This window comes from Camellia sinensis, chromosome 6 (genome assembly GCF_055761805.1).
Source record: "Camellia sinensis isolate YWXY chromosome 6, ASM5576180v1, whole genome shotgun sequence".
Classification (NCBI taxonomy): Eukaryota; Viridiplantae; Streptophyta; class Magnoliopsida; order Ericales; family Theaceae; genus Camellia; species Camellia sinensis.
In genome coordinates this window covers 124,225,303-124,348,617 of record NC_138966.1, presented here as the reverse complement: position 1 = coordinate 124,348,617, position 123,315 = coordinate 124,225,303, and the positions used below count along the sequence as shown (strand labels likewise).

At 34.4% G+C, this 123,315-nt stretch overlaps 7 protein-coding genes, 1 non-coding gene and 1 pseudogene across 12 annotated transcripts; 5 read left to right on the top strand and 4 right to left on the bottom strand.

The window, feature by feature from the left end:
* Positions 1 to 14,001: 14,001 nt before the first annotated feature.
* Positions 14,002 to 17,820, top strand: LOC114289605 (G-type lectin S-receptor-like serine/threonine-protein kinase LECRK1; annotated as a pseudogene).
* LOC145793554 (uncharacterized) lies at positions 17,749 to 39,445 on the top strand. Its single transcript, XM_082876405.1, has 4 exons — positions 17,749 to 17,839; positions 38,046 to 38,219; positions 38,339 to 38,441; positions 38,803 to 39,445. The coding sequence occupies exons 1-4, from the start codon at positions 17,749 to 17,751 to the stop codon at positions 39,443 to 39,445; spliced, it is 1,011 nt and encodes a 336-aa protein (XP_082732531.1).
* A 1,266-nt stretch (positions 39,446 to 40,711) lies between these two features.
* LOC145793553 (uncharacterized) lies at positions 40,712 to 42,653 on the bottom strand. Its single transcript, XM_082876404.1, has 7 exons — positions 42,615 to 42,653; positions 42,291 to 42,527; positions 41,671 to 42,122; positions 41,444 to 41,534; positions 41,244 to 41,339; positions 40,947 to 41,165; positions 40,712 to 40,843 (listed from the first exon to the last, which is right to left on the bottom strand). Exons 1-7 carry the CDS (start codon positions 42,651 to 42,653, stop codon positions 40,712 to 40,714), a joined length of 1,266 nt encoding a protein of 421 aa, XP_082732530.1.
* A 17,131-nt stretch (positions 42,654 to 59,784) lies between these two features.
* On the top strand, positions 59,785 to 64,143 carry LOC114289607 (ribosomal protein S5 domain protein). 5 transcript variants are annotated; one of them, XR_014332993.1, is made up of 8 exons: positions 59,785 to 60,261; positions 60,478 to 60,519; positions 60,987 to 61,102; positions 61,351 to 61,456; positions 61,688 to 61,741; positions 62,551 to 62,816; positions 63,404 to 63,484; positions 63,946 to 64,143. XR_014332993.1 is itself a non-coding variant. In XM_028233361.2 (6 exons), exons 1-6 carry the CDS (start codon positions 59,959 to 59,961, stop codon positions 62,707 to 62,709), a joined length of 780 nt encoding a protein of 259 aa, XP_028089162.2. In that variant the 5' UTR covers positions 59,785 to 59,958; the 3' UTR covers positions 62,710 to 63,044. The 5 variants fall into 5 exon arrangements, 2 of the variants coding, with proteins under 2 accessions (XP_028089162.2, XP_082730785.1); XR_014332991.1 differs by lacking the exon at positions 63,404 to 63,484; XM_028233361.2 differs by lacking the exons at positions 63,404 to 63,484; positions 63,946 to 64,143 and having other exon boundaries at positions 62,551 to 63,044.
* A 6,300-nt stretch (positions 64,144 to 70,443) lies between these two features.
* LOC114289608 (uncharacterized) lies at positions 70,444 to 73,908 on the top strand. Its single transcript, XM_028233363.2, has 2 exons — positions 70,444 to 71,539; positions 73,375 to 73,908. The coding sequence occupies exons 1-2, from the start codon at positions 71,125 to 71,127 to the stop codon at positions 73,713 to 73,715; spliced, it is 756 nt and encodes a 251-aa protein (XP_028089164.2). The 5' UTR covers positions 70,444 to 71,124; the 3' UTR covers positions 73,716 to 73,908.
* A 13,405-nt stretch (positions 73,909 to 87,313) lies between these two features.
* LOC114300372 (photosystem II 22 kDa protein, chloroplastic) lies at positions 87,314 to 90,621 on the bottom strand. Its single transcript, XM_028245262.2, has 4 exons — positions 90,200 to 90,621; positions 89,991 to 90,104; positions 88,288 to 88,531; positions 87,314 to 87,663 (listed from the first exon to the last, which is right to left on the bottom strand). Exons 1-4 carry the CDS (start codon positions 90,410 to 90,412, stop codon positions 87,422 to 87,424), a joined length of 813 nt encoding a protein of 270 aa, XP_028101063.2. The 5' UTR covers positions 90,413 to 90,621; the 3' UTR covers positions 87,314 to 87,421.
* Positions 90,622 to 92,239: 1,618 nt separating this feature from the next.
* TRNAM-CAU (transfer RNA methionine (anticodon CAU)) lies at positions 92,240 to 92,325 on the bottom strand. Its single transcript is given in 2 exon segments — positions 92,240 to 92,275; positions 92,288 to 92,325. It is a non-coding gene; the product is annotated as a tRNA-Met (tRNA).
* Positions 92,326 to 95,939: 3,614 nt separating this feature from the next.
* LOC114300399 (BTB/POZ domain-containing protein At1g21780) lies at positions 95,940 to 99,346 on the bottom strand. Its single transcript, XM_028245279.2, has 4 exons — positions 99,085 to 99,346; positions 98,784 to 98,929; positions 97,116 to 97,231; positions 95,940 to 96,693 (listed from the first exon to the last, which is right to left on the bottom strand). The coding sequence occupies exons 1-4, from the start codon at positions 99,195 to 99,197 to the stop codon at positions 96,088 to 96,090; spliced, it is 981 nt and encodes a 326-aa protein (XP_028101080.1). The 5' UTR covers positions 99,198 to 99,346; the 3' UTR covers positions 95,940 to 96,087.
* A 4,607-nt stretch (positions 99,347 to 103,953) lies between these two features.
* Positions 103,954 to 111,142, top strand: LOC114300410 (V-type proton ATPase 16 kDa proteolipid subunit). The gene is made up of 3 exons (XM_028245289.2): positions 103,954 to 104,140; positions 104,823 to 105,108; positions 110,817 to 111,142. The coding sequence occupies exons 1-3, from the start codon at positions 104,059 to 104,061 to the stop codon at positions 110,950 to 110,952; spliced, it is 504 nt and encodes a 167-aa protein (XP_028101090.1). The 5' UTR covers positions 103,954 to 104,058; the 3' UTR covers positions 110,953 to 111,142.
* The last annotated feature ends 12,173 nt before the right edge of the window (positions 111,143 to 123,315 follow it).

The window sequence follows — 123,315 nt, the reverse complement described above, 5'->3', positions numbered from 1 at the left end:
AGAGAAGAGCACAATGAGCAAATCTCAGATCTCAGAAGATAAAAAGGAAACACACAAGATCAGACTAAAGTTGGCCAGAATTGAGAAGTATACTAAGGCCGAGGAGGACATGCCGGGAACAAAGGCGTCGGAACAAGAAAAAAGAAACGGCTTGCCGATACGAGGCCGAAAATCAAACTCAGGTTAGAGCCAAGTAAGATCAATAGAGAAACCAAGGCCGACAACCTCGGCTTGAATTAGACCTCGGCGACAAGGTCGAAGCTACATATATGATGAGAACCCAAGTGGATTTTAAGTTCACACTTGGGGGGGCAGAGAGAAGAAGAATGCGTTTACCACTTGTTGAAATTTGTAGCAATTTACAAGTTGGTTAAACCAATACGATGCTTAACCGAAGTTAAGCCGAGATGATGCTTAACCGAAGTTAAGCCCAGATGATGTTTAACCAAAGTTAAACCGAAACGATGCTTAACCGAAGTTAAGTCTAGATGATACTTACCCGAAGTTAAGTCGAGATGATGCTTAACAAAAGTTAAGCCAAGATGATACTTAACTGAAGTTAAGCGGAGATGATGCTTAACCGAAGTGAAACCGAGACGATGCTTAACCGAAGTTAAGCCGAGATGATGCTTACCCGAAGTTAAGCCGAGATGATGCTTAACCGAAGTTAAGCCCAGATGATGTTTAACCGAAGTTAAACCAAGACGATGTTTAACTGAAGTTAAACCGAGACGATGCTTAACCGAAGTTAAGCCGAGATGATGCTTAACCAAAGTGAAACCGAGACGATGCTTAACCGAAGTTAAGCCGAGATGATGCTTACCCGAAGTTAAGCCGAGATGATGCTTAACCGAAGTTAAGCCCAGATGATGTTTAACCGAAGTTAAACCGAGACGATGCTTAACCGAAGTTAAGCCGAGATGATGCTTCACCAAAGTGAAACCGAGACGATGCTTAGTTGAAGTTAAGCCGAGATTATTCCTTATCTTCACTTGTTGAAATTTGTAGCAATTTACAAGTTGGAGTTAAGCTGATTCCTTATCTTCACTTGTTGAAATTTGTAGCAATTTACAAGTCGAAGTTAAGCCGAGATTATTCCTTAATTCACTTGTTGAAATTTCTAGCAATTTACAAGTTGGAGTTAAGCTGATTCCTTAATTCACTTGTTGAAATTTGTAGCAATTTACAAGTTGGAGTTAAGCTAATTCTTTAATTCACTTGTTGAAATTTGTAGCAATTTACAAGTCGAAGTTAAGCCGAGATTATTCCTTAATTCACTTGTTGAAATTTGTAGCAATTTACAAGTTGGAGTTAAGCTGATTCCTTAATTCACTTGTTGAAATTTGTAGCAATTTACAAGTTGGAGTTAAGCTGATTCCTTAATTCACTTGTTGAAATTTGTAGCAATTTACAAGTTGGAGTTAAGCTGATTCCTTATCTTCACTTGTTGAAATTTGTAGCAATTTACAAGTCGAAGTTAAGCCGAGATTATTCCTTAATTCACTTGTTGAAATTTGTAGCAATTTACAAGTTGGAGTTAAGCTGATTCCTTAATTCACTTGTTGAAATTTGTAGCAATTTACAAGTTGGAGTTAAGCTAATTCCTTAATTCACTTGTTGAAATTTGTAGCAATTTACAAGTCGAAGTTAAGCCGAGATTATTCCTTAATTCACTTGTTGAAATTTGTAGCAATTTACAAGTTGGAGTTAAGCTGATTCCTTAATTCACTTGTTGAAATTTGTAGCAATTTACAAGTTGGAGTTAAGCTGATTCCTTATCTTCACTTGTTGAAATTTGTAGCAATTTACAAGTCGAAGTTAAGCCGAGATTATTCCTTAATTCACTTGTTGAAATTTGTAGCAATTTACAAGTTGGAGTTAAGCTGATTCCTTATCTTCACTTGTTGAAATTTGTAGCAATTTACAAGCTGAAGTTAAGCCGAGATTACTATTTCTCTTCACTTGTTGAAATTTGTAGCAATTTACAAGTCGAGGTGAAGCCGAGGTTATAGTTTGCACACTTATAGCAATCTACAGGTTGGTCCAACCAAAGAAGATGCCTAACACTTGTTGAAATTTGTAGCAATTTACAAGATAATGTTAAGCCGACATATAATCATCTGTTGAAATTTGCAGCAATTTACAGGTTGAAGTAAAAGCTAAGTATATTGTTTAAACACTTGTTGAAATTTGTAGCAATTTACAAGTAGATCATTATTATAACTTGAGAAAAATTTACAGTATATGTTAACACTTGTTGAAATTTGCAGCAATTTACAAGTAGGATAGACCGAGATCATCGTTTAAACACTTGTTGAAACTTGAGAAAAAGTTTGCAAAAGTTAACATTGAGTAGTATATGTTCCACACTTGTTAGAATTTATGAAAAGTTTGCAGGTCAGTATCTTGCCGAAGTAAAAGTTTTTATACCCGAGGTATGTAACCCCGAGAAGATTGCACAAAGATGGAATCATGCAAGAGCAGTTAGAAGAAGATCAAAACAGAATTCATCGTGATTGACACGCCTTCACCTTACAACATCATCTTGGGAAGGCCATGGTTGCATGCAATGGGGGCAGTTCCCTCAACGTTGCATCAACTATTGTGGTTCCCCACAGAATATGGGATTGAAGAAGTCAGAGGAGACCAACTGCAGGTAAAGAATTGCTCCATGGCAGCAATGAAAACTACCTGCAACATTTGGGAACCAGGGAAGGCAGAGATTGAAGACGAGGACATGGAGGTCCTAGATGATGTCGACAAGGAGCCAGCCAAAAAGAGTGAAGAGACACTGAAGAAAATCCTCATCTAGGAAGGCGACGAAGAGCGCTTCATTCAGAGAAGGAAAGTTGAATTAGACATTCAAGAACAAAGAGGCACATTGGCCATATGCAGAGCTTACATTATCTAAAGAACAAAAAGGTACAAGAGTACAAGCGACAAAAAAAGGAAAAACTTCAAAAACTGAGATGATACTTAACCGAAGTTAAACCGAAATGATGTTTAACACTTGTTGAAATTCTGAGCGAATTTACAAGTTAAAGAGTGCACAAAGTTAAATGTCGGCAAAAGATTCGCCGGAGGTCTGTGACTACAGCACGAAGCCCACTTCCCTAATGTGATCCTAACATTCACATTAGGGGGCAGGGAGAAGGTGTAGGGGGAAGGAATGATAATTAAGGAGTAAGGAATGTTAACACTTGTTGAAATTTTTGAGCAAAATTACAAAATGAGTTAACCAAAGATTATGAAGTCTACCACTTGTTGAAATTTGTAGCAATTTACAAGTTTGGTATAGCCGAGATAAACACTGAAAGACGTTTCCGAGATATGATCAACCGGGATGACCAACTAGCTTGTTAAGAGCTGAGAAGGTTGGCAAGTACAAAAATGAAGACCTTAAAGAACTAGGGACTGAAAGCAAGAACGTCGGACTAATCTACTTCGACGGATGACAATGGTTCGGCCTCGGCAGTCAGTTGGAGGAGCTTCTCTACCGCTACCTCAGCATCAATTTCAAGAAGGAAGCAAACTACTCGGCATCAGCGGTAAGTTGTGTCTCACCCCCAGAAGACAGTTGGAAAGAACTTCTCAGCAGCCTTCTCAGCCACGAGCTCAGCATCGACCTCCTGAAGAGTTTGATCAAAGCTCTTCTTGGTGATTGGCACCTCGGAGTTTGAAGGCAAAGATTGAAAGCAAGAAACTGGAAAAAGACACAGAAAACAGAAACATGAATGTAATTCGTAATCAAGAATGATGATGAAGCTATCAAGAAATCAAGGCAAAAAGATTACACAAGTGTGTCAAGCCAAGAACAGTGGTAGAAATCAACAGATGTGTGAACAGTGTGTATTTAAAAAGATGATTTGGAAATAACGGGTAAAACAAGCAATGGTGATTAACAATGAAGTAGAGCTTCTTGGAAAGCAACAAGAAATAAAACCAGGAGGAACAGTGGCTTACCAGAAAGAGGGAAGCCGGAATGAGAATCGCCGAAGTCTGACGACAATGACAGAATGACGTAAAGCTTCACCGGAGGAGAGAAACGAAGACAGTTGCAGAAGCTTGAAAGCTTGGAACAATGACGGATTTAAGCAAAAGAGTTAGAAAGAGAAAAAGCCAGAGGATTTAATGAAAAAAAAGAAAAATAGTCAAGAAGATGACAGAGTTCAAAGAATAAAGCCAAGTACACAAGCACTAAGTAAGTATATGAAGAGCAAGAAAGTAATGACCCAGACACGATGCTAGCACAAGAAAGCGGATATGACAAGAACAGTGCCAAGTATTCAAACAATTCAAAACTTGAAAACAGACGAAAATAGAAGGCAACAGATGGCAAATAAACAGATTTAAAGTAAATCAAAAGAGTTATGAAAGATTGAGCTTAAAGTAAGAGTTTATGAACCTACAAAGTGAAATGAACGCCGATATGAAAATCGCCGGAGTCAAATAGGTGACTGGAAATCGGGAACTCACCTGAGAGTGTGAGTGAAGCAGTTGCAAAGCTCTTGGAGTTTACGAATTAATGGAACCAGAACCTCGGCTAGGAGGTGCGATTTCAAGCAGCTTGGAAAGCATGGGACTTGATTCTTGACACCAGTGGACAGTAAAGTTCAGAGAACTTTGAGTTCGGCAAGTTTGATCTCGGACAAAGGGGCACAGATGAACGAACAATGTAGGTTCCATCACCTCAGAATGCCGAGGTAATAGAACCTAGGGGGCAGTTGTGGAGAAATATTTTCTGAGTACCAACACGTGGCAAGGTGACGCCGAGGTGCCAGCCGAGGTGCCACGTGTCTTGGTTGTTGTGCCGAGGTCATCTCGGCTAGGTCGAGGTTGCCTCCAAAGATATCGGAATCCGAGATAAGCGGATAAGGGACAAGAGTCCTAGAATGAAGAGGGAACTCAACTTGGATATGGACAAGAGTCCTAGATTGGGAGAAGACTTCAGTTTAGATAAAGATAAGACTCTTAGAGAGTTTATCCTAATCCCACTAGGAGTCCTAGATTAGCAGCAATCCTAAGTCCGTTAGGGCCAGGCTCCTTTTGGGACTAGGATTGTGTTGGCTATAAAAGAGAGGTACCCCCATGGGTCTAAGGTATGCTTTTGATACTCAAGCTTGTGAGTTTAGTACTTGATTTATCTTTAAGAGATATACTGACTTGATCGTCAGAGTGCCCCCGGGTGGTCGAAACCACCGCGGGATTCTTATATTTCTGTTGCAGGTCCGTCAGGTGCCATCTATTCTGCCAGTGCTCTCCAGCTGGTTACTAAGCGGGCAGTGTGGTCGCAAAATCACCCACACACAAGGTACAAACAACTGTTGTTCAAAATTGTGAAATTAAATAAATAGATTTATGAAGAAATCAAATTATATACCAAGAACATATGCTGATAATTACAATTAAATTTCAACAGAAATACACAAAATAATAAAAGGGTAAAGAGACGAAACCGAAGCCTGCACGGAAGCAGTTTCCTTAAAACAGATTTCGCCGCCTCACGGGTCGAGTGCTTGAGGAAACCCGGCGTCTGTCTCCCAAGATACATTGGTCAAAACCAGCTACGGCAGAAGCACTTTCTGTCTAGCTTAGCGAACAAGAACAGTGGCAGCACTCTCTCAATGTAAGAACTTTCTGGCAAACTGACTTGTAAAATGGAAGCATAAAATTTCTATATTGAAACTTGATAGGAGGGTCTCAATTTATACATGTAAAAGGGAGAGAAGAAGAGCCTCCAGCCTTTAAGGCTGGTCATTAAAACACCAAGCATCCATAGCCCCTTTTAAAAAATATGAAAGTTTGGATGCCCAAAGGATTCACACCCTTTAGCCAAGAAAAAGGATTTAAATACTCTTTAAAATCCTATTCATGAATCTAACATCATGAGGCAATTTCTTGGCAATTTCTTATTCAAAACCCAATGGTTTTTGGCTCACTTGGACCTAACACAATAAAAGGTTGAAACCCACTTTAATATTTAATTAAAGTCACCACACTTTAATATTAAATTAAAGTCACCAAAAATTATTTTTTCCAACAATCCCCCACATGAATAAAAATTGACCGAAAGACTCAACAAACGGATATCGTTCAACAATAATGACTCGAAGAGAGAGTACAACAAACTAACCCTGACATCAGAGAAGGTAGCTTTTGGCTTTGAACCTCTCCCAGTGAAAACCTATCGAGTTTACTGGCTGATCAGTGAATAAGACATCTTGAACTGCTCTGCCGTTTATGTAAACTGAGACAATAGATCTCACACGGGAATTACTCCTACCATCATTTTGTTCTCACTGGTGTGCCCTGTGTGGCCCTGGACACTAGCCTGGTTTAGCGAGTAGTTTCAAAGAATCTTGGCTTGCCCAATTCTTCTAGAAGCGACCCCACTTCACATTCACATAGGTGACTCTACTTGAGTATCCTACGATACTCAGCTCAACAGCTTAACACACTAGAGTCATTAAAAGCTCAGCTTAACCTCTACACTTGCAGGTATCACTGATAGAAGGAATGGCTGGAGGTTTAACCTCCTCAGTGACATACCACCGTTACACGCAACTAGGTTGTCCCATTGAACCTAGATCTTGGGATCTCCGGTCAACTAGGTTGGGTTTTCATTCCGGTAACTTCCAAAGGCCTCAACTCCATTCCTTTTGACGACGTTTCGACTAACACTCGACTTAACCCTTTGGTTAGCGGATCTGCAAAGTTGTCCTTAGACCTTACATAGTCTAAAGAGACAACTCCATTCGAGAGTAGTTGTCGTATGGAATTATGTCTACGACGGGTATGTCTAGACTTTCCATTATACATATTACCCTGTACCCTACCAATTGCAGATTGACAATCACAATGAATACAAATAGCTGGCACAGGTTTAGACTAACATGGAATATCTTCAATGAAATGGCGAAGCCATTCTGCTTCTTCCGTTGCTTTATCCAAAGTAATAAACTCTTATTCCATCGTTGATCTAGATAAACACGTTTGCTTGGAAGATTTCTAAGACACGGCTGCCCACCAAGAGTGAACACATATCCACTACTGGACTTTGAGTCCTTAATAACTGATATCCAATTCGTGTCACTATATCCTTCAAGCACCGCTGGATATCGAGTATAATGCAGCCCATAATCCCGAGTGTAGCGTAAATACCTTAACACTCGCACAATGCCCTTCCAATGAGAAACATCGGGATTACTTGTGTATCTACTAAGCCTGCTAACCGAGTAAGCTATATCCGGCCTAGTACAACTCATCAGATACATTAAACTTCCAATTGCCCGAGAATATTCTAACTGTGAGACACTTTCATTATTATTCTAGGTAAAATGTAGACATAAGTCTACAGGTGTCGATGACACACTCGTATCTGATCCACTAAACTTCTCAAGTATCTTATCAACATAATGAGACTGAGAAAGTACAATTTCGCTAGAGATTCTGGTAATCTTAATTCCCAAAATAACATCTGCAATGCCCATATCCTTCATGTCAAACTTAGAGTTTAACAACTTCTTGGTAGTTTTGATCAGTTCATCGTTACTACCTATAATGAGCATATCATCAACGTATAGACACAAAATGACATAACCTCTGTCAATGTCTTTGACATAAATACACTTGTCACATTCGTTGATTCTAAACCCATTTGACAACATTACATTGTCAAACTTCTCATGCCATTGTTTAGGCGCTTGGTTTCAAACCATACAAAGATTTGACAAGTTTACAGACTTTCTTGCTTTGTCCTGGAGCTGAAAACCCTTCAGGTTACTCCATATAGATTTCTTCATTCAAATCCCCATTTAAGAAAGCTGTCTTTATATCCATCTGGTGTATTTCTAGATTGTGCAAAGCTGCTAACGCAATCACCATGCGAATGGATGTTATCCTAGTTACAGGTGAGTACGTATCAAAGTAATCCAAGCCTTTTCGTTGCTTGTACCCTTTGATAACGAGCCTTGCCTTATACTTGTCAAAAGACCCATCGGCCTTCATCTTTCTTTTAAAAATCCATTTGCAGCCTAAAGGCTTACAACCTGGAGGTAAATCTACCAACTCCCAGGCTTGGTTCTGTAAGATGGAGTCAATCTCACTTTTGTTCACTTCTTTCCATCAAGGACTCTCAGGAGAAGTCATAACTTCGTGGAAAGTTTGAGGTTCGTTCTCAACCATATAAGTCAAGAAGTCTGGATCAAAAGACTTGGATATCCTAGCTCTTTTACTCCTTCTAGGCTCATCTAAAACCTCAATTTGATCATCACCTGAATCATCAACATGATCATCCTCACTAGTAAGCTCATCAAATTGTTCCAAAGACCTTGGAACCCCTTCATGGGTTCGGCAACGAAAAATGTCTTCAAAGAAACATGCATTCCTTGACTCCATGATGGTATTCCTGTGAATGTCTGGAATTTCAGACTTATGTACAAGAAGCCGATATGCACTACTATTATGTGCATAACCAATGAATATACAATCCACGGATTTCGGGCCTATCCTAACCCGTTTGGGTGTAGGAATCGCCACTATTGCAAGATACCCCCACATTCGTATGAATTTATAAGAAGGCTTAACGTCTTTCCATAACTCATACAGGATCTTGTCCACTTCACTTCAACACAAGTTTCACACTTGTGTTTCGTCAGAACAACCTTGTCGGACTCAAAAACCATGTGAAAACATGTTTATTGAGAAGAGACCTTGAGACAAGATTCTTACGAATGTCCGGAACATACAGGACTTTGTTCAAGGTTAGCTCGTTTCCTGAGGTTAACTTCAGGACCACCTTTCCCTCAACAAATGAGGTAGTAGAGTTTCCCATAAACAACTTCTCACCGTTTGTAACTGGTTCGAAAGTTGTAAACAGCTTCTTCTCGGAGCAGATGTGGCGTGTAGCCCTAGTAAAACTAAAACCCCTCGCTACCACAATTGTAGCACTTCCCAAAGAACCGATAACCAGGTTCCCGTGGCTTGTGTGCCAGCTTCTTTTGCAACACCACCCCTTGGTCCCAGCTTAGAGCCCTTGTTCACGGGGGGGCTTCTTCCTTACCCCAAAAGATTTGCCATGCTCAATGACATTGGCCTTCACTGAGGAGGTACTCCATCATTTCTTTCTATTATCCTCCTCAATTCGGAGTCGGATAATTAAGTATTCTTTGTAGAATTTATACAAAGTCTTAAACAAATCCTTGTGTCACAATGATTATGAAACTCTCAAAATCATATCACAGTTAAAACATTCCCAGAATGTCATTAACCGAATTAGGCACCCAAATATAATTGGTCCAACCTATCACTCTGAAGCTAATAGTCTTACTATTAGGAAACACAAATCCAGTGTTCAATAGTCTACTATTTGGAACTTCATAACATGACCAGTAGTCTTATCACTAGGAATCATTAATTTCTCAACATGTGGTCAGTAGACTTTTTACTACTAGGAATCACAATGTCTTAGCCTGTGATCAGTAGTCACTTTACTACTAGGAATCACAACGTCCTGATATAGGATCAATAGACTCTTTCATTACTAGGAATTATCATGTCTTGACATATGACCAGTAGCCTCTCCACTACTAGGAACCATGATGTTTTGACATGTGATCAGTAATCTGTTCACTACTAGGAACCACAATCTCATAACTGTGTAGCTAGTGGTCTAACACCTCCTAGGAACCACTAGTTTTCTATCTCGGTGATCAGTGATCTTGTACTCACTAAGAGCCACCAATTTAAGAATATATTTGGAATTTAAAAATCCAAAAAATATTCACCCACTATAACAGGTTGTCTCATCTTTGCTTTCAAGCAAAGTCACATAGCAATCACAAGGATACCAAACTAATTGCCTCTGATCAAATCAGAGAAATTTTAATGCAATCTTATGATTTCCTTTAATCATACTTGATCTCTCAAGATCTTCCTTTAAGAATCTCGTGAGGCTAAGGTTGTTAGGTGGAACAACATTTCATTTTGTCACCTTTTGAAGCCATTTCTGAAACATCACAACAGAATTTCACTTCTGTGATTTCAGAAATTAAACTTAACCCTTAGAAAATCCCTTAGATGAAAATTTAATTCAAAACTAGTCTCACCATTTAACCTACAATCGAACATGGTCAGGAATGTTCCCAAGAAGACTGGAGGGGTCACATCGGTCCCACTTAAAACACAGTTAACCTTTTGACAAAACATTAAAGAGCATGTTGACTCCTAATCCATAGGAAACAATTTTAAAATTAAGATTTCCAGGGGATAAACCAGGTTATAACAAACCGATTTCCAAGCAAATAAAATTTACTACCAGAATTACACCATTCATTAAAGTTAACCGGTACTCCTGCAACTGAGCCCATTATTTCTGAATAAAATCATAAATATTTTAGCTAAAACTAAAATTTGGTTTCCTTTCTCAAAACCAAAACACTTGGGACATAATCAGATTATAACCAAAGACTTTCTCCAAACTTGGTTTTCTAATACTTTGGGAATAAAATGATTAAACCCAAAGACTTCCTCAAATTCCAAAGGTTTGAAACTAAATCCGTCTTAGTTGTCATTTCTGAACAAATAAGAACTACTCTTTAGCTAAGGCTAAACACTTTGGTTTCTATTACAGAAAACCAAACCAAATTTCAATTTTACAAGCAATTTAAAAATTGCTACAACCAAATACATGCATATAAAATGCTACTAATAAAACAAGCAAATAAAACTTGCTACCACAAATTGATAAACAAGCCAACTAAATCTCAAGCAAAACATGCTTCAAACATTTAAATAAAATAGCCAATCCATAAGGATTCTATTTAGTCCAAAAGCCTTTCCATGCTTAGGTATTCCTATTCAACACAAAAGTTAGTAGTCCAAACATTTTTTATTTTTTACATCCCAAATACTATTCATTTGGTTTTGTATTTGTTTTTCCATTCCCTTTCGCATTGGTATGCCTACAAAGAAAGTTAGTAGCAAACTACAACAAAATACAAATAAATAATCTAAGCAAAAATAAATATAATAAATAATAGAAACCATCTAGCCAACTATTTATAAAATTAACCAATGAATTAAAATGCCAATTTAATTAAAACTTAAAAAAAAAAAGTTCAATACTCATGAGTTATGAATAAAATTAATTCATAATAAACATTTAAACTAATAACTCTAAATAAATAAGTTAAATTCAAAGTTAATGCACCTAATTAAATAATTCAGATTAATGCACCAAATTAGATAATTTAGATTAATGCACCCAAATAAATTCAAATTAATGCACCCAATTAGATAATTTAGATTAATGCACCCAAATAAATTCAAATTAATGCACCCAATTAAATAATTTAGATTAATGCACCCAATTAAATAATTCACATTAATGCACCCAATTAGATAATTTAGATTAATGCACCCAATTAATTCAAATTAATCATGTACACAATTCATAAAAATTCAATAACTCTAAATACATTAAATTAAAATTAATGGGTAAGAGTTACAAACCAATAACCATTTAGCAATTAACATATGCAAATAATTCTAAAAATATTAAATTATGTAATCTAGTTTAGAAAATAATAAGCATGTAACAAATTAAAATTAGAATAGAATTAGCATGTCAAAATTGCAACATCCATAAATTATATTTTATAATCTTAAAATTCATGCAAATTATGATAGAGAATTCTAACTAAACTAAGCAATTAGAGAGTGCCATTGCATAATTTACAATCATTGAAATAGTGAGCAATTCCGCAACAATTCCTAGTAACATTATACAAAGCTAACCTAATAGTCTATATAAATCTATTCGATCAATTTCATAGAAAATATATATAAAATCTGTTTTAAGCTTGTTGTTCAAAATTGGAAAATTAAATAAATAGATTTATGAAGAAATCAAATTATATACCAAGAACATATGCTGATAATTACAATTAAATTTCAACAGAAATACACAAAACAATAAAAGGGTAAAGAGACGAAACCGAAGCCTGCACGGAAGCAGTTTTTTTAAAACAGATTTCGCCGCCTCATGGGTCGAGTGCTTGAGGAAACTCGGCGTCTGTCTCCCAGGATACGACAGTCAAAACCAGCTACGGCAGAAACATTTTTTGTCTAACTTAGCGAACAAGAACAGTGGCAGCACTCTCTCAATGTAAGAATTTTCTGGCAAACTGACTTGTAAAATGGAAGCAAAAAATTCCTATATTGAAACTTGATAGGAGGGTCTCAATTTATACATGTAAAGGGGAGAGAAGAAGAGCCTCCAGCCTTTAAGGTTGGTCATTAAAACACCAAGCGTCCATAACCCTTTCCAAAAATATGAAAGTTTGGATGCCAACGGATTCACACCCTTTAGCCAAGAAAAATGATTTAAATACTCTTTAAAATCCTATTCATTAATCTAGCATCATGAGACAATTTCTTGGCAATTTCTTATTCAAAACCCAAAGATTTTTGGCTCACTTGGACCTAACACAATAAAAGGTTGGAACCCACTTTAATATTTAATTAAAGTCACCACACTTTAATATTAAATTAAAGTTACAAAAAATCATTTTTTCTAACAACAACATCATATGAGGGTTTACAAATTGATGAAATTAGAAGGGAAGAAGCACAAGAATTTTGAGACCATGACTAAATAACACGAGATTTATTCTGCCTTTGAAAAGACAAATTGAATTATCATGTATTAATACGCGTCTGGATCTTCTAGATGAGTTATTGTAACCCCATAGGCTTCTCAACATATGAGACTCACTTGTAAACTTGGTTAAGTGAAACATGATTTTTCAGTGCGTGTGCGGGGAACAGTTGAAAGTTTAATGGCGTGTCCGTTTTATAATGAAGTCCGTAAAGCTTATCCCTTGTTGGGGGTTACAAATTTGTAGCCACAAGACTTTTCGTTGGTCATCATTCATTTGGTCCAAGTCTTGGTAGTAGAATTATTGCATCAGTAATGATAAGTATCATGAAAATTTTTTCATGAAAATAATCATAGAGGTTCGTGATCTTTGGATTACACTTAGAATAAAACACCACACACTAATCAAGATAATCCAAGGATCATAAATTTTTCATGACCATTTTCATTCATGATCCCTAACTTTTCCCTTATTGCATAGAAGACTGGTCCAATACAACCATGATTGATACCACTAAAAAAAAGACCACTAATAGCACTAATGTATTGAGAATGTCAAAAAAAATAAAAAATAAACAAACAAACAAATAAAACAACCCACTATCACATCATTAATGATGCTATTAAAGCATCACTTTTAGTGCTCTCAACCATTTTGTGACCCCCTAAACTGGGGATTTTAAATACAAAGAATCAGAAGAACTTCAAATCAGAAAGTGGTTCAGCCACAATACTAATTATAATAATTAAGTAGTACATTTTGTTCACTTCCATGGCTAATGCTACTACCTTAATCTTCCTCATAGTTCTATCTGCACCATCGTTTCAAACAGTTAAAGTACAAGCTCAACAACAAACACAAAACACTCAAATATAAGCCTGGGTTCCTATCTAACCCCCACCACCAACTCCTCATGGCTCTCACCCTCTGATCTCTATGCCTTCGGATTCTACCCCGAACGCACCGGCTATGCTGTGGGAGTCTTCATGGCCGGAATTCCAGAACAGATCGTATTTTGGACAGCCAATCGTGACAGCGCCTTGGTCCGAAGGGGCTTCGTAGTCCGAAGGGGATTACAAATCCCCTCTCTATCTCTCAAAATAAACATGATATTAGTGAATCCCATATCACTATGAATCCTAATCCCCTCCCAATAACCCAAAACAAACAGGTCCTAAGGCTTAACCCTTATTGGGGGTTAGAAATTTGTAGCCACAAGACTTTTCGCTGGACATGGACATCATTCATTTGGTCCAAGTCTTGTTGGTAAATTTATTGCATAGAAGAGTGGTCCAACAAACTTGGGATTTTAAATACAAAGAAACCTTCAATCCAGCCCAAGGATCCCCTATCCCTAAATATTTCTATCCCTATATCCCAAATCACTCACAATTATTGGCTATGTTTTGAGATTCTCAAATCTTGAGATTCTCACATGATCCAATGATTGTGAGTGATTTGGGACAGGAGGACATGAATATTTTGAGACATGGATCCTCGCTATTCAATCCAATCCAATCCAACAAGAACTTCAAATCAAAAAGTGGTTGAGCCACAATACTAATTATAATAATCAAGTAGTAGCAGAGAGCTTTTGTTCACTTACATGGCTAATGCTACTACCTTAATCTTCCTCATAATTCTATCTGCACCATTGTTTCAAACAGTTAAAGTACAAGCTCAACAACAAACACAAAAACACTCAAATATAAGCCTGGGTTCCTATCTAACCCCCACTACCAACTCCTCATGGCTCTCACCCTCCGGCCTCTATGCCTTCGGATTCTACCCCGAACGCAACAGCTATGCTGTGGGAATCTTTATGGCCGGAATTCCAGAACAGACCATAGTTTGGACAGCCAATCGTGACAGTGCCCCGGTACCAAGCAATGCAACCTTGGCCTTAACTAGTGAAGGAAGCCTCATCATATAGCAACCGCAAACCCAGGACATTTCCATCACCAGTCTTTCCCAACCTGCATCTTCAGCTTCCATGTTCAACTCGGGCAACTTCGTACTCTACGATTCTAACAACATAATCTAGCAGAGCTTTGATCACGCAACTGACACCATTTTACCTGGTCAACTTCTCATAGGAGATCAAGTGTTGTCTTCTAGTGCTTCAGACACAGACCACTCAACCGGGCTATTTAGTCTTATCATGCTAAGTAGTGGGAACCTCGCCCAATTTTCGACAACTGCAGCACTTTCCTCGTCCGACTATGTTTATTGGCAAACAAGCACACAAGGAAATGGAGTTACGTTGAATCTCGGTGGTGATGGTAGTCTCTACCTGCGCAACGCAACAAACGACAATATATGCAATGTAACCGTTGCAGAGCCACCCACGAATGAGGTAAAGATTTACATGATGAAAATTGATGTGGATGGAATTTTCAGTGTGTTCACGTCCGTATCCGAAAGGCAAGTGGTCGATTTTCTGGAATTCTACAATGGATAAGTGTCTTCCTCAAGGTCTATGTGGGCTTAATGGGTACTGTGTTTTGAATAACACGGAGGCTAATTGTAAATGTCTTTTTCAATTTGTGTTGGACAATTTTCACTGTATTTAAATAAATAAATTCTGTTTGTGTATTGATTAAATTCTTGAACAATATTTTGATCAAGTCCAGTGTTTGACACTGTGTCCTTAAGACAGATTGTCCTCTTCATGGTACCTTCAGAATATGAACGACTATCTCGCAAGATAAAATGATCAATCAATGAATAAATGCAGCATTACAATTTATTCGCACAACGAACACACTAAGTGTTTGTACTCTTTCTCAGAGAAATTTAGATGCAGCAAAATGCAGAGAGTAGTAGCAGATTTAAGGACGAAAATTTGAGTGAAAATCAAATGAGGGATTTCTCTTATTTATAGATGTAGTGGCACCCTTTTATTTTAAATTGAACAGGTAGCATACCTGTTTGAACAGGTATTGAACCTGTTGGGTTTGAATTTGGACTGTTTGAGTTCAAATTTAAATTCGGACAGATAAAAACTATATTTGAACAGTTTCAAATCTGTACAGAATTTCAGATTTGTTTGTACAGAAAATTCTAAAGAGGTGCAACAATTTTGAATTCAAAAAATTGAAATTGAAATTAGACAGATTTTATTTTACCAAAAAATAAAATTGAATTCAAATGTTTTTGGTCAAAAATTAAATTTTTGGACAAGCCCAACCCGGATGACAGCGCGTCTAGCCCAATTTGCCCATAACCTCTCTATTCTACAAACTTGGAGCCTACCTCAAGTTCCAACTCCAAGTCTTATAAATCCATTCAAAGTTCCCACCAAATCAATGTGGGACAAACCATTATTCAAACTTTTAAGGATTTTCCACCAAAACTCCATTTTCATGTAGCATACTTTGGCTTCAATTTTCTATTCACCCGATAATGGTTTTGAGCAACCAAATATACCACATGAATCACAATGCGGCATAGAACGCGTTACTACTTTGACCTGCGAAATTCGGCGCATGGGTCCCACCTAAAAATTATATCAAATTTGATGAAAAATTCTGTTATCCAGATTTTTCAAAAACCATTTCTAACAATTTGTTCGTTTAGTTCCGGGCAAATGGTCTGCAGGGTGCGTGAGCAATTTTATTGCACAAAATTGCAAGGACACGAATAATACCGGATACAAGATGAGCCAATTGGGCGATATTGTACTGGAAGAACTATCATATTGGTTGCGATACGTGAGTTACAAAGAATGTGAAGATGCCTGGCTGCAGGACTGTAATTGTGAAGTCGCACAATACAAAGATGGGTTGTGCAAAAAGCAAAGGCTTCCTTTGAGATTTGGAAGAAGATCGCCAGATGATACACGCATTACCTTTATCAAGGTGGGTACATCTGAAGAACACAACACACAAGCTATTCCAGGAGCTCAAGATAATCCGCCCACGAAAGCAAAGAACAAGCTGCATGTGGACATCCTAATCACTGGTATTTCACATAGTGCTTTGGGCTTTATGGTGTTGGCAATTTTAGGAGTCCTTGTGTACAAAAATCATGTCTTCTTGGCATATAAAAAGATCCCTAATGAAAGAGGAAATCTTGAATTGGGTGAGGATGTTCCTCTCCGAACTTTTACTTTGGCCGAGTTAGAGCAAGTGACGAATGGATTCAAGGAGGAATTGGGTAGAGGAGCATTTGGGACTATTTTTAAAGGGATCATACCATACAATTCTAAAGATGTAGCTGTGAAGAGACTAGATAAAGTGTTAACAGAGGGCGAAAGAAAATTTCAGACAGAAATCAAAGTGATTGGGAGAACCCATCATCCAAACTTAGTCCACTTGATTGGTTATTGCCTTGATGGACCTCATAGGCTTTTGGTATATGAGTACATGAGCAATGGATCGCTTGCAGATTTCATCGTCACATCCGAAAATTGACCAAGTTGGGATAAAAGGATTGGAATTACTCTCGATGTTGCCAGAGGTATACCCTACTTGCATGAAGAGTGCGAGACACAAATAATTCATTGTGATATAAAACCCCAAAATATACTTATGGATGAGCAAGGGCGTGCCAAAATCTCTGACTTTGGCTTGGCAAAGCTTTTGAAGCCGGGCCAGACAAAAACTTTCACGGGGATCAGAGGAACAAGAGGTTATGTCGCTCCTGAGTGGCATAAAAAATTGCCAATAACAGTCAAAGCAGATATTTACAGTTTTGGAGTTATGCTTTTAGAGATCATATGCTGCCGCAAATGTTTGGAGTTGAGCCTTTTCGAGGAACAAATTATCCTTGAAGAATGGGTTTATGATTGTTTTGTGGCCAAGGAGCTTGGTAAACTAGTGGGTGATGAAAATGTGGACATGAGATAATTAGAGAGAAGGATTAAAGTAGGGCTTTGGTGTATTCAAGATAAGCCATCGCTTCGTCCTTCAATGAAGAAAGTTATGATGATGCTGGAAGGGATTGTAAACATCCCAATGCGTCCTAATCCTACTTCCTTCTCAGTGCCATATAAACCTTTTTATTGAGAGACAAATGGTCTAGGATATACATTTGTGGATTGGACAATCTAGTTAGATTCGTGGGATGCACTACCACTCTCACTACGATGATTCATTTTGTTGTTATTGATATTTCTGTTGCATTGAGAATGTATCAATCACCTAGAGCTGTAAATATTGCCAATAAGGATTTCACATGTTTGTGGTAGGGATAAAATCATATATATATATATATATATATTTGTTTCTTGCCTTCTATGGTAGTGTGATATTTAGATTTCTTAGATTGAGTTTTAGAATTGTAGTTTCAATGAGATTTGTTGTGTATTTTGTTTCACTTGCCTATGTTCTTTTGTTTGTGTTACTTTTTCTCGGAACAAAAAATTTATTATTTGACAATACCATTAAGGGATTTTTACCAATAAATTTCATCTCACAAATAAATACTCCATTTAGTCCCAAGTTTTTTTATTCATCTATTAAGTCCAATTAGTGTAGAGTTTCTTTCTATGTGGTTCTATTTTTTATTTTTGTAGTGTTTTGGTGGATGGCTATACCATTTTATTAATGTGATAGATATGATGTGGCATTTCAAAGAAATTAAAAATTTCTTAGTGTATTTTTTTCTAAATATAACATGCGACACTGCAACGTGGCGGGTATGATATGATTCTCCAGAAAAATTTAAAATATCTTAGTGTACTTTTTCTAAATGTGACGACATGGAGGGTAAGATGTGACAACTAAAATTCCTTAATATACTTTTTTCTAATGTGACAACGTAGCGGATATAGTGTGATTCCATAAAAACTAGGCTATGTTTGGTAGAGCTTTGGAAATTTAGTTCCATCCTTTGGTTTGCACGTGGCATTTGTTTACGGTTTTCAAAAATTAATTCCACACTCACTTTTGAAAACTCTATCCAGTTCGGGAAAATTTGGACTAACCTGTCGGTTGATCAACTGGTTGATCGGAACAGTGCATTTTTTTTGCAATTGCCACCTGTTATTTTTTATATTTTAAATAAAAAAATTTAGAATTTTTTAAATTTTTTTGAGTTTTAAATAGAATTTTGAGTTGTGTGTTTGGTTATGAGTTATAAGTTTTTGTATCAAATATCATATGTCATATAAAAAATTTCCCACTCAATTCCAAACTCATTCACCAAACAAAGGTTGCGTTTGGTAGAACTTTCTCAATATGATTTGAGAGTAGGAGTTGTATTTTGAGTTTGTAAGTTTTGAAATTATGATTTGAGTGTGGAAAATTTTTTTGGTAAAAGATTTTGAAAAGAGTTTTGAATTAAGTGGGGAATTTTTGATGTAGCATATGATATTTGATATAAAAACTTACAACTCATAACCAAACATACAACTCAAAATTCTATTAAAGTACATAATTTTTTTAAAAAAAATTCGGAAAATATATTTTTCGAATATATAAAAATTAACATATGTCAACTGCAAAAAAAAATAAAAATAAAATAAAATTTGCACTGTTCCGGTCAACCGGCCGGACGACCGGTTAGGCCAAATTTGAAAAAAAAAAAAAATTGAAAATCGCGCCTTACACAGAGAGTTTTCTAAATGTTGTGAAAATGTAATTTGAATATCCTATCCAAACATCATATTGGAATGTGGGGGTAGAATCATAGTTTGGAAATCGTTCCAAACACAGCCAAATTTTTTACACTCAAATCATAATTCTAAAATTCACAAATTTAAAATACAACTCTATTCTCAAATCATATTTAGAAAACTCTACCAAACGCAAACTCTTATGGATTGAAGACTGTATTGAACTCTTTTTTTTTTTTTCCCCCTTCATGCAAGCTTGTTTGGATTGAATGATTTGGAGAAAAAATAAAATGAAAATCAATTTTTATTTTTATTTTTATCTTAATTATTTGTTTAGATTATTAAAGAGAAGAGAAAATTAGGGTTGTGTTTGGAGAAACTCTCCAAACACATTTTCATCCCTTATTTTGAGTGTGTTGTTTGTTTAGAGTTTTCCAAAATTAATTCCACACTCATTTTTGAAAACTCTTTCCGAGGCAGGAAAAATTGGGCTAACCGGTCGTCCTCCTGAACGTCCGACCGATTGACGGGAACAGTTTTTTTTTTTTTTTTTACAATTGGCACATGTTATTTTTTAGATTTTAAATAAAAAAAAATTGGAATTTTTTTTAAAAAAATTATGAGTTTTGAATAAAATTTTGAGTTGTGTGCTTGGTTATGAGTTGTAAGTTTTTGTATTAAATATTATATGTCAGTTCAAAAATTTCACATTCAATTTAAAACTCATTTACCAAACAAATTTTTCACACTTAAATTATAATTCTAAAACTCACAAACTCAAAATACAACTCTATTATCAAATCATATTTAAAAAATTCTATCAATACTACCTAAAATTTTTCTTGTAAAACAGCCCCATCGTGCACTTGAACCGAGCATCACGTTTGGAAAGGAAGTGACTCATTTAGCAGACTAGTTCCATTTCTTTATTAGCTAAAAAAAATATTATTTGTAATAGTATATGTTTTGGATAACATTTGCTAATTTTGTTAAAAAAAAAAAGGAAAATGTTTGAGGGCCACAATTTTTGTGGCCACACAAAAATTGTGGCCCTCTAGCATTGTTGAAAAAAAAAAGAGGTTTGACTTTTTTTCAAATTGGTCAATTTAATTTGAGAGAATGGGTTATTTTGAGAAATAAATTAAAAGCTGATTTTTATAATTTTTTTTGAAAAAATATGTGAAAATATAGAGATGATATAACCCGAAAGAAGTTAAAAACTAAAAAATAACTTTTTACCCACTTGTCAAAACAAGCTAATGTTTGGGGTTGGTAGGCTAAGGCTTATTTGTAGACTTGAAACTTCCTAGTGTATTTTTTCCAAATACAACATGTGACACTCTAACATGACGGGTAGGGGTGAGCATGGTCCGGATTGGATCGGATTGGGATAAAACCAGGACCAATCCGTTATTTACGGTTCCTGAAAAATTGGAACCAATCCAATCCGTTTAAATCATGGAACCAATCCGAACCAATCCATTTAAATACGGATTGGATCGGTTTAGGACCACAGATTCACATAATTAAATAACAAAAATATATATATATATAACACTTGAATTTCATAAAAATATAAACATAACGCTATATTAGTTCCATAATAGCAATATGTTTTTCTATAATAACGACATACTGTTCTATAATTTACACAACCATAAGAAAACTGGTTTCACCATAAGTATTTAGACCATTGCAAATTAAAACTTAAAACTAACAAACAAAAGTAATAAAAGAAGATATTATACGGTTTTAGGTTTGAGTTTAGATTTTATATAGAATAAGAGAAGATACTATGGGGGAGGTTGTATAATAAAAATATAGACTATTTGTATACGGTCCGGATCGGTTCCAATCCGAAACCGTGAGATTCAATCCGGAACCAATCCGTGAACTACGGATTTTTAATTCTTCAATCCGGAACCGAACCGCGGATTCAAAAAACCAATCCAAACCTATCGGATTGGACTGGACTGGATTGGATTACGGATTTCACGGATTCCTTGCTCAGCCCTAATGACGGGTATGATATAATTCTCTAAAAAAATTAAAAATTTCTTAATGTACTTTTGTAACAACCCCGACCCATGATTAACGTTAATTCATGTTTAAGTATGCCTGACAAGTAATTAAGAAGAAATCCTGAGTTAATTATATGTGTGCTTCATTATTTGTGATTATATCTGTTTAACGTAGAAAGATCTATTCACGTTTTCTTTTCAGTTTGTGAATTGAAGGTCTTATCGACATCCGATTCAGAAATTGATTTGATTTATGTGTTAATTAAAATTTTTAGAATTTTATGGTAGGTCCAATTGAAATTCGATTCGGAACGAATAAATTAGATTAATTTAATGCCACTTATTTAGTCTAATTAAATTATCTTTAAGTGAAGCCTATATAAGGCTCCATATAAGCCTTCACTGAACTCTTTTCTTCAATTTCAAACATACTTGAGCTACTACACACACAAACGTGTGAGAGAGAAAGGGAGGCCAAGAGAGAGAGAGTTGAGATCAACAAGAATTATTGGAATTGGGAAGAATTAGCTTGGAATCTTAGTGTGCTCATCATCTAGATCTTTCTTGGGAGGTTGAGGTATGAATTCAACACCTAGATTATATAATTATGATGTTTAGAACATGAATTCATGAGGATTATGTTGAGTTAGGCAAAACTTGTGTTAAATAAGTTAGTAAAAGTACCATATCATGCATGCATGCTCATTTCTCCACATTGTGAGTTGATTTCAAAGAATTCTTCCATGCATGTTATCATTCTACCTTAGCTTTGAGAATTCATCTTGTTTTTCATCCATTTGTCTCATTTAATCATGTATTAGAAGCTAAGAACTCAAGTGATTACATGCATGTCATATTTAGAGCATGTTCTTACATTTTAAGTTGAAGTTTTACACAATTAGCAAGCTATTGGGCTATGATTTCTTGAAATGATCCTTAATTCATGTTGTTTTAAGAGTTTTCATATATTTCCTCAAGTTTTTGGCCCAAAAGAACATGAATTCCAGCATTGAAATTGAATTTTGAGCTTGGAGATCAAATTTTGAAATTCCAGAATTTGTATCTACGCTCGAGCGTAGGAGTTCACGCTTGAGCAACCACTCTGAGTGCGTGCACTTCCGCTCGAGCGACCTGAAGCCCGCTCGAGCGTGAAATGCATATACCCAGAAGTTCATATGTTTTGCAGCACGCTCGAGCGAGGGTTTGAGTCTCACGCTCAAGCGGAGATCGAGCGTCCGTCGAGCGTGAAAAACAAGCAACCAGTACTTTTTCAAAGTTTACAGACCGCTCGAGCGAAGAAAGTTACGCTTGAACGGACCCTCACATTTTGCATGTCCGCTCGAGCGAGGGAAGCCACGCTTGATCGTGGACCCTGTTTTTAGCAAGTTTTGAAAAATATTTTTAAGTGCATTTCTGTATCTTCATTCCATCCTAAGCATTCCTATGCCATGATTAAGCCACCATAATGAGGTTAATGAAGTAGAAACACACCAAAACAAGAAAGAGCTAAGTTATCATTTCCGAGTGTGTAATTCAATATACGTTCGTTCTATAACTGTGTAGGTCACGCGCCACAAGGAAATTGAATTGTCTACTTGCAGCATCTGTTAACTGTGAGTAATAACTCTGTAAAGTTATGTTAAATTACAAGTATTTTCTGACTGATATGATGCGATTTGTTTTCTAAAATGCTATTTTATGAATTATGAATGTATGTCCATTTTTCTTATATGTATTTGTGGTATCCTTAGTTCACGTGGCCCTCGCCCAGGGGTAACAATACCGTGGCCAATATGCACGTGGCCCTCGCCCAGAGGTAACAATACTGTGACTTATATTCACATGGCCTTTGCTCGGGGGTAACAATACCGAGGCCTATATTCATGTGGCCTCTGCCTGAGGGTAACAATACCATGGCTACTTGCGTGCAAGATATGGACCTTTATGGTCATCGATACCGACTATATATGTGGGTCTTAGGACCAAGTTGATATGATAGCTAATGGGTGTACCACGTATGACCTTATGCAAAATCTAAATATGAATATGAACATGTATTTGAATCTATTTCTAATTTGAAATCTGAATATGCATAAGACTCTGTTTCTGATAAGAATATGTTTCTGATATAGACTCTGATTTCTAACTCTGTCATGGACATCATTCATTAAAACCCTTTACCTTGTTATTATTCACTAGGCTTCCACTCACTATTTATTTGTATGTATGTAGGTGAGCGGGCGGGTGACTAGGCCTAAGCTGCTGCCCAGAGTTTTGGTGTCAGCCAGCCATCATGCCTCTCGTGGAGGTTCCCTTTGAAATCTGCCTAAGTTTTTGTGTCCTCGGGACTTTTGTACCTTCTAAATGCTTTTGTCTGGTCTGAACATGTTTAGAAATTTTGTATAGGTGGCTTGGGTAACGTAAGACTAATGTATTTACGACGTCACATCTGAATATATATATATATATAAGTTTGTTTTGAAAATTTTCTGTTCTATGTATGTTTGCACAGCTCTATGGACTATGTATGTTTAGTATATTTGCTTCCGCAGCCCCTGTTTATATATTATTCTGTTCAGAGGCCTTCGGTAATCCAAGGATTACTGGCCGGTTACGATGCTAAACCTATAGGGGCGGGTTTGGGTCGTGACAACTTTGTCCAAATGCGACAACGCGACATGTATGATGTGACACTCTAAAAAAACTAAAAAATATTTAGTGTACTTTTCCTAAATATAACATGTGATACTTCAACATAAAGGGTATGATGTGACACTAAAAAAAAATTAAAAATTCCTTGGTGTATTTTTTTCAAATGTGATGCTCCAATGTGACGGATATGATGTAACACTAAAAAAACTCTTTAGTGTACTTGTTTCAAAGAGTGATATTATTAGCATCCTATCAATTGTTTTGGACCTCCTATTTTTTAGTTTTTTTTTTAATTACAATAATAACCTCAAATGAAATTACTAAAAATGACATTATTAATTTTGAGACACTCTATCTCACAATTAAGCTCACACACCCACTACATCATAAGTTAGGGTTTATGAGAGCACCATCTTTATCACCATCCATCCGTCTTCCCCAAATCCCACTTTCAAAACCTACCCACCCTCAAAACCTTGAAAACCTTTTGGTGGCAATGAAGACGACCATTTGATTACATACATTTCTTCGGCAATGACGATGAGTGAAAATTTTTCCGGAAACCACAACTCCATGAAATGAGAGGAGTAGAACAATAAAAACTCAGAAGAGATTCATAACTTTGATGGTGTTCTTAGTTCAGAGGAGATAGGCCTTGTATATGTGAGTTTCTTGAAAAAAATAAAAATAGTAATAACTGTTCATCATTTTTTCGGAACTGAACTCCTGAACATATGACCGAAATTCGGGAACACAGATTCGAACATTGTTTATTTGTTCGAGAACAGGTAATCGAACATTTCTTATTTGTTCGGAAACTAATAACCGAAGTAGTAGCAGAAGGAGACAAACAAATGAGGTTGGACCACCCTTGGGGTCGACCCCGATCGAGGGGTCAATCGATAAGTGAAATACTGCCCAATTTTGCTTACATAGAGAGCATACAAGTACAGTGAGACCATGGATGAATGACAGAAAACCAATCAGAGAAGTATGAAAGTAGATTATGTTATGTGTGTGAAAAGAGGTAATAGAAAAAAAAAATCCTACAGATTGACAAATCTTGTAATGAATGAGAGAAAAAAAAACTTCTTAATCACCAAAAAAATTTTTCATTGGCTTTAGGAGGTTTCACCGTCATGGGTTTTGTTAAGGTTTTGAGAGAAAGGCTTTTTGGGATGTAGGGGGTGTGTATTTGAATGGGTGAAATATTTTTACAATGATAATTTTGGTATTACTTGGGGGAGAAAAGAAATTTTAAGAGTTTTATAATTTATAAGTGGGGGTCTAAAGTAATAAGGGGGCCAAAATAATTGATCGAATGCTAGTAGTATCACTCTTTTCCAAATGTGACACTCTAATATGATGGGCAAATGAGTCATTACACATCTAAAATGATTGAATGAATCACAAAAAAAAAAAGAAGAGAAAGAAAAAAAAAAGGATTATATAAATCACAAGTTTAAAATATGATATTTATTAGTCAATCTCCCTATTGAAGTACAACATGAACATGGTCTTATATATGATATTCCAAATTAATAGTTCTCAACTAAACAATTAGAAAGTCTTATGTTTCTTTGCTTACTTATAGTCTCCCCCAAAATAACAAAGAAATGCTATAGGGTGCTCACCACATGCAATAAATAAATAAAATAAAATAAATAAAAAATAAAAAATAAATGAAAAGAAGAAAGAAAAGAAAAGAAAAAAAAATAAAAAAGGAAATAGAAGAAAAAATAAAGAAAAACAAAAAACAAAAAACAAAAAAGAAAAAAAAAAAAGAAAGAAAAAAAAAGAAAGAAAAAAGAAAAAAGAAAAAAGAAAAAGAATGAATAAAACAAATAGTCCTTTGTGCTATCACCAAATGTGTAAGTGTAATTTCATCACAAATTGGTGTAATAAAAAAATATTCTAACCATGCCATAAGTTTTTTGCAATATCAGCTATAAAAATTTTTGTTATGCCAATTTATAACGAGATTACGTATTTTGTAGTTAATATTACGAAATTTTATAATAAAAAGTTACACATTTTTGTGATAGGATGCATATGATATGCCCCTACAGAGGTGTACCCTATATGATTTTCTATGTATAATTCAATAAATAATCAATGAAACAATCCTCATAAAATGTTGACAATATTAAAACATCACACAAACACATACCTATAACTTATAGGTTAGTTACACTTTACCCCATCATTGTTCGGTTCAAAAACACATAACCCCCTTTTGATTGAGAAATGTACACATAACGTCCACATCATTTAAACTGAAATGTAATTTCACACTCCGTTAACTTTTTCTATTGAAAGTCCATATTACCCTTGCTTTTGGGCTATTTTGGGAAGTGGGTTAAAAGCCACTTCCCAGCTTTTAACCCACTTTCATCTCTCACAAAAAAACAATTTTTAACCAGCTTTTAACCAAAAAGCAGCTTTTAACCATCTTCCCAATATAGCCCTTTGTATCTAATTTTCTTTCCTAGACCATTGTGTTTCTCTCTCTAGAAAGAATGACCCACCCTCTTATTTCTTTCTCTACTCTACCACAAATACTCCACATTCTAAAAACCCCTCTCTTATTATAACTTCTCTTATATATTTATATGTATATATAAGCTCATAAAATGCCCTATGTTAAAGGCATATAGATTGCACAATGTAAGGTGCTTACGAGTCTTTGATGATGCCTTCAAAACTAGTGTTTGTTCTCTTTTGAGCTAGCCATGTTAGTTTGATTTAGCATGGGCTACGTACTTTGGGTGTATTATACGTGGATCTCCATATAATAATGGTTGGTTCAAATGATTTGCAAAGCTGGATGTAAAGTTGGTGAACACTGGTTGCGAGTGGTGATTCGCCATGTCCTTGGAAAACTGATTCTTGGTGATTGTAGGTGGCCTGTTATTAGAGTATGAAACGAAGAGAGAAAAAGAGAACAGAAATGGAAGAGAGAAATAAGAAAAATGAGAAAATACGGAAATAAAAAGAAAAATAAAAATAAATAAATGAATGTGAAGAAGAGAAAATTATGAAATCTGATTTTTGAGAGAACCACATTTGTAGAGAAAGGAAAAATGAATTTTGTTTTGAAGAAAATAAAGCAGATGGTGGCCTGTCTAATATATGTATATATATGAAGTACAAATTTACATGTTTATATATATATATATATATATATGCGTGTGTGATAGAGTTGAAATGGATTTTGAAAGTATCATGGTTGCTACCAGCCACAATTGGTAGACCAGTTACTGTGACAGGAAAAGAGTAATAGAGGGAGATAATGAAGTCAATGAGAAATATGAGACCACGTTTGTTTGGCGGATTAGGTTGGATGAGATTGTTAGTGAGAAGATTGTTAGTGAAGAGATTGTTAATGTAAGGGTTGTTAATAAGGGAATTAAGTAAAAGTATATTTGTTTTGATGATAGTGTGGGAGATGGTTAGTGATGAGATTGTTAAATTATTTTTATATAAAATAAATAAATAAATTATTTCTATATTAAAAAAAAGTAAAACAAATATTAAAACAAACAGGTGCACTTGGTCAAAATAAATAATTTTTTTTATATAAAATAGACTCAATCCTCTTACTATTTTCCTAATCCCACCCAAAATTCATCCCATCTAATTCTCCTACTAAGGGGGATTAGCAAGCCGCTTGGAGTAGCAATCCCCCTCCACAAGAAAACCACCAAATAGGGGTTAGTGGGACCCATCTCTTTACTACTGCAATCACACCCTCTAATCTCTGAAAGAAAAAGTAAAAATTTAAATAAGAGCACTATGGTAATTTTGTTATCAGAATTCATTAAAACAAAATTATCATACGCCTCAATAACAATAGACCCACACACATTGTTATCTTTAACGGATTCTGTCAATTTTGCAATTCAGTCCAAATGATAAGGTATTTACGTGTACATTTCTAAATCATGAGGGACTTATGTATTTTCGAGTTAAACTATAAAGGACTAAAGTGTAATTAACCCTAACTTATATCACCCACAAAATCCTATAACTACAATCCATAATTATGTCATTTAAAATTGATCAAAAGTCAATACGAAGATCTGCAACGTTGATAACTAGTATAATTGGTGCATAAAATTAAAAAAAATAAATAAAAAAAAAGAAAGGAAAAGAAAAAAGAAAACTCAAGTAGATTGCATTCGAAAACATCACTTCCAAATTCGAAGTCGATCATCTAGTTTGGAAAAAGATTGTTCAAAATGCATAAGTAGAACAACTTCACAAAAATATAGCAAAAAATGACAATGTCTAAAACTAAAAAATCAAATTGGCTCAAAACAAAATCAAATCATTCTCTGTATTTCCTGCTGAGCTTGCAACGTCTTTGCAACTTGTCGTAATATATTTGAAACTGATTACATTACATTGCGTCAAAAAAGATAAAACTGTTAAGCAGAAACAGAGAAAGATTTTTTATTTTTATTTTTTGATTTGACAAACAAAACATGGCACGACCTGCTCACCGTACCCAAGGGTTATGTATCATGATGGCCAGTAACTGACATTACCTCCTGCCAATTCTTAAACAAATTAATAAATGTGAGCGGAAATAATATTTAAGTGAGGGTACCAAAATAATCATCAGAGTTTCTATTTTTATAACAAAATTTATTGATAAAAAAGGCCGATATTTACATATAAGAATACTATAAAAATGTTATGTTTGTCTATTCTGCCGTCCCGCGTCTAAGACTCTTCTGAATTGTATTGTTTCTTGAAAATTGATAAATAGCTATATGCACATGACAGAATGAGAAATATTATACTAAGAACATAAGGGCATAAAATTCACCATGGATAATTATTGACTAAATAGAATTTGATATTAAAATACATAATATATAATACGGAAATCATTTGACATATAATACAGAAATCAACAAAATAATCATAATCACGGTACAGAACGGAACAGAACAGATGTATGGACTCAAGAGGTGGCTCGTACGAACTCTAGAGGTGGCTCCCACCATAGTATAGCACTTAGCTCCATACAACACTTTGCTCCACACTAGAAATCTGTCACACCCCACATTTTATTACTCAGAATCCATTACCAAATTCATTAAGTTTATTCAATTTCAGAGATAACATGTGGAAACTCTTTACATCATTTGTAAGAATAAATAAAGATTCTCTCATCCGAAAATGCAACATGTACATAACTAAATAAATCGCCCCAAGCTTACATCTTTAACAGTAAAAGAAAGGGTTTAACCCTTTTACATCAATGGCATTTTGCCTACAAATAAAAGGCCCCGTAGCCAACAGGTAAAGAAGATCCTCGATCTTGAAACACTTCTCGATGTTCACCTGAAAAAGGATTAGCAACGTGGGATGAACATAAAGTCCAGTAGGGATCTCAACATGATCCTAAACAATAGCAACTTACAGATAGCTATGATCATGAATGCTTAGTCTCATACTGTATAAATAATGTGACGGTTTATACAGAAATATACGTATAAAAGAACTTTTTCTCAAAATCGTTCATTTCATTCAATGACATACACAATTCACTTTTCTCTCTTCTTGTTACCTTTTTTCCAAAAATTCATATGATTATAACAAATTTCATAAGAAAACAATTTCACCAAGCCCATTACGTTTTCTCTCACTTTCCAGACTTATACCTGATTTGCCTTTTCAAAACATGTTCACAAGTATTCAAAGTCTTTCATATTTTTCACAATCTCAACACAATACTTAGGTCTGTTTCCCACACATTCATAACTATACAAGTATGCCTTTAATACAAAAGGAAAACAACAAGCCATCAATAACTATCTGCTTCAACAATTGAGGCAACACGGCCTTCTAGAACAATACCATCATAACTCATAATATACCCAGATACACTGGGACAATAATGATAAATAAATTCTGCTCTACCTACCTTAAGCACGGTAAGCCAATGATAAACCTTTAGTCAATTTAGTCTTCATTTCATGACAATTCATTTCAAGTTAATTTATTTCCTTTCAATTTATGAGCCAATTTCATTAACTTGCAACAACCGAACTGAGGCTACAACTCAGTGATTTTCCAATCATACAAAACACACATAAACACTTTAAACTGCCATTTTACGGATATTTCGTTCGCGGGATCGGCACCCATGTATAAATTTTGGGACTTTCACCCAGGACACTCCGACCAACTTAGTTATAATGGAGTCCATCCCCTTTCTCTTCCCAAACAGTGGAGTCCATCCCCTTTCTCCCCCCAAACAACCATACATATATAATGTATTTAAAGGCATGCCATATACAATGACTACCAAAATTCACACATTCAATAATTTAATCAAACCGTCATATTCAATGACAACCAATGAAGGATTTATTTCAATTCTCCTAGTCCACATGCAATTTCTACAACAGTCATAGTCATCCTCCACCGATAGCTCAAAACATATATTTCTAAACATGTATACAATCTCCAAATAGATAAACTATCCATATTTTCATAGGTGAGAGATTTCAAATATCCAATCCCACCATTTACATTCATATCTATCCATTTCTGCATCTAATACGAAAGGAAAACAAAAATTTATATTCACGCATGACTTTCAGTCTAATAAAAATGATAATATGTGAAGGTTCCAAGATCCAACCTCAAGTTCATTATCAATTTACAAAGAGTGATGATTTCATTTTCTTTCAAAAGAACACCTTTCTTTGTTTTCCAATCCACACAACTCCAACCATTTTTCTAAGAATTCATTCTCGTCATTTTACAAAATCGAAGCCAAATCCATCCTCTTTATTTTACAAAACCAATTCCATTGGTATCAAAACTATAACTCAACTCAACTTTACGTGATTAGTCTAAAACAAAACCAACACCGTGGTTACTTCTCTTTTTATTTTCTTTTGATATAAATACAATTATCCAACCCATATAAGCAAAATATAAAGATTATTCAACTCTCTCCCTTTTAAACCCATTATATTAATAATATCAAATTAGGGCCTTCCTCATTTTCTTCAAATACATAGTAAATCATTTCCCAAATTACTCAACAACAAACAATTTAACAACACCATTCACAAATATCAAACCCTAGATCCCATTTTCATGGCTTTCAAGAAAAATCCATAACGAATATGGTTTTTATGCAATAAAAACTACCACATGTCTATACATAGATGAAGTATTGAAAAGGAGCAAAGAAATCCCTACCTTTTGAAGCAAAGAGCTGACGACCCAAAAATCATTGGAGACGAAACCACAAACCATTTGGACCAAAAGGGAGCCCTTGATGAGATCTACAATTTTTCTCAAAGGGCCATGGTGGAAAGATCACTCTAGGTGAGTAGATCTAGAGATCTTAGAGCAAAAAGTGATTTTGGAGAAGAAGAGAGCGTCTCATAGTTTGGAGAGGGGAGAAGAAAAGAAAAAGTAAAGAAAAGGTTAAGTGAGGGACCTATTTATAGTGCTAGGTCAAAGTAAAATGAAGTCCCAAAGTCAACCCAAAAGATCAAGTCAAAATCCCCAAAAGTAGGGCCCAAATCGGATTGAAAAATCTGAAAAAAAAACATGCAGGTGTCGACCCCTGCAACATAGAGGTCGACCCTCAAGAAGAAAACTGGAACACTTTGTTTGACAGCAACACAGGTGTCGACCCCCCCAAATCTGGTGTTGACACCAAAAAGCAGCAAGTAAATTTTGGACAAGGGTCGACTCTTACAGCAGAGGTGTCGACCCTTCAGGTAGAAAAGCAAAGAGTGAAACAGGCAAGGTGTCGACCCTTCCTAGACTGGTGTCGACACCAAAATGCAGTGAGCAATTTCAGAACAAGGGTCGACCCTTCCCAGATTGGTGTCGACCCTTGTGGCCAACAAAAAGAGAAAGTGTCGACACCACCAAGACCGGTGTCGACTCCAGAACAAGATTTTTAAGCTTCCAAACAAATTTTCAACGTAAACAAGCGTGAACTAGCAATCCTAACAAGTTTAAATCAATTTTCACTCATCCCAAAACCAAGATACAACAACACCAAAGATTCCCAAAACATAATAAATGATTCAAATACACTTCCCAAAAGTTTTAAAAGGGTATAAGTGCTACAAATCATAACCACAGTACAGAACAGAACAGATGTATAGACTCAAGAAATGGCTCGTACGAACTCTAGAGGTAGCTCCCACAATAGTGTAGCACTTAACTTCGTACAACACTTTCCTCCACACCAGAAATCAGAGTGTCAGTGGATCCATGACAGTTAGAGGGTCACAAAGTGACTAATTAGAAGGCCAATGGTTATTTAAGTCTCCCAAGGCATGGGACCTCGGTGGTGGTACTTACAAAATAATTGCTCAAAACATATTTTAATAAATAGTTATATCCATGGATTTTCCTTAGTATACCAAATAACGTTCATAAATAAATAACATAATTAAAAATGCTAACATAATTTATAAAACACAATTTATGTGTAAAATAAGCTATGATAACTCAAAATATACGTAAAATATATTATGGTAACTCAAGATATAATATAACTCACCTTAAGATTAATTTTAATATTTACCTTTCGTTCACTGTGACTTACTAAATACTCCAAACTAAATTTAAATTTTATACATAAAGATAACACTAAAGAGGAAAGAGAGAGAGAGAGAGAGAGAGAGAGAGAGAGAAGATAAGAGAGCTTGGAAGAGGTGAAATGAATTAATTGATGATCATATGTATCTATAGGTGAACAAGTGTGCGGGGCAAGACACCTGCAAGGCACACATCCTTTTTTTAACAGAAAATGGTGTATTTCAGTGTATTTGGATTCATGAAAAATATAATAAAAATACCATAATACTCAGAAAGTAATATCGAATAATAATATAAAGTTGAAATTATTTTTTTGAAATTATTTATAATTAAATAATACTAATATAAAATTTAAAGGACTATTTAAAATTTCGAATTATTACAAAACAAGAGTTAAAGTTGTCACTTAGCCTAACAACACCTCCGCAAACAAGATCTATAGGTAATTAATCCTTAACATTAACTTTTTTGTTTACATAAGTCAATAAAAGTTTATCCTTTTACTATGTTAAAATTTAATATTATATAAAAAAATTATCATATGAATTTATTTAAGAGATTTTTATTGATAAATCCATTCTAGAGTTGTTATAACCCATTAGGTCCACAAAAGAATATTATAACTTGATTAGTTCCATAAATTTTTCTTTTCTTTTTATTCCATAAGGTCCATTTTTCTAATTTAATATATTTACCTGGACTATTTTGCCCCCATATATATATATATATATATATGTACAGTGTTAATACGTATTTACATATTACGTGCCTGTTTCCTCGCTGATTCAGTTTGGTAGTTTCTATTTTACGTTTTTCTTCATCAATCTAATTCCAAGAGATACGTTTATGTTTTGCATACTCGTTCCAAGGATTGGTTCTGCTAGGGTTTCATTCTTGGTGTTGTAGTCTGGTTCTGTGGTTTGCGAGTGAAGACGACAAAGAGGTAGGTGTTCGGCTGTCACATTTTCCGGACTATAAGTAGTTCGAATCAGTTGTTTTCGACTTTCTGGAGGATTATAGGATTGCATGATTAAGGTTAGTATCAATTTGATTATGAATACATGTTCAGTTTATGGTTTCATTCGTATGATGGATCAGATGCTCTGGTTTTTCAATTATATGCTTGTTACGTGGTCCTGTGGAGGGGAGTTCATTCATATTATGTGAAGAACAGTGTTAGTTCTCATTTTACTTAGATGTATGCGTAATGAGGATCTCTGTAGATGATTTGATTATCAGTATATATGTCAATGTGAATGTTCACATTTTGTTAATGTGGATTATGTGAAGAATGTGGATGTTCTCATTTTAAATTGATGTTTGCTTAATGAGGCTCTGTGTGTGTGATATAATTCAGAGTGTATGTGTCAATGTAAATGTTCACATTTTGTTAATATTATGTGAAGATTGTTGATGTTCTCATTTTTACTTTGATGTTTGCAATTTTGGCATCTTGTTAATATCAATGTGAATGTTCACATCTTCGTATTGTGAATTATGGATTTAGCACTTGAACTGTACATGTAGTCATTTTTTTTTTTTTTGCACAATGTGAATTTTCATGTCGATTTTGATTGAATGTGTAGTTCTCATTTTACTTTGATGTATGCATAATGAGGCTCTCTGTGGATGATTTGATTATCAGTATATATATCAATGTGAATGTTCACATTTTGTTAATATGGAATATGTGAAGAACGTGGATGTTCTCATTTAAAATTGATGTTTGCTGAATGAGGCTCTGTGTGTGTCATATAATTCAGAGTGTCTGTGTCAATGTAAATGTTCACATCTTGTTAATATTATGTGAAGATTGTTGATTTTCTCATTTTACTTTGATGTTTGCTTAATGTTGACATGTTGTTAATATCAATGTGAATGTTCACATTTTCGTATTGTGAATTATGGATTTAGTACTTGAACTGTACGCGTAGTCATCTATTTTTTGCACAATGTGAATTTTCATATTGATTTTTATTACTGTTCATTGTTGTGTTTTTGTGTTTTTACAGGAGATGGATACCTTTATGCTGTTGGTGTGTACATATGGTTGCAGTACAACTGTAATAAATGTTGCCCGCGCAATGTGTTATTCTCGTTTGGTGGAGTGTTTGTGTGAGAAATGGGATGAGTTGTCTGCTGGTTCTATTTCATTGTTCTGTAAACTACCTGGGATTAGTAAGTGTGATTTGGACAATTAGGAAGAATTTCAGAACATGTTACTACTTGCTAAATCAATAGGGGTACAACATGTAGAAGTTGTGGTTGAGTTGAAAAGTGATATTGGTCAGTCAACTAGTTTGGGATTGGTGTGTGTGGGGGTTGAGGAAGAAATTGATGCACTACGGAGATTTTGCCACCATAAGGAGAAGGTGTTGTTGTTAGCCCCTTGGGCAAATGGTATTACGCATGTGGGACAACGGTTTGTTGGAGGTGCATAAGAATTTCGTGACGTTTTATGTAAGTATGACATCCAATGTGGGTTTTAGTTTACATACGTGAAGAACGAGATAACAAGAGTTACTGCTGTGTGTGCGATGCGAGAGGAGAGGGGCTGCTTGTGGGCTATACATTGTAGAGCACAATTGTAACGACCCAGAACCGTATACCATGATTACCAGTAATTAATTATGTATTAGTATGATTTAATTGAAGATTATCTGTTGAACTTAGAAAATACCTGTTGAGATTACGACTTCGGGACTGAAATTGATGACCGTAATGGGTTCGGAAAATGAAATTGAACACGCCTATGTGATACCGGGAATTTTTAGAGCCATTTTGGGAAAATAAATTGAGGACTGAATTTCGTCTGAATCGCTAAGCCTTGTTTGGCTCATGTTTATGGCACAATTCTATATTTATGATATATAGATAAGGATAAGGACTATGTTGACCATGTATTGACTCAACAAAAGAGGAAAGAAAATATCTAAGAGAGAGAGAGAGAGAGGGAGTTCGTGAGAAAGGGAAGAAAATGGGAAATCAAGCTTAAATCTTCCTCAATTAAAGAATCAAGGTAAGGATCTTCTCTAAATTCTTGAAGTAAGGTTGATGCATCAATGATCTCATGTTAAATAAGAGGATTGAAAGGGGAAATATGTTTAATTTGAGCATGCATGGCATGAATAGATGATTTATGGTTATATTTGTCATATTTTGAGGAAGAACCTCCATGGATTTAAGAATGAAGCTTTTATGCTCAAGTTTATGATTTTCTATTTTACTCCAAGATTTGAACTTCTATTGTTCCATATGGGTTTTGATTTGAAGTTTTGATGTTGATTTAAGATGGGTTTTAAGTGTTTTGGGTCTTGGATTTCATAAATGTGGAAAGTGATTTTGTAAAGAGGAGAATGAAGCTTGGAAGAAGAACCAGAAATTCAGATTTTTGCTCTATACGCTCGAGCGGAGGGAAGCCCGCTCGAGCGGTGAAAACAGCTTCCCAGCAGTTTTGGGACTTTTTACAGTACGCTCGAGCGGCCAAAGTGGCGCTCGAGCGGGAAGGCCTTTTTTAAGAAAATTTTGGGGAAGTTGCAGACTTGATTTTAACATGTTAATTGCATCATTTATCATCTTATAAACATGAAATGAGTATGAATCAAAGTAAAGAAAGATTAGAATGAGCATGAAATGAAGTAAAGGAAAGAATGAAGTGCATGAATTACAGGATTTAATGATAATGTGTATTAAGAAATGTGTGACATGTTGATATTTGCAGGTCAAGATTTGAAGACCGTGCATTCGGTTTCGGAAACCCTCTGTGAGTAACATTTCTGTAAAGATATGTTATTATGAACTATGTTTTAAATGTATTACGTTATGCTATGCTTTGAAATGAGAATGTTTTCTGTGAATGAATGTCCTGATTTGCGAATCTAGTATGGCATCCATAGATAGTTGGGTCATGGGGGCGGGAACATGCAGGCCCATGCGTCACGAGTCATGGGGAACGACATGGAAGGACAAGCCCATGACTAGTTACGAGATCTCGTAGACTGTTGACTGATAGACTGTTATGAAGGTTCTGTGGAGTATGCCATTACGTATGTTCTTATGATGACTGATGACTGATATATGTTTATGATTGATTTATTATGAATTTATGAAAATGTCGGACTTCGTTCACTAACCTCTTTACTGTTATGTTACTTGCTGAGCTCTAGCTCATTGTTTGTAATTATGTATTATAGGTGAGCATTCTGGAAGTCAAGCCTAGGCGGGTCCTCGAGCCGAGCCGCTGTTTTGAAGCCTAACAAGTGTTTTGTGTGCTCCGAGCCGGGGCTAGGCCTGGAAGGCCGTTTTGTGAGCTTTGTCTTGTTGTATATGATCTTTTATTGCATGTGATGTACAGTAAGTGGGTAAATTAACACCTTTTTGGCATGTAATGTATGTTCACATAAATGCACAGCTCTTTGGACTATTAGTGGTTATTGTTTTCGCTTCCGCGAGCCGCTTTTATTTATGTTTTGTATAGCAAGGCCTGTGGTAATCTAGGATTACTGGCCGGTCTCGTTGCCAAACTTCTAGGGGCGAGTTTGGGGCGTGACAACAATGAGCAAATGATTTTTTCTACATCAAGAGTTTTAGTGATGTGCATACTTGTGGTACGGATGTCCGAACATCGAATAATCCGCGAGTTAGTTCGGATTTGGTGTCGAGTACCATATCTGAAATTGTGAGGGACAAGCCGTTGACACGGCCATGTGATGTTGTGACTATTTTGAAGAGGGATTATGGGCTAGATGTGAGTTACCATGTCGTATGGTTGGCTGTGGAGAAAGCAAAGGCTGGTATTCATGGAGATCACTCATTATCGTTTGACCAGCTGCGGTGGTATTCGGATGTTGTGATGCGGTACAATCCGGGGAGTTATGTCAATATTGACTATGATGCGAGTAGTCAACAGTTTTGTCATTTCTTTGTGTCATTCACTGCGTGTATTTCTGGGTTCAATTCTTGTCGGCTTTTATTATTCTTGGATGGAACATTCCTCAAAGGAAAGTACAAAGGTCAGCTACTTGCGGCAACGGCGAAAGACAGAAACAATGGTTAGTATTTTTTTTACCTGTATATTCTTGTCAATATTCACATTGACATGCATAGTATGGACAAATGAGTGATTGAGAAATTATAAGTAATATGAACATTGACATTAATATGCACTGATGTGAATGTTCACATCTGTGTCTGCTAATGACAGTAATGTGAACATCACATTATTATACACTGATCCATTCACATTATTATACATCTGTGCCTGCTAATGACAGTAATGTGAACATTCACATTCACATCAGTGTATACTACTGTCAGTTGATCCATTAATGAACAGTACTGTGAATGTTCACATTATCAATTGCTGAACAATAAAAAATGAATTATTAATGGTCGTTAATGTGAATGTTCACATCATTGTTGTTTATGAACTTGAATCCAGAAATAACAATAGTAATAGGGCAATGCAGATATAAACATTCACATGACCTGTTTCGTTTATATTGTTTTCTATTCATTTTGGAATATTGTGAACAGTTGCGTATTGGTGTTGTGTTGTAGGTCTGTTTCCTGTTGCATTTGCGATTATTGATTCGGAGACCACGGCGAATTGGTCGTGGTTCTTGCATGAACTTGGGAAGGTTGTTGATGGTTCGCGCCAGATTACTTTTATTTCGGATCGTAATCTTGGCCTGTTAGAAGCTATGCCGAAGGTGTTCCCATCGGCTCATCACGGTTATTGCTTACAACACTTGAAGAGCAATTTAAGAGACCGGATGAAGGAATTGATAATGGCTTCAGGGATCACCTAGTAAGTAGTTTGGGTGATTGTGCTTATGAACCAACTGTGGTAGGGTTCCATGAAAAGCTTGCAAAATTAAAAGATGAGGGTAAACAACGAGCACATGATTTTTTCAAGGACTTGGCACCTGAGCACTGGGCAAATTCATACTTCAGGTAATAATAGTTTCATAAAGTGTTCCATTTGTCAAGTCAGAATGGTAGCAATGTGAATTTTCAGTTACGAATTGTAAAAATCTTCCAATTGTGTTTCATGTTCAATGTCAATGATGTGAATGTTCACATCTGATAATGATGACTGATTTGAATGATGTGAATGTTCACATCTGTTGTCATATTTTGCTGTTGTTAACATTCACATCATTCTGTCATTTAAGTTGATGTTAGTGTTCACATCTGTGTATTGTGTAAGTTGATGTTAATGTTCATTGCGAATGATGTTAATGTTCACATCAGTCAACATGAATGTTCAGACTTGTTAACTTTCGTATTGTAAAATGTTTGTGATATTGTACAGGGGCATGCGTTATGGGGAGATGACTTCCAATGCGGCAGAGTCATTTTATAACTGGATTAAAGAAGCGTGTAATCTTCCTATCACTCAAATGGTGGACACAATTCGTGCTCAGTTGATGTGGCAAATGTCTGCACGGTGTGACCAAGCAAACAAATGGAATGAGCTTATTTGTCCTACATTCGAAACAAGGCTTATGGATTCGTTCAATGACAGTAGGTCTTGGCAAGTTAGTAAAGCCAATAAAAATGTGTTTGAAGTTCATTCGATACCATCTGTTACTGTTGATGTTGCGAGGCGTACATGTTCGTGCTTCAAATGGCAAATTAATGGATTCCCATGTGATCATGCTGTTGTTGCCATTCAGAAGAGCCGCTACAATCTCAATGATTGTGTGGAACATTACTTTCATATACAGACATATCGTGCAGCGTATTCGGGTGCCATATTCCCTATACCATCGGTGGAGAAGCCGCCTTTTGATCCCATGGACTTCACTATATACCCGCTAACTGTGAAAAGACCACCCGGAAGGCCGAAAAAGAATAAGATCCCATCAAGGGGTGAGAAACTGAAGCAAATAAGGTGCGGGAGATGTGATAAGCTGGGGAGCCATAATCGGAAGTCATGCAAGGAGCCGATATAGGATGTACATTTTTCATTTCAACGTTGTATTTTACATTGGATTCTTATATTCATTTCTGAAATAAGATTGTGTTGTGTTGGCAAGCAAAATAATGGTTTGGCAAACTTAGTATTTCATTTGTGCTTTTTCATTTTCTTTTTGTGTATGAAACTCATATTTTGTTAAAGTTGTAATGATAAATACATGATGTGGACATTCACACTTACGTAAACGAATCATATTATGTGAAAACTTGCACATGGGTTGAACTTTTTTACCTTATTGTTGTCAATGTTGACATGAATATAAGCTGTGATGTGAACTTTCACATGCATGAAGATTGACATGGTGTGAACATGCACAACTGTTATGAATGGAAAGAAATGTGAATATTCACACCTGTTGATGTTACCCGTAATGATGTCATGTAAATAATGTGTACATTCCTGCACAAGGTATGTGTATTACATAAAAATCTGGTTCCAAAAATCGCATCAATTATGCTCATCACAACACGACATTATGAATATCATAAGTGAGTATGAACATTCACATCAGTGTTGCAACTGTGAACATTCACATCTGTAAACATTAGTGCATATGAATATCATAAGTGAATGTTCACATTTGGCAGAGAAGAATGACATTTACAACTGTTATGAGCAAGAACAAATGTGAATATTCACACATGTGTATGTGATCCGTAATTATGTCATGTAGACCAAGTGTACACTCCTGCACAAAGTATGTGTATTATAGAACAGTCAGGTTCAAACATTCACAGAAATTACACTCATAACAACACAGCAGTATGGATATCGTAAGTGAATGTGAACATTCACATTAGTGGTACAACTGTGAACATTCACATCTGTAAAACATAACAACACCAAAAGTAGTTCAAAATTCGCAGCTGGCTTTTTCCTATTAACAGATGTTGTATCACTGTTTTACAATCAGTTGTTGTGTCAAAATATCAACGCATTCCATATTAACATTCAAATCGACTGTTGGTTAGTGTGTAGGTGGACACCCCCCCACCTATAGGTTTTAATGAAGCTCTGATTTCTTATGATTCAAAAAACTATGCATTAACAAATCTCGTAGTCCACACCATTCTGAACTACTGAGGCTGTCCACAATTTCTTCACGATATATGTGCGCTCGCATGATGTAACATATTGCAGGTCCGCTGTCCACTCTGTAAATGCGAAATGGTTTTGATTAGCAGTTGACATGAATATTTGCATAATGGTTATGGAGGATTTGAAAAAAATGTAGTGAGGCTTACGAGTCGTCGCCTTGCTGAGGACAGACATCAACACTTTTGGTTGGTTGTGCTGGATTTTGGCCTGCTAACTTAGTGTATAGCGGTGATGACTCGCCAATAACGCTCACAACATGCTCAATGTACTTCCTCTATGTATGGAATTTCAAATTAGGCACCAACAAACATATGTGTGTGTACAGTCATTTAATACATGAGAACAAGTCATGTTTGTGTTCAAAATTAGCCACTTACAACTTTCTGTGCTTGGTCGATATGCGGGTCATGTATGCTTGTTCTTGGGCGCAATGAGTTGTAATGCCTCCACAAATTGTCTTTAGCTTCATACACAACTATCGTCCAGTGGTACTCATGATGCAATGGGAATAGTAGGTATCTCTCTCCTTGGTAGTTTTTGACATGTGCATCAATGTGTTTACTCCTTTTGCGAGGATGGTACTCTCGTATCACTTTCTATATACATTTGACAAATAATTAATGGACTGTGAAGTTTCACATTCACATTACAAATAATGGAATGATAGATTTTACCAAACACATGCTCGTGAAGATCAATGAGGCTTCATTCGAAGTTGGGTTGACCACCTCTTGTTGTTCATGCAACAGTTCAGCATATGCATCTATGAGCTGCACAAACATGGGGTCATATTATATAGATTTTGTGGCTGTGAGTGTGTGTGTGTCTGTGTGTGCATATGCATGAAGAGTGAATTATGATTGTAATGGCATACATTGCTGTGTATTGATTCCTCCTTGATAAGGTTGACAATGTCATCAAAATACACATGTGTAGCCTTTGAATCTCCTTTCCACACCAGCAGCCTGTGCATTATGAACAAACCAATGTAAATATTTACATTGCATAGATCTGAACAAACCAAAAAAATTGAACACAGTGATGAATATAGACTATTACGGAATGTGAATGTTAACATTGGATGTTTGTACAGTCACTTACTCATCGCCTCCATTTTTTTGTAAAGCTTGGACCTTTTGTTTGTCTTGTTTGGACATCTTGGTCCAGACTTTGAACTTGTTGGTCAAGGATAATTTTTTTGGCTGCTTCGCTGGTGGATGTTTCTCCACATCTTCAACCATTTCGACTGGATGGGGCTGTTTTTGGCCAGGTAAGTCTGGGTACTGGAAGTCAGGCAAGCGATGTTCTTTGCGATCTTTTTCCTTTATACGCTTGACCCTAGAAGGTAGGCTGATATTGTGTTGCATTGGGCTAGGGGGATGCTTTTCTGCCACAGCCTGTGTGACAATGTGGACTAACTGGTCATCGTAAAGATCCTGAAGAATTGTTTTATCGCATTCTAAGTCGATGACCAGCTGCGTTAAGCGTTTGATTTCTTTATCCTTCTGCTCCATGCACTTCTTTATTTCGATATTCACGTTGGGTGGGCAGGACTGGTTAAACAATTTATGTTCAAGATCAGCTATGACTCTTGCCCTTAACTCCCATGAAAATTGAAGGTGTTTGTACCTTGCTTCCCATTGCCTTATGATGCCCCAAGCCTTTCGATTTTCTTGGATAAGCACATCAATGATATCAGGCTAGTTTGTGTTTGGTATTACAATAGCTCTGTCATAATGTTGGCTACTAAATGGAATGTGAATGTCCTCATTACTGTCCTTCAGCTCCATCCCATCCCCAGAAAAGTGGGAGTTGCTGCCATTGTGTTGTTCTCCCTTGATGTCAGAAAGGTTGGGAGATGTTCTAGCTGGTTCATAAATTTCAGGCTCCACCTTCAATGTTTTACGCTTGAACTTTTGTAATTCTGTTGGTATTGCAAAGAGTTCACCAGCATTAACCTGAAAATGAAAAAAATATGTTACTTAACGTATATATTTGGGTGGTGTTATAATGTGAATGTTTTGATCAGTAGTTAAAGGCCCTACCTCATTAAAACCCAAATCAGCTAAAGAGGTGGTTTTCATCTTCTTCTGTAAAGCAGTCAGATCCCACTTCACACAACGAAGAAAAGCATTGGGTCTGTGAGGTTGTAGGATGGTTGTGTGCTCACACAACCAGTACTTCAATAAAACAAGAAACACATATTGTTATTTAGCATTTGCATAGTAATGGCAACCTATGTGAATATTAATCACAGTGGCATTGTTGTGAACATCCCAGTAGTATATTATCATTGAATGTGAACATTCACATCAGTGGTTCAGATGTGAACATTCACATCATTGAAACGTAAGTGATGTGGCACTGTTGTGAACATTCACAGTATGTTATGAGTGAATGTGATCATTCACATCAGTGCTTCAGATGTGAACATTCACATCTGTGAAACATAATTGCCTATGGAGCAGTGTTGTAAACATTCACAGTAGTATATAATAAGTGAATGTGGACATTCGCATCAGTGATTCAGATGTGAACATTCATATCTGTGAAATATAATTGCCTATGGACATTCACATCAGTGGTGCAGATGTCAATGTTCATAGTTGGCTTAGATGAACAACACTGGAGGACATGTGAATGTTATTATTTGACAACATGGGTACTTACCATCAATAACATGACACAGCCGGTGACTTTTGCTGGATTTTTGTCATTTTGGGAAATAGACGATGTCAACATTGTCCTAATTTGCTTGGCCCAATCATATTCTTGCATGCTTTCCAATGGGACCATATGTGCGTAGTAGCCCCATCCTATTGTCTCTCCGCTTGTTGAGAAAAAAAGCTTTTGGCAAGCATACATGCACACTAGTCGGGCAACTTCTTCGTTGTCATCTTTCTTTTTGCCTTTCAATGCCTCGGTCAAAAGGGTGCGTATCCATTTTGAAGTCAACCGGCTGACGTTTTTGCATCTTTTGTTTACAATGCCAGTCTTTGGTTTCGCACCATATGATATGTCCATCGGCTTGCTGCCACAGTCCACACCAAAAATCAGCTTGATGTCGCTGTTGTGTATGTTCATCTTCTTCTCCCCAATGTAGAAGGCATCTTTTAAAGCTTAGTACATTTGTAGTACATGCACAACAACATCATCATACTTCATGCATTTGTCAAGGTCGATCTGATTGTTTCTCAATGCATCAAACAAATTCCAAAAAGGTGTTTGTTGAAGGCACCGAAGCTGTGCTTGTGTGAACTTGGTGGTTTTCATTAATTTGACCAGTCCGGTCATATTAGATCTGTAGTTCACATGGCGCATGTCGACATTGGTGCAAGTATTTGTTTGTGGGGTTTCTTCCTTCACATGGTACTCATCTCTTTTTCTATTTGCGGTTTTCTTTTGTGCGATATCTGCAAAATGGAGCATTTAAAAAAAATTAAGTGAAGGCTCATGTGATTAACATAGTGGAACAGATGTGAACATTCACAGCATTTCCACTGATGTGCATGTTCACAGTTGTGTGCGTGGGTGTGAATCACCAGAGTTTGTGTGTAGTTGTAAACATTCACATATGTACATGAATGTGTATTTTGATTGTGTCAGCACAAACACAATGTACATATTGTGTCAGTGTGTGGAAAACAATGCATTTTTATACAACCATGAACACCATTGAAGAACATGTGGATATTAACACAAACATATAAAATCATGGATCAACTTATTGGATCACCATTAACAATCAACAATACCAACAAGGCAAACATTCACAATAGGGGGAAAAGAATCTAAATATCCCTATTCATTGGCCCAATATTTTTCAATCCATGTGAATGTTCACAGCATAGAACAACAGCACCAATAATATCTGATTGTCCTAAAATTTTCAGGCAGTGTGAATGTTTACAGCATATAAGAACAGCACCAATAATATCTGATTGTCTTCAGGCAATGTGAATGTTCACAGCATAGAACAACAGCACCAATAATTTCTGACTCTCCTAAAATTTTCAGGCAATGTGAATGTTCATAGCCTAGAACTACAGCACCAACAATATCTGACTATCCCAAAATTTCCAGGCAATATGAATATTGACAGCATAGAACAACAGCACCAATAATATCTGACTCACCTAAAATTTTCAGGCAATGTGAATGTTCACAGCCTAGAGCAAAAGCACCAATAATATCTGATTGAACTAAAACTTTCAGGCAATGTGAATGTTCACAACCTAGAACAACAACACCAATAATATCTGACTCTCCTAAAATTTCCAGGCAATGTGAATGTTGACAGCATAGAACAACAGCATCAATAATATCTGAATCTCCTAAAATTTTCAGGCAATGCGAATGTTCACATCCTAGAACAAAATAAACCAATAATATCTAATTGTCCTACAATTTTCAGGCAATGTGAATGTTTACATCTTTCAACAACAAGAACAACAACAGAATTGGCCAAAGAGTGTCAATGCATGTGAATTTTCACAACATACAACAACAACACCATTAATACCTGATTACTCAAACATTTTAACTCAATGTGAATGTTCACATCTGTTATCAACAGCAACAAAACAGAATTGGCCAAAACATTTTTGAAACCATGTGAATGTTCACAGCATTGAACAACAACCGAATAACATCTGGAATAATTTGATTATCAAACCATTTTCAATCAATGTGAATGTTCACAGCTTTTAATAACAACAACTACAACCAAAACATTTTCGAATGTTGACAGTTGTGAACACAATGTAATGGCAACTGTAATGTTTTTGACTGCAAAAATCAATAAAATTAGGGATTACGATTGAGGGTTTCAGAATAAATGTTAGGGTATGAACAATATGGACTCCTATATATTGTATGCATAGGAAAATGGGATATTTGTAAAAGTTCACAATGTTGGTTGTTGATAAAGTGGTTTACGGTTTAAATACACGAATGAGTAGAATGCTTACGTTTTTTGCCCATTTCGACGACAAAGATGTTGAGACGAAGGGACGATGCAACGAAGGAACGTATATAGTTTTCTGGGCGTACGAACGACGAAGAAGATGATGAGACGATGTGACGATGGAACGAAGACAGTCTTCTCGGCGTAGGGACGACGGAGAAAATGATGCGACGATGCAATGATGGAAGGAATACAGTCTTCTGGGCGTTGAGGCGATGTGGAATATGGTCTTGGATTTCTGGACTATAGAGGTACTGTGCGTGATTTCCTACGCAAGAATAGAGAGAGGAAGAGAGACGGTTATTAGATTCAAAGACAGAGAGAGAGGGGCGTGTGTTTTTTTGAGGGCTTTTTTGGTCTTTTTGTATGAAATGGACCTAATGGAGTATTATAAAACACTATGGGTTTTATGGAACAACACTCTTAGATAATGGATTTACTCAAAAACTCCCTTTATTTAATTATATATTTTTTTATAGAACAATAAGACTAAAAGCATCTTCAATGACAAATATTATAATAGCATTGCCATCGCTATAATTTGGCAATATGGCATTTCTGATGATGTTGTTCACTAGCTGCATATGGTTAAATGGTGGGATAATTACAAAGTTTCCCGCATTGTTGAAATTGTTCAAACTGAGTTCCCGATTAACATTCATGCTCCTACACTTGCCATGGTTAAAGCTCAGCAGAACCCAATTGCTTCAATCACCCAAGGAAGCCAACTTCCTACAGTTAACCTTGGAAACCCATCTTCAAGTTCTTCCAAGCCCAAGTCAAAGATTAAATCAAAGGATAAAGCAATATTATGAACTTTATCTTTCATATTTGTAAATGAACCATCTAATTGAATATTCAAAGTTAATGCATCTAAAATATGGGGATCACAAAGACTTAATGTAAAATTAGTAAAACAATTAAAATGGACAGGTCTTTTATGGAGACCAGTTTCCATCATACCCATAAGACTATCATTATAATCAATAAAACGAGCATCTCATAAACATAATAGTACAGAAATATTTTTACCTTGTAGAGTTAATGGTTTTATTCCAACTTGAATTAATCCTAAATGAATAAAATTATGACCAGTTTTCAAATGACGTTTAATAGTGTTAACATCAAATAATTGGCAAGTTTCTCTTGTTTTTGATAAAGCATAAACTTGTTCTAATGTTTTGACATGTAGGTTAACATTAAAAGTAGATTGTAAGAAAGTTGTTTTATAAATTTCTTTAACTGATAATTTTGGTATGTTTCAACTTAAATCAATTTTATTATTCTGTATTTCTACATCTTCTTCATTAATTACTAATCCTTGATTTAGTATTGAGGGCAAAGTTGTCGACCTAGAACTGACTGAAGAGTTACTTCTAAATAATCGACTCATTATTCTGACCGGGTAAATGACTTACAGGAATCTTAATACATTGTCTAAATTTATTACGTTTTCACATACTACGTTTTCACACATACTCATTTCGGAAGACCCCTAAAATCCACATTGCCTAACCAAAGGACTTACCAAGGACTGTGACGAAGGTTAGGTGGCTAGTTACACAGTGGAACAACACATATAATATTTTGACAGATTAAGATGACTGAAGGCAGATACATAGTAGAATAGAGACAGATTAAGCAGAATTAACAGGACAGTAAGCAACAGATAGCAACATAACTTGGCTTTGATACCAAATAAGGGGAGGAAGCGGAGGTCAGTTAATTACAGCAGAAGAAGAAGATTGAATATGCACAAATAAATTTTAATCAAAATTCTTACAATTGTTTAATGGAAGTAATTGCAACGAGTTGCTTCAGAATACATAATTTGAAAAATAGGGTTTGACTAGCAGAGCTAAAATAGGTTCTCACTCTAAGTTTTGAACTTCTTTTTTCTCTTTTTTAACCTCTGAATACAAATGACTAAAACATTATAATTTATAGAAAACTTAATCTAACTATGCATCATGTGACTTGGAGTTGATCATGAGAGCAACTAGCAGCACATGGGCAAAAGCATGCCGTCTGGAGCTTTCGGTTGATTGGCTGAAAGTTGAAGTAGCTTTTAGCAGATTGATTGAGTGATGAACAGTAACAGTAACTTTTTACTATTCATTACTTTCGATGGAGACATGTGAATAAAGGAATCAATATAAATACAAATTGGCAGCTTTTCTCAAAAGAGTATTGATTGAAGCTAATTTTGTTTTTATATGGAATCCAATGCAGAGCTGACTAGGCATATGGGTCCTGAGCATTTTGAAACTCGGGTCCATATGGATTTTGAGCAGTTGATCCGTCAGAAGAATGTGAACTGTCTGAACTTTTTTCTAAACTGCTGTTATCCGAATCTGACTGGGCTTGGGCTTGATTAACAAGTAGACGAGCCATTTTGAGCAGCTCATCTTTGGATGACTTAGACTTGGATTTATCCTTGGACTTGACTTTGGGTTGAGCCTGAGATGCAGAAGCTGTAGACTTAGCCTTGGACTTTGCTTTAGCAGTTTTGGGCTTTGCTTTATCCTTTGATTTAATCTTTGACTTGGGCTTGGAAGAACTTGAATATGGGCTTCCAAGGTTGATTATAGGAAGTTGGTTTCCTTGGGTGATTGAAGCAATTGGGTTCTGCTAAGCTTTAACCATGGCAGATGTAGGAGCATGGATGTTAATCGGGAACTCAGTTTGAACAATTTCAACAATGTGGGAAACTTTGTAATTGTCCCACCATTTAACCATATGTAACCGGTGAACAACATCATCAGAAATGCCATATTGCCATTTAAATATCCAAGGGATTTTGTATTTGGATATAAAAATAAGAAATTGAGGGAATTTCTTCTGTTGTGGAGTGAATGAGAAAACAGTTGAAAAATAGTTAACCTGTTCAATCAAAATAGCAGGGAAGATATCTGAAATGGCGCCATAATGAGTCCACCATTGCAGAAACCAAGTAGGTAATTCTGATTTGAACTTTTGATCAAACTAGATGAACCAGGAGTGACTAAAAGATTCATTTTGATACAAAAATACTTTGAACTAAGCATCAATATAGTCATAATAACTATACTGAAGAGAGTGATTAGGTAAATCGCAAAGTTGATAAGGAGAACTCCATTCAACTAAGGAAACAATATTGTGAATATAGAGGGAATGGTAAACAACGTCACTAGTGTAAATCCGATCATAAATGGGTTTAATCACAATGGGTTGATGGTTGAACAAAATATCTTTATAGAAGGTGATTGTTTTCTCTGGATGCATGGGAACAAAATGCCATCCAGGAGGAAAATAAGATTTAACCAGGTCATGAACAGACTGACTTTTAAGGTGACTAGCTTCTTTGAAAAACAGATTAGTAATGGTGGATTTAACATAATCAAATCGGGATGAATTTCAAAAAGACTAGGTAAACCATTAATGAATTTTTCTTTCCAAAAAGATTTAGTACAGCCTTCTCGTAACATAACTCGGGATGTAAAGACATCTTTATACCATCTAAAGTCACTTAAGGTTGGACAAGTAAGATTACTAAGTTGATCATGTATGCGAGAATATATATTAGTAGGAGTACCTATGAAATGTCTGACTATGGTGTAGATTAAAGTATTAATTCCATCAGGGTGGTTATAGCCAATAGTTTCATCAAAGATAGGTAGATCATTAGCATCTTTTTGATTAGCATGTATAATGGATTCTCTTTGATCTTCAGTAAGGTATTTTTCCCACCAAGATTTGAGCATAACAGTAAAACCAGAGGTGATTAAGAAAACAATTTCAGGTTGAGAATAATCAGAGTAATTACTAAGGTAACTATTAGAAACCATAGATAAATGATTTAATTCTTATCAATAAAATTCATATTCAAAAATGGTATTCAAAAGTTAAACTTATTATTGATGATTTTGAATTACATCTTATTGCCTTAATTGATACTAGTGCTGAAAGATTTACAAAACTATTAAACAAACTTTAGAAAGATTTAAAAATAAACAAAAAGAAGTTACCCTACAAGATTTACAACATGAAATCAATCAGATTAAACAAACTATTAAAGATTTACAAAATAAAGACACATCTTTAGAAGATGAAATTATTACATTAAAACTCAATAAAAGCTTAGATACTTTTCAAGAAAATAATGTTGAATCTCCTAATGAATCTGAACATGATTCTGAACATACTAATCCTAAGAATCTCTTATTTGATAATCGATCTCACCATTCCAATCTTGAAGATAAAAGATTAAATCTTATCAATAAAATTCATATTCAAAAATGGTATTCAAAAGTTAAACTTGTTATTGATGATTTTGAATTACATCTTATTGCCTTGATTGATACTGGTGCTGATCTTAATTGTATTCCAGAAGGATTACTCCCTACTAAATATTATGAGAAATGTCATAAAAAATTAACTTCTGCTAATGGTAGTAAAATGCATATTAAATATAAATTACCCAAAGCTCATATCTGTCAAAATAATGTTTGTTTTAAAACCTCATTTGTTTTAGTCAAAAACATGACTGATAAAATTATTTTAGGCACACCAGTTATATTTTTACTCTATCCATTTACTACTTCCAGTGAAAGAATAACAACTCAAGCTTTTGGTCAAACAGTTACTTTTAAATTTTTATCACCTTCTGAAGTTTTGGAACTAAATCAATTAAAAGATTGTTCTATTTCTCAAACTATTAATCGAATAACTAGACAATTACGATATCTCAAAGAAGAAGTCAATTATAAAAGAATTGATCAATAGTTAACTAATCCTATTATTATATCTAAAATCGAAGAATTTAAACTAAAATTAGAAACAACTGTTTGTTCTACTTTACCCACTGCCTTTTGGCATAGGAAAAAACATGTAGTCACCTTACTTTATATTAAAAATTTTAATGAAAGACAAATTCCTCCTAAATCTCGCCCTATTCAAATGAATCATGAATTACTTGAAATGTGTAAAAAAGAAATCAATGAGTTATTAAACAACCGAATAATTAGTCCAAGTAAATCACCATGGTCTTGTCCTGCTTTTTATGTTAATAAAAATGTTGAATTAAAACGAAGTGTCCCTCGCTTAGTTATCAATTATAAACCATTAAATAAAGTTCTCGAGTGGATTCAATACCCAATCCCTAATAAAAAAGATTTGATTAAAAGACTTAGTAAAGATGTTATTTTTAGTAAATTTGATTTAAAAAGTGATTTTTAACAAATACAAATTCATCTTAAAGATAGATATAAAACTGCTTTCACTACACCTTTTCGTCATTATGAATGAAATGTCATGCCATTTGAATTAAAAAATGCTTCTAGTGAATTTCAAAATATAATGAATGATATATTTAACCCATTTAGTCATTTTTCTATTGTTTACATCGATGATATTCTTATTTTTTCTAAATCTATTAATGAACACTGGAAACATTTAACTGCTTTCTTTTATACTATTAAAAGTCATGGTCTAGCCATTTCTGCTCCTAAGATTAAATTATTTCAAACTAAAGTCTGATTTTTAGGATATGATATTCACCAAAATAATATATTTATTAGTCATTCCATTGAGTTTGCGTCTAAGTTTCCTGATCAAATTCTGGATAAAAACCAATTACAACAGTTCTTAGGTTCCCTCAATTACATTGCTGAATTTTACAAAGACCTTAGGAAAACTTGTCAACCTTTGTTTGCTCGGTTACAGGAAAATCCTCCTCCATGATCTTCTACTCATACTGTTATTGTTAAACAAGTCAAACAATATGTCAAGTCTCTTCCTTGTCTTGGTATTCCTACTGAAAATTCATTCAAAATTATTCAAACTGATGCTTCTGATATTGGTTATGGTGGCATTCTTCTTCAAAAAGTCACTCTTCAGTCATCTGAACAAATTGTACGTTATTTTGATAAAACCACTAAAATCTAGCCAATATATTTTGATAAAACTACTAAAATCGCAGTTAAACCAATGAATTAGTCAAACCAAAAATGATTCAACCTAATCAGCTAGGTCAAAAGACCAACCAACTTACATAAAAATTAATTAATTAAAACTATTAAATTTTATTTTAAAATTTAAACTATATTGAATTGAAACATGCACAACACTATAATATTAAATGAAAGTATAATATTCACTTTATATAAGTGAAATAACTCAATTTTTCTTTCTTTTCTCGATATGAGATTATCAAATAAATCATAGACTAATTACAGTTTTATTTTTATATAGTTTGTTGGCTTGGGTTTAGACCAGCATCCTGTCGTGGCGGAGGCCCAGGGTAAGGCTGAGTCACAGTCGATTTATGATGCTTGGCGATGTACCTTTTAAGGAAATAAAGTTGCTCTTTCACTACTACGTATGAGTTTTGGTGAGATAGTAAGTGCTAAGGTCTTACAATTGATATCAGAGTAAGGTTTCAAGTTGGATTTTTCTGGAAGGCATGTTGTATCCTTTAAGAGAATAAAGTTTGATTCCTCCAAGCATGGCATGCTACTTGACGTGTTGTACCCTTTAAGGGAATAAAGTTCAAACCTTTTACCTAGAGAACATGCCCTAGAGAGCATGCTGTTTGTCGTGGCCAAGCGCTATACCCTTAAACTATACCCTTTAAGGGAATAAAGTTCGATTCTCCTAGAGGGCATGCTACTTGTCGTGGCCAAGCGTTATACCCTTTTAGGGAAAAAAGTTGTGCCTTCACCAATGAAGATTTTTGTTGGAACAATTCATCTTGAATTCTTTAGTTGGTGGTCTTTGGGTCTTCAAAACTTGGCGATGATTGTGTCTGTGTAGAACAGAAATTTGGTGCTTCAAGTCGCGTTACTTTGTCGCTTTCCTAAAGACAATATTTGCATCCACCAAAAGTTGTGCAGGGGGTTACAGCAAATTCGCCTCCAGGATACAGTGAAGCCTGATCTAAAGATCAAGTCTATCTGCATTTTCACTGATGACAGTAGATCAGAATACTCTTGATATAATCAAAGAAAACCAAGACACTGATAATCAAATCTGCAGAACTTGATTACCAGTAAGAAAAGCAAAAATTTGTTTAAGAAATCTTGATTGAAAACTCTAAATCAAGAGAAAGAGAGAGAGAGAGAGTTGCAGGAATGCTTTCTGAATTTTTAGATGATTGAAATGGCTGAATTCGCAGCCTATTTATAGGCCTTGATGCACCTAATCGAATGGTTATGTCCCTTAATCGCATCTGAGTAGATCTGATCGTTGGAACGACGATCTATGGTGTAGGTCAGCCTCACACCGAATAGCTGCCTTAACTGATCACACCTGATCGCGATCCAGTGACATCTCATCCGTACGATCGCGCATATCTCCAATCAACGGCTATGATTGAACCACTCCAGATCGAACACACAATCATTCGATCGGTTGGTTAGCTCATCGCCAACGGACGCCAGATGGAGCTAACTGGATTTCACATCATCCACGCCACGTTGGATCCGCGTTATCGCTCCAACCTGTCCGGTGCAAATAGGAATGCACCCTCATAGCGCCTTGCGTCCATGCTAAGTGCAAAGTGCACCATCAAACGCCACACAGCCCACTGCCCACGCCACGCGCGCGCACACACGCATGTGCTTATATGTGTGTGGATGTTGCACCACCCTTGCGGTTTAGGTGCATCCATACTAGCTTTCACCTCACAATTCCATATTCAAAGGAATATTCCATGTAGCACTTTATTAAGTGCTCATTGTTTTCCTCTCTTTCCAATGTAGGACAAAGTCCCCAAGCTTATTTCAAACTTTCCAAAGAAAAACAATGAAGGTTTTGAAAACACCCAAAAATTAAACTATAAATTTTGAAAACCCATTTTGAAAATTTCCCAATATTTCCCAACATTCCCCCACCATTTTCAAAATATCAGATGATGATTCTTGGTTTACTTGAAAGCCTTATGCATAGGTGAAAATATCTTACGATTTGAATCATTCACTTAGTGAAGACACCTCAAAGTTAGTCAAGATGGCATAGTAGACTTGTCTTTGAACTAGTGATCTTTTACGACTAACCGAACATGTCTCACGCACAATAGAGGTTACCTAAAGTATTCAAACAAACCGACACGTGGATTGGTCTTGTGTCTATATCCTGTTTCATGAGCGCTCTAAAATCAAGCCCTTGTACTCATAGGAAGCGGTACCACCTCCTACACTCACATAAGTAAGCTTACTGAGAATACCCCTGTAATTTACAGTACCCTAACAACCCAGTTGTAAGCTTATTAAGAGTTTGCTAACTCATCATCTTCTTTTCACATTACAGGTACCAAGCACTTCAATCTTGGGATGAAAATGAAATAAAACTAAGTGCTTACAATCACAACATATGGTGTACTTGGGCTCAATGAACTCAAGACTTGATGTTTCTTCAAGCATTGAGTCGAGTTTCCATCAGGAGTGCTTATGTTAAGTGGGCTTAAGACCCATCCCCTTTGATGTTTTCCACACTAAATCCCTTGCAAGTCCATTTGTTAAGGGGTCAGCCAAGTTTCCACTTGACTTTACATAATTAATGGTAATTACACCTTCTATGATTAACTGTCTAACACAGCTATGTCTTAGTTCTATATGCCTGGACTTTTCATTATAGACATGGCTATAGGCCCGTGATAGAGTTGCTTTACTATCACAATGCAAAGATATTGATGGCATAGGTTTTGGCTATATCTTAATCTCTAACAAGAGATTCTTTAGCCACTATGCCTCTTTGTTACAAGAAGCCAATGCTACAAACTCAGATGCCATGGTTGAGTCTGTTATGCATGTTTACTTCTTAGAACCCCAGGAGATAGCTCTTCCTCCAAGAGTAAAAATCCAACCACTCGTGGACGAGTGATCTTCACGGTCAGTTATCCAACTGGCATCCGTGAATCCTTTCAGCATTGCTGGATAGCCATTATAAACTATTCCATAGTCTATTGTTTTCTTCAAGTACCTAAGTAATCGGTTAACAGCTTGCCAATGTACACTACTATCGGAATTACTAGTGTATCTACTAAGTTTTCCCATTGCAAATGCAACATCAAGTCTAGTACAAGTCATGGCATACATCAGGCTACCTATCACTCTTGAATATTCTAGTTGATCAATAGTTTTTCTAGTATTAGGATACAATTTCAAATTTGAATCAAAAGGTGTAGACATGTGTGTACAATTATATTGATTAAATTTCTTAAGAATTTTCGCAATATAGTGTTGCTGTGTAAGAATCAAATTATTACCCTCTCGTTTGATCTTAATGCCCAAAATTATATCAGCCAAGCCCATGTCTTTCATACTAAAGCTAGACGACAAGAAACTTTTAGTACTTTCAATGACATCATTGTCAGTACCAAAAATAAGCATGTCATCTACATATAGACATATGATTATACCTCTATTGTCAGTAAACTTATTGTACGCACACTTATCAAATTCATGTATCCTAAAACCATTTGACACTATTACTTTGTCAAATTTCTCATGCCACTATTTTGGAGCTTGTTTCAGTCCCTATAGTGACTTCACGAGTTTACACACTCTGTGTTCTTGACCCTGTATAACAAATCCTTCCGGTTATTGCATGTAGATTTCCTCATCTAACTCTCCATTTAGGAAAGCGGTTTTAACATCCATTTGATGGATTTCAAGCTTATAGATTGAGGCTAAGGCAATCAACACTCGAATGGTGGCGATTCTAGCCACCAGAGCATATGTATCAAAATAATCGATACTCTCATTTTGAGTAAAATCCTTAGCAACTAATCTTGCTTTGAACTTGTCAATTGTGCCATCAACTTTTATTTTCTTTTTGAAAATTCATTTACAACCAATTGGTTTGGATCGAGGTGGCAAATTAGCAAGTATCCAGATATTGTTACCCATGATAGAATTCACCTCATCGTTTTATTACTTCTTTCCAGAAAACAACATCTTGAGTCTTCATAACCTCCTCAAAGGTTAATGGATTTAAATTCATATTTAAAGAAATCATTGTTTGCTTACAAAAAGCTTTCCTAGTTCCTTCTACAAGGTAAACAATGAAATCAGGGCCAACTGATTTCTTGATCCTAGCCCTTTTACTTCTCATTAGCCCAATAGGCTTATTAGATTCATTAGGCTCAATGGGTTTATGTCGTTCAGTTTCCTCTGTAGACATCAAAGGAGTTGATTCATTTTCTTGACTAGAATCCAACATTGGAATATTTGTGAAATGATTCTCATAAAATACCACATCACATGATTCAATGATGGTATTTGTTTCCATTAAACCATTGGGCTCTACTACCAGAAACCTATATGCTTTGCTATGTATAGCATAGCCAAGGAATATGCATTCAATTCCTTTTTCACATAATTTCTTCTTTTTAGGTTCAGGCAATTTGACTATTGCTTTACAGGCCCATGTTTTCAAGTAACCTAGATTAGGTTTCTTATTTTGCCAAAGTTTGTAAGGAGTAACATTTCTTTCCTTAAGAAGAATTCTATTGAGTATGTGACAAGCAATGAGTAAGGCTTCACCCCAAAAACTAGAACTTAAACTGGAGTAAGAAAGCATAGCATTAATCATTTCTGTTAATGTCTTATTGTTTCTTTCAACTACTCTATTTTGTTGTGGTGTGTAAGGTGCAAACTTCTCAAGAATAATACCAACATTTTCACAATATTCTGGAAAATGGTATTCATCGCCTCCATCAAATCTAAGTCTTTTTATTTTGATATTACACTGATTTTCTACTTTTGTCTTAAAAATCTTGAATTTATCAAACACCTCATCTTTGGAATGCAAAAGATAGATATGATAGTACTTAGAAAAATCATCAATGAATGTTACAAAATATTTCTTACCACCTCTAGTAGGGGTACTATGCATGTCACGACATCACTCTGCACAAGTTTAAGCAAAGATGTGATTTTATCTATTTTAGGAAATGGAATGCGAGTAATTTTAGATTGCACACAAAAATTTACATTTTTCAAACATATCAATGTCATACTTAGGAATTAAATCTAAATTAACCATATCATGCATTTTCCTAGTATTAACATGACCTAAACGAGCATGCCATAAAGAAAGAGAATCAACAATATAAGTAGAAACAAATGTATTATTGATAATATTAAGTTTGAACATTCCCTGATACATATAGCCCTTCCCAACAAAAAATCCCACCTTTAGACAGGACAAATTTGTCCGACTCAAATACTAACTTGAAACCATGCTTATCAAGCAGGCTCCCAAATACAAGGTTTTTCCTGACATCAGGCACATGATAAACATTATTAAGACTTAAGACTTTTCTAGATGTAAACTCTAGATCCACCGTCACTTTGCATTTGATAGCAGTAGTTGAAGAGTTGTCCATGTAGAGAACTATTCCATCACTCACTTGTTCATAAGTAATAAAATGACTCTTGTCGTTGTAGACGTGCCTTGTTGCTCCTGAGTCAATCCACCAGTCACCAGCATCTTCGAGCATGTTCAGCTCAAATACAACGGCCACGAACTTGTTCTTGGCATTTGATGCTTCTGACTTCTTCTTGTATGATCGACATTCATTCCTGAAGTGCCTTGGCTTGCCACAGTGCCAGCAAGCGCCTTTCTGCTTCTTAGCATCTTTCTCGGGTTGGGGTTCACGCTTACGCTTCTTTTTGTTGAACCTCTAAAGTTAGATCTTCATTTTTGTGTTTTAGAATTTTCTTAAAATCCTTCCAAGAAGATGTCAGTTTCTCTATTATAGATAAAACTACAATAGATTCATCAATGTTCATATTCTTTTGTTGAAATTGACTTAGAATATGTTGGATCTCATGGAATTGCTCTATAATGGGCTTTGTATCAATTATAGTAAAACGCATAAAAGTATTAACAAGAAATTTCTTACTGGTGGCATCATCGGTGAGGTACTTTGACTGTAATATGTCCAAAGTTGCTTTTATGTTTCCAGATATTGATATACATCGAACAAAGAGTCTGACAGCGCATTCAGAATTTGTCCTCAGCAAATGTAGTCATCATTCTCCCATTTGGTTCTGGTATAGGTTTGCTCCATAGTCTCGTCTTCTTGCTCTGCTGGATGGGGGGTAGTCAACACATAGACCATTTTGAGAGTGGTAAGCAAAAAGTGCATCTTCTTTTGCCAACGTTGGAAATTTCCGCCATCAAAAAGGTCAAGCTTCATGAAATCTTAAGTCATTTTCTAAATAGACATCGCCATATCTATTTATCTTTAAATTGTTGAAACAATTCATCTTGAATTCTTCAGTTGGTAGTCTTTGGGTCTTCAAAACTTGGCGATGATTGTGTCTATGTAGAACAAAAATTTGGTGCTTCAAGTTGCGTTATTTTGTTGTTTTCCTAAAAACAATATTTGTATCCACCAAAAGGTGTGCATGTGGTTACAGCAAATTCGCCTCCAAGATACAGTGAAGCCTGATTTAAAGATCAAGTCTACCGGTATCTGCACAGACGACAGTAGATCAGAATACTCTTGATATAATCAAGACAACCAAGACATTGATAATCAAATCTGCAGAACTTGATTAGCAGTAAGAAAAACAGAAATTTTCTTAAGAAACTCTTGATTGAAAACTCTAAATCAAGAGGGAGAGAGAGAAAGAGAGAGAGAGAATTGTAGGAATGCTTTCTGAATTTTTAGATGATTGAAATGGCTGAATTCATAGCCTATTTATAGGCCTTGATGCACCTGATCGAATGGTCATGTCCCTTGATTGTATCCGATCAGATCTGACCGTTGGATCGACGATCTATGGTGCAGATCAGTCTCACACCGAATAGCTGCCTTGACTGATCACACCTGATGATCATGATTAGGTGCCATCTCATCTGAACGATCGTACGCATCTCCAATCAACAGCTATGATCGAACCGCTTCAGATCGGACACGTAACCATTCGATCGGTTGGTTGACTCATCGTCAACAGATGCCACGTAGAGCTGATTGTATTTCACATCACCCATTTCACGTTGGATCTACGTCATCATTTCAACCTGTCCGATGCAAATAGGAAAGCACCCTCATGGCGCCTTGCGTCTGTGCTAAGTGCAAAGTGCGCCGCCACACGACCCACAACCCATACCACATCACGTGCGCACACGTGTGCGTGTGCGGATTGTGCGAAGCACTATTCTTGAGGTGTGAGTGTACGCACACTAGCTTTCACCTCACAATTCCATATTCAAAAGAATATTCCATGTAGCCCTTTATTAAGTGTTCCATGTTTTCCTCTCTTTTCGATGTGGAACAATGTCCCCAAACTTATTTCAAGCTTTCCAAAGAAAAACAAAGAAGGTTTTGAAAACACCCAAAAATTAAACTATAAACTTTGAAAACCCATTTTGAAAATTCTCCAACAATTTTCTTAATTGTTAAAAATTATACATAGTTAAATGGAAAGTGTTGTACCCTTTAAGGGAATAAATTTATGCATTTATCAATGGAGATTTTCTTAATTATTTAAAATTATACATAGTTAAATGGAAGCTAATTAATAGAAATTTTCTTAATTGTTTAAAATTATATATAGTTAAATGGAAGCTAACCAATGCAGATTTTTTTTAATTGTTCCCTTTAAGTGAATAAAGTTGCGTCTTCATCAATGGATATTTTTTTAATTATTTAAAATTATACATAGTTAAATGAAAATTAACCAATGGAGATTTTTTTAATTACATAAAATTAAAAAAATTAGTGTGAGATATTGAAACTGTCACGAGACTCCTTGCTAAAACCCTTTTTGTTTATATAGTGGTGTTTTGGGAAGATGGTCAAAAAATTAATTTTTTGACTTTTTTTTTATAACTTTTTGACTTTTTTAGTATAAAAAAACAAAGAGGTAATATATGACCCAAAAAATTAAAAAGTCAAAAAACTAACTTTTTTTCTGCTTGCCAAAACGCCTCATAATAGAGAGATGAGTAATGATTCATAACTCTAAGGCCAAGTTTGGCATCCTCAAAAAAATTCAAAAAGTCAAAAAGTCACTATCCTATTTAAGTCACATCATCTTATTTAAGTCACATCATCTCTCTATCCCATCATGTCAAACCCAACCCATATCCAACTTATATTTCATAAAAAGTCAAAAAGTGTACTTATTTAGGACACCCCAAACAACCCCTAAATACGAAGTTCTAATAATGACACTAATGATGTGATATGAAAAAAAAAAAAACAAAAAACGTACATCAAATTATTTATAAGTGAAGCCTACTGCTACATAAGTAGTGTAAGAGCTCTTAAACTTTTTATGGAGAGATAGATATAGATATGAACCTCAACATATTTTCAATTTAATTTTTTAAATTAATATTTTATAACCTCAATTTTTTGATAAATTTTAATTGGAAAAGAAAAGCAATCAGGGTCTCGCTGTCAGCAGCACTATATCCGATTTCAAATGCAAGCGGCGATTTCGTTATTAAAACCCTACCACCGGCTGAGGCTGAACCACCACGACCACCACCTCCACCGCCGCCGCCACCACCACGACCACCGTCATATTCTTTACGGCCCACTGCTCCTACTCGCCAGGTCTAATAGACCGATGACCACCACCGGTGGCGGCGGAAGCAACAAACCAGGGGCGTTCACGACCATCAAGGAGAGGGTTACGTTCGAACGGGAGATCAAAAAGAGCAAATTCATCGCCATTTCAGGCCCCATCTCCGACGAGCGCTCTGCTCACTCCTTCCTCTCCGAGGTTAGTTACATACATACCTACATATATATACAAGCTCATTATTAATATATTCATCATTCATTATATTAATTCATACAATCTTATCCATTCCTAGTTTTTTTGTACTTGTTTGTTCTTTCATTTCATGCTTTGTTTGGCTGCTCATTTTTCTCTATAGCTCTTCAATTCAATAAATATTAAGCTAGTTTTCTAAATTGATTAATTCTTGATATATAGGTTCGGGATCCCCGTGCCACTCATAATTGTTGGGCTTATAAGGTATATATACAATCATCCCATATCATTGAGAATTATAAATTACAAGAGGAAAGTGTAAAGATATCATCTTAATAAGCTTACCATGATTTTTTTTCTTTCTTTTAGCTCGTACAAAATCACAACATATTCATATATTATATCAATTTTAAGAGAATCAAGTTGTAAGGTTCCATTTAACAAACTTTCGCAATGACCAAATAGCAATATATAGGCTCTTCAGAGTTGAAGAGCAGTGTGTAGTCACATCCAAGGGAATTTGGATGTCAAATTTGAAACTGAATTTTTTTGGTTGTGGGACTTGTATGTTTCCTCTTATCAAGTGCAGGAATTATGACTTGTGCTAGAGTTGTATGGGCTAAAGAAAGATTTCATGGTATGCATGTTTGGGTGGCGCCATTTTTGTGGTATTTTTTTCTTTAATTTACCACAATGTGATTTTTCTTTTTCTTTTTTTTTTTTCATCCTAGGTTGGTGATCAGTACCGAAGTAATGATGATGGTGAACCATCTGGTACGGCTGGAAAACCAATACATTCTGCAATTGTTTCTTCGGGAATAGATAGAGTGATGGTGGTTGTGATAAGGTATATATGTTTCTCAATATTACTTATGAACAATAGTTGTCTTTATCTACTTCAACATCTCTATTTAGCATTTAATAATGTATATCTTGCAACTGCAGTCGCATGTGGTGCTGCAAGATTACTCTTGCGTCATTGGTAGTCCATGATTGAAGTTCACGTGCATGCCATCTTCTAGCTATGTATGCATGCATTGAGGGTCTATTACTTATACGCATTTTGTTTATCTGCTTTGCTTTCCTTAATTTCAGGCACTTTGGCGGTATCAAACTAGGCACTGGAGGATTAGTTAGGGCTTATGGTGGAGTTGCTGCAGAATGCCTAAAAAATGCTCTGACAGTGCTTGTGAAATCTAAAGTAATAGATTTCTCGCTCACTTGTTCTGTCTCTCATTCGTTTCATTGTGTACTCCTTTTTTTTTTCTTTTTTTTTTTGTTTTTCTGCTGATGGTACCAACTTCATTTTGAAATTTCAATGGAGTTGTTTTGCATATCAGGAAGAATTCTCTCCCTTTTCTCACTTCATATCTTTTCATCATTGATGTTAATTTTATGGGACTTGCAATTGTTATGAGGATTTTCATTGTAGGTTCCGATGGGTCTGGAGGTTCCATTTGATCTTTTGGGAGTTGTATACCATCAGGTAAGTTGGTCAAACATGTGGCACTAACTTTTTCAAGGTTGGAAGAACTATTTTTGTTCGGCATGGAAAAATATTAAAATGTCTAGGTGCTCCTTCTCTTCCACCTCCAACCCCCCTCACTTGCATGTTGCGCAGTTTATATTTCTTGCGATTTTTGTTTAGTAATTTTTGCAATTGTTTATGAAATTATTATATTTATACATCTCCAATGGGTTTAATAAACCTAGTGCTAGTGCCAGTATGAACTGAAAAAGACAGTTAACAAACAAAATTTTGATTTTGTGTCCCCAGTGGTAACATTAATTTAGCTATTGACAGTTGCTTTAGTTATCTGAGATGTTAACTGTGGAGAGAGTCTTGTGTTTAGTAGAGAGAGAGAGAGAGAGGCTGACACATGCCCCAGTTCGATAAATTTTTTTGTTTTTGTTTTATATCCACTTAACACATCTTAACACTATTGGGTCACAACAAATACTTAACACACAATATTGGGTCCAACTACTATCACTTTTTGTCAGTTAACACACTTTGACACACAAATTTAGCTATCCCATTGGAGATGCTCATACTCATTTCTTGCAGGCTATGACACTGTGTCATCTTGTTGTCACGATTATATGTTACATAATGAATATTGTGTTAGAAATAGCTAATGTTTTTGTTATTATAATTGAGAAAGATGCTGAATATACTTAAGTACATCTAAAATTTTCCTTAGGAAGAGTTTTTCTTTTTTCCTCTCTCTCTCTCTCTCTCTCTCTCTCTCTCTCTCTCTCTCACAATTGACACTTGTACTTGGTGATTTGTAGCTACAATCTTTTCAAGTTGAGGACATCAAGCAAGATTATGAAACTGGAAAAGACAATATCACCATGGTCACTTTCAAAGTTGATTTTGACCGAGTTGAGAGTTTGGAGGATGCTGTTAAAGCCAATTGTAGCCGAGAAATTGTTTTCTACAAGTGCTGAAATAAATTTAAGCAACCATTCTCATGGTTCTCAGTTCCATTTTATGTAGAGTTGTTGAGATCATGAAAACCTTTTAGTTTATCATGAAGGCAACAGTTTCAGGACTGGTAACTACATCTTCTCTTTCCTGCTTCAAATCAAACTGTGCTCTTTATATTGCAATGAATTTCACAGATCAATGCAATATGGGGTTATGGCTTGTGTTTGGGGAATTGTGACTGATATAGCAGCGCATGTTGGTTTAGTTGAAATTATGAAATTGACAAATATGTTGGAAAGTCTTTCTTGTATATGCAATTTTTCAGTTTAATACAATTAATACTAAATTCCTTTTACATTGATTCTGTTGCAGTATTGTTTTATAAGTGCTAAGCTGTTTATAAAAACATACAGCTCCATTCAAAGGAAGAGAAAAAAATTTTATAGACCAAATTTTATTTCTAATGGAGCTTAATCTTAATTTTATAGACCCACTAGCTATCAAATTTTATTTCTTGATATGATGGAGCTGTGTGTTTTCCTATTGTTAAGATTGTTCTTCACATGTTTATGGGGCTATAGCCCTCTTTGCATTCTTGTAGAGCAATATATAGCAAGATGAACTGCAAATTTGCAAGAATTTCTGCTGACCTTACTTTTATTTTATGGCTCAAGCATTCATCATAATCGGTCTGCATAATTCATTGAAATGCAGAGAGATGCCATTTACGACTTGGTAGAACATAAGGGAGAAACTAATCCATGTTTGCATATGTGCTTGCCACTTGTTTTTGGGGTCAGTTTCTTTCTTATAAGAAATCTATCCTGGTGTTGCTGTATGTATATACGAAGTCAACTAGTTATTAATGTATTCAAGAACAGCAATCTTAAATGTAATAATATCAAATGGGATACAAATTTCCCTGTTTACTTCTGGAAAAGGCTTTTGAGATAAATCAATAATCCTTGTCAGTTATGATAGTTACATAGTCTGACTAACATTCTTAGTTGTGGTCCAGTAAGAAACATCTTATGCTTCCATCCAAAACAACATAAAATAAGATTAATAACATAAAATTAAGTGACATTCCTTGAATTCTATACAGCTGAGCTGACACATGAGAAAAATCCAAGTAACATATGTGAACTGCTTAAGTTGTGCAAAGAGTTTTATGAAAGGTTTATACATGAGCCATAGAAACTCACACATATGGCTTCAATTCTTATGAATGTTCACTAACAAAATGATTTTGTTAGGTGATCCGGATTGGAGGGTCCGCTATGAATAGTTGCTGGAAAAGGAAAGCAGAGTTGCAAGTAATAAAGGGACAAATGTTTATATGTATAAAAGAATTTTAATTGTGTATGTTCTAGTTAATGTAAAATTCCATTAGTGTATATTGACCAGTTAAATATATGTAAATAAGCGGTTTGTTTAATGGTGTTGAATCTAAATTTTTTTTTAACTATGAAAAAAAAAAAAAAAAAAAAAAAAAAAAAACGTTTATCAAATGTTATTGCACTCCATCCTCAGAAGGGGAGTGGGGTGTGACACTCCAATTCTTTAAAGTGTTGCATCCTGTATCCCTCTTCTTCCTTTGTTTGTCTTGATCACTCTCGTGTTATTTGTCATCTTTTGTAACTCTGTATCCCCTCCTTTTAGAGTGATTCCACTATTTTTGATTTCTAGAGATAGGAGGACAATGTCTGATATGTAGCAAGAGGACTTTGTTTTTGTGTTTCTTTCTTTGGAGGACTCCTTGTTCTTTTATTCTTTTGTAATTTTTTATTAATATTTCTTTTGTTACTGATAAAAAAAAAAAGGGAACAATTTTCGTTCACACCTCTTAAAGGAGTGTATACCATATGCACCCCTATTGATAGCCCTTGGATGTATAATATTTTATCTTGATTGTTGATTTATTTAATTGATGCAAAATGGTTACCAATCAATCGATTCAGCTCTTGATTTCATTCCTCGCACGACTCCTCTCGCCGTTTCATTTTCATGGTTATTCTCTTTTGTTCGCTCTTCTCCATACTCAACCATCGTTTCTACAAAAATGATGCCTAGCTGTGGGGGTGTTTCGGTGGTGAAAGGGTGGCAGGGCTGTGGTGGGGTGGGGAAGGGGTAGTGGAACTGTGGTGGGAGAGGACGACGGAGGGCTTTAGTGATAAAATGGTGATAGGGCTGTGGTGAGGTGGGGGAGGATGGGTGGTGGGGTGGGATTGAAGAGCTTCCATCAGCCACCACAAGGTGATCCTATGTTTATTTTCTTGGCTATCACTTGTTTGATAAAATGTGTATTTGAACAACCTTTGTTTCTTTACAATATATTGTTTTCTATTTGCCTTTACCACTTGTTGATGTGTTGAATTTGCAGTCACGTGTTTGTAAGAGGTTCAAGGTCCAATCCAAGATATGTTGCTTAAAGCTGAGTCGTGTGTGGTGTAGCTCAGCTTTTAGAAAACTGCAATCCTCCTTTTAACATTTAACTACTTTGCATTAAGATTTTCTTCTTCATTTATTAGTGAAATGCTATAGAACTGGTTTATTACATTTTGGAGGCCTGGTATGTTCATGGTTGATGAGCCGAGGGATTTTTTTTTTCTCTTGGTTTTAATTGCTTGTTTAGTACTCATAAATGTGTTTTTGCAATTATATCTTCATTTTACTGTGCTACGAGGCCTATATGTGCAACTGATACGAGCCCTCTAACTATTTTTGAAAAGGCCAAATCAGTGCTTTATTTGTTCAAGCAGATTCAGGTACAGTTTGTATCCAATTTTTTTTGAAGTTGCTCATTCCCCAACCTTTTACCTTACACCAAATTGCAAGTCCGGTATATATATGAAAATTGTCTATTATATGTTTTTTTTTTTTTTTTTTTTTTTGGGGGGGGGGGGGGGGGGGTTGGTGTTGGTGTTCTTAGTGCTTGAGTTAAGATCCCATTGATCTGCCGTCTGAGCCTTAGGTGATTAACATATCATGTTTGAATCAATCGATGACTCACAGGATAAAAAATGAATTGCACTCCTCTGCTGGTGGTGGAAAAGATTTGAGGATTTCTTTTACAGGTAATAAGCTAAAAAACAAGAGTAAGTTATGTTGTATTGATAAGAACAATTTAGACGGCCATGGATTGTGAGTGGAAAGGGTAATGTGTATACATATTCTTAATAGATTCACACTAATATGGTTATTTTTTTTGATACCTTACACTTGTTTTCTGGAGTGGAAAGAATCAAATGTCGAATTTGATATCCTTAGTTATCCATCAATGCTGGTTAGTTTACTGAAAGAACCGAACTGGTTAAATTTTGAGGTCTTTCAAGTAGAAAGTGTTTTATGTAAACACAACTCTGAATTTTAAATTCTTAGTTTGAATCTTTCTGTATATGATTCCTTCCTGCTACAAAACTTGAGACTAGTTTCATTCCACTCTACTTGGGACTTCCTAATTGTACATAGCAAACAAGTACCACTTTCGTTAGTGTTGTGGTTTGTATATAGTGATCCTGTGTTAAACTATGGATGTCCTAATTTATAAGAAAAAGGTCATTTGTAAACTGTGAGTTGCTTACTCAACTCATGTCTATTCCATGATTCTTTTTACCCATCTTTTCCACCATTAAGGGCTCTATCTTGATTTAATTATGGGCTGCAATTCTTCATTCCTTTTATTTTGTGTTACTCTATAACATTTGGATGAGGGGTTGGAACAATAGTTGATGGGGTGGCATGGTCTTCATATTGGGATTAAGATAAACAATGTTTTACAATGTTACACTATAAGTCTAGCTTCATTATCTATGTTTTTACAATGTTACACTACAAGTCTAGCGTCATTATCTATGCTTTTACAATGTTGGTGAAGACAGATTTCAACAAAAGATAAGATAATAAAACTTGTTCTTTTTCAATATGGATACAAGTTTTTAGTCTATTCTGACTATAATATTAGTACAATTTCATTTTTAATAACTTGCAATCTTTGATTGATTGACTTGAAGTTCAATTTCCTATGGTCTGTTGGATATACTCAATTTTGTGTGGTTGGACGTTTTATGAAACAATTTTCTTTAGATTACTTTATTCGGCCATATTTTATTGTCATTCTATTGCATTAACTAGAATGGACTGATGGGCTGTTTTTTGGTGTTCACTTGAAATGAATTAATTATGAGTATTGCTTTGCACATATATCCCTCCTCTTCATCCCAATTGCTTTTCATTATTGGTGTATAAGTTCTAACAGATAGGTTTCTTATAACATTGTAAACTTCATTTTTTTTTTTTTTTTTTTTTTGGTGTTATATATAACACTTTTGATGTAGTTTCTATGGTGTCTTTTTTTTTTTTTTTTTTCTTTTCTTTTTGTAATTTGTTTTTTCGGTTGCAGAACAAGTTCCTTGTGCATTTTGGTTATGATTACATTCAGACCTTAATGGAATTAGGATCACTTCTGTTCTTGAAGATATGCCCTCTATGCTGACCAATATAACACTTTTGATGTGGTTTCTATGGTCACTTTTTTTTTTTCTTTTTTTTCTTTTTTTTCTTTTTGTAATTTGTTTTTTCGGTTGCAGACCAAGTTCCTTGTGCATTTTGGTTATTATTACATTCGGACCTTAATGAAATTAGGATCACTTCTGTTCACATGCCCTCTATGTCTATGCTGACCAATATAAAACCAATGAACAACATATGGACACAGATTCAACTCAGAACTCTGTCTGCTTCAACAGAATTCTGAGGGAAGTTTCATATTCACTTGAAGCACAAAAATGGACGAGTTAGACTACTGGTGATCTCGCTTTCTGTCTCTCCCTACTGGTGATCTCTATTGCTCTCTCACATACTATGGATACTGTTTTTTTTTTCCTTTACGCTGTGTTTGGTTGGGGAATTTGATGAGGGATTTAGGAAGGGAAAGGGAAAAGGTGTGTGAAACTAAGTAAAATATAGGTGTATTTTATTTACATTTCATCTGTTTTTTTCATTTTTCTTTTCAAATTTTTTTTCAAATTCCCCAACCAAACACAACATTAGACAGTTTATTCTAGAAAGCATCTACTTGTAAGTAAAGTTTTGAGTGCAGTGATAAAAATGAATTCACCAATGGTATTACATTTATATCCTTAATGTTAACACTGCTAAAAGGAATAGAAGTGACAATTTATTGCTACATTCTACCTTTCTTTAGCTCATCATTGGTAACATCACCAATAATTTTATTTAAAATAAAAATAAGAGAAGAGTAGCATTTTTATACGTAATTCACATATAAAATTATGCGATGCTTTATGCTATTTTCATCTTAAACTAATTAATACATATTATTATGATTTATAATTTCAAGAGTGTCACTACATGATTTTAATTAAAAAATATTTATAAATTTTTTATTTATAAATCATTTTCATTTACCAATTTAAATGGCTAGAATTGTTAGGTGGGGAAAACAGGCCCCAAGTTTGGAGAGGACTACACAGTGAGGTGTGGTGTGGTATGAGGACACTCACCTCCAAGTTTTTTAAAATATTTTTGGCAAGTGACACATCCAATCCATCTGACTTAATTTGGTCCATGATTTAAACCTGACCACAAGCCAACCAAATTGGATACAGTCCTCCCTTTGTCCATGTGACCTGCACATCACTTTTTAAAGTCCTTTTCAGGACTGCAATGCAAATTTCCACTTTGTTTGGTTTGAGGCTCAAAACTCTTGTTTTTGAGTTTTTATTTTTCATATTTAATAATTTTTTTAATTTTAAATTTTTTTAAATTTTTTAGATCTACTTAATTTAGGTGCACTTAAAACGTAATATATTTATGAAAGAATTTTTAAAAAAATATTAAATACAAAAAGCACGAATGGAATGGATTAACGATCCAAGAATATTGAACAATTTATGTATGAATGTTAAAAAAAAAACCATATATATAATTTGTTATACGAACGCCCAAAAGTAGACCCAACTTATACGTATGACTTACAAGCTCAAGTTGGCTCAACTAACCTCACTGACTTGTAATTTGTTGGGATTGTACGATTCAATTATTTTAGTTAGATTAGGGTAAACTTAGTGTTCAAATAGAAATCTTGGCTCCCTTTACTCAACTAAAGTATCACTTGAGAATAGGGATTATTACGAATCATGGCCCAACGGCTTTGACTGCAAGGCCAGATAGACCAATGACCATGTCGACGTAAAGGTTGGTCATTTTAAGGGATTCAATGACCCTAAGGTTAGACAACTCAGTGATTGCGGCTGGACACAACCTCATCTGACCACTATTCTGCGTATTCTATCCAGCTATCCTTCAATTTGGCTAGAGTAGTCTTGGGCTTCACATGTGGCAAAGCCTACAATGGTCTTCCACCTGCAATCACTCACAGCATGTATCTCATAGCCATTATTTTTAGGGGTTGTGCACGAGACCAATGTCCTTCATCACGGAGTCCTAATGGGCAAAGCTTAACAACATATATTCTCCTCACATGGAAGAGGCCTTCGAGAATGTGATCGTTATGTATATGAAAGAGTCACCATATGCAACTTATCCAAATAAAAAAATAAAGTCACCATATGCTAAAGGCAAGTTTTTCATTCAATAAACTTCAATCTCCATTAAGAGATAAACTATAACTCAAATGGTTATGACGGTCACTTAGGTGTTAAAGAGATGAGATTCAAGTTTGAGTTAATAGAGTGACGTATGCTTACTGTAATAACTTAACTATATTAATTTACAGTGAAAAAATCCTGCAATCTCTATTGTATAAGACTTTTGGAAAATGTCACCCTGATGCATCCGTAATATAATGTAATGTAAAAATAAATTGAGTGAGAGTTAGTTAATTTGGCACAAATTAATTGAGACAAATTAATTCTAAATATAAAATTGGCATCTATGCACAAGTCTATTTATTTTACAACTTTAACTTAAATTAATAATTAAATCATCATTCAAAAATGGTGGTTGATAGGTAGATGATAAAAAAAATTTAAATAAAAAAAATGGCATAGAAAATACTATACTGTTCGAGTACCTGTGCTACTTCAGCATAGTAAATTTTACAAATTGTTCGAATAGCTTATCATAAATATACATATATTTATATGTATATATTATACTATAATGTTGGTAACACTTAAAAAGTTGGTTTGACGAATATTTTTTTTTAAGGTTAAAATTGTTTTTGAAAAAGTTGATGCATTTGAAAATTGATAAATAAATAAAAAAATTCATATATATATATATATATATATATTATAATGTTGGTAACACTCTTAAAAGGTTGGTTTGACGAATATTTTTTTTAGTATTCTTTATTTTATTTTAAGGTTAAAATTGTTCTTGAAAAAGTTGATGCATTTGAAAATTGATTGAAAAAAAAAAAAAAAAAACTTGCTTTTGTTATGGGAAAGTTTAGGTGAATTTTGGATTTTTGTTGTCTTTTACGCTGTGTTTGGTTGGGGGATTTGGGAAGGGAAATGGAAAGGGAAATGGAAATGAAAGGAAAAGGAGAAAGAATTAATAGAATTCCAAATCCCAACTATGTTTGGTTGTGTTGGTTATAAAATAGAATTGATGTCCTAAAAGGTATCCTATTTCTTTATTTATTTCTCACCTTCTTTCTTTTCCCATATATTTTTTATTATAACCAAACATAAATAGGATTACATTTCTCATTCCTTTTCTAAATCCCACCTCAAAAATTCCAACCAAACACAGCATTAGTGAATTCTTTTTTATTTTTTTTTAATAGATCATTCTAGAGAAGAAAAACTTAAAAGTAAAATTTTTTATAACTAAAGACAAAAAGTTTGAATTTTTTATTTTTATTTTTATTTTACTTGTAACACTTGTCAAATAGGGTGAATCCTGCTAAAAGTATTATTTTTTTAATTTTCAGCTAAATAAGTTGAAACCTGAACAGTAAAATGTTTTATAACTAAAGATAAAAATGTTTGGAAAAAAAAAAAAAACTTTTTAACACTTCTCAAATAAAGTTAATCCTATTAAAAAATATATATATATTTTGGCCAAGTTTGAGAAGTTATCAAAAAGTTAAAAAGTTACTCAAAAAGTTAAAAAGTTATTACTATTCACCAAAATTCAAAAATTATAACTACACAACTCCTAATCCTAATTTTTTTCTACACACTAATTTATATAATTTTTTAATACACATTTTTCTATAAAAAATTAAAAAATTAACCCAAACAATTATATTATTTTTCTTAACTTTTTAATTTAAAAAAATAAAAAATACATTTATTTATGACACTCCAAACAATCCGTTTGAATAACTATCAGCTAAATAAGTTAAAACCAAAATACTTTTGACTGGGGCAAAAAATGACTCTTTTTTGGTTGAAACCAAAGTGAGTCTAGTGGCACAAATTGATCAATTTTGGTGGGCCATGCTTGTATATAACATGTATGTATATATTCTCCCAACCCATGTTCCCATCCTCCTCCTCTTCCTCCTCTCCCAAGTCTGTAAAAAGTGTTATCAAACTACCATTGTCACTCACTCTCTTCTATTTGCCATGACTGAGTACAGGGAAGAAGACAAGCCATGTTGCTATTTCCATCCAAAAGAGGCCATTATAGGGGTGTGTCCCTTGTGCTTGAATGAGAGGCTTCTCATCTTGGCTGCAAAACAAGGGCACCGTCCCCAATCTGAATCCACCACCACCAACAGAAGAAGGAAGCCCTCCATCACCCTCCCTAAGATCTTCGCTTTCGGTTCTCTTCTCCATCGCTTTGATCAGTTTCAGAACAAGCAATTAGATGAGTCTGATTATGACACTCTTGCCTCTGCTAGTCCAGAAGGTAAAGCGTTGTTTCAACTTTTTAATTTCTTTTAATTGTGTGTATATGCATGAATTTGGGGTATCTCTCTTGCATTATGATGATTCATACTAGTAAATATATTTTTCTTTTTCCTTTTTCCTTTTTAAAGTTTAGTTTTGATACCGACACAAGGAATAGGAAAAATAATTAGGTAATCTCAATGTATAATATGTGATATTAATAAGGAAAATGGTTGGCAGCTCAAATTTTTGTGGCTCAAATGGCTTAAATCTATCAAAATGACGTCGTTTTAAGTGATTTGAGTCATTTGAGTCATAAAATTTTGAACTATCTGGTATTGTTGTATTAATAAATGAGAATTCGCAAAATATAATAATTGAGTCATTTTTTGTCACTTAAATTTAGTCAGTATTATCAAACCCGTAACACTGCTACATGGTATTCTAGGAGACTAATAAAGAGTTCTCCCCATTCACATTCTTTTATATGTATGTGTGTGTATATGTATATGTATACATGTATATACCATGATGATTCATACTAGTAAATACATACATTGTTTTTGGGGTTCTTTTTTCTTGTTTCTTCATACTATTTGGTAAAGCATTAGGCTTTGTTTGGAGAATATATTGGAAAGGGTAAAAAAAATGTGTGTGAAATGTAACTATCATTGACATTTTATTTACCTTTTCGTTTCTCTTTCTAAATTCTTACCTAAATCCATACTCCAAACACATTCTTTGTGACTAATATATAAATACTGACAAGGAGTACTTCTATAATTCAAGAATAAAATGGAAATAAAGACTTTGACAGGAAATCTATCGCGAAAATGAAGCAATTTGGATAGAAAAAATGCTAAGAATAATTCTTAGAAATGTGTATACAAATGTACATGATATATATACATATGATGTTTATGCGTGTATACATTGTGTTTATATGCATATGTATATACATATATTTATCAGATGTGTAATTTTATGAAAATGAGAAATCATTCTATCTCTCCGTGTTCATGGGACATCAGTCTGAACTACACATGAGAAAATCAGTAAGTACAGACTACAAAAAAAGTAGAGAAAAACCATAAAGAAAAAAAAAAGTAAAGAAAAAAAAAAGCATCAATGTTTCATTTTACTTTTCAATATTATGCATGTTATTTTGACAAATCTGAGAGGGATCCTTGGGGCCATTTTCAATATCCATACATTTGTTCCATCCTTTGTATTTTTGCAATGGAAAATGCTATAAACCACAAAACTTTGCCTCGAAATTTACCCTGAAATGAATGATATGTATGGTATAAATTTAAAATTGGTGAGATGTGGGTCATACATAAAATCATTGTAGTCCTAGATACATTTTTTTTGAATACCTTTTCTATGCATGTCGTATTGTTTTCCAAATCAATTTTCTTGTTAAAAAAGCTAGAAAGTTACAAAAATAAAAATGGTAGTCCAAGAGTGATCCAAAAATATAGTACTAAGGCCAAGTTTGGCATACACAAAATAATTAATCTTTTTATCTTTTTTTCATCACACCACCTCTCTATTTTTCTGCACATCTTTTTATAAAAAGACAAAAAATACGCTTATTTAAGTCATCTCAAATATTTAGTGCCATGTGTGTTACACCCAGAATGAATTTGGGCCACACTTTATTTTGGCCACATTTCAGATTATTTTTTTGGATACGTGACATTGTTGTTTTCCTACTGTTGCAATAAAAGTGATTGGATAGCTTTTATATCTTTGACCACAGTAAATTACCAAATATTTGTAACATTTAATCTACTCTACGAAGTTTTGGCATTTTGTAACCAAATTATTCGGGATTTTGGCTTTTTGCAGATTCTTTTATATCAATCAGGTTTGAAGACAATGGTGTTAGCTCATGGGAGAAGGGCACAGTCTCTACCAAGGCCTCTCTAGATCACTGCAAGAACATCTCTTGGAACCACCAGAGTTTGATGAGCAAGGACTCCACCAAGAGCATTGTGGTAGAGCACAATGCAAAGCCCCGTGGCTCACTTAGGTGGCGAAAGCGGATTGGGCACCTGTTCCAGCTCAGCAGGTGGAGGAGGTCCAACAGAGGAGGGAGTGTGTGCCACGTTGGCAGCAAGCCAGAAGGGGTGAAGGTGAGAAGTAGTGGATGGATAAGGACTCTGACAAGGAGGAGGACCAAGGAATAAAGGAGTGTTTGTACATGAAAAAGAGAGCTTTTTCCTCCCTCTCCATTTGAGTGTTGGGCATATGGGCTTCAATGTGAATGTATAGTGATACACTATTGATGATATGGCAGTCAAGTAACTTTTGCCATCACAAAAAATGTACTTTAATTTGAATTCCTTTTTTTTTTTTTTTTTAAAGGAAACTTTTATTTGAGTTCCTGTGTCCTTTGATTCTATGTGAAAGAGCTCCTCACCCCTAACTTCATCATTACGATTTTACCCTTTCTTTTTCACCCGTTACGTGCATTCATACAATGAACACTATGTGCAGATCTACCTAAGAAATGGAAATAAGTAAGTGATGTCTGAATTCGAATCTCATTTTTGCATTATGCAACTTCCCCTTCACCTTTCCTCCTGAATGTCATAAAAAAGAAGGGAGAATTAACTATTACTAGTGTGAAAGCCAAAAATTGTCAAAAATTGTAAAGAACTGTGTGAAAGCCAAAAATTGTTTGCCTCCTCTCTCTCTCTCTCTCTCTCTCTCTCTCTCTCTCTCATGCTCATTTAATAATAGCAAGGCCATGTTAGGTATTTCCTTCATTGAATAAGAAGATGATGACACAAGCTCAATTTAGGTTTTCACACTAGGGAACACATAGCATAAGCTAAGGGGCCCATAAGTATAGTGCTAGAACGAACTTGTCGTCTTCTTGTCTTGGTGGGAGAATATCATATCTTGCACTATCCTCACATACAATATCCTAAAATGAGGAGGTAAACAAGAATGTTTGTTCTTAATTGTGTTTTCTTATGTATGCAAAAATGATTTTTTTTTTAAAATTTCTTTTAACAAAATGGTCCATGCTCTCAAAACGCGAAGGGGACTCTTGCTTGTTTAGTATTGTGCCCTTCACATTGAAACAAAGAAACGTGTAGGGCATTTTGTCCCCTCTCTAGCCATATATGTATTGGACCATTCTAAGAGGACCACTATGCATGGCATGGATGTTGAGAAAAACTTCAAATGGGTTGGACGATAATGACAAGACATGAATCCCATCCAACTTCATCAATAAGAAAGTGTTTGATTCATGAACATTGAATTTGTAATGTGGTATGGGAGTTAGCTGTGTTTTCATTTATTTTTTATTTTTGTTTTCATTTTTTGTGTTTTTGTAAACAAAACATTAAAAAGTGTGAAAGACTCATCATTCACATATCACTTTCAATTTTGTAAGATTTTTTTATTTTTATTTTTATTTTTGTCAATAAGTAGATGATCATTAATAATGTGAAAATAATTACATTTAGACAATCATAATCTTACAATTATGGAAGTCCAACAACCAAACAACTTAAGAAAGAGCCTAATAATATGATAGAAATTAACAATACAACAAATAGAAAATAAATTATTAATATTTGCATTTAGTAAATAATTGACCTTTTGATGATCTCTTAGATAGAAATATACATAGGGAGCCAACTGAGTTAGTTCAGTAATTTTGAAGTTTTGAGAGCACAACTTCTTGGTATTTCCTAAAAAATTGTTTTTTCTAGAAATTCTTTTTGAAAACATGTTTTAGAAACAATCTATCCAACAAGGTTTTTTCGTTTTTTTTTAAAATAAAATAAAATAAAATAAAAAACATCGGGAGAATGTAAACAAAAACACAATCAAACAGGGTAAGTGACATGCTCTTTTACTTCATTTCTCTTTTCTTTTGTTTATTTTTTTCAAAAATTTTTAAGATCCAAACACAATGTTAAAACGATGATGCAAAGAAATAAGACCCCTAATTTATCTTGGTGTAATTTCCCATTCGTTTCATACCATAACATAACCAGAATTATTTTCTCTCCATGATTAGAGAGTTTGAAAGGGTAATGGGCAAGAGGTTGGGTAGAGAATAAATAATTGTTGGTAGTCAATTTGTATACTAACATTTGATTTTCTATTCTTTGAACCAAAAAAAAGTAGGAAACAAGTTACATCCATTGGTTGTGATAACACTTTCCACAAACTTAGTATAGTAGGTACCCAGCAGCACATAAAGCCTAGAAAGTTTCCCTACTAATTTGAAACAAATGGACAAGGAAATGAGCATTGAAATTGGCTAATATATGTACATCAATGATATGAAGCCTTTTATTTATTTATTTATTTATTTGAGAATTTAATTTAAATTTTCTTTTGACATTGAAAATTTCTACTATAATATAGCGTTAGCAGGGGGGAGAGAGGGTAGGGACGAAGCCATAAATTTGTTTTAAAGGAGACTAAAATAAGTGTAGCAAAAAAAAAAAAAAAATCTAATGGAATAATTTAAGTACTATATTAAATAATTTAGGATCATCTTATATGCGTTATAAGAATACTTAAGCAATATAAAAAATTAATAAATTTTTTCTTTTTTCAGACAAATGAGTGTGAATTATGTAGTTTATATTCTTCATTAAGGATAGTATAGTCCTTTAGGTTGTTACGGTTTGATTAGGGTTTAACTTTATTAGATTATATATTTGTACTTCTTTTGATTGATCATTCAATAATAATATAGACAAGTTTGTTATCATGGTATCAGAGCCACGACTCAGATGTTAGCATACCTTCGCAAGTCATCATCGACCATCACAGTCCCTTTCTTTTTCTTTGCAAGGCCTTCGCTGAAGTTCTCTGTGGTCTCTGTTCTCTTCGTTGCACTTGGCTCTTGCTGGTTGCTGGTTCTGAGCCCTAGGTTACGTGTTCATCCGATTGCGTCGGAGCCCTACGTCATCATCGACCATCGCAGCCCCTCATCTGGTTCGATCGAAGCCTCTCATCGCAGCCCCTCGTCGCAGCCCTCTGTAATTCCTCTGCGTGGCTCGGATTGGTGACCTCTCTCTCTCTTCCTCTAGTTCACACGATTAAAGTAAGGTCTGAAATTAGCCTATCTGTCTGTGGCTCTGAAATTGACTTCTGATTTTAGTATCAGTCTCTCTCGCTCTCTGCTTTGCCTTGGTTCTCTTGATTGATATTTGTGGTGATAAGGTTATTATAAGTTTGACGTAATTGGCTGGGTAATTATAGTAGTAGCAACTTTGATTAGTCACTGTGTTTTGGTTTTACTATGTTACTTAATTATAGTATTATGGTTGATGATAAATTACAAGCTATCACCACTAAGTTAGATGATACCAATTACTTTTATTGGTCTCATGTAATGAAAAAATTTATAATGGGTAAAGGCATGTGGAACTACGTGATTAGCGTGACTATTAGACCTACGGAATCTCAAGAAACTGAGGTTGATGTTGCTAAATAGGATAAGGAAAATGCACAAATTCTTACTTGGTTTCATAATTCAGTTTAAACTACCATTGGTATGAATTTTTCCAAGTATTCTATTTCTAAACAAGCTTGGGACTATTTGAAAAGTATGTACCTTGAGTCTAACTTTGCAAAACAGTATGAACTTGAGATGTCTATTCGCTGTGCTAGTTAGAAAGATAAGTCCATTCAGGAGTTCTAAAATGAGATGACTACTTATTGGGATCAGCTTGCTTTGATGGAACCGTCAGATTTACAGTTACTTGACAGTTATACCAAGTATCGGGAGAAGCAACATCTTGTTCAATTTCTTATGGCCCTTCGAGATCAATTTGAGCCACTTCGGGAAGCTATTTTTCATCGGTCTCCCTTGCCTTCTGTGGATGGTGCTGTTCGTGAGCTTATTGCGGAAGAAACTCGGTTTAAGGTGGCTCATGGTGCTCCTGCTTCCCAGTCAGTTTTTGTCACTCCTGCGCTCTTGCCCACCCTACCGTCTCCTTTATTTCAGGTTACTGGTAAGCCCAAGCCTCGGGTTTCCATGGATGAGTGCAGCTTCTATCATCAGAAAGGCCATTGGAAACATGCTTGTCCTAAGCTTTTGCAGCCTAAGGGTCGTTCATTTGGTCCACCATCCTCTAAGCCGACATCTTCGGGATCTCGCTCACCTGCCGTCTTTTCTGCACCAATTTCTGAGAATGGTCCGTCTTCCAATATGCAGTCTATGTTTGAGCTGTTCAAGTCTTTCATGGTGGCCAATCCAAATCTTTCATCCCAGGCCTCTGCTATGACTACAACTCAGTTAGGTTTGTCTGGTTTATCCTCTTTGGGTAATATCCACACTTCGTGAATTTTTTATTCTGGTTGTTCACATCATATGACCCCTATGGCATCTTTCCTCAGTAATTGTGTCTCTCATTCTTCTTCTATCACTATTGCTACAGCTAATGGTTCTTCTATGCCTATACACTCTATTGGTTTTATTTCTTCTTCCCATTTGTCTATTTCTCCTGTATTTTATGTGCCTTACCTCTCACTCAGTCTTATTTCTATTAGTCAATTATCTAATTCCGGTTTTGATACTATTTTTTCTTTTTCTCATTGTGTTGTGCAGGATTGGGTATCTAAGAGGCAGATTGGGATCGGGCATAGAGTTGGAGAACTATATATCTTGGACAACTTGCATGTTCCTCCAGAAGTGTCTTCTACTGCATTGTCTTCTTTTTGTTTAAACAATAAGTCTTTTTTATTTTATATTTGGCATTTTAATCGTTTGAGGATGTTAGTTCGGTCTGGACATTTAGGCAATTTTTCCATTGATGATATTTCTGAGTGTCGTGGTTGTAAACTGGCTAAAGTGTCTACTCTTCCTTTTAATAAAAGTGATTCTATTTCATCTTCTCATTTTCAATTAGTTCATACTGATGTTTGGGGTCCTTCCCCTATAGTTACCAAAGGTGGTTCGCAATATTATGTGTCTTTTGTGGATGATTACAATCGGTTTACCTGGATTTATTTGATGACTCGAAAATCTGATTTTTATAAAATCTATTCTACTTTTCACTCCATGATTCGCACTCAGTTTTCTGCCACCATTAAAGTTCTTCGTTCTGATTTAGGGGGTGAGTATTACTTGTCTGAGTTTGAGGAGCGTTTAGCTACTCATGGCACTATTCATCAGTCTTCGTGTTCTGACACTCCTGTCCAAAATGGTCGAGCTGAACGCAAACATCGCCATCTCCTTGATACAGCTCACTCTTTGTTGCTCTCCTCTTTTGTCCCATCTGTTTTCTAGGGAGAAGCTGTGATCACTACTGCATATCTTCTTAATCGAATGCCTACTCCTTTTCTTTCAGGCTCATCTCCGTATGAGCGTCTTTTTGGTGTTACTCCCAACTATTCTCTTCTTCGTATTTTCGGTTCTGCATGCTTTGTGCTCCTTCCTAAACGGGCGCAATTTAAGCTTAGTTCTCGTTGTGTCCTATGTGTCTTTTTAGGGTATGGCATTAATCAAAAAGATTATCGGTGCTATGATCCTGTCACCAAAAAGCTATATGTGTCTAGTCATGTCACCTTTTTAGAAAAACTATCCTATTACACTATACCTTCCACCCCTGTCCCTATTATAAAGGATGAATTGGTTCACATTGACCCATTTCCTCCTGATGTTTCCCCCGATGAGTTTGTTTCTGATTTTGAGGTCTCTACTTTGCCTCTTACTAGCACTCCTAATATCTCGCCAGCTATTTCCTCTCTAGCTTCCGTTCCCCTTCCTCCTCTTCTTGTTTATCAGCGTCGCAAAGCACTTCCGAGCTCGCACGTCTCTAGCTTTACTATCCCTCTAGCTGTTTCTTTGGATCCCGCTCCTCTTGCACATCGCTTTCCAAAGCGAAACCGTCATCCTCCAAACTGGTATGGTTTTGGTAATACATGTTTTTCCCCATCCTATCAGTCTTTTCTTTCTTGTCTTCATACTTATTTTGAACCCAGGTCCTACAAGGAAGCTTGTCATGATCCCAATTGGATTGCTGCCATGCATGACGAGTTAACTGCTTTGGCTAACACTCAAACTTGGGATTTGGTTCCATTACCTGCTGGCAAGAATATTGTGGGCCGTAAATAGGTCTATAAGGTCAAAACCCTTTTTGATGGTTCTTTGGAACGGTACAAAACTAGTTTGGTTGCCCAGGGCTTTTCTCAGGAGTATGGGATTGATTACGATGAGACTTTTTCCCCCGTTGCCAAGATGACTACTGTTCATACTCTTATTTCTGTTGCTGTTGCCCATCACTGACCTTTGTTTCAACTAGATGTCAAAAATGCTTTTCTGAATAGGCATCTTGTTGAAGAAGTGTATATGCACCCTCCACCGGGTCTCTCTCACCATCCTGATGTTGTTTGTCGTCTTCCCCATGCTCTATATGGTCTCAAGCAGTCTTCTCATGCTTGGTATGAGTGATTTCACTCTGTTGCACTTCAGCTTGGTTTTCACCCTAGTCATCATGATTGTGCTCTCTTTGTTCGGCGCACTTCTGTTGGCCTTGGTCTTCTTCTCTTATATGTGGATGATATGATCATCACTGGCTCTGATTATAGTACTATTGAGGAGGCTAAGCATTAGTTGTTTCAAGAGTTCAAGATGAAGGATTTAAGATCTCTTCGATATTTTCTTGGTATTGAGGTTGCTACTTCTTCTACTGGGTATCTTCTCTTTCAGACTAAGTATGCCCATGATATTCTTTCTCGTGCCAATCTCACTGATGACAACATTGTCGACACTCCTTTTGAGTTGCATGCTAAATTTTCTACTTCTGATGGCGTTCCTCTTGAGGATCCCACTTTATACCGCGAGTTGGTTGGGTACCTTGTTTATCTCACCGTTACTCGTCCAGATATCTCCTATGCTGTGCACATTCTCAGTCAGTTTGTTTCTGCTCCTTGTTCCACACACTGGGCTGTCTTACTTCGTACTCTGCGCTACCTTCGTGGCACTTTGCTGCAATGTTTGCTTTTATCTGCCTCTTCGGACTTGACTCTTCGTGCTTATGTTGACGCTGATTGGGCATGTGACATCTCTGATCGCAAATCTACTTCTGGTCTTTGTGTTTTCCTCGGCGATTCTCTCATATCTTGGAAGAGTAAGAAACAGTCTGTTGTTACTCGTTCCACCGCTGAGGCTGAGTATCGTGCCATGGCTCATGCTACTTCTGAGATCGTTTGGCTTCGGTGGCTTTTTTTTGATATGGGTGTCTCTCTTTCTGATCCGACTCCGTTGTATTGTGATAATCAGAGTGCTGTCCAAATTGCCCATAATTCAGTCTTTCATGAGCGGACCAAGCATGTTGAAATAGATTGTCACTTTGTCAGACAGCATCTTCAGGCTGGCACTATTACTCTCCATTTTGTTTCCTCCTCTCTTCAGTTGGCCCATTTTTTTACGAAGACTCACACTGTTGCTCATTTTCGTTTTCTTCTTAGCAAACTTTCAATACATTCTGCGCTCGCATCCTCAGTTTGAGGGGGGGTGTGAATTATGTAGTTTATATTCTTCATTAAGGATAGTATAGTCCTTTAGGTTGTTAGAATTTGATTAGAGTTTAACTCTATTAGATTATATATTTGTACTTCTTTTGATTGATCATTCAATAATAATAATATAGACAAGTTTGTTATCAAGGAGATGCTAGCATTGAACACAACTGAGATAGTTGAAGTGTCAAGCCTTATCTACTGGGTCAACTCTGTTGCTTTCAGAACTTCATTGAATTATGTGAAGTTTGTTACGTTTGGTTGATGTAAAGTGTTTGATAATCAAAAGATTTACTTTTTGTTTGGCCAGTCACTAATCTTTCTATTAGTTTGTCTCTTAATCTCTTTATTACGTTTGAAACTCAAGGTCGGTCTCTGCCTTTTCCTTTTTTAAAGAAGTCTCAAAGTACACATGTGGCAGAAGCTTTATTGAATATGATTAAGAAATTATAAAAACAAAGAATGGAAATGAAAAATGGAATGAAAGTTATGAGAGACAGAAGAATTATGAGAGAAAAGCATAGATATGAAGTTCAGAAGGAAAATGATATTTTTGTAAAAAATTTCAGAAGAACGATTGTGGCAAACGATTTTAAAATTATAAGTCAGTTTAATCAATTTTTACTTTAAATTAAAAAACATTGTATCATATCCTTCTGTATAGTTTTATATTTGTATAATATAACAAATTTTAAAATAAATGTTGGAGAGAGAAAGTTATGGAGGAGAGGCCCCTCAACCCTGTCATGCACCATTGAATGAAGAGAATGTGGGTAGAACAATAAAGGGCAGCAGCTTTATTTTCTTTCATTCTTAGATAAAGGTGTTCTTTTTCTTTTTAGCAAAGCCCTCCAAGTCAAACAACTTTTAAAGAGAGCACATTGTTTGGTCACACTTCACAGAGGTTGAGCCTCCTATCCACCCTTCCAAAGTACTCATAAACAAATACCAACCAAGACTTTAGACACCTTTGTAGGCCTCTCCATAAACTTTCTTTTCTTTTCTTTTCTTTTTCTTTTTTTTCTCTATCTTCTCTTCAATTCCTCTTCTAGCAAGAACAGTGCACATGACATGATTCTTCTACAATTTAACTTTTTAGGGCTGGATTGTTATCATCTTTTGTTTGGTTGCTGGGAATTTAAACTTACTTTCTTTTCTTTGGTTCTTTCTTGAGTTGCCCACCCTTTTCCCTCCCTTTTAGCAATAAAAAAAGGTAGCAATGGAAATTGAATTTCATAAAAATAATCCTAAAGAGACTTGTTTACAATACAACACAAGATTTGATATGCCTCGTTGGTATCTACATAATTGAAATCCTTCAGTACAAAGAATTATTTTTTGGCTCACAAATATTGGAGACCACTTTTGAATAGATAGGATCATAGGACAGCTAACCACATTCATTAAAATCATGCATATAATTTAGATAAATACATTATCACACGTGATAGTCAAAATCAATCAATCTAGCTCTATACCCATCATTTAATGATCAAAAAAATATACCCATCATTTTTATTTTATTTTTTTTGTTGAACAAATTACAATCATAGTCTTATAGTTTAGCCCACGTCAATTCTACTATTATAATTCTAATTACATCAATTTTATCCTTAAACTTTTCACATTATATCAATTTTATCTAATTGATAATGCCTTTTTAGGAATTCACTCGACTCAAAGTGATTGAATAGTTATTGTCTACTTTGAAATGGTTCGTTCTTATTTTAATTGATCATTTTAACCTTGAATTTTATCTAATTTCCTAACGAATGTTATCAATTAGATTAATTTGATACAATGTGAAAAATTACAGAATGAAATTGATACAAATTGGAATTATAAGATCCAAATTGCCACAAAAGATAAATTACAAGTAGTACATGTATGATTTACCATTTTTTTAACCTATATCTGAATTATTTTGTGATATACTAAGGCATCATTTGTCAACTATACATTTTAGCCAAAAAGTCAAAGTCACTATAAAGTCTCGTTTGGCATGCGCTTGTTTTAGTCTAAAAATAAAAAAGTTATTAAAAAAATCATAAAGCCCATAACTTATACAAAAAAGTCAAATATTTCATTTTCTCTCTACTTTTTGTACATCTTTTCGTAAAAAATCAAAGTCATTCCAAACATACTATTTTTTTTTACCTCATATTTTAACCAAAAAACCAAAAAATTACGAAAATAGTCTGTTCCCAAACGAGCCCTACATCACTCTATCTACTTTTCTACACATCTTTTCATAAAAAATCAAAAAGTTACTAAAATAGTATATTCCCAACAAGGTCTAATATGTGCTCAATGAAGTTTTTGAAAAAAACTTTAAGAGGAAGATGAATATTTTACAGAATCATGAGCACAATAATAACAAACAAGATAGAACAGTGACTCAGAGAGAAGTGTCTCATATCAAGAACACAAAGAGCCTGTAGTGGAATCAAATCAACCCCCCACGGACACTACCCTAGGTGCCTATAGCTATGCAGGTTGAAGACACAACTCCAGACATAATCCAGCAAACAAACATCGTATGTTGTTTGATGATTTTCTCATTGAAGAACATCCACCAAACTATCCACCATGCAATCATAATGATAGAATAAGCCATTAGGCTAACTCTTGCTCAAGAGTTTTACATCTCATTAAAAGGGTAGCGGTTTGAATCTTTCCGTGCATACAAATTGATCTTTTCCATTGTATTGTTTTGGGATATTTCTTGGGATTGTTTGGATTTATTAAATGCCTGTGGATGTGTAATAGAATTTTTTTTCTTTTGTTAGTTGAATGTTCTTTAATCACTTCCACAAAAACAAAAAGATCCCCCTAATCTTTTGTAGAGATAATAAAAATCTCATAACTTAAAAATTTCACAGTTAACAAAAAAAATGAGAAATTTCTCAGTTTTTATGAAAATTTAGTTTATGGACAAAATTGCACAGTAATTGAGATGCTTCTAATAGCTCTTTTGTTATCTTTAATATCACAATTTGTATCTATCATGAGTTACTTTCATGTGATAATTAAAAAATGAAGATATCTAAGAAAAATTTCATGTACAATTAAACAAATCAAATAACGGGTCATTAATGAGAATGATAAATGGGTACTTATTTCATATGTTTGGAAATTTGTTTGACGGACTGTTTTTAAAATTTATTTTTGAAAAATAAAATCCTAAAAACAATCATCCACTTTCAGAGTTCACTAAAATTTTGTTTTTGAATTTTTGAAAACATATTTCGCACCATGTTTTTTGAATTTTCATTTCTTCCAAAAGCATGAAAATAAAAATGAAATGAAAATGATACCTAACAAGCATAAATTTCATTTGACACACTTTATTTGAATGGACTGAAGGCCTATAAAAAACCAGTCAAATTAACGTTACGGCTGGAGACCCCAATGGTATGGGCCTCATCTGTTGGGCTCGAATCTCAGCAATCAACTGACTAATGTGGCCATGGGAATATCTGAATCTCTGTGAATTTTTTTAAAAAATCATATCAATTTTTATTAAAACTTTTTTACGTCCATCTAGTAGACTGCCCTAATTTTTTTTGGGTAACTTACTGATAAGTCCCATATAACAAGTTCAAAATCCAATTAATCCCAAAACAAAATACTTGCACCAATTAGTCCAACACATTTTTAATTGTTACCAAAAAATCTTTCTTTTTTTTTTTAATTTATAGACACTGTTCACATCTTACTACCGTCGGATTTCCGTTTAACGGTCGCCGGAGACTCACCGGAATGTTTAGAATATTGCCGGAAAAAAAAAAATTAAAAAACATGTTATGAAACTGTAAAATTTTACAGTTCTAAAGAATGTTATAAAACTGCAAAATTTTACAGTTTTAAACCATGATTCATTCCAGCACCAAAAAAAAAATTTGAAACTGCAAAATTTTACAGTTTTCACCGCCTGTAACTAAAACTCGAAAACTGCTTATTCAGAATTCGAAAATTTTCTCCATTAGAACAGAAAAACAGAAGTGTATAGCAGAGAGAGAGAAAAAAAAAAAAGAGATCGAAGGGGAAAGACGGATGTCTAACCAAATCTATGTAGATCTACTCAGATCTGATGTAGATCTGAGTAGATCTATATCAGATCTAAGTAGATCCATTCATCTTCTTCGTCGGAAAATATATCATCTTCTTCGTCGGAGTTGATTTCAATGCTTGGTGGTTATCAATGAACCCCGATCAATGGAGAAAGATATGATCACCGGTGGTCCTCTTCCATGACAAACACGGTGACAGAAAAATGTAGAAAAAAAAACGAGAGAGGAAGGGAAGCAAAAAGCAGAGAGAGAGAAAAGGACTTTTGGGTGTAGTGAAAAAGTTATGGGATTAAATGGAGATCACATCTTTCCTATGGGACCTATGAGTAATTTCCCCATTTTTTTTATATATAAAATTAAAAGAATCAAAATTTTTTTTTCCCCTTTTTTTTAAAGAGAAGGGGAGATCCTCTATTAATTACGAATTTATTTTTTTAATTTTTGCAAAAGACTTGTCTTGACAAACCTAAAAAAATAACATATTTTGAGTGAAAGTTATAAAAAATTCACTAAAGATATAAATAAGTAATTTAGTATGTTAGATAATAAGTTAATCAAGATTGAAAACTGTATGAGGGGGTTCAAGAAAGGAGTTGGAAAATTCGAAGATCCTTGAAGAACAACTTCAAATTCTCTAGAAGATGATGAGAGGCTTAGATTCTTCAATAGTCTCAACTTAAGAACACAAGAGTAAAGGAGATGATGGAGATAAGAGATTGAGTGAAGAAGAAAGCAAACTGGCTAAAGAGGGAATAATGGCAAGGCTCTCCCACGAATCTCCCACTTTTACTCTCAAGGTTGATAATGGAGAAGGGAAATTAGTTCTTTCCCAATAGTTAAATCTCCAAAATCCATTTCTTGTAAAATTATAGGTGGGTGCTATTTATAAGCACCTCATGATGTAGGATGGAGCCCATGTGCAAGGCACATGGGAAATATTCTCTCTAACCACCTTGTCCGAGGAGATGACCTCTTCGAGGATGAGGAAAACCCCGAAGAGGAGATTAACCTTTCGACGAACCCTTCTTCTTAGCCACACCTGACCAATGATCCCCAATCATCCCAAAGGGCCGAGGTAGTCCTAGAGGACCCCCCCGCCGCTAAATATTGCCGAGTCTCATGGACCCCCTGGAGTCGTGCCACCTCGACCCGGATATAGGCTAGTTTAACCGAAGAGTGAATTTATCTCCACTCACCGCCCTCAGGATCGGGTCCTTTGTTCGAACTCCATTACGCTCATGGTTCTGGTGCGTAGATCTCGGAAAGCTCTGAGCCCGCAAGTGTTCTGGGACTCATTAATGGAGTGACTTCTAGATTGCGTCTGAATCCGTTCGAAGCCAAGTGTTTCGGATCTCTAGCTTCGTGGATCCAAACCCTTCGAGTCCGAGCCATAGTAAGTCTCTAAGTTCGTGGATCCGAACCCTTTCGAGGCTTAGAGCGATTTGGCCCGTTTGATGGCGATAAATCCGGACCCACCAGTCTTGGACTTGTGATAAATTTGGGCCCATCAACCTTGGACTATTGGGCCTAATTAATTTAGTTGGCTCAAACTTAGCTCCTCTTACAAAAACTTTCTTTTAGTCACTAAAAAGTAGTGCTCCGATCATACATCAAGTATATTTGTATAAGATTATTACATTTTTGTAACATATATATTTTCATGCCACAAATTGACCTAGAATGACTTATATATAGTCTTGTATTTTTAGTGGGTCAACCATGCAAAACAAGATTGATTGGAAAAATTGTGAAAATAGTTCTCGAACACAGCTCAAAGTAAAACATATTTTGTAGTTTGCACATGTCCAAAGCCCTGAACTCAAGCCAGTTGTAGTTTTATCGAAACTGGAGATAAATCATTTCCTTTTTAGACCGAGTTTGTCTCCAATTTGTGCATCCAAACAGTCCGAGCACTGGATGTCATTATTTGTAAATTAATAATTTAGATTCATTTACAAATTCAATGATAAAGCCAAACGAAAAAACTGACCCAATTGAGATTATAGTAAAAATTTAAACCAATAATTTAAAAAATAAAATACCAACGTGGTGAGCATCCAATACTCAGATTGGACATTCAATTCAGATGCCTGAACTGAAGACAAGCTCGGTCCTAACAAAAATGTAGCAAGAATGGCCCAGGTTGGATTTCTGCTGTTCAACACCATTCACATCCATAGAGAGAGAGAGAGAGAAAGAGAGAAGTGTTTTGGGAAACAAGAATCACTAGTTGTGAAATTTTGAAATTACTATAACGCACAAATAGAAACTACATGACAGATTCTTGTAAAAATCAAACATAAACCAAGCATCATCTACTCTTCTTCATCTGTTTGAAACTTGCCAGTTCCAGGATTCAATGCGGCAACAAAGAAGAAGAGGACATTGAACAACACAAGGGGCTCAATATCGCCGATTGGAACTCCTGTCTCGATGTTTAGCTGTGCCAGAGCTCCTTTCCCCGTGATTATCTCTCCAATTATAGAGAATGCAATTCCCAACTGAGCCAATCGTCCCACGAACAGCTCATTCGACTTTGTGAATCCAAATAGTGGACCTAACATATGAAACCAATTTCAAATGTAAAAACATATCACAAACAATTAAACATAAACACAAACTATGAATCGTTATCATAAAGTCGTTTTAGCCTCTCTTCGTGTAGGTACTAATGACATAATACTGCTATAAATAACAATCACTTGACGGGAGATGTGTTAATGGTATTTTTGAAATTGGAAGGACAATGTAAACATTGTTGTGATTAAAAATGAAGACATCACAAAAAATTACATAATTGTATATAGAAATTTTGTACAAAATTTTGTTTGTGCATCGTTACTAATAATACAATAGTGATATGGAGAGAGAAGTAATCTTGAATGTATATTTAGAAGGTGTAGGGGGGCATGGTATATACACAACTCTTCAATTCAATTTAAATTAAGTCTTTTAATTAAAAGAATATAATTCCTTATTTAAAAATTTTGAAACTTAATTTCCAACCAAAACAGATCAAACACATACACATAGACATTCTCAAAACATATACCATGATGATGTATCTCACTAGATTTATTTATTTTTTTGTTGGAATGTGAAAATGAATATTAGTCAATAATGTCTTCTTTGGAGATAGTTTTGGGCATAAACTTGTAGTTGTGGCAATGAGTTTTGTTACCTCCTTCTTTAAGACCCAATGCTGATCTGAGACTTTTGCCTGGAGGGATGACAGCCTTGTCAAGCCCGGTAGGGGGGTCATCAACAAAGCGACCCCTATCGCCCAAAGCTCCGATGGCTCCGAGGAGGGTGAAAAGGATGAAGAAGAGGAGAAGAGGCTCAGCTTCATAGATGGGAATTCCAGTCTCCAGATTCAGTTGTGCTAGGATTCCTTTCCCTGTTATTGCTTCTCCCAACAAAGATGCCTGCACAGTTTTTGTAACCAAACTAGAATTAGCATTAAAAATATTTCTATATATATACTTACAGAATTTTTATATAGAATTTAATTTATAATAAGAATAATGTGACCATAACATTTGCAAAATGGTGTGATGCTTCCTCTATATGTCAATGTATCAAGTGCGAGTTGTTACCATTGACAGCTAGACAAAGAACTCTGTTTCCTACTTATGCCATTCAATTTTGGAAAGATTTTATTTATCTATAGGATTTTGATTGGTGGGTATATTTTAGTTGGAAAAGACTATGATACATATCTCTCAAAAGATTTATATTATATGCACTTTATAACTAAAAAAGAAACGTGTTGCTATTCAAGATCAAAAATTAGCATAACTCCATAGTTTTTAAGTCATAATTAAAATAAAATAAAAATTATAACCAAACACCACATGAATCATAATTAAAATATTGTCATAAAAAAAAATGACCATAACTAAAGAAAAAATAATAGAACTAGGGGTATATATGGTACACCCCTTTCAAGGGGTGTGTATAGTAGAATTTCACATTTTAGTTGTTAGACCATCTCCAATGGTTACTCAAATTTATCATTAAATTTGAATTTGGTGAAAAAAGACTCCTTTTTGTGCTTCAACGGTTTCATTAAATAGGTGTCAAATCCAGAATTTCACTGTTCTTTCATCAAACTGAAGATCGATGTGTCTTTCATCAAATCACTGTTTATTACCGTTGCCGGATGTCCCCCCAGATGTCCTTCTGGATGACCAAGTCAAGACTGCAATTTGTGAAAAAATTGTACTGGCCAATCAACTGCTCGGTCGACCACTGAAAGGCAAAAAAGAAAAATTTACACTGGCCGATCGATCGGCCGGACATCCGCCCGATCTTTTGCCTGGTCGACCAGTGGTCTGATGAAGCTCCAAAAACCTCTATTGGAGCACTTGACATCAAAGTAAGTTTTTACTCAAATTTGATGAAAAAATTGATGTACTGTTGGAGATACTCTTAGTGATTTTATAAGAATTGAGTAATTGTATTTATCTAGAAAAAATGGAGTTTAAAATGTGTGACTTCAGTTTATTTTCTGTGACTCACATCATATCAAGTTTAAATCTGTACCATCAATTTAAAGACAATAATATACAAATAATATATATAGATATAATTTTTGTACATAATATGGTAGACCTTTCACTTTAAAATAACACACCTATAAATACAATTTTTATTTATAAAATAATATTGTCATATTATTTTTATAAATTTTTTCAAATTCTAGGTCATTATTGGAGTTGTAATGTAAGACAATTAGCATGAAAGGAAAATTAAAGCTTATTTCAATTTTGTAACAAATAACTATTGAACACAAAAGTATTTACAAACAGTATATATTAAGAGATCACAAAATCACAAAATCTATGTGATGTTTGTAAATATTCTATCGATCCGAATACTCACAGCGAAGCCGATCATGGCAACACGACCCACAAAAAGCTCATTTTGCTTTGTAAACCCAATCCCACCCGACGTGCCAAAAATACCACTTTCAACCTTCGGCTTAGGCTCGGCAACCTGCTACCAATAAAAATTTTAAAAAAATAATAAATAAATAAAAAATCCAAACTAATTTAAGAGGATTTTTAAAAAATAAGGAGATAGAAGAAGACCTTCTTGACAGGGGCAGCTTTGGTTTTGGATTTGAAGAGAGCAATGGTGGTAATCTGATGAAATGAAGAAGAAGATGAATAAGAAGGAAGTGGAGGTAGTAAGATGTGAGAGAATGGTTTGGGCCTTAGACTTTCAAGTAATGGTTGTCTCTTCAAATCCAATGCATGACTATAGACACTTGAACTAGAAGTGAGCAACATGGTCTGAGCCATAGATATCTAGCTCTGTTTTGATATTTTTTTTTCTTGATGGTTGTGAAGAGAAGAACAAAGATACTACTATTTTTTAATTCCTATCTCTTGAGGGTTTGTGTTTTAAGGAGCTAAAGAGGTTTTGTGTGTATGAGAAAGGTTGATGATGTGGATAGGGTGTGAGAGCTTGTGATGGGCAAATAGAGTGACCACGTCGTCTCCATTGTGTTATGGTTCCAAGATAATGTTAATGCTATGTGCACCAAGTTACTTATTGTACGGACCCTCTCCTTATAATTCTATTTCTTTGATTTGTTTTTTAAAAATTATTTTCTTATTTTTTTACTATTTTTGATTTTTTTTTTTCTAGTGAATTTTGAATCTAAAAAAAGACGCAAAAAACATTATAATATTTTAGTCAATGAACTTTTTTTCCCTTCATATAGTCTTTTTTATATATTGTTTTTTACATTTTAAATGCATCTATAAATTAGACGCGTAGAGTAATATGAAGGGAAAATAAAGTTAGTTAACGATATAAAAAAAATAAGTCAAAAACAATTTTAAAAATTAAACAAAATATCGTGATTTTTAACACATTATAGTCACAATTTATGTACATAATTGCGATTAAAATTTCAATACCTTGAAATTTCAATTATATCGTGCAATTAAAGTACATAAAATTTAAACTTTGTTAAGAAATACAATTTAAACATTGAAAGATTAATTTAAAATAATTTTACAAAAAACGTTGCTCGTGTGAGATATGTGAGATATCTGAATGAATGTTGTATTTTTTATATTGAATTGGTTACAAGAGTGATGCTCTTTTATAGAGGAAGCACCGAAAGGAGAAGACAAAAGCTATGCATAATAATGAAAGTGTGTGAGTGGTGTTTGGCCTTTACAACCGAAAGAAAAGAATCCTATGCTTTCTATGCTCTGTCCTATAATATATTATACCATATACATTATACATTAACAGCTCGAACTCCGAGTTTATGTTTATAGGGTGATGAATTGAAACTACCCGGCATAAGATCGGTTTTTGTTTTAGAAAAGTTTATTTTTTAATTTTTTTTTTTAAAAATAAACTCCTTGCAAGTGTTAGGAATTTATGATGGAATATGCATAAGATCATGACAGAAGAGTTTTTGGAATTTTGTTAAGGGTGTCGGTTAGATTTGACTCAATCAGTAAGTCCGCCTCCCACCCAGTGGCTGGAGTTGTGCACCACACACACAGTCCACATGCCATCTAACCAAGAGGCATGTATCCTTTCATCATTTTTACACTCATAAAGTCAAATTTTACCCTTTTGTACCATCATTTTTTATTTAATAATTGATATCTATATAATTAAAAAAAAAAAAGCAAATTAGATGAGACAAATTCACATGAGCTTGCCCAATTACATCATTTTAACACATGGTTTTATAAATGAATTGTTCCTTGTGGATTCAATTTTAAAATTAAATTGAGCATAAATATTTATTTAAAAATTCATAAATATATATCTGTAAAAAATTAAATTAATCGAATATTAATAACACCTTCATAAAATCACATTTATTTTCAATTTTACACTTACAATCAGATCATGAAAATAAGACTTAAAACAAATCCCATAAAAAACACAATAGTCACTTCTGCATATCTCATTTATCCAACTTCTTTTTTAATAACACCTTCATAAAATCACATTTATTTTCAATTTTACACTTGCAATCAGATCATGAAAATAAAACTTAAAAAATCACAATAATCACTACTGCATATCTCATTTATCCAACTTCTTTTTTAATTCAATCAAACCTGCTTAAACTAGAAATAAAAAAAGGAGTTTGGGGTGAGAGAGGCTCGAACTCTCGACCTCAGGATTACTCAGAAAGCTATGAGACCTACGCGCTAGCCAACTGCGCCACCACCCCTTCTTGCTTTAAAACTACATCTACGACTCTATATAATACTTATACTTGAATGATCGGGCCAGATTAACAATCTAAACATCACGATCACGATTTACCCTGTAGTGACCACCAATGTTTCCAGGGCATTCCAAATGGAAGGCTTGTTTGGTTGAATTTTTAAATTATATATATATTTTTTTGTGCTAGTTTTGGTTGAATTAAAACAGTTATAAAAACAGTTTTTTATTTATTTATTTATTTATTTTTTTTTGAAGAGACTGGAATTATTGATTAAACGCAATCTCAGGATTTAAAAGATATTTTATAGAAGCTGCTTTGCTTCTAGTTTATACCATCGACTTGACAAACCAATCAATGAAAATCACTCCGCAAGCAAATTTCGTGGGTTCAATTTGAATAAACATCCAATATGCAAATTAATGGTAAACCCCTTCATAAAAAATCAGCAATTTATTGAAATTCCACCCAGTTTAGCCACAGACCCCTGTACAAAAATACCATCCCCAAACCAAACCTTACATAAACCCTTAAACCCTAAACAAACGTGCCCTAAATTTTCCTTTCTCTTCTCTCCTCTTCACATAGCGTCCGTCTAGAGAGAGTTACAGAGAAGAACCGCAGAAGGGGCAGAACCTGAAGGAGGGATCAACCTCCCGAGAACAGAATTGGCAGCGAAGGACGTCCGAAAATGCCGAATCGGGAAGCTGCCGCGGCGGCGGAGAATCGGCGGATGGCGGCGGCGGAGGAGAAAACTTTGGTGGAAAGAGGCTATTGCAGTTGTTACAGTACATGAGAGGCTCTTTTCCGGGCCACCGCCAGACGGGGACGAAGAACAGCTGCAGTACTTTCTCGTATTCCACCAGATCGGCTCGTGATCCGCAGGCTATGCACCTCCCTGCCCCCGATTTCAGCACCTGCCCGACCTGTTGGTTCACCCCTCCTACGAAGAAGAAGAACATTTTCTCCCTCCCTTTCTCGAAATTTTCTGTTCTTTTCTTTTCTTTTCCTGTTGTTTCAGCTTGGAGAGATAGAAACAAAGAAGAGGGAGTCGGTCATGTTTTTCTGGAGGGTTCGCGTACCTTCCACAACTAGTGGAGGCATCTGGTGATCCTGTTGAGAAGTCACGCTATGTTTGGATAGAGTGAGTTGGAGGAAAAATAAAAGAAATTGAGAGATATGTATTTTTTTTATTTGTTTGAATAATTTAAGTAGAGAGAAATGAGAAAAAATTGAAAGGAATTGAGAGAAATTCATTTCTCTTATAATTCTTATTTTCGATCTTTTCAAAAGTGAAGAGATTGGGAAAAAAAAGAAATTAATATTTTCATAATATTAATTTTGTCTCCGTAAAAATAAAATGATTAAAAATATAAAAATGTTATTTTGGTACTATAACATAAAATAATTTTTTTTTTCTCTTATAAAATGTAACCAAACAAGAAGGAGAGAGATTACAATCATTTCTTTTCTTTTATTTCTTACTTATCCAAACAAACAAGAGAGAAATTATAATTTTTTTTCTTTTTTTTTCTTATAATTTAAGTAATTATTTCTTTTTTTTCCTAAGTTCTCATAGTATTAGAGCTTATTTGAGTTGTGTTATGTAAGTACCATTTTTTAATACTTTTTTAGATTATATTATCTGTTTATTATTATTATTTTTTTGTATATTATTTTATAAAAATTTAAAAATATATTTATTTATATCATTCTAAACAAGCCAATGACTTACCACATCAACCGAAGCAATATATGGAGTGAGAAAAAATAATCATCATTTTTTTAAAGAAATAAAGAAATTGGGAAAGTTTTAAGAACTTCACTAATGTGTTATTAATTTTAAAAAATAATCATCACTTTTTTAAAAAAAAATTATTGATTAAACACACCCTATCCTATCAGTCTGATGAAGTAGTCTTTTTATTTTATTTATTTATTTATTTTTTTGGTATTGAGGGTAGGTTGAGCTTTGGGTAAATAGTATACTTATTGTCTTTTTATATTTTTTTAATTATATCATTTATCTATTTTTTAATATAATTTTTTCATAAAAAGTTAAATTTTGGGGGATGCATCAATAAATCTTAAATTAATAACTTATACACTGTTTAGTCCTAAAAGTTTTCTTATAGACTGAAAGGTCCCATTACAATGTTTCAAACATTAGATTTCAAACATCTAATGTTCATCAAATTTTAATAATGTTTGAAATTATAGGATGAATGTTTCAAACATTAAATTTCAAACATCTAATGTTCATCAGATTTCAATAAATTTTGAAATTATAGAATGAAACATCAGATTCATTTACATCATGAACATCATGATGATGTATAAATGGGACTAAATGGAGCATAAGAAAACTTTTAGGACTAAATGGTTCAACTTTTCAGAAACTAGGATTTATGGGTAAATTTTCCTTAAATTTTTTTAAAAATATTCTATTATCAAACTACAAGTTTTAAGATTTATTGTAGAGGTAAAAACAAAAAAAGAACGAAAATTCTTGAATTTTTTTTTTTAAAATCGACTAATAAGAAAAGGAAAAAGAAATGGACACTTTCAATCAAAAAAAATCTTTTTTTTAAAATTGACTTTGTAGATCACAGGAAAAATAAAATAGAAAATTGACTTTTTTTAAAAAAAAAATTGACACAGAAAATAAGAAGAAATGAATGAATATTTTCAAATTCTTCAATTTGATTTTTTTTTTTTTAATTAATGATCTACAAATTCTATTGGAATAGACTTGTTCAAATCGCCATATGGACCAAAGAGAATCCTGTTTCTGAAATAGAGTTTTGAGTCTATTATGCGAGTATATGTAAGTGTTGTTAGGATAATGTATAACTCTCATATATAATTGTTTTTAATTCTTCAAAAACTTCACCAAACATTTCATTCTTTGAGGCTAGGCTAAATTTTCCCCCCTTCACTTTCTTTTTTTACTTCATAATTGGAAATCCAAACACAAAGAGCGAAACCATTTGCGTCAATGAATTTGAAATTGTAGAATTTGGGATTCCAACTTTATGTTGAAGAAAAGAATCTCAGTCGTTCGCCCAAATTGAAAAATCTCGATTTTGACAACTTGAAAAATAACTATACAATTTGGCCTTTCATTTTTCGTATGAGTAACTGAACTATTTCCCTCTATTTCATCCAGGCATCCATTCTTTGACGAGCTTGAAATTTCTCCAAATTTACCGCTTAAAGTTGTAAACCCAAATTCAGCAAAGCCAATATGAATCTTATCTACCTCAGCCTCCAGCTGACTTGATTCTCAAGTATGCCAATTATAAACTAATTGTAAGTCATTTAGGCAATCAACCAAAACCTCTCAAGCTCAAAAACAGCTTGTCAAGTCACATTTGCTAATACAAAACGAGCACAAGAATGAGTATTCTAATTAAGTGTTAATGTTACTAATGACGCAGGCATCAGTCATGCAGCGCAACAATGATTGTTCTAATTGATTGTTAATGTTACTTATGAAGCAAATATCAGTCATGCTATATTTTCCATTTCAAATTAGAGGTTTGATATTGAACATTGACGAGCATTAGGATACTGAACATTGACGAGCATCAGGACACTTCAAAACCCAGAACAGGTAATAGAACAAGGCACATTCTCTATATAAAACAGCTGATCTCAAAACTATGCGTTCCGACATAGTATAACCTTAGATGCCATATACAAACCACTGGCATATATGTATGTATATACAAAATAAGTTATCTGACAGCACCTGATGGAGATTTATGCTGGTTTCCAGACAGTAAGCACCTCCTGAAACATCTCCAACATCAGTTCCCGGTCTACTTGCCTGAAGAAGTTAGTAATCTCATCTCTGACATCGTAAACCTTGCCAAAATCAAACAAGTACATCAAGCATCCTTTCTTCAACTTGTCAAGCTGGTAAATCCATGCTTCCTGCAACCGCTCAAGGACATTCCCTGAGTTAATGTCCTCCAAGAGGCTTTCCTCGCAAGAGTCTTTCAGGTTCGCAATGTCGTAGTCGTTCGCTGCCCCCAGCAATGCCAGCCGGTGCTTCCAGAAATCCTCTTGTTTTATGGTTCCGTACAAGTAACTGAGAAGAGCCATGCAGGACTCCTGAGACATGTCTCGTATGTCAATTGTGGATGATTCTTTGTCACTGAGGTTGCGCAGGAACATGCTCTGGAACACGGGTGAACTTGCAGCGAGTATGGCCTTGTGAGCTCTAAGCGTACCGTCAGCAGCATTGATGGTGACATCAGTATGTACAGCCTCATCAAGCATCCGAGAGAGGCATCGAAGAGCATTTTGGGTTGCTAGAGATTGCATCATTCCATCACTGGGCCAAATGGAACTGGCTTCCCCACCCTGTGTTTACAAGCAATGAAATAGTTAATTTAGGGGCTTGTGTTGATTGTGTTAGTCTGGAAAGACATTATACAAACTAAAAAACCCAATGAGCCAACTAGAGCACATTTTGAGTTTAGCATCGAAATTCAGATACACTAAAGCCATGTTTGGATCTTGAATTTACCAAGAGAAAAGAAAATGAAAGGAAAACAAAATTACTTGTGCATATTTATTTTTTATTGGTAATTGAACAAAAATGGATTTTTTTAAATATTTTTCATTTTCTTAAACCAACCAACAAAGAGAGTCTTTTACTTCGTCTTCGTTTTCTTCTTTTTCTTCTTCTTCTTCTTCTTCTTTTTTTTTAATATCACTTCGTTGTGCAAATCCAAGATCCAAACACAACATACAACATATATCATATAAACAGAGCCCCTCACATTTGTTGGACAGATCTTCAGGTCCAAAAACTCAACATCAATGATGAAGCGACCAAGAAAGGTGGAATCAACAGGCCAGACAAAGTCATCACTAGTCCGCAGCAGTCTCTCATGAACTGCAACATGAAGCAATGTAGGCATCAACATATAGTGCATGATACACACATGGTACATCAGTTATGTACTAAAGTTATTCCTATTAATGTGTACATTTTAATAAAAAAATTTATAACTCAAACTTCAATAATTGTCAACACTATAAAACCACCCCTGTAAAATATGAGCAAGGCAATACCTTAAGTTTTTGCATCTAAATTCTCATGTATAATGCCTGTATCTTTGGATGAGAATATGACAACACTGCTAATTGGCCAATTTGGAACAAGACAACTCAAGTTAATTTAGCAATTACCCTTGACCCAAAATGGACAGGGGGTCACCTTGTGTATGCATTTAAACTCTCATACCCTTTTTTTTTTTTTTTTTTTTCAAGATATCTATACATATTTGGATAAATTTAAGCTCTCGTAAATTCCCACAGCTAGCAAAAAGGGCAATGTTGAAAGCCAAAAAAGTCATAGTACAGTTTATTTCTGAACTTTACTATCTTAATGATAGAGAAAGAAAGAAGGCAAAGGGCAAAGTTCCCTAGAAGCACACATGCTCACCAATTACCATACCTAGCTAGTAAAAAGAGTTCAGTGCAAGTTCAGAATAAAAACAGTTGGACTGATAATAACATGCCATCATACCACCTGCCTAATATGAGTACCTACAGAAGGTCTGAAAGGAACCACCAACATAAAAAATAATGGCAGAAATAAACAGTAGGACGGTTGACTTCTTGGTAACGGGACATACAATAAGCAAAATACATGAGCTATGTAATATCATGTTCTGTTATCAAAATTCATGTCATCGAGGGAGCAGATTTCCACCCAAGGAGTTAGAAGTGATAAAATTTCAGAGTCTGTTGGCACCATATAAAGTATCTTGGCTCCTTGTGCTTTTGAGCATCTTTAGAGGTCATCAGTTCAGAACCTTCAACCATTTGAGAATAAAGTGTAACAACAAGAAACTATATAAAAACAGTATCTTAGCCTAGAAGACGTTGGAAGTGGATCCGCAGCTAAGCTGGAATAAAAATAGATAGAAGCCCTAGCCCGTAATACTCTTTGTTTAATGGAAAGTTCTATCCCACAGCCTTCATAAACATATAAGATACTAATGGCGTAAGCCGCATAAGCAACTGAAAAACTGAAAAACAAATCTTCGGTGAGTAAATAATTTTGCAAAGAGCCCATATCATGTATTTCAGTTTTCAGGGTAATGATCATACCAAGCTCCATATATCACTTTTACTATTTTCTGTCCCCTCTCTCATTTCCCCAGTGTTTGAGCTGTTCCCAAATTATATGTCTTATTCAGATGGAAAAACGTGTCACAACCATGACTCAAGCAAACACCAACTTTTGGAATGGTCAATGAGTTCAACTCTTTACATCAAAAAACCCAAAACCAAAAAAAAAATAAATAAATAAATAAAAAAAAAACTCACAATTCACAAAGAAAGCAAGCATGAACTCTGCAATCGTTAAATACCATGAAGCAATGAATATAGATATTCGCATGAACTACATAGAGTAACTATGTGTGTAAATTGCATACTTGGAGAGATGTAGAGTTTGCGATTAGCGCCGGTATTGGAGACTCGAAGAACAAATCTAGCGATGGGAGGCTGTTCTTTCGAAGCTCGAGAAGGTTCTGGAAAGAGACGAATGTATAGATACCGATTCTTCTCAATTGACAAGTTCCTGAAAATTGGAATCAACAACAAACAAAGCAATCAAATTCACTCCAATGATATGAACTAAAACAACTGTACAGGTAAGTGTATCGAATATAGATATAGATTTAGAGAGAGAGAAAGAGGAGGAGGAGTAGAGAGAGAGAGAGGAAGGGGGTTTACCAATTCCAAATTCCGACCTTGAAAGGATCGGACTTTCTGAAAGTGCAAGGTCCAAAGTTCTCGATCCTCCATTGAGCCAGTCTCGAGATAGTCTCAACCTTCGAATCAGCCATCTCTCTCTCTCTCTCTCTCTGCTACTCTCGGTCTTTAGAGAGAGCGGAGCAGTGGACTCGCTGTTTCAAGCTTTTTGACGCAAAGTTGAACAAAAAGGACAAAAAATTAAAAAGAAAGAGAAGAAAAAAAAAAATTAAAGCCTCGTTTTGAAAATTGGCTTTGTTAATAGCTTATTTTAATTATTGATTATTTTAATAAATTAAAATAATTATATTTGAGAAAATAATTAATTTTTTTAACAATTAAATATAATATTTGTAAAAAAAATAAAATAATTATAAATTTAATATAATATTTTATTTTATTAATTATTTTAATTTATTTTATCTTTTAATTTTATTTTAATCCAAAAAATCAAAAATCTTTTTTCCCAACCAGCCCCTAAAAATAGGGCGGTAAAAGTTTGTTCAATCCACCTTCTTAGAGAATCAGTATTAGTCTCTTCAAAATTTTTGTCAAATTATAATTTAAAAAGCTATTTTTCTATTTTAGCTAGTCATATACTGTATCAAACTCTCTATTTTAACTTAATTCTATTAAAATATTTGTTATTCTTTTGTTTTTATAAAAAAAAATTGATAAGCTATCAACCAAATAATTCTTATGTTTTACGAAAAGGTAAAACTAGAGGAAATGTAAAAATAAAAAAAATAAAAAATTTGCCGTTGACAGGTCGGACTTCCGAACGGATGTCTGGTTACACTCAAATCGCGTGTTTCAGCGATGAACAGTTGCTCCCTTCATTAGAGGAGTTACTGTAGCAAATTTAACAAAAACTTAATTTAGAAAAATTTTGTTGAGACTGATGGAGGGAGAATTTGATGATTTATTAGCTATATTTTAATTTTTTATTATTTTGAAGATACTGATGCTAATGCTCTTATATAAATAATTCAAGAAAATTTTTAAATCAGGTTTAAATAATTAAATATTTGAGAATTTTTTGGAATTAGGTTATTTTTTATTTTTTATAAAAAAAAATGTGTAAAAAAATAAATAGGTGATTTGATCTAAAAATATATGAAGAAATTTTTTTTGTTATTTTAGTAGCATCTCAAATAACTCATTGATGTGATAACAGTGGCTTGGGTTGATCTTTTCAAAAAGAAATTTTTATGTTTGTTTTTAATGCAAAAAAATTTTGTTATAAAGGAATTTTGACCAATTTCTTCTAAATATTTCAAATCAAATTTAAATACTTTACTCACTTCCTTTATCGTGTTAGTTAAAAATTTAAAAAATATATTCAAATCAAATCCCATACATACCCTACAAAATGTCATAACAATAAGGTAATGAAGCCTTCGTTTGGAATGTGAACTAATTTTTTAATTTTTTAACTATTTTAGTTTGAGATTAAAAAATTTCGTTTGGGATAATTTTTTTTGATTTTTTAACTTTTGTAAGAAAAAAAATAAAATAATTATAATTTAGATGCGATATTTTATTTTATTAACTTTTTCACTTTTTTTTTTTTTTTTTGTGTGACTATTTTAGCTTAAATAACCTATATGCCAAATGTAGCCGAAATATGTTTGAGTGCTTATTTTCTACTTTATTGTGTTAGCTAGATTTCTAAAAAATTTAAGGGATTTAATGTAATCAAATCACGTACATATTCTAAAAAATGTTATAACGATGGTAATGAAATATGTTTGAATGAATTTTTTTTACTTTGGGAAGAAGAGTAGATATTTCATGAAAATGCATCATTTCATTAATTACTAGGAGCTTTTATTTATGCATTATAATTTATCTCAAATCATTAGTTAGCACTCAATACACATTTTGATATTTTGAATTTTACTTTTAGTTTATATACCATTTTATTCCCATAATACATTATATATATATATATATATATATATATATATTCAGTAATGATTCAGACCCTCACAAAATCTCATCCCCACAACTTTTACTTACGTGTGTTTGGTTCAAGTAAGAAAAAGAAAAAAAAAATAATAATACAAACACATCATTGATCCACATCACAGGGAATCCCAAACATTTTTTCACATTTTTTTGGGTACATCAGAAAAAAAAAAAAATACATAATACATTATATTCAAATATTAATCCTAACTTAATCACTTATTAGCTCTACCTCTCTTGCTCCTCTACTTCTCTTCTACTACACCCTTTCTCCCCCACCTCTCCCCTATCTTCTACAACCATTTATATCCTCTCCCATTCCTATCTCGCTTTCCCTTCTCAACTCCATCTCTACTCCAACATTTCCCTTTGTCACCATGCCATAACCTTTTCTCTTCTTTTTTATTTTCAAACCTAAATCTCCATCTCTCTTACTACGATGTGGGTTGTACGAATGGGGCTTACAATAGTGGGGAGTCATGGTGTTAGGGGACTAAGGGTTACATTGGTGAGGTGGGGGTAGCGGTGGCAAGTGAAGGATGAAAGTGGCAAAGAGTGATGACTAATGATGAAGGTTGGTGAAGGAAAATTGTATATATTATCTTCAACGATAATTTATTTAAAGAGCACAATTGTAATAAGAATTCAAAAAATAATATGTAATAAGTAAAATTGTTGTGTGGAATTAGAAGCTCTATTAAATGTTGCACGTTTAAGTTAATGTCACACTCATTTTGGTTGTTTACACGTGGTAAAAATTGAAAGGTTGCAACCCATGTTTGCTTGGTCGCGAATGTATTATATCACATTTCAGAGTGTTTGGATGCACCAACAAATTCAGTCCGTTAGAAGCCTTCCGGTGGTGGTCGGATTTAAAAATTGGGATTAAAATCGACATGACGTGTGCTTGCACTTAACCAAAGTTGATTGCACCTTTTGCCACAAAAGCACAACCGACAATCCTTTTTTTAACTAATCGCACTACAAAAAAAAGAGGTAAAATTATTTTTTAGAAATTAAATATTTTTGTTTTAAAAAATATTGTTAGTATATTTTTAGTAATAAAAATTAGATATTAATAATTAATTATTATCTTTTTGAAACTAAATTTTTTATTTAAAAAAATAAATCATTTTGAGACTAAATTATTTTGTTTCTAAAAATCTATTTGTTAGTGACATTTTTAAAATTTTATCGCTAAAAGTCTTATTTTTAACTTTTCAACGTGACTTTTTAACAATTATCCTCATAATAATAGAAATTGATTCCTAAATATCTTTTATAACAAAATTTTCACTTTTAAATATCAAAATATTTGATCTCTAAATTTTTATATGTTATAATGCCTCAATTTTGGTGCGTCTAAGCTTGTGAAGCAATACTTTTAGAGACCAAACACTCCCTTAAAATTAAAATTATTAATTTTTTTAGATAAATTACAAATACACCCCATGAGATTTATTTAAATTATAAATTACTTTCGTAATTCTAAAAATTACATTATGCCCCTAAGATTTCTAATTTCATAACAAATAGGTCATTTTATTAATAAATCATCAAGTTAATTAACAGTTTTTAATAATGTTAAAATTTTATTTCAATTAATAATTTAAATAATTTTATTATTATATAGGTAAACAGTTAGAAATTTTACTTTTTAAATTAATTCTATTAAATAAAAAATTCTAATAAAAAATATTTATAATTTTTTAAACTACAAAATAATTTGTATTTTAAACGATTTTTAAAAGTATATTTGTAATTTACCTAATTTTTTTTAACAAAACATACACTGATATTTTCTGTAATTAAAATATATTTTAGACGCTCCCACCACTCTGGTCAATCACCACAATTCCGACCTATTTTCTCTCTCTCACGTCAAACCCAAATCAAAACAGAGGAAGGGCAAATCAACAATCGAAGCCCAACCCTTTAAATTAGGGTTGGGCGCGGGTTAGTTGCGACCACAGAACTTCTAATTCGTTATTCGTCCGTTAAATTAGCGGATTGAAGAAAATCAATCGGCATCCGTCCGCCAATTCGGCGGATGTGGATTGAACGAGTTAGCGATTTGGCGGATGGATGCGAATCGGTTTGACGGTTTAAAACTTTATAAATTTTCATCATAATTCAACTTGTGCACTTCCTCAAAAAAAAAAAAAAAAGAATAAAAAGAAAAAGAAAGTATTACAGTCAATGACTTAAAAAAGTATTACAATCACTGTATGCCTTATCCAAAGAAAGAAAGTTTAAAATTTTAGAATATCACGATCACTGCATGCCTCATCCACATATTACAATCACAGCATGATTCATCCACATAAAGTATTACAATTTGTGATTCTTAAAATATAATAACAATTCAAATCACCAAAACCATGAACAGAGCAATAGTAGAGATTATATGTCTCTGTATTGTTACATCTACATATGTTTTTGAAAACAAAAACCAACCAGCATATATCATATTTTATATTTATTATTTTTAGAGTTAAATTTAAAAATCAAAAAATATAGATAAATAATACGTTTATTTTTTTTCAATTCAAAAAATATATTCAAGTTAAAAACTTTTTTTTCATCAGAATATTTAAATTCTTTTTTAATTGAAAACACAAACATAATATTTAAATAAATTGAAAATACAAAATTTTATAAATTATTAGGGGTGCTCGCAATTTGGCCATTTGACGGTTCGATTGCAGTTAAAAAAATCTTAAATCCGCCATCTGTCCGCCAAATTAACGAATTAAAAAATATCAATCTGCAACCGTCTGCTCGTCATTACACATCCATCCAATGTAATAAATCAATTCAATTTGATTAATTTTGACAAATCGATATATCCGCCACTGACCCATCCATTAAATCCAGCCCTTCGAAAAAAAAAAGCAAACTTTGGTATTGCATTTTATCATTAGTTCTGCGTCTTCTTCTTCCAGATCTCTCTTTCTGTCTCTCTCTCTCTCTCTGTAATCAATCATGTCGTCTTCAACTTTCAGCGGCGACGAAACGGCACCGTTCTTCGGCTTCCTTGGAGCCGCCGCGGCACTCGTTTTCTCCTGTAAATCTCTCTTCAACCTCCCTCTTCGATCTCTTAATTATATATATATATAGCTTTTGATCACCGTTTGTTTTCCCGGAAAACGATTTTGCCTAGGAATAAAAAAGAACACGACTTTCTGTGGAAACAAACGGTTCTGTTTGGTATTACCGGCATGTTAGCATATGAATTTATACTTGCAGTGGGTGCAACAATTTTATATATAATTTTTTTGGCGATTTGAAGGGTTGAATGTGAAAACTTTTACCATTTATTTATTGTAAAGAGAGGGGTAAAAAAAAAGTGTGACAAAATTTCCAAAATTGTTTTGAGTTATGTGCTTTTTTAGATAATAGTATATAGATAAATCGGAATCTTAGAGAATCTATCTACAAACAGAGCCATTTAAATGTTTTTAAGTGTTTCTAGTCGCCCTTTTGCAGCCATGTTGGGGCCTTCCCCAAAAAGAAAGAAAAAACATTTTAGACTGTGACTGTGTTTGGATTATGGATTTGAGTAAGGATTTGGAAAGAGACAAGAAAATATAAGTTAAATTTTTCGTTCATTTTATTGTCCTTTTCCAAGTGCTTATCAAAATCCATGATCCACACAGAACATTGAAACAAATACATAGGAATTACTTTCTATTGAAACAATCAGCACTTCTGGTTGTTTCTGAGTGGTCGTGATGGTTTATTCACAGGCATGGGTGCTGCTTATGGGACTGCAAAGAGTGGGGTTGGTGTTGCCTCCATGGGAGTTATGAGGCCTGAGCTTGTCATGAAATCAATTGTTCCCGTGGTTATGGCTGGAGTTTTGGGTATCTATGGGTTGATTATAGCTGTTATTATTAGTACGGGGATAAACCCAAAGGCAAAATCTTATTACTTGTTCGATGGTTATGCGCATTTGTCGTCCGGTCTTGCTTGCGGGCTTGCTGGTCTCTCTGCTGGAATGGCAATTGGAATTGTTGGTGATGCAGGAGTTAGGTAATCCCTTTGCTAATCCATTTGTAGTTTCAGTGGTTATTAATGGGGATGTTTGATAAATATGTTGTTAGTGCTATCAATCTATATCTTTGGTTTCTATTGATAAAGAGTTGAAGGATTATTATGCATTTTTTCCTCAAAAATCTCTTTTAGGAGTCATTAATGGGAAAAATTATTCACCGTCACATACGACGATACTCCAAATCCATCAAACATGGGATCCACACAAATTTTTGATGGTAGATGGGTTTGAGGTATTGCCGCACACGACAATAAATAATTGCAACGTGCATGGTGTGTGCTCCAATGTGCATGTGCTTGTAACTTAGTATTGACATTGAGAAGTTATTGGGCCTTCTTAAGGCAAATTCACATGGTGTGTCTTGTGCTCTAATGACAAAATGTCACCCTTACTAATGTGGTCATCACTTTGTTTTAGTGTCATGACTTAGCTCTACTAGTACGGGTGACATTTATCGTTAGAGTATGGGGTTCTTGGAGCAAGGATGTGTGATGCTCCAATAGCACACAATAATTTTCACTAGATGTTGGGATATTAAAGATTTGACACCTTTTAAACTGCTACAAGTTGCTTTTTGTTCCTTTTTACAATTAACTCCTTAATCTACTTGTAACTTAGGGAGCTAAACTCAGTAAACTACTAATCTGGACGTCTTATATATCTTTTGTGACCTAATTTGCTTTATAAATGCTAGTTTATTGTGGAGGAGGTAAAATTAATTTAGGACTAGGATGGTTAGGTGGCATTATCTTAGGTGAATCCAATTCATGCTATGTGGCATGATGGTAAAAGTTAACACTCCCAATCGGTGGTTAAGTCTTAATCAAAGATGAAATCTAAAGTATTACATTCAATAAGGAATGAAGACTTATCTTCTTATTAGATGAGAGGTAGGATATCCTAAACCAATCCAAACTAGACTTTTCCTCTTATCTTCTTATCTAATAAGATAGTGTGGGTGTTGGGGAAGTTGCTATTGTAGTGGGCTATTTTAGTTTTTGGCTATTTTAGTAGGTTAAAATTTGTATGTTTGGGAAGACAGTTGGATTTTTTTGGTAGTTGGATGTGATGTTTGTGAGAGAAAAATTGAAATTATGGGTTTGATGTGACATTTTGGGGGTGTTTGGCAAAGGCTTTTTTTGGCTTTTTGACTTTTTGGGCTAAAATCTACAAAATGACAAAATAGGCTAAAATAGCTAATAAGACAAAATATCACATCAAATCCATATTCATTTCACTTTTTTTTCTCACAAACATCACATCCAACTAAAAAAAAATTCAACTATCTTCCCAAACACACAAATTTTAGCCTGCTAAAATAGCCTACTGAAATAGCAACTTCCCAAGCACCCATTTTGTCTTATTGGCTATTTTAGCCTATTTTGTCTTTTTGTGATTTTAGCCTAAAAAGCCAAAAAATAGCATTTGCCAAACACCCCCAGTAAGCCTTTATTCCTAAGTGATTGTGATAATTTAGATTTCGTTTTAATTAAGACTTAACCACCGATTGGAGGTGTTTACTTATCCCATCCCATCATGTCACTTGGCATGGGTTGGACTCATCCAATAAGATCATGCCACCCATCTTAGGTCTGAGTTGATTTGTGATGAAATTGGGCTATGAACAATAGTAACCAAGTTGGGTCATGAGTAGAAGAAGAATTTAAAGGCTTCACCCTCACGAAGGCTAAACTATAAGTTTAGAAGACAAAAGGACCATCTCAAATCCTTAAAATTCAATTTATTGATTAACAACATTAAGGCTCCATTTGTTTTGACTTAAAATATTTTACACAGAGAAATATTTTTCTTGTAAATTGATTTTACACAAAAAAATGTTTTTGTTTTTGTTTTTGTTTTTGTTTTTCGGTGTTTGGTTGATATTTGAAATAAAAACATTTTATTGCCTAAAAGAGAAATTTTAATTCAGCAAAGTGTTATTTATGACTTTTTAGTGAGTTAAGATACTTATTTGAAATGGCTAAATGTGTTGAAAAGGTAGTGGGTGAGAGTCAACTTCACAAAAATTGACTTATGAAAATTTTAAAGGCAAGTCATTTTTGGGAAAATGATGCAAAAATATTTTATTTACTTTTTGTTCAATCAACCAACGGAAAATGAGGAAAATATTTTTGACAAAAACATTTTACGTCAAAACAAAGGGAGCCTAAATAGATATTTGTAAATTGTTGGGCTACTACTAATTCTCTTAATATCAATCATTTGTTGGTTGATAGTGAACTAGCAAATATAGGATTTGAATTTCATAAATAGGATACTAACTTTTTTAAAACTTTGACTATTTTATATCCAATATAAATCACATATAATAAGTCCTATGGGCCCATTGTGTAGTCCATTCCAACAAATTTTAAAGTTGTCAAAATATCCTTGTTACCCAAAACACAACAAGATGTTAAACACATGAGTTGGTTGTTACTCCTTTGGTTGTGGCTTAAAAGCCAATCTTATTGGTTTTTCAGCCAAATAAGTCAATAAGTTGTAGCCTCATTTGGCTATCCACTTGGCCAGAAATAGCAAAAATTTCGTTAAGTTTTTTAAGCTTATTTTAAGTTGAAAAGACAAATAAGTTGAAAACCAAATAAGTGAAACCAAACACGCTAATTTTTTTAAGTACATCTACTATAACATGTGTATTCAAATTTTAAGATCACTAAGTTCCAAATAAGTGGAAACAGACAAACACATTAACTTATAGAAAGCATATAATCAAAACTTATGATAAGCCTAAACTTGATCGCATAGGTTCCTTCTAAGCCCATATGAATTCTTATTGTGCCCTTGTTCTACTTTATTCTCTGCTTCAGTGGATTTTCTAAAGTATTTTTTTTCTGTTTGTTAGAACTCGTTGACGAAATTTTGATAATGGCTAATTTTGTGTCAAGTTGGGGTTAATAAATGCATGCTATGTGAAGCAAGCTTGAAGTGCTGGTGATGTCAGGGAAGTTATGAAAATTAATAGCCTTGATTATTATTTTGAGAGGGTTAATCCGTCCTCGAATCTAGTTTTGGACTTAGCAGAGTCCTTGGAGTCAGCATTTTTTTACATAGAGTTGTCTCATCTTTTTGTGTACAGGTTGGGCACCCCCTTGGTTCCTTTGTTTATATAATATGCCTTTTTTACTGATATATATATATATATATGTATATATATGAATCTAGTGTCTTGAAGAGAATAATCAAAAGCAAAATAATAGTCTAGCATCTACAATTTTTATTAACTATGCACTCTCAATGTAATAGAAAAAACTGAAAAAAAGTATTGAACTATGAAGTATGGACACATCAAAATGAAAGCCGTGGCGGTGTCGGATACGGGGACACATACGGGACATGCCAAATGGCATGTCCCCTTAATTTAATTTATTTTTTTGCAAAGGACACGGCGGAGACACTACGAGAACACGCGTGTCCAAATGTGGACACGCCATGGGACACGGTCGGCGAGAAGACGAAAGAGAAAAGGAGTACAAACCTGGACGGCGACTTCAATTTGGACGACTTCCACCGTAAGCTTTGCTCTCTCATGACTTCGATCTCGAGCCAATCAACCTCCATCTAGTTCATTTCGACTAGTGATAGCCCTTTGGCTTTGAGTCCACTTCAACTAGCTATAGCCCCCCTTCGACTTCAATGATTCAAAGCCCTTCGACTTCTCGCCTTCTTTCTCTCCCTCGTGATCACGATCACGATCGATCTCGCTTTTGTCTCCCTCTCTCTCTCTCTCTCTCTCTCTCTCTGTCGTCTCGTCTATCTTCTTGATTCATATATATATATATATATATAACTATTATTATTATATATTAAATAATAGTTATTATCTAACATATAATATACTTATAAGATAATATATAATACATATTATAAGATAATATATACTTATACATATTAATAATAAAAAAAATAAACACATGTATGTAAAATTAAATAAAAAATTAATTGGAACACATTATTTAAAAAATATAATAAATAAATAAAATAATTAATATGTATTCAAATAAAAATATTTATAAAAAAAATTAAAAAAATTTCCGTGTCCCCTGCCGTGTCTGTGTCCCCATTTTCTAAAAATTGCCGTGTCTGGTGTCCGTATCCATGTCTGTATGCGTGTCCGTGTCCGTGCTTCATAGGTATTGAAAAATAATGTTTTCAAATTTAATAATTTTTGCACACAACTTTTTGCTAATTTGCTCACTCCTACAAGTGGAATTATTAGAAGAATTATTATTGTACATTGACACTTAAGCTTTGTCTTTGAGCTGTAATTTGGTTCCTTAGGAAGTGGAACTAATATGTATAATATTTTGGAAGCTTATGTTTAAGATTAAGGTTGGAGTGTCTCTCTTGTCTTATTGTTTTGGATCTATTATTTGAAATGTTGGTGAGCCCAACTTTCTTGTTAAAGTCACCAAGAAGTTGATAAGATTCTTATAGTTTAATTGAAACATGATTGTATATATCCATATACAGTAAATGTTATTGGATAGAGTGTGTTTTGGGTGTGGAGTATGAGCATTAAAGTCATCTAATGCCCAAGCACAAGGACACCAGATCATGGCTAAATGTTCATATTTCTTCTTTGTTTCCCTTAGTAAAATGATATTTTTATATAGCATGCAGCATTAAGCATGTTCACTTTTCTCATTGTGAAACAGTACGTCACTAAAGCAACATAATAGGGGACTTTATTGCAATTTTGTGGTAAACTTCGATTACTAGTAATGAATGCTGGGTGCAGTTCCAATTAGATATGTTGAGCACATTCACCATGCCCTTGCCTTGGTGTCATGTATCCTGACATGTGTACAATCCCGCTTCTTAAAACTTCTTTTGATGGAAAGGTACTAATTTAGATCCATATTTTGCACTTGTGTCGTGCGTGAGTAGCAAAACATGTGATTGTTTATGGTTTAGACATAAAAGATTCATAGACACAATGTTAGCATAATAAAATAAATAAATAAATTTAGACCTTAGGAATGAGCTCTACCCAAAAAATATTTTAGATTTGAAAGATGAGACACAGAAGTATGATGACTTGGTAGCATTCTTACTTATTGCTAAGGAATTTATCTTTAAGCTAGCACTTTTTAAACAGTCTCCCTACCCACTTTGTTTTTGTTTCTGGGTTTACTTCACAGAGCTTTGCTGTGCAATTTGTAGGAATGTAGTTTGTATGCCATCTTGTGAATTGGGAATGGTGTCTTCTCGTTGCAAGGAAGGGTGGTTTGGCTAGGAGGCTAGGCTAGTAAAGCACTTAAATTTAGTTATGGTATGTGGTTGTGTGAAGTTTGACATGGAAAATGATACACTTGACTTGAAGAAGAGGGTGGTAGTTGCCAATTATGGGGTTGACTGGCAACAGGTGGTTTCCCTTGTGGATGCAAGCCATGGGCAGAAAGAGTAAAATCTCCCTCTCTCTCTCTCTCTCTCTCTCTCTCTCTCTGGCCAGTTGGTACAATGAACTTTGTCTCATGTTCAATGTTTTGGACATGTGGAAAGAATATCTTTCTACTGTTTTTTTCTTGAGAAATGATGCCCACGCTTCTCTTCTAGCATCTCACACTTTCTCTTTTTTCTTTTGGGTGATGAGTAAAATGTTAAAAATGCTGCTTTGGCTTTATGAGGATATTCTATTTACTTCTTTGGGGTTTATTATTTTCAGGGCTAATGCACAGCAGCCGAAGCTATTTGTGGGTATGATCCTCATCCTCATTTTTGCTGAAGCCCTTGCTCTCTACGGTCTCATTGTTGGGATCATTCTCTCATCTCGAGCAGGCCAATCTCGAGCAGATTCTTGAATTGTAATCTAAAGTTGGAGTCATCGGCTGTTATGCTATTTTTAAATTTGATACTTTCATGAGATATCATTTTATTATCTTAGTTCTGTGATGGATATTCTATAGATATGTCTATGATTGTTTTTATAGATGCCTTTTTAAAAGGATGTTATATTGCAAGGAACCTTTGTGAAGGTGTTGATTATTAAAATTGTTTCCCTACTGCAGTAATGTTTTTATTTACTCTTTTTTTCTTTTTCTTTTTTTCTTGTTTTTGAATAAAATTTGCATACTATAAATGAAAAAAGTTTTGACACATTCTAAAAATGTAAGTAGATTTTCAAAATTATAGAAAACAAAACAATTATATGCTTTTACATTTTTTTTTTTTTTTTTTGAATGAACTTCTACATGTTTTGTAAATAAGTTTTCATTCTTTCGTCTTTCTCAATGACTCTTTATAGTGGGTTCAAAACTAATCCTGGCAATTTACATCATAACCAGTGATATTCATCAAATTCCTTTGGATTTTTATTTTATTTTTTTTCATTTTTCTGGGAACTTAATCGCCATTCAAACTAACAAAATCTTCATGCTGCAACACACTAGATCCTTGCCATTCAAACTAACAAAATCTTCATGCTGCAACACACTAGAGAAGAAAAAAAGTTGAAAAACCAAACAATAAAAAGCAAGAAAACCAAAAAATTCTCAACAAAATATGAAAGTTCATACTAGCTTAAAAATTGTTAGTAACTTATTTTAATAATGGCACTAAAGTTTGCCACCATGACCGTTGTTCGTTAAAACAAAAAAAACACGAACTAGAACTAGAAAGTTTGCCAGCACGGCCATTGTACATTTAAAACAAAAAAAACAAAAAAAGAGAAAAGAACTAGATATATGATTAAGTGTAGGGCTTTTTCATCTTCTTCTCAATCACTTCTCAATTATTTGCTGAGTGGCATCAAGCTCTTTGCAATTCAAAACGAGCTTGTCATCGATACTCTTCAGGCGTGCCATCAAATTGTCATGCTCTCGTTGCTTTTGTTTTGCCTCAATCAAAATGCTTCTCAATAGCGCGCCAATCGAGGTACCAATGGAGAGGTGCTCAAGCTAGAATCGGTGTCGGCGGAGTGATTGCCACCAAGGAAGAGGAGGGGGCTTCCAAATCACCAAAGACATAACTGCAACAAAAAAAAACCAAGTTACATGGAATAAACCCTATACTTATATTTCTCCTATTTTTCATTTTCATTTTCAAATCTCTACCCAAATCACAATTTAATCCAAGTTAACATAAGATTGACTATTCAGAGCTAACAATTGCACCATAGGCATTGTTTCAACCCTGATTGTGTAGAGGCTATTTAGCTAAAATAATTAATAAAATAAAATTTCTCATCCAATTTATAATTATTTCATTTTTTCTTATTATTCCAAATATAACCTTTTTAAGTCATACTAAAATAATAATAAAAAAGTAAAATAATCAACGAAAATAGCCTATTTTCAAACCAGTCTCTAATGTTGGACTGCGTATAAAACAGTGTCATGAAAATATGTAAAAAGGTATATTGATATCAATAAAAATATATTGAATTTAATAAAAAGTGCATTTTTTTTTTTTTTTGTCTTTTTACTTGTGTCCTAGAACCACTGATTAGCAACACTCAAATCAAAATTTAAAATCAAGGGCAAATTACATATACACCCCTCCAGGTTTGACAAAATTACAGATACCCCCCTGAGGTTTGAGAAATTACGAATTCCCCCCTGAATGCTATATTTGCATAAGAAATTAGGGGGTAATTTGTTATGAAATATAAACCTCAGGGGGTAAATTGTTATGAAAATACAAACCTCAGGGGGCGGGATGTAATTTCCGAAACCTCAGGGGGGTATCTGTAATTTAACCAAACCTGGAGGGGTGTATATGTAATTTGCCCTAAAATCAAAGTCAAAATTAAAAGACAAATGCTAATAAGTGTTCTCAAACATTGTTTAATGTTGAAAAGAGTCATGAAAATATGTGAGAAAGAGTATTGATTTCAATAAAACTATATTAAATTTATAAGGAGTGCTTTGTGTTCTTCAATATTTTTATTTTTTACTTGTGCCCTAGGGACTTGATAACAAAACCCAAATCAAAATTAAAATCAAAACCAATAAACAATATATATATATACCTGCGGAGATGGAGAAGAGAAAGGCATGCACCGATTGAAACGAGCTCATGTCTCATGTCTCGTGTCTCATGTCGGAGATGACTGAAGCGAGAGTGAGAGTGAGACTCTAGCCCCCAAAACTTTTGTTTGTCCAACACTCCAACGATCCCACTTATTGCAATTTCCTTTTTTTATGGGTAATTTACATTTTGCCCCCGTTATCTTTGACTATTTTTTTTTTTTTTTTACTTTTGGCTCTTAAAATTTAGTATTTCTTTTTTCTCACTTTGTCTTTTTGTATTTTAAATTTTTTTTTTTACTTTACTTCAAAAGTTAACTTATATTAAAAATTATATAAAAATGACATGTTGATAGTTATGTAGTATAAAAATATTTTATTATATATAACTCGTATTTCTGACACAAATTTAAATATTAATATAAATATATTAAATGAGTCTAAAAGTCTGTCTCGAAGTCGTTTAGTTACTTGAAGAACCGAATCCTTAATGAGCCGCGCTTGCAAACAGCTAATACTAGAGGTGATCGTGGATCGGGTTAGGTCAAACGATATTTCATTCCCTATTCGTCCAAAATTAAGCATATTGAAAGAAATCAATCCGCATCCGTTCACTGATTTAGCAGATTCGGATTAAGCGAGTCGTGAGAGTTGGCGGATGGATACGATCGTTATAGCAGTTTGGACTTTATAATATTTGGGCTTTTTTCAAAATTATAATTCATTACTTTTACAATCTCCAATAACTAGTAATCTGAAAAAATAGAGAAAATTTTATTTTTACGCTTATACTTTGCCTCGATAATCAAATACACCTCCAGACTTCAAATAATTTCAATTTTACCACCAAAATTTTTGAAATCGTATTAATTTTGCCCCTACTGTCATATTTGACACAGAAAAAGTTAAAAAAAAATTACATTTTGGTCCCAAATTTCAAAAGAAATATGTAAACCCACAATCTCTTATCCAAACTCACCCTGTCTCATCTTCCTCTAATTCTTCACTATCTTCTCCGCCCTTGCAAGTGCTGCCACTACCACCAACCACCACTACAATCACTCAATTCTCTAACCCAACTTCCCTCAAACTTGAATTCACTTACTCCAAACTCTCTACAGTCTTTGCTTTCTCTCCCTCTCTTTCTCTCTCACTTCACATAAAGAACCAAACTTGACCCAACAAATACTTTCATTCTACAGTCCCTTCACACTCACTTCACAGATCAGAGAAATACCCAAAATGGCCTATATCTCTACATTAAAGCCACCTCCTTTGAGACCTAGGTTTTATTTGATTTCAAATCCCATTTCCCTTAAAATCCCTCTACTTATTTTGCTCATCTGCTCTAGACCCTCTAATTGATTCCTCACTCTCTTCCAGCGATCCAATCCCAAACCCAGAATGAGACTTCCCTGTTTCAGTTGCACAGACCATGCCCGAAAGCCCGAATGTCAACGTGATTGCGAATCATAGAACCCTAATGCCCCATTTGTTTTCAGAGATGGAATGGAAGGGATTCATAGTGGAGGGATTAATTGTGAGGGGATTAAGTAAAATTGTATTTGTTTTGATGATAGTTGTTAGTATAAGAATTGTTAATTTTTTTTTATATAAAATAATAAAACAAATACAAAAATATAAAAAATTAAACATTAATGTTCAAAAAAAAATGCTCAACATGTAAAAAATAAAAAAAATTTTAATCTCCACACTATTTTTCTAATACCACCTTCACCTCCTTTATCCCAATCCTCCTTCTAACCTCCATCTTAATCCTCTCCTTCATTCTAATCATTTCCCCAACTCTACAAACAAACACAACACTAAATGGACCCCACCTCCATCCTAATCCCATCCCACCCTCTACACCCCAAAACAAACGGGGCTTAAGAGATAAAGATTGAAACCCAAAAAAATTACAGGATATTATATGTAAAATGATGGCCAATCGGCCTTGGCAAATCACTCACTTGTTTATAATGTGTTGCATGGTGTGCGGAACTCGAAGCATGCTCTCTAGTTTTTTCGGTGGGTCAAGTGAGCTAGGTTGTCCCAGTATGATAAATAGACCCATAACATTACAAGATAATTGAGATTTTGGGTCGAGATTCGAAGCTCAACCATGCCTTGTGTATACTATTGGATATGTCAAATAAGGGTGTGGAATGGGATAAGGACATGTTTGTTATGTTGATCGATAGCTATGGTAAGACGAGTATTGTTCAAGAGAGTGAAGATTTTTCAAAAAATGAAGGAATTAGGTGTTGAGAGGATGATAAAGTCGTGTGATACCTTTTTCAAACCAAACTTGCGGCAAAGAGTGTTGCAAGGTAGTGGGAGCCCAAGAATCCTTCTTGTTTTCGGCGATCTTTGTCGAGTTGGTTGGATCGATAATCCTCCATTGTTGAACCCTTCTTGTTTGCCACAAACTTTGCCTTTTTCATAGTCTAGTGTAGGGTTTAAGAATTTGGAGTGAGTGAGTGAATTTGGGTTTGAGAGAAGTTGGGTTGGAGAATTGAGTGATTGCGGTGGTGGTTGGTGGTGGAGGTAGCGCTTGTAACAGCAAAGAAGAGAGGGAAGAATTGGAGGAAGATGAGAGATGGTGAGTTTGAGTGGGAGAAGGTGGGTTTGTATATTTCTTTTGAAATTTGAGATCAAAATGTAATTTTTTAACTTTTTCTATTTCAAATGTGACGACAGAGACAAAATTGATACGATTTTAAAAATTTTGGGTGTAAAATTGAAATTATTCCAAATCTAGAAGTGTAATTGATCATCGAGGCAAAGTATAGGGGCAAAAATGAAATTTTTTCAAAAAAATATATATTATTTGTCTATAATAGGTCATGGTACCACGCATGCATATATTTAAGGTATTATTTTTTATTTTCACAAATATATATATATATATATATATATATATATATATTATTTTTTACTATATATTGTTACTTTTTAGGAGTTTTTTTTTTTTTTTTTGTTGTGAACTTCATCTATTGGCGAATCAAGTTTATGCAAATTCGGAATGATTGATCCATCATCTAAACTGTATTTGTAAATTTTAAAATATTTTATCTATATTCGTCCAAAAGACACGCTTGTATCCAAAATTAATTGAATTACATTGGATCAAATCACTCAAATTGTACAAATTAGATGGATCCATAATCACCTAACCCATACCAATCATTTAGGGTCAATTAAATTATTCCTCGTTCTCTATTTTCCATACCAAGCAATCATATCCTTTTTGGCTGCCTCCCGTCAATTAAACATTATGCTAGGTAATTTTAAAATAGATAAACTCATTACAAATTAGTGGCATTTACGCACAAATCTTAATTTATGAACTTATATTTTATTAAGTCTTAATTAAGATTTTTTGAACCTTCAAATCCTATTAAATTTTTAATAGTCGAGATTGTCCTTCAAAAAATGATTATTTATCATTTATGATTATCTATAAAAGAAAATAATAATTTGGCATTTATTTTGATTTTCAAAACTTTAAAACATTAACTTTCAAATTACAAAAACTAAAAAAAAAAAATTATGTGCCAAGAAAAAAATATGTTTTTTTTTTTTTTGTTGAAAAAATTGATTTTTTTTGGTGCAAAACTGAAAATTTTATGTCTATAAAGGAGCATGATGATGGAACATTGATGTGAAAAACTTTAGAAATGAAAAAATTAATAATGTTTTCAGTTTTAAAACTAGAAAAAACTAAAAATGTTCTCGGTTTTATTGGATAGTTGAATCAAGTCAATAAGTAGAAGGGCAAAAACGTTTAATCTCATGCTCTGTTTTTTTTTTCATCAATTAGTGAAATAATTATTTGGAATATTACTATACAAAATTGATAGTATTCTTAGTTTTAAAAATTGAAAAAAACTAATAATATTATCACTTTTATTAAATAGGACTTATTAGTTCAAAAAATCTTAGATAGGACTTGAATTACAATAAAATTTGTAAATAGGACTTTTAAGTAATTAACTCTACAAATTATAACATAATAAAATGTTCATAATTTTATGATTGATATTACAAAAATTTATAATTTAGATATGATATGTTTTAGGATTTTTTATTAATAAATCTTATTTAGAGGTGTTTTAACCCAATAAGTCCACAAGGGAAAATTATAACCTAATTAGTCCCATGCATTTATACTTTTATTCCATGAAATCCTTTTTTCTTGATTTATATTATTTGTTGAACTGTTATACGCTTATGTCTATTATTGATATGTATTACATAGAAAAGGATAAACACATTTCATATATATGTATATATATATATATATATAATATCACAGCATAGCACACACCAACTCCATCGTCTCAAATTGCTTTAGAGAACTTCACAGCACACTAACTCCATAATTAAAAGAGCAACAACTTTGTGCCAAATTTGAACAAATTCTCAACCAACCAACAACCGTCTCCACTTCTCTGGAAGCTCTATCTCTCGCTCGATCTCTCATCCTCAACCCTTCCACCTCCGACTCCACCATCTCTTCTCTTCTCTTCTCTTCTCCAAACCCTATCTCTCTCTCTCTCTCTAACCAGACCGCGACCTTCTCTATTTTTGCCACACTCTCTCTCTCTCTCTCTCTCTTTTGCCTCTCTAACCTCGCTGCCCACCGCCGCCATCTTCCACACTATTCGTTCGTTCTCTCTCCTCTACAACCCCACCTCAACTCACCACCTCACCGAAATCATGAAAATACATAGATAGTGTATATATTTTCACTGTGTTCATTATCACTATGCAATTGTGATGTTAAAGTTCATATCAAATTGTTGTATTCAGTCATCCACAATGTTTATTTAGACACAAAAATAATGTGAATATTCACAATGTAACAAATAAATGTGAAGATTCACATTAATTCTAATTTATTTGTGGATGGATCATACACCTTATTTATGTACAATGTGAATAGTTACATCTGTACTCAACAATAATAAACATAGGACATAATGTGATTAAAAATGGGCTTTAACATAATTACGATGTGAACATTGACACCAACTTCAACATAAGAGACCATATGTGGATGTTCACACTTCATATTGTTTAAAACATTGTTTGGTCAATTGTCGTTGTGTGTAGTCAATATTCTTTTTAAATATATTTGTAGACGAATCATACACCCTAAATATGTAAAATGTGAATATTAACATCTGTAATCGATCACAATAAACAAAAGACATATTTTAAACATTCACATTAATTGAAAATGGGCATTAACATAAATTCTGATGTCATTCACACCAATTTCTGATATGTTTGTTCATGGGTCATACACCTAATTAATGTATAATGTGAATCTTAACATCTGTAGTCAACCACAGTATGATGTGAATATTCACAATGCAATAAATAGATGTGAAGATTCACATTAATTCTAATATATTTGTGCATAGATCATACACCTAATTAATGTATAATATGAATATTAACATTTGTAGTTAACCACAGTAAACATAGGACATAATTTGAACATTCACATTTATTGAACATAAATTATGATATGAACATTTACACAAACTTTAACATAAGAAAACAGATGTGAATGTTCACAGTTTATATTGTTTAGCATACAATACATGTCAACACCAAATATACCATCAAAACACATAAGTCTGTGAGAAGTATATCATTGATTTATATATATGTTGTCAAGTGTTTTCAACTACAAGTTATCAAAATTACCAAAAAAAAAAAAAAAACAAAAACAAAAACGAAAATGAAAACAAAAAAACTAGCACTGTATTTTGGTATAGCTAGTGTATGGTGGACAACCCCAACTATTGAACAACAGAGTTTGCCTCAAATAGTTCAGCAAAGGATCCCAGAACTTGGTGTTTGTTATCAGTTTTACTAAGCCTGTAATGTTTGATTGATAATTAACATTTGTTGGAACAATCTTCTGTGTATAATAAATAAATTGAAACAAAATCAAATAAATAAAATAAATAACTTACAGAATTTATTTTATCGAACCAAATGAAAAAATTAAAGACCAAGTCGAGTGTGTGACACTCTGTCCTTAAGACAAATTCGCTCCGCTATGGTGCTTACGGTTAAGTGGCGTTTATCTCCCAAGATACAATGATCTTCACAAATTTGTAGTAGCACTTCAAACAAATTTGTCCAGCGAACTAAAACCTTGTGTTCTATACTCTCTTTAATTTTCTCTAAAACTAAAATGAAGAATAAATAATGCAAAGGAGAAATTTCTGGACAACAAAATGGAATAATTTCATATTGTTTTTTTCATACAAAGACTGCTGGAAATGATAGGTATTTACAGGCAAACACTGCTATTCGAACAGGTTCTAAATTTGAATGAACAAATGTGAATACTATTTGAACATATATCATTCAAAATTCAAATAGATTTGCACTAAAACTATCCAGATTTTGAATCTGTCTAGACAGTTATGAATCTGTCTGGTTTTGAACAGTTTGAAAAACTGTTTGGACTGAAAAATTTGTTGTGGAATTTAGATATGAAAATAGGCACAAAATTAAGCACAAAAATTTGAATTTCAAATTCAAATTTGGAATTAAATTCCTACAATAATTTTTTGTTAGGTTTTATTCTTGGCAATCCCGTTTGACAAAACTCCTTTCAGTTGTATTTATTTTCGCACTTTTTATTTCAGTGAGGCTATGAGTGTTTAGATGCGAATCCAACCCGAATTGTGCTTTTCAGAGAAGTTTGTGATGCTAATGCTTTCAAGATTGCCACTTCGCTGATTATGACGGGGATCGAGAATTCCTGGTTCCAGCAGTTTTGGTCGCCTGCAAAAGTACTGAGATGTGTGATTTCGCGCTCGAGCGGGCTTTCTGGCGCTCGAGCGGACCTCTGTTAAATGACGCGCATATTTTGCTGACGACGCTCGAGCGGGCTGTTGGGCGCTCGAGCGGAGATCGCGGGACAGATTCTATAAATTCGCGTGTTGGGTCAGATTTTAGGATTACGACTCCAGATCTTCTTTTTGGTTTCTAAGGTTTATATCTGGGGATACTTTGTGAGTTTTCTTTGATATTTTATTGAGTATTCAACTCATGATTTAAAGAGAGTACATCAAAGGTTGTGTTTTGTTCTACAAAAGAGAGAGTTGTTCTTCGGTGGATTCTGAAGAATTCGAGCCTGAAGCTTTGGTGGATTCCGGGGTGGCTCATCGTAAAGACAATTCTGAGGTGAAGACGGGGTTGGAAGAGACACATAGAGGTTGGTTCAATTAGGCGTGGATTCGCTAGGTAATTGAGAGTATACCTGTGTAATTCCTTTAAATCATCTTAGTGGATTGTTTTGTGGCTGTTGCCCGTGGTTTTTTTTATCACAGTTGGAGGTGTCCAATTGTGGTTTTTTCCACGTAAAATCGTTGTGTTTCTTTGTCTTGATTGTTTGATTGTTTGATTGGGATTGTTATATTCTGCTTAAAATTGATACATAATCACAAATCAACATCTAGGGGATTTCTAGATTTTTCATTTTTGAAAAAATTCAAATGAATTTTGTCCAAAAAATTAATGTTAGAACCAACCCGATCCACAATCCACACCCGCGCCCGACCGGACGGCGACGGCGGTGCGCGTGTGTGGTGGTTTGGGCTAATGTTCATTTTGTCTATAACTTCTCCCTTCTACAAACTTGGGGTGCCCCTTGGGGCCCAACCGAAGGTTGTACACCTAGAGCTTATATACTCACAATAGCTCTCTTCAAGTTTTAATGTGGGACAACCCATATAAGGAAACCCACATTTAATTCTTGAATTTGTTCAATTCCACGAACTCAAAAACGACATCAAGTTCCCATTCACTCATAAATAGTTTTGACGAACCGTCTTCACCGTGTGACTTGCCATGCGGCAAGGAACACATCACCTCTTCGAACTCACCCCAAAAGACGTTCAGGGCCTACTCAATTTTGGGCTCAAAGTTGGCCCAAAATAAGTCTTATAAACCAAATTTTCCAACAATCCCCACATGAATGGAATTTGATGGAGAAAAAATGCAACAACATGATCTAATTACAGAGAGTACATAAATTAGAAATATTCTGCAAATGATAAGTAGCTTTTGGTTTTGAACCTTCCCTTGTGAGACACTATCAGATTTACTAGCTAATTAGTGAACATGATGTCTTGAACTGTTCAACCGTTTGTGTAAACCAAGACAATAGAACACACACAGCATATCCCCAGACACAGTTTAGTTCTCACTATTGTGTTCATTTTGGCCCTGAACAACCTAGTCTTTCATGAGTGATCTAAAGACTTATAGCCCTTCACAAATCTCATAGAACCAGCCCAATTCACATTCACATAAGTGATTCTTATGAAGGATATACTGCCATACTCTACTAGGTTTACCTAGATATAAAAATCATTAAAAGTATTTAACCTAAAATGCTGCAGACATAACTATTCCATCATAGAAATGGGTAGGAGTTTGACTCCCCAGTGATCCTTCTGAGTCATACACAACTCAATTGTCCCTTTGAACCTAGATCTTGGGATCTCCAGTCAACTAGGTTAGGTTGCCATTGTGGTAACTCTTATTTAATAAGCTTAAGTCCTATTCCCCTCGATGAATTCTCAACTAACTCTCTTGCTAACCCTTTGGTTAGTGGATCCTCTATGTTGTCTTTAGACTTCACATACTCAATGGAAATAATTTCATTAAAGAGTAGTTGTCTCACGGTGTTATGTCGATGACGAATGTGACGTGACTTACCGTTATACATATGACTCTGTGCTCTACCAACTGCTGATTAACTATCACAATGTATGCAAATAGCAAGCACCGATTTTGGCCATATTGGAATATCTTCAAGGAAGTGGTGAAGTCATTCTGCCTCTTGCCCTGCTTTGTCTAAAGCTATGAATTTCTGATTCCATAGTAGACCTAGCAATGCAAGTCTGTTTGGAAGATTTCCAAGATACAGCCACCCCACCAAGAGTAAAGACATACCCACTAGTAGACTTTGAGTCTCTAGTATCCGATATCCAGTTTGCATCACAATATCCTTCAAGTATTGCTGGATATGTAATATAATTCAGCCCAATGTTACGAGTAAATCGGAGATATCTTAGAATCCTTATAATTGCTTTCCAGTGTTCTACTCCCGAATTACTCGTATATCTACTTAATTTACTTACTACATAAGCTATATCCGGGCGAGTATAGTTCATCAAGTACATTAAGCTTCCAATAATTTGGACATACTCTAATTGAGAAATACTTTCCTGTACATTCTTAGATAGAAACAAATTAACATCTACAGGTATTGTAGCAAGATGATCATCATCTTTGCTGAATTTGTCAAGTATTTTCTCAATGTAATGAGATTATGACAAAACATATCCTTCTAATGTTTTGGTAATTTTCATACCAAGAATTACATCAACAATGCCCATGTCCTTTATGTCAAAATGTTTATTCAACATTTTCTTGGTAGTTTTAATCATGTCATTATTACTACCTATGATGAGCATATCATCCACATAAAGACATACAATGACATAACCTTTGTCTGTGTTTTTAATGTAAACACATTTGTCACAATCATTAATTTTAAATCTATTTGACATCATTGCCTTGTCAAATTTCTCATGTCATTGCTTTGGTGCTTGTTTTAAACCATATAATGATTTAACCAATTTACACACTTTCTTTTCTTTTCCTAGAACAGAAAAACCTTCTGGTTGATCCATGTAAATTTCTTCATCTAACTCACCATTTAAAAAAGAAATTTTCACATCCATTTGACGAATTTCTAGATTGTATAAAGATGCAATGGCAATTAGCATTCTAATGGATGTTATTCTAGTAACCAGTGAGTATGTGTCAAAGTAATCAAGACCTTCTTTTTGTCTAAAACCATTTGTGGAGAAGTGGCTTGAAAATACTCTTCCGGTCTTGGGGGACGCTCGTGATCCTCAGCTGGCCACCTGAAAAGGAATCAACACTCCGGTCAGGGGTGCCGAAATTAGCACTCCGACGGGCAAGTCAGTCTCTACTCTTTAGATTACTTGTATTTTAAGTTAAGTGTAATAGTTCTCACATACCTTTCTTCATCTGTTGCTCCTTTATTTATACTCATTTCCTGGGCCTCGGGGCCTGGCCCATCTTTCACTCATTATTCTCTTATTTACTCGGCTTCATAGTTCA

Coding starts and splice junctions, on each gene's coding strand:
- LOC114300372 (XM_028245262.2), bottom strand. CDS start 90,412: ATGGCTCAGACCATGTTGCTCACTTCTAGTTCAAGTGTCTATAGTCAT. Junction 90,105..90,199: donor AAGCTGCCCCTGTCAAGAAG/GTCTTCTTCTAT, acceptor TATTGGTAGCAG/GTTGCCGAGCCTAAGCCGAA. Junction 87,664..88,287: donor ATTGGGTCTTAAAGAAGGAG/GTAACAAAACTC, acceptor TTCATATGTTAG/GTCCACTATTTGGATTCACA.
- LOC145793553 (XM_082876404.1), bottom strand. CDS start 42,653: ATGAAAACCACCTCTTTAGCTGATTTGGGTTTTAATGAG. Junction 42,528..42,614: donor CTGATTTGGGTTTTAATGAG/GTAGGGCCTTTA, acceptor TTTCATTTTCAG/GTTAATGCTGGTGAACTCTT. Junction 41,535..41,670: donor CAAAAAAATGGAGGCGATGA/GTAAGTGACTGT, acceptor CATAATGCACAG/GCTGCTGGTGTGGAAAGGAG.
- LOC114289608 (XM_028233363.2), top strand. CDS start 71,125: ATGCTTGTATATAACATGTATGTATATATTCTCCCAACCCATGTTCCC. Junction 71,540..73,374: donor TGCCTCTGCTAGTCCAGAAG/GTAAAGCGTTGT, acceptor GGCTTTTTGCAG/ATTCTTTTATATCAATCAGG.
- LOC145793554 (XM_082876405.1), top strand. CDS start 17,749: ATGATTCATTTTGTTGTTATTGATATTTCTGTTGCATTGAGAATGTAT. Junction 17,840..38,045: donor TGCCAATAAGGATTTCACAT/GTTTGTGGTAGG, acceptor GTTGTGTTGTAG/GTCTGTTTCCTGTTGCATTT. Junction 38,442..38,802: donor TGGGCAAATTCATACTTCAG/GTAATAATAGTT, acceptor GATATTGTACAG/GGGCATGCGTTATGGGGAGA.
- LOC114289607 (XM_028233361.2), top strand. CDS start 59,959: ATGCAAGCGGCGATTTCGTTATTAAAACCCTACCACCGGCTGAGGCTG. Junction 60,262..60,477: donor CTCACTCCTTCCTCTCCGAG/GTTAGTTACATA, acceptor CTTGATATATAG/GTTCGGGATCCCCGTGCCAC. Junction 60,520..60,986: donor ATAATTGTTGGGCTTATAAG/GTATATATACAA, acceptor TTTTCATCCTAG/GTTGGTGATCAGTACCGAAG.
- LOC114300399 (XM_028245279.2), bottom strand. CDS start 99,197: ATGGCTGATTCGAAGGTTGAGACTATCTCGAGACTGGCTCAATGGAGG. Junction 98,930..99,084: donor AAGGTCGGAATTTGGAATTG/GTAAACCCCCTT, acceptor TCCAATTTTCAG/GAACTTGTCAATTGAGAAGA. Junction 97,232..98,783: donor CAAACTCTACATCTCTCCAA/GTATGCAATTTA, acceptor TTCATGTTGCAG/TTCATGAGAGACTGCTGCGG.
- LOC114300410 (XM_028245289.2), top strand. CDS start 104,059: ATGTCGTCTTCAACTTTCAGCGGCGACGAAACGGCACCGTTCTTCGGC. Junction 104,141..104,822: donor CGCGGCACTCGTTTTCTCCT/GTAAATCTCTCT, acceptor GTTTATTCACAG/GCATGGGTGCTGCTTATGGG. Junction 105,109..110,816: donor GTTGGTGATGCAGGAGTTAG/GTAATCCCTTTG, acceptor TATTATTTTCAG/GGCTAATGCACAGCAGCCGA.